Source organism: Rutilus rutilus (assembly GCF_951802725.1).
Source record: "Rutilus rutilus genome assembly, chromosome: 23".
NCBI lineage: Eukaryota > Metazoa > Chordata > Actinopteri > Cypriniformes > Leuciscidae > Rutilus > Rutilus rutilus.
The window spans coordinates 25,246,601-25,355,394 of NC_140233.1; the positions used below are offsets into that span (position 1 = coordinate 25,246,601).

Sequence of the window (108,794 nt, forward strand, 5' to 3'; positions counted from 1 at the left end):
ACTCTTCCGCAAAGGATACACCTGTGTATCCTCCCTCATAACTCCTCAGGAATCCTCCTCATGGTGCAATTAGAGAATTGAGATGGAAGATGGCTGAGATCGATCGGTTTCCGGGTCATAGGATGGAGGACGGAGGAGAGAGGAGACGAGGAAGGCTATTGAGAAGCACCCATTGGACGGGTAAGTCCAAGGAGGCTTCCATGATGTTCCGCCATTTTGAAAAACTTTAATAGCAGAGAGGGACAAAAAGCACGAGCCTACCACAACGCCCAGCGTCTCGAGACTGAAACCAGCTGAAACGGTCAAGGAGATCAGTGAGAGGCGCTTGTCACTGCCCTGGCAAATTTGAAAGGCTGCACTGCACGATACTTCATAATGCAGGCTCATACTTATGCCGAGCCACAGGAGAAGGAATCCTCATCGCCAAAAAAGCAAAAAATATATATTTAAAAGGAAACGCCGAATTAAAAAAACTAAAGTAAATATCGGGATAGCTTTTCACAGGTAGAAAGAGCTAATGAAAAAGTAACTTTGAAAGGGACGCTGAAGTTGCCTACTTTTCTTCTCGACAGGTAAGTCAATGTTACGGTCTAAATTACAAGCTTTTTTTCATTGCTTTGTTGTGTAATTCATTATATAGGCAGCATAACGTATAGTTAAACTCGATGTTTAGTGCTATTGGAAGACATGTTGTCAAAGCTTCCTGGTACATAACGGCTACCGTAGTTGCAACACGCATTTGAAAAAGCGAGGTGCTAGAGTGCACATTTCTTTTGAATGCAAAATACAATTTCACCGCTAGATGGAGAAATTCCTACACAGTGTATCTTTAATACATGGTTAAATTACTTACTGGGTAATTATTCAAATAATTAATGTGCTCATCAGGAGTTGATTTTGGTGTTCAAATGATATATATATATATATATATATATGTGTGTGTGTGTGTGTGTGTTTAGAAAGAACAATTTAAAACGAAGAATTAGGGAGCATCAATAAATTATTAATGATTTACTGCCATTATTTATAATTATATATATATATATATATATATATTGGAATCTGATTGCAGTTACTACCCAGCACTGTGTGCCAGTATGCAAATCCATTTTGAAAGCCTCGTCATATACGTGGGTACGCCTATGTCATTACCAAAGAAAATAGCCCTGCACATTATGTATATGTTTCCCTATATCTGACTCATTTAGCCTTACTTCAAGACAATAAATATGCTCTCGTCACTTCAATCATTACACGAACAAATTAATCTCGAGTTAATCTGTATAAAGTGATAATCATTATTGTTTAATATAGCCTATTTTTGTTCTAATGGTATGGTCGCAAGGATTGTTTAGGGTCATGAGAGGCATGTGGCCATGTCAAAGGAAAGTCTCCAGGAAAATCAAGAGCCACAAAGATGGAAAGTCTTCCCAGGATTTGTAACTAACCTGCAACCAGCCACATACTCAAAAGAGACTTAATTATTATGATAATAACAGTTTTATGTAAAAATAAAATAAAAAATGAAATGAAATGAGACTAAAGAGTATTTATCTTGTGGTGCACATTACCGGTTTAAAGGTTAAATTCATATAAGTTTGAATATAATATTGTCACTGATAACATTTATTTAGAAAATATTATTTTCAAAAGAATGTGCTGCATATGCTATCTTGTATAATAATGTTCACCATACTGTAAACTTTAAAAAAAAATGATTATCTGGGATTGTCACTCCATTAAAGTCCTCACCCATTAAGTATTCACAAATATGGTGCATTTCACCAATTTTACATTATTTTCAGCATACAGTACAGTCATCTCCACTCCCATCATTTCTTGAAGTGTTAACATACGCAAAATGAAGAGGATAAAATCTAAAAAGCTTTAGAACCTGCATATATTGACCTCTGACACTTCAGTTCGATACAATTGTGATTTGATGTTGCATGATGATTTCAATTATTTTAATTCAACAATGAATTAAATTCAATATAAAATCATTTCTAATTTTAACTTTTTATTTTTTTATTAAAGGTAACTTTAAATGGGATGTATAATGCTATTTCATGCATTTTGACTTCTTTACACTGTTAAAGAGTTGGATTATCATGATAAACATGGCCAAAGTTTCAACAACGTGTGATCGAGTATTTCGGAAAGTTCCTTTCGAGTATGGCCTTGTATGACGTCATGAAGGGCGGGATTCCTTGTATGGGCACTTCTTCCGGAAACACACACACACGTACACACACGTCATCAACCAGAGCTAGAACAAGAGCAACGCCCATCAACGTGCTTCAGTTCGGGTTACTGAAGGCGCAACGCTGCACAGGACTTGCTTGAGAAAGATTTGTCATTTTGTTATTAGACCACGAAATCAACAATGTCACCAAAGAAGTGCGTTTTCGGTTGTGAGGGAAAGATAACCTTGTTCAGTTTCCCAAAGAACCCAGCGTTAAGGGAGCAGTGGATGCAGTTTGTTTTTCCTGGGCAACAACGGAGTTGTGCAAGTGTGTTTGTTTGTTCCCGGCATTTTGGTGACGAATGTTTTATAAACAAGTCCCAGCTCGACGCTGGTTCTCTTACGAGAGGTTCTCTCGTATTGCGTAAGTTGCTTACGCTACGGGTAAAGTCATCTTTTCTCGAGATATGAAGCCAAAAAATTATCCTTAATTTTTATAATCTTGTCAACGCAGTGCAGCAGCACGCAGACCTAGAGTAGGCTATCTAGCGTGCTCATTGGCTGCCCTGCGGCAACTGCAGCAGCCTACCACTGAGCCTGGCGTGACGTCACGCCCAATGGGGGCGCTTGGCGCCCTCACGCGTCACAGCCTGCCAGAAGGGGCATGGTTAAGCGTATATAAGGTAGGGGTGTAAATCGGAGCCTTCATGACGATTCGATACGATACCGATTTCTTAAGCCAACGATTCGATTATTTTCGATACTTCAGAATTCCCTGCGATACGATTCGATTCGATTCGATACGATTCAATACTAGATATTTTTAAATGATATCTATTAAGTTTCAAATAAATCAACAAAAATAATAAATAATGTGCCTTTTATTGAGAATACATTAACAGTATTCTATTACTGTTACACTATAGCAGTTGTGCTCAATGCACTGCAAATAGAACAGCAAATATAACAAACTGCATCTACAGTTACAATAAAGTGCAATCAGATAAATTGTAATAAGAACAAAATAACAATAATAAATTCTAATGCTTACAGTGCAGGTCTACTATGGCCAATTAGCCTATTCACTGTAAAAAAAAAAAAAAAAGACCTCTACAGCCTACAGTTCAAGTACATCAACCCTGCACGTTTATTTTATACAAAATTGGTTACATTTTGAAAATACAATTTGCATCTTATTAAGAGGTAATGGTCACACATCCTCTGCAGTAGATGAACTGCAAATAGAACAGTTAACTCCACAAAATCAGTCAAAGTGCAATAATAACAAAAAGTAACAAAAGTCTAGGACATAAGCCTACAGCCCATTCACTACAAAATAACAAAAATGCATTTGCATTTTAGAAGAATGAGGTATTTAGGTATTTAGAAGCATGGCTCATGGCTTGGGCTATAGCAGGGACCTTGCAAATAGAACAGTTACTCAAAACAGTTTAAGTGCAGTAAGAATCAAAACAAGTAACAAAAGTCAAGGACATAAGCCTACAGCCCATTAATGGCAAAACAACCAAAAACAAGGGGACTGACTACAGTTCTACAGTTCAATACTCTCAGTGGTGCTCCTTGACAGATTTTTCTTCAAGAAAATCAACTGGTCCACATGCTCAGAAGACAATACACTACGCTCTGAACGCACAATGTCCCCTGCTGTACTAAATACACGTTCTGATGGTACACTTGTACCAGGAATGCATAAGTACGTCTTGGCCAGGTCTGCCAGGAGAGGAAACTCAGCCTGGTGGGCTCTCCACCAGTCTAACACCTTACCATCTAAGCTCAAAGATGCAACATCTCTGTACTTCCTAACTTCATCATGGGCAAGTTCTTTGGATGTTTTGTCTCTGACACTTGGGTCCTCAGTGCAGAAGGAGTCGCCAAAAAGGTCCTCCAATACCTTTGATTTCTTGGAAACAGGAGGGCATTCTAGAATGGCACAGAAATAAAAAATAAGACTTGATTATAGTTGTGTGTTATTGTGTTATATATATATATATATATATATATATATATATATATATATATATATATATATATATATATATATATATATATATATATATATAAATAAAGATAATTAAAAAAAAAATCAAGTATGTCTACAATGTATGAATACATACCTTTAGTGGTTTCTGCATCACACACCTCATTTAGCTCCATAGAAATCTGGTGAGGAGAAGAGTGAGGAGGTGTTTCCTCAGGCTGGGCCTCTGACTCATTCTGTAACACAGACACAGATAAACACATACACATACACATACACATAAAGGCAAAGTTATTAGTAAATAGCTAGAGTACTCAATGGAACAACGGGCTCATCAGTATTACTATTAAATTAAATTAAACACCATCACTAAATTAACCAAGATGAGAAACAACCTACCCTCTGTTCATTCAGCCGTGCCGCTTCTTCAGCAAGATATTCAAATGTTTGGTTTCTTCTCTCATCACCCAGGAAAGGAAGCTTTTTAAATCGGGGGTCTAAAGCAGCTGCTCGAAGCAAGAATGGTTCTTCGTCCACATATCGCTCTCTAAGATCATCAGACATGAGCCGTTTCATGTCTTTGATTAAGGGGGAGTCATCCGGTGCATATTCGAAATGCGCCAGCAACTTAATTCGGAGAGGTGCGACGATGGACACAGTGGGTTGCTTCTCCTCGCACATCAGAGTGGTAGCAGCCTTTAGCGGGGCTAGCAGACTCACCATTTGTTCGGCAGCCAAGAGATCACTTTCACTGAGTGTGTGCACGTCACACAAGCCTTTTCTGACTTTCTTGTCGAGAAGTGTCGCCATCACCGCAGCTTGTTGTTCAAGAAATCGCTCCAACATTTCGAAAGAACTATTCCATCGGGTTTTCACGTCTGCTTTGAGCTTGTGGCGTGGAAGCCCCAGCAAACTTTGCTTCTCCTTCAAAACTGTGGTCGCAACTGCGCTGCGGTGAAAAAAACTCACAATTCTTCTCACGCGCCCTAAAAGCCTTTCTGTGGCAGCAATCTTCAGGCCATCTTGTGTTGTCAGATTGAGTGTGTGCGCGAAACACTTTATATGCGGTGATAACCCTGCCTCTTCACCGGCTTTGATCATGTTAGAAGCGTTGTCGGTTACGAGAGCCGGTGCCTTGTCCAATATACCCCATTCTTCACACGCACTTCTCAGAACCTGCCCAATATTAACTCCTGAATGAGTGTCTCCGAAGACACGAGTCTGTAAAACATGGTTTTTCATTTGCCATTTGTTGTCAATAAAATGACATGTTACAGTGATGTATGACTCCGTTGTGCATGAAGTCCATCCATCTGAAGTTATGGCTACTCGCTCTGCACTCATCAGACCCTGAATAACTTCATCACGAACTTTGGTGTAGAAGTTCGGAATATAGGACTCGCTGAATTGTTGCCGTGAGGGGATGTTGTACCTCGGCTCAAGAACTTCGAGCAGGTATCTAAAGCCTTCGTTCTCTACGACGCAATAGGGCCTCATGTCTTTGCATATAAAAAACGCGATGGCTTTGGTGATGTTTTTTGCTCTTTTTGAAGTGCTTGACAACTTTGGAGGGAAAAACGTTGCCAGTGATGTGGCGGGCGTGGAAGCCTGGCCCTGTGTTCTTTCTTTACACCCGCCATCAATACCATGGCGCCTTTTCAGGTGTGCGGATAGATTCGACGTATTGCCGCAGTATCTTATCTCACACTGACAGTCTTTCTCTTTGCAAACGGCAACATCTCTTACCACTACTCCTTCGGTTTTCCTGAAGCCAAAATACTTCCACACCCATGACTTGACGCCGACTGGAGTGTGTAGCATTTCATTTTCATTGCCAGCTCGCTCTGACGGTTCCATCGCTCTTGACTCAATGTGTGTGTGAACATAGATAGATAGACTGTGAAACGTAACGCGTGTGAAGAAGAAGACAATAATGAGGTTAGCGCCACCCGCAGCTTAGGAGTAGCCTAGGTTGTACGCACGCATATGTCGGAGCGGATGCTGAAAATAGACAGGCGAACAGACGGGCGGCAAAATAAACACATTAATCGATACTCTTGCGGACGCATCGATGCATTGAATCGTCGGCTGTATAATCGATGCATCGATACGAATCGATTAATATTTACACCCCTAATATAAGGAAGGCTCGGAGACTGGTTCACTGATTTTCGTCTCTTCAGCGAAGCTCTCTGCATCGCTGGACTCTGAGAGAAGCCGCCGTCGAATCAAGCGACCAGCAAGCCGAGGATAGAGTCTGAGGAAGCCGGTCGCCTTCGCCGCCTTCAGCCATCCGTGCCTGCTTCGCTATCCGGCGATAGTATCCTTTTATTACTGTGCTTCACTGTGTGCTCGCCGCCGCGACACACTATTCTAAAAGAGCGTGAGGCGTTTGATTCAAAATGCCTCGCATTTCCTGCGGCTCGTGCAGAGCCCCGCTCAGCGACAGGGACTGCCATGTGATCTGCGCTCTCTGCCTGGGACGAGACCACGCAGCCCTCACTCTCTCTTCGGGGAGCTGCAAATTCTGCGAAGAACTGTCAATGTCGACCCTGCGGGCTCGACTCGCCTCGTTCGACGCTCCCGCTGTCTCTCCGCCAGCCTCCACCGGGCCGCGCAAGAAGAAGCGCCGCTCCCAGAGGCCACCGGAGCCCGATGCAGTAGCTGAGTGCTCGCCGGATCCCTTCCCGCGAGCCTCGCTCTCTCCTTCTCCGCCCCCCTTCTCCGAAGCGCAGCTGCCGGCTCTCGCCCGCACTGCCGTCGCCTCAGGAGATGAAGCGGACGAGGCTGCTATCGGCGACAGCTGCTCTCTTCTAGCCTCGGACAGCGAAGAGTGGTCCGGATCACACCGCTCCGCCTCCTCTTCGACACAGGAGTCTAGCAGGTCCCGCGCCAATGTCGACGCGGAGCTTCTCCGCCTGCTCACTAAGGCGGTCGACCAACTGGGCCTCGAGTGGTCCCCACCGAAGGCGCCCGCGCCCAACAGACTTGAAGGGTGTTTTCTGCCTAGCTGCCGCCAAGCGCCTGCCTCTAGGTCAGCACCCTTCCTGCCTGAGCTTCACACCGAGCTCTCGAAGTCTTGGAGCGCCTCCTTCTCCGCTAGACTCCGCTCTGCGGTCTCCTCGACCCTCTCTCAAGTAGACGGGGCCGTCGAGAAGGGATATACTCAAATCCCCCCGGTAGAAGAGGCTGTCGCAACGCACCTTTGCCCGCCATCCGCTAGATGGCGCTCAAAGTCTGCCTTGCCGTCCAAAGCCTGCAGGACCACATCAGCTCTCGTCTGCCGCGCCTTCGCTGCCGCCGGCCAGGCTGCTTCCGCCCTGCACTCGATGGCTGTTCTCCAGATCCTTCAAGCCGATCTCCTCCGCAAAATGGATGAGAAAGGCCCGGATCACGCTGTCCTGACGGATCTGCGCAGCGCAACGGACCTCTCGCTTCGCGCTACAAAGTCCGCAGCACAAGCCATCGGGAGATCCATGGCTTCGCTTACCGTCACCGAAAGACATCTTTGGTTGACGCTTGCGGATATGAGCGAATCTGAGCGCTGAGTGTTCCTCAACGCCCCGCTCTCCCCCACCGGTCTCTTCGGCTCAGCGGTAAGCGGGATTGTGGATCGTTTTTCGGAGGTACAAAAGCCGTCGCAGGCTATGAATCTCTTCCTGCCCCGCCCCTCGAGCTCAGCTGCAGGCCGCTCTCAGAATCAGCCTCCTGCACACAGCTTGTCACAGCGCTCTTCTCAGCCTCCGTCTTCGCAGCGACGACAGGGCGGCCGCCCTAGATCGCGCTTGACCAGCCGTCACAGACCGCCTCCCCCTCGGGGACCCCGGCCCAAGATAGCGCTGAAGCCCGAGCCCGCGAAGTCCTCCTAGCAACCGCAGGGAGGAAAAGATGGTTGAGTCCCGCCGCGGCCGGACCGCCATCAAAGCGCCCACCTCTGTCAGTCCCCTTAGAAAAGGCTACTGCAGCAGTGTACACCGCAGCCAACAAATCAGTTATACAACTCGCTCGCCTGCACACAAACGCCGTTTTTACGGCGACCCAGATAAATCTCAAAATGAGTGTAATGTCTGGTCCGCCGAGGGTGTTATGAGTGTAGAAAATGTGCCCACATCCCTGTGTTCACCCCTACACAAAAGCACAATCCCCCCGGTATCTCCCACAGAGCGCACTCTCATAAAGCGGGCATGCGCCGCTCGAGTGCTAAGTGTAGGAAATGTGCCCACGATCCCGTGCCCACACCTACCCACTGCCCGCTCTGTCACACAGTTGTCCCGGGGTTCAGATCCTCTAAAGCTCCCAAACACTGGCCGTGTTGCGTATGTAAGCCCTGTGCCCGCTCACGAGCGCGCGCACTTACCAATAAACACGTTAACCCCATCGCCACTCTTGCGCCACGGGTTTCTCGCCACAAAATGTTCTCCGTCCATAGCGACCGAGCCGTTGTGTGCTGTCTAGCCAGCCACCGCTGTCAGCGAGCCTCCGTATTCGAGCACGCGCCGCCCCATCCTCTCTGATACAGGTTCCCAATCCCGCGCAGTGCGTGTCAGAATGGGTGCTAAATACTATAAAGCAGGGCTATTCGCTACAATTCGCTCGCCGTCCCCCGCGCTTTCGAGCACGGACCGAGACGAGAGTGAATACAGAAGTAGCGCACCTACTTCAGGCAGAAATAGCAAAGCTGCTGCGCAAGGGGGCTATAGAAAAGGTGCATCCTTCTCTGTGCGAGACGGGCTTTTACAGCCGTTATTTCCTCGTACCCAAGAAGGACGGAGCTCTAAGACCTATTTTAGATCTGAGATATTTGAACAAAGCTCTCATGAGACGGCCGTTCAAAATGATCACAACCAGACAAATCCTCGCGCAAATTCGCCCGAGGGACTGGTTTATCTCTCTCGATCTGAAAGACGCATATTTTCAGATCCAGATTATACCCCGTCACAGGCCATTCTTGAGATTCGCCTTCGACGGTCAGGTATATCAATACACCGTCCTGCCGTTCGGCCTGTCTTTAGCACCCCGTACATTCACGAAGTGCATGGACGTTGCTCTCTGTAGATTTAAAAATCATGGTTTCCCCATTATGGTTGAATCACGGAAGCTACACCAGTTACCTTTGCCAAGAGATTCAATTTATTATGTATCATGTGTCAGACAGAGAGAAACAGGCATATAAGAATAAAGCTACATGAGAGGTCTTCATTCCAGATTTCTCTGTTCCCCATTTCTTTATCTTCTCATCCCATCATGCTAGATGTAAATGGTTTCTCTGGCTTTATGTTTCTCTGCCATTAAGTTTCTCTACCCTCATGCCATTGTTTCTCATGCCTCTGTCTCATGCCTTTGTTTCTCATGCCTCACATCTCTTAGTTTCTCTGAGGTGGTACAGTAAGATTGAGCTTATATACATTACAGAGCAGCTTCCTTTTAAGGTAACAAAGTATATTGCTTAAGCTTTAAAAAATGGAATGTATATGTCATAGAACATATGGCACAATTCACTTCCATATTAAGAACATATCTTTGTTGCTTACATCTGCATCAATTGCAAACATGTTACATTGTACACACCCTCTACAAAATATAGCTCATCCACCTGTCTCATGTGACATGATCTTCACATGGTTCATTCTATCTATAGTCTCCTCATGTACTCAACACATGCACATGAAAATCTGACTTGACAAAATACATTGTGAAATTATGAATATAGAAAAATAATACAAATACATAACATTAAACAGTAAATTTTAGTCTTCACTCTCGCTCCCCTGAGAAGACAGGGGATGCAGATATTGAACTATTTGGACGACTGGCTGATACTGGCGCAGTCAGAGACAGAGCTCATGTCTCACAGAACAGCGCTCCTCAGCCATCTGGAAAGCCTGGGTCTCTCGGTCAACTGGACCAAGAGCTCATTACTGCCCAGTCAGTCAATTTCCTTTCTGGGAATAGAACTGGACTCGGTGGCTATGATGGCCAGATTGTCAATGCAGTGCGCGCGCCGCATTCGACATCTCGCCGCGTCTTTCCACACAGGCAGCCGGGTCCTGCTGAAAACATTTCAGAGAATGTTGGGCCATATGGCCTCAGCTGCAGCTGTGCTCCAGCTGGGCTTACTGCACATGCGCCCGTTACAACGCTGGCTGAAAGCGCGAGTGCCTCACCGAGCCTGGACTGCCGGCGGCTCGCGAATCAGTGTGAATCAGGGCTGTGTTTCAGCCCTGCAGCCCTGGCTGGCAGCCGAATGGTACCACACGGGGGTGACAATGGGAGTTGTCTCGCACCGAAAAGTTGTCTCGACAGATGCCTCCAATCTAGGTTGGGGGGCTCTTTTCGAGGGCAGACCGGTCTATGGCCTCTGGTCAGACCAGGAGAATCGCCTTCACATAAACTGTCTAGAGATGCTGGCGGTCGAGAATGCGCTGAAGCACTTCCTCCCATACTTGCGGGATCATCATGTACTAGTCTGCACGGACAATACGTCAGTGGTGTCCTATGTGAACCGTCAGGGCGGTGTCAGTTCAAAAATTCTCTGCGCCCTGGCGGAACGCCTCCTCGTTTGGGCTCAGCACTCACTGCGCTCGCTGCGAGCCGCGCATGTGCCCGGTCACCTGAACGATGGTCCAGACAGACTGTCCAGAGACAATGTTCCCCCGGGGGAATGGTCTTTGCATCCCCAGACAGTCCAGTTATTGTGGCGCCTTTTCGGCAAAGCGAAAGTCGACCTTTTTGCGTCAAAAGACAACGCTCACTGCCCAAGGTTCGTTTCGAAGAACAAGGATGCGCTGGCCCAAACCTGGCCCAGCGGCCCGCTGTACGCTTTCCCCCCGGTCCCCCCCGGTCATCGGGAGAATCAGGGAAGCACGCCACTCGGTGCTCCTCATAGCCCCGCACTGGTACCCCTTTTCCACCAAGGCAGAGCTGGTGCTGGTTCGGAGCCAGAGCCTAGTTTCAAATCGGTTCTTTGTTTTTCCACCGCCAAAGCACCAGCTCCGAACCAGTAAAACTGGTTCTTAAGTAGCACCAAATCATTGCAGGGTCTAGAACGGAGCCAAGAAAGAACCGCTTGCGTCAGAGGCTGGGGGTGGGGTTACCGTGGCCAACAAGACTGAAGAGAAACTTGTGACCGCCATTTTCAAATAGCAGCTAATCGAGCTAACAGCAGCTAAACACGATGGACGCGATTAAACAGAAACAGCAGTGGTCAGACGACGAAACAAGCTGCTTTCTTGCACTTTGGTCCTCTTCAGAAGTCCAGAGTAAGTTAGACGGGGCTTCGCGGACGAAACCGGTTTTGCAGAAAATACAAAGAGAAATGGCTGAAGCGGGGTTCGACCGGAGCCTCGAACAGATAAGCAACAAACTAAAAAAACTAAAAAAGGACTACAGGGACCAGAAAAAGGACCTCGGTCGAAGCGGAAATGGTCGCCCACGTCGAAACACACATTTCGACGTTCTGGACTCTGTCCTCGGCGATAGGCCGGCATGCCAGGTGACCGGGGCCCTGAACTCTGCAACAGTAATGCTCGAGTCAATAGTGGATGATTCGCTGCAGCAAAGTTGTAATGATCCTGGTAAGTTCTTTTTTATAAGTTCTTTTTTTATTGTACTTGTTCTTAGCAAGTTCTTTTAGCTGTTTAGTAAGTTTCTATTATTACATCAGTGTTTGCAATGTGGCTAGCTAGGATTGTATTACATGTGTATCACAGAACAGTGTAAAGTGTAATGGGGATTTTTTTTTTAAATCACTGTCTTTTTATATATATATATAGAACTGTCTGCCATCAACGAACGTTATGATGACAATGTTGAGTTGCCGCCACCGCTGGGCTGCAGCTCTCCCGCGCCGTCGTGTAGCAGCTCTGGAGAAGCATCTTCAGAGAGGGGTAAGTGCAAATGGTCACACCATACACTATGCAAACATATGTGTCTGTAAAAAAAAAAAATATATATATATATATATATATATATATATATACATATATACATACACACATATATATACTGTATATTACTATCAGGTACTGAAATAATGTTTTTCTTCATTTCACTTTAATGAACAGCAATACAAAATGCTTTATGTAACAATTCAATTGTATTACCTTAAACGAAAAGTATAGAATTTTTTTACAAAGTTTAAAATAGAATATATACCGGTAGTCAATCTGACATTACCTTGCTATATGCAATATAATGTTGATGCTTTATTATGGCACATGAGCAAAATCTGAAGTGATATTGATTTAGTATGATGCTATATATTTATCTTATATAATTAATATAGTAGATGCATACGTGTAATTCCCTGCAGAAAACAATTATTTGCAATGCTATGACAACACATTGATGATCTGTTATCTGCTTATTGTTGTACACAGGAAAAAGGAAGAGAGATAGTACCTCAGAACTGGTGCAATATTTAGAAAGGGCAGATGAGAGGTTCTTGCTGCACAGCAAGGAAATGGATGAGGCCTTGCGTCAGGACATGAGAGCGGACACGCATTCTCTGCTTGGACTCATGGGGCGCATGGTGGCCGTGATGGAGGCAGGAGTGCAAAAATGATTGCAAACGCAGATGAGAGGTTCTTACAGCACAGAAACGGATGATGCCTTGCGTTAGGACATGAGCGGACACATTGTCTGCTTGGGCGCATGATGGCCGTAATGGAGGCACAAGTGCACAAATTATTCGCAGTATTTTTGGTTGCTGCTTTTTATGTAACTTTATTTAAATTATTTACCATTTTGGTTTTCACTTACTGCACTTTATATTTTTCTAAGTTGTATAAAGATTTCTATTGGTTTTTGTTTAAATAAACATGTTAATTAATGCAAATGTCTGGTTCAGTTTCTTTAACACTTATTTGCCATATACACAGCAAATATTGTATATGGTTTTGTGTTTTAATGCAATTTAGTCTATTTTCATATAAATGTGACATTAAACATGTTAATCAGGGGAAGCGATTAGCTGCATATAAAAATCTATAACATTTCACCATTAAATATGATTAAAATCCAAATTAGTTCATGATTGGAAGTTAACTTGGTGGTTTAAAGTGAATTGAGGAAAAGTGTAGGCTAATATTTTAAATTGTGTTTGGTGCTAATTGTAGCTCTATTCATCTGTCGTGCAGGAGCTATATCTATTTCACAATATATTTTGTATAAGAATTGACAATATTTGGTTTAGAAAGGCCATATGCCTGAATAAAGGCTATAATGGTTGAATTCAAACAAAAGAATATTTACAAAAGAATCTCATGCCGGTCAGAAGTGTGAAAGTTCAAGTCAATCGTTGATTGAGGACCATAAAGCAAGAATTGAGCAGTTAGTCAAGTAGGTGTTTACAGGGCAATCAAATGGCTTATGAAATTATTCACAAAATGCAAGTTTTAGAGATAATAGGGTTTTTATTCAATGGATGAGAATATAATACAATTTAGGAAAGTACAGATGTCCTTAAACGCAAACAACAGTTGTTAAAATATGGCATTGGTGTATTCAAAGAATCACTCGTTCCCTCTGTTAAAATACATCATTAATGCAGCTCTGATGTCAGCCCCTTCTGTGTTTGCACGCTCAGGTAAACTCTGAACAGGAGGTTCAATGTTTAGAGTCCTGTCTGGGTGTTCTTCAGTGAAATTATCACCATGTTCCTCACAAATGTTATGGAGCACACAGCAGGTCAGTGCAATCTTCTTGCTCAGCTCCAGCTTGCAGTCGTTTCTTTTTAGGAGGCACCTCCATCGTCCTTTTAATCTCCCAAAAGACATCTCCACAACCGATCGTGCACTGCTCAGACTGTAATTGTATGTGTGCTGTTCAGGGGTCAGTCTGCCAGTGTCAGAAAAGGGCTTCATGAGCCAATTCTGCATGGGGTATGCCGGATCACCGATCAGGTAATGTCCAACATCACAGCCAGAGATGGTCACTTTGTTTTGCCCTAGTAATTCCCCATCACTTAGGGCCTCCCACAAATGTGACTGTCGTAGCACTCTGGCATCATGCACACTCCCTGGGTAGCCAACACAAACATCCCAGAAAAGACCTTTGCCATCCACAACTGCTTGCAGAACGATAGAATGCCAGCCTTTACGATTAAAATAGTCTCGTGGATAATCCTCTGGTGCAATTATTGGAATGTGGCTGCCATCAATTGCACCCACACACTGTGGAACTCTCCAACGATTATTAAAGAAAGTGGCCATTTCTAGCAACTTTTCAACATCAGGAAATCTTATGTGGATGGGAAGGAGTATTGTGATGACTGTGTTGCAGAATTCCTGAACACAATTAAATACAGTGCTGAGGCCTACTCCAAAAAGATGGCTGATTGTCCTGTATTCAACACCTGTGGCAAGTTTCCAAATGGCAATTGCCACACGCTTTCGTATTGGGACACACACCCGGTAGTTTGTGTTTCTTCTCCCCATGGCATGCTTGACCTGACTGCAGATGTACTCAAACGATTCTGGGGATACGCGGAAATTCTGCATGAATTGTAACGGGGTGAAATCCGGAACAATTGTGTCCCACCAGTGGTCAGATCGTGGGTATGCCCACATTACTGGTGACCTCCGCCTTGCCTTCAGCTGCAAGATTGCCTGTAAAGATAAATAAATAAATATATATAAGTTTCATTTATGGGCAATATGTATATTTTCTATAAAGTATACAGTGCAGTATAAATACTATAAAAACAGTTGAGCTGTAACAGTGAAGCATTTATTAATTCATCTATAAGTACTACTTATAAGACAGGGCTTTATTTAAGACTATAAAGACTATATTTATAAGGTTTTATTCAGTCTTTTTAGGTTCATTGTGTTTTCAGACAACTTATTTTCATAGCCTTCTTGTCCAGTGAAAACCATGTATAAAACTAAATTTGGACTTTTTTTTTAATAGGCTACACATTACATCTGCAGTAATAGTAAAAACATAATAATAATAATAATAATAAAGCCTATAATAAAACAACACTGACACTGGTCACATTTTTTCTGCAGGTTATCTAGTTTTATTACTGTGAGTGGTTTTTGCTTGTAACATAACGTTACATACAGTTTTTACAAAACGGCATCGTTATACTTATTAAACCAATGCTTAACACATATTTAACTACACTGTGATCGATTATCAGCAATGTCGATGCTAGGAGGTTAGCAACATGCTGAGGCTAAAATATAAATCTAAGGCTAAAGTCGGCATCTTATTGTTAAAAATAAATGTTATGTACATACCGTTACTCTCGCTTGTAATCTCCGTCTGTACAAATAATGGCGAGCCGCGCGAACACGTTGGATCCGCCGTGTTTGGATGCCGATGTAGGTCCGCAAAGCCATGAACATCAATAGCAAAGCAACGTCCGCCATTGTTGATGATGTGTTTGTGTTTGGCGCCGCCGCGCTAACGTTGCTGGGAAAGATGAGACGTAGCTGTGACGTAAGACCTGGCTCTGTTGTGGCTCTCTAGCCGGTGGAAAAGCAAACCGGTTCTTTGGAGGCTCGTCAGTTGAACCAACTCCGAACCGGCACTAGCTCTAGCTCCGAACCAGCACCTGGTTCTTGTTGGTGGAAAAGGGGTATGGGAGAATCAAACGTGGTTCCCGGAGTTAATACGGCTGGCAGACACAGCCCCATGGCCGATCCCGGTGAGGAGAGACCTTCTCTCGCAAGCCCGCGGCTCGATCTGGCATCCTCATCCAAAGCGCTGGTCTCTGCATGCATGGATAATCAACGAATACCCGTTTACCTGCAAAAAGGGGTTGTGAACACGATGACACAGTCTAGAGCTCCCTCTACGAGACGGCTCTACGCGTCAAAATGGTCTGTGTTCGATAAGTGGTGCACCGCCAAAGATTTGGACCCACATACGTGTGGGGTCTCGCGGGTGCTTTGCTTCCTTCAAGAGCTGTTGAACATGGGCAGGTCCCCCTCCATGCTCAAAGTGTATGTTGCGGCCATCTCAGCGTTCGCCGACTCGGCGCACGGCCACGCATTAGGAAGGAACGAGTTCATCATCCGCTTCCTTAGAGGAGCCAGGAGGATGAATCCCCCGCGGCCCCCGTCGGTTCCTATTTGGGATCTTTCCCTGGTCCTTGAGGCCTTGAAAGCGCATCCCTTTGAACCGATAGAAACTGTGGATTTCAAATATCTCACGCTCAAAACCGTTTTTCTGATAGCTCTGTCATCAGTCAAACGTGTGGGTGACCTACATGCGTTATCAGTTAACGCTGCGTGCCTCGAGTTCGGACCTAATGACTCGAAAGTCATTCTCAAACCGAGGCACGGTTATGTCCCCAAAGTGATGGGCACTCCCTTCAGAGCGCAAGTCATTTCTTTCTCAGCTTTGCCGGCATCCGGCAGCGAGGTCGATAATAACCTCCTCTGCCCTGTCAGAGCACTGAGAAATTACATCACGCGCTCCGCCGCTGTCAGGTGCTCGGAGCAGCTTTTCGTTTCGTTTGGTGGGCGCACCAAGGGTCTCGCCGCCTCGAAACACAGTCTGTCCAGATGGATAGTGGACGCTATTGCGGCTGCTTAGGCATCTAAAAACCTGCAGTGCCCCTTGGGCATCAGAGCTCACTCCACTAGAGGCATGGCCTCGTCGTGGGCTTGGTCTAGCGGGATTTCCATTCATGACATTTGTACGGCGGCGGGCTGGGCCTCCCCCTCTACATTTGTTAGGTTTTACAACATGGAAGTTCCCGCCCTGCAGGCTAAACTTTTATCAGTCTAAGTTGCGCGAATGCCCAGCCCACAATCTCGTGCGTGGGCTACTGCTGCTCGATTTAGCTCTCCTGGTTGAGCTGCATTATAAGGGTTGCTGCGCCGCTCTGCACGCCCTACTGTGTGCTTATGTACATGCGCTAGCCACTTCGTTGGCCACCTGGCTCCCACTCATCGTGTTCCCCGGGCTCTCCCTGGGACTCATTCAGTGGATGCTGGGCGCGCACGGCGTTGACAAGGGTGTTCCCGTAGCGTAAGCAACTTACGCAATACGAGAGAACCTCTCGTTAGAGAACGTAATCGGTTACCTAATGTAACCTCTGTTCTCTCTAGAAGAGGGAACGAGTATTGCGTAACCCGCCGTGCTCGCGCCACGAGCTCATTCGCTTCAGTTGACGAAAACCAGGGGAGCAGCCTCCGAGCCTTCCTTATATACGCTAAACCACGCCCCTTCTGACGGGCTGTGACGCATGAGCTCATTGGGCGCCAGGCTCAGTGGTAGGCTGCTGCAGTTGCCGCAGGGCAGCCAATGAGCACGCTAGATAGCCTGCTCTAGGTCTGCGTGCTGCTGCACTGTGTTGACAAGATTATAAAAATTAAGGATAATTTTTTGGCTTCATATCTCGAGAAAAGATTACTTTACCCGTAGCGTAAGCAACTTACGCAATACTTGTTCCCTCTTCTAATGGGTAAATAATTAAACTTTTATAATGTGATATGTCGTCTTGCCTTGTAGACTTGTAGAAAATCATTTATCAACTAGTACTACTGTAAAATATATGATATTTGTTAAATACAATTTATGAAACCTGAATTTTAAAGGAATAGTGGAGGATTTTCTTTTTAATTTTGGGTGAACAATTATCCTTTAAAGAATAATGTAAAAAAATGAAACCTTATTGTAAAGTGTTACCAGTGTCTTTTCGAATGAGCACTTTGGAATAAATACACATTGCACTTTTTTTATTTTTAATGTTGTTTATTTTGAATTTTAAAATAAAATGTATATGTGGCATCAAACATCCAAACTGAGTATTTGTTAAAAACGAACATGAAGATGTTATCCCATAGTAAACTACAGTATAAAACACACACACACACACACACACACACACACACACACACACACACACACACACACACACACACACACAAAAAACACTATAAATGTTACATTAGTTACCTACAATGTTTAAAGTGAATATCAATAATCAGATCATGCATTTTCAGTCTAATAATGACCCGCTCTAAGCCATATATGGTTCGTGTGTGTGTGTGTGTCAGCTCGATATACGGTCTCTCGATTATTCAGATCTGGAAATTAATTTATTAAATATTGCATAAAAATAATGCATAAATTAATCAAATATCATGCTGCGTAAGACCCTGATGTTTAATATTTGTTATTTTCAATGTTACACTAGAAATTCCCTCGTTCAGTGCAATTGATGTGGCATTTAAAGACACATGCACTTAAATGGCGTGCTGAAAATAGAGCTGTTTTTGACCTGGTAAAATGAGTGTTTTCTTACAATACTAATGATAATTTTTAATTAAAGTATATTACAAACTTTTCATTTAGACCCTAAAGAATCATATTAACTTGTACAAAAATGGCATTATATGACCCCTTTAAACAGTGATTCCTTACTTTCAGTGGTATAGTTTTGCCTGTTGTTGGGAGGTAAAGCACCAATTTTATATATAATCTAGACTTGAGTAAAACAAATTGAAAGGAGTTTTTGATATATTTTGATAGGTTTCATGAGTTGTATCTCAAACGATGAGTTGTTTGATATTGTTTTAACTTCATGATTTTTTATTTTGTGTAATATATGTATGTATATATATATATATATACACTCACCTAAAGGATTATTAGGAACACCATACTAATACTGTGTTTGACCCCCTTTCGCCTTCAGAACTGCCTTAATTCTGCCTTAATTGATTCAACAAGGTGCTGAAAGCATTCTTTAGAAATGTTGGCCCATATTGATAGGATAGCATCTTGCAGTTGATGGAGATTTGTGGGATGCACATCCTGGGCACGAAGCTCCCGTTCCACCACATCCCAAAGATGCTCTATTGGGTTGAGATCTGGTGACTGTGGGGGCCATTTTAGTACAGTATTTTGTCATGTTCAAGAAACCAATTTGAAATGATTCGAGCTTTGTGACATGGTGCATTATCCTGCTGGAAGTAGCCATCAGAGGATGGGTACATGGTGGTCATAAAGGGATGGACATGGTCAGAAACAATGCTCAGGTAGGCCGTGGCATTTAAACGATGCCCAATTGGATCTAAGGGGCCTAAAGTGTGCCAAGAAAACATCCCCCACACCATTACACCACCACCACCAGCCTGCACAGTGGTAACAAGGCATGATGGATCCATGTTCTCATTCTGTTTACGCCAAATTCTGACTCTACCATCTGAATGTCTCAATAGAAATCGAGACTCATCAGACCAGGCAACATTTTTCCAGTCTTCAACTGTCCAATTTTGGTGAGCTCGTGCAAATTGTAGCCTCTTTTTCCTATTTGTAGTGGAGATGAGTGGTACCCGGTGGGGTCTTCTGCTGTTGTAGCCCATCCGCCTCAAGGTTGTGCGTGTTGTGGCTTCACAAATGCTTTGCTGCATACCTCGGTTGTAACGAGTGGTTATTTCAATCAAAGTTGCTCTTCTATCAGCTTGAATCAGTCGGCCCATTCTCCTCTGACCTCTAGCATCAACAAGGCATTTTCGCCCACAGGACTGCCGCATACTGGATGTTTTTCCATTTTCACACCATTCTTTGTAAACCCTAGAAATGGTTGTGCGTGAAAATCCCAGTAACTGAGCAGATTGTGAAATACTCAGACCGGCCCGTCTGGCACCAACAACCATGCCACGCTCAAAATTGCTTAAATCACCTTTCTTTCCCATTCTGACATTCAGTTTGGAGTTCAGGAGATTGTCTTGACCAGGACCACACCCCTAAATGCATTGAAGCAACTGCCATGTGATTGGTTGATTAGATAATTGCATTAATGAGAAATTGAACAGGTGTTCCTAATAATCCTTTAGGTGAGTGTATATATATATACACATTTATGTACATACACACACACACACACACACATATACATATACATATCTATATAACCATATATGTTCATATATATGTTTGGAAATTAATAAACAAACAAACTGATATTTCCTACTGGCACACTATAGCAGAAGATATAAATAACTGGCTTAAAAACATTTTTATACATATTACATTACATACTTCCATAGTATGAAAAAAGGCAAAGGGACCAGAAACAGTTTGGTAACCACCATTCTATAAAATACCATTTTTGTGTTCAACAGAAGAAAGAAATCCATACATGTTTAATCAGAACAACTTGAAAGTTGTTGAATTTGACAATGAAAATGACAGAATTTAAAATTTTGGGTGAACTGTCCCTTTAAAGAACAATGTTAAAAAATGAAACCTTATTGTAAAGTGTTACCAGTGTCTTTTGGAATGAGCATTTTGGATAAGTACACATTGCACTTTTTTATTGTGTTTATTTTGAATTTTTAAATAAAATGTATATGTGGCATCAAACATCCAAACTGAATATTTGTAAAAAAAAAAAATAAAAAAAAAACTGTAAGTGTTACACTGTAAAAGAAAAATACATCCCCAAGTCAAAATTTTCTAGTGACTGGTCACATCTAAATTTTTCAATTAGTCTGATCTATTATTTCTCATTGAGCCAGTAACATTTCTCATGTTAGCAGACTATTGCAACAAGAATTGCACTTGGGCCAATTAAAAAAATTAGATGTGACCAGTCACTAGAAAATTTTGACTTGGAGAGGTTAGAATTTTTTTACAGTGTACATGTGTTATCTACAACGTTTAAAATGAATATCAATAATCAGATCATGTGTTTTCAGTCTAATAATGACCCGCTCTAATCAAATTATTTTTTCGGTTGACGTAAGTTACACAAAACATTGACTCTTTATGTGGGAGAGTGTGTGGCTCTTAAAAGAGCCGTTGGGTTCGTGTGGTTTCTCCTGCTTTCAGGCGTTTATCCGCCGAAGCCGTACAGGGTGCGTCCCTGTCTCTTCAGCGCGTACACAACATCCATGGCGGTGACGGTCTTTCTCTTGGCGTGCTCGGTGTAGGTGACGGCATCGCGGATCACGTTCTCCAGGAACACCTTCAACACTCCGCGGGTCTCCTCGTAGATCAGACCGGAGATGCGCTTGACGCCGCCGCGGCGAGCCAGACGACGAATGGCAGGTTTGGTGATTCCCTGGATATTATCGCGCAAAACTTTACGGTGACGCTTAGCGCCTCCTTTCCCGAGTCCTTTACCGCCTTTGCCTCTTCCAGACATGTTTCACTCTGACTACTTCAGTCGATCAATGAAAGACAATGAACGAATAGTTGCTGTGTGTTACAAGGAAGCATTTTACATTTGCTTACAGGACCTGACAGAAACCAGCGCTGCGTCACATGACACACCCTCCTCCTCCAAAACATAGCTAGAGTTTTTCATATTTTTGCATATTATAGGAAAGCACATTTCTGGTCTATGTGAATGTGGGAATATGGAAACAATAGGACATGTTTTTTTTAGAATGCAGGAAATATAATGTAGAAAGGAGAACACTTTTTTGTACATTGGCAGAACTTGGACTTAAAGTCTTTTCTGTTACTTCTTTATTTGGACACAGTGACAAGCATAAACAGATCTCTGAAGCAGTCATCCAGTTCTTGCATGAGACAGGACTGTATTTAAGTATTTAGTTTAAGTTGACCTGTGGAGGGCAGTAATACGCCTAGTAGCGTCTACAATGCCGGAAAGAGAAGAAGAAGAAGAAGAAGAAGAGCATGCAGGAGCCTAGTGCGTGACTTGTGCCAGGGCTAGCATGGCTAATCATAGCTTACATTAACTTTTACTAGCAGTGATTTTAAATGGATTTCTCCACATAGCATGCCAAACTTTACCTGTCCAGTAGAAACTTTGCGACTGAGGCATCAGTGGGAAGCCCAACCTGTGCTTTTAGCGCACGCCAGCATGTGAAATATTTTCCCAAAAACACTCTGGTCTTGTTTCTTTCTTCAGAGGCCTTTCACTTCTTGTCATACAATTCGTAGACACTTTTTCTCTTGCGACCCTCAGACATTTTGAAAAAACCCGGTGAGAACGGCAGGCTTCAATGAATGGCTGAAACCGTAGCTCACCACACATATACACCTGAAAGTGCTCATGCGCAGAAAGCAAAAACTACCTAGGGATGAGCACATATGACGGCTTTACATAAACATATCACCAGAATGAGGGACAACTAGGAGGACCAAAAGTCTTGATGATCCACCCGGAAAAAGAAAATCCTCCACTATTCCTTTAAAATTCAGGTTTCATAAATTGTATTTAACAAATATCATATATTTTACAGTAGTACTAGTTGATAAATGATTCTCTACAAGTCTACAAGTCTACAAGGCAAGACGACATACCACATTATAAAAGTTTAATTATTTACCCATTAAATCCGATACAATTTAAAGACAAGGTGCAGTGTGGAGAAAAAATCTCTGGCACCTTAGATGTTCTACCTTGGACCGAAGAGCACCCAAATCAAACTCAAAAGGAATTGAGCACGCCATCCATCCTGAATCAAAACAATTTAAAGACAATTTAAATAATCCGTGTATCATTTTGTTCAGTCGTTTTTTTTATTTAAAAGATCATATATATATATATATATATATATATATATATATATATATATATATATATATATATATATATATAACAGTTCCTTTCTGTGCGGATTCTTGACGCATTTATTGCAACTACATTTCATCTTTTTCTCATCAAACAACCAGACTAACGAATGGCTCGCCACAACCCGGTCACAATTGTTATCAGTGGGATTAATTGGGTTAAATAATAGAGTGGCACATCTGTTTTATCTTCTGTTTATGCCTGTGTTTTTTCACCTTTTTAGTAATGGGAATCTAGAAAACGAGATTCAGACAAAAATATTGTATTAAAACTGCAATGCTAAAATGCAGGATTATGTTTGATACTCCTTAACAACTTTACTGTCCGCATACATTTTAACCCTTAAACAGACAAGAGTGGAAAATGATCAGCAAAACATCCTTTCATGTTACTTTTTATGTAATCTAGACTTGAATAAAACAAATTGAAAGGAGTTTTTGATATATGTTGATAGGTTTCATGAGTTGTATGTCCCACGATAAGTTTTTAAGGTATATGAAAAAAGTCATTAATATTTGTATTTCATGTGATGCAAAAAAAAAAAAAAAAAAAAAAAGTAATATGCAAAATATGCTGCATGTATGTCTAAGTGTCCTAAAATTGAGGCATGTAAATGTCTTGTGTTTTTACACTGCTGAACTGTCTCACTGCCCTGAAGAGTTCAGCTCCAGTCCTATTCAAATACACGCCTGTAATTTCGCAGTAAATCTGAAGACTTTTAGCAGGTTTTAGTATGTTTGATAGGGGTCGGAGCTGAACTCTGCAGGATGGTTGACGGAACCTGTTCTGCCCTTCATACATCATAGTCAATTTTGTGTATTAACTTTTTTTCTTATCAAAAAGAAAAACAGCATGAACCACATATAACTGAAGATGCTGAAAAAGAAAATTAAGACAATGTTCACGATTGTTATTAGCAGCTTATGGCTACTTTTACTGAAGAAAGGTAACTAATATACTTTCCACAAAATCTAAATGTCCAGCATTATGAAACAGAGAACATTTGAACCAAGTCATATGAACATTGTCGCTTTATAACCTGCATATATTGACCTCGGACACTTTGGTTTGATACAGTTTTAACTTGATGATTTTTATTTTGTGTAAAATATATATATACGTATATATACACACACACACACACACACACACACACACACACACACACACACACAAACATACTTACCTATATAACCCTATATGCTCATATATATGTTTGGAAATAAAAAAAAAACAAGCTGATATTTCCTACTGACACACTAGAGCAGATATATAAATAACTGGCTTAAAACCATTTTTATACATATTACATTATATACTTCCATAGTATGAAAAAAGGCAATGGGACCAGAAACGGTTTGGTAACCATCATTATATAAAATACCTTTTTGTGTTCAACAGAAGGAAGAAATCCATACATGTTTAGTCAGAACAACATGAAAGTGAGTAAATTATTACAGATGTTTTTAATTTTGGGTGAACTGTCCCTTTAAAGAATAATGTTAAAAAATGAAACCTTATTGTAAAGTGTTACCAGTGTCTTTTTGAATGAGCACTTTGGAATAAATACACATTGCACTTTTTTTTATTTTTAATGTTGTTTATTTTGAACTTTAAAATAAAATGTATATGTGGCATCAAACATCCAAACTGAGTATTTGTTAAAAATGAACATGAAGATGTTATCCCATAGTAAACTACAGTATAAAAAAAAACAAAAAACACTATAAATGTTACATTAGTTACCTACAATGTTTAAAGTGAATATCAATAATCAGATCATGTATTTTCAGTCTAATAATGACCCGCTCTAAGCCATATCAGAGCCCGTCTACGGAGAGCCTTGGCACTCCCTATTCAGCCCCATTGTATTGATTTTGGTTGCAGTTCCATTAGAATTCCACTGGGGGTGATCGCGAGCGAGTGCAGACTGAATGGGAGTCAATGGGGCTATACGGCTAAATGTGTCTCTTTCACCCGATTGCCGTTGAGAAATCTCAGATTTTATTGTAGGCTTTGCAAGTTCAACATAGGTTATAGGTCGAAAGTTGAATGAACGAGTACTTATTTATTTTCGATTTCTTACAGGTTGAGTTGTTGTTGCCCATAACACGCTAGCATTCTGCTAATGACGTCAGCATTCTGACGTCATTGACATTTTAAAAGACTTTTTAAACCAAATAAGTGGCTCTAAAAAATCTAACACCCAGCAATGTGTAATTTCTTTGCATCTCCTTTCGAATACAACATTCAAATTACTAGACAAAAAATTATATCCTGAGAAAAGTGGATTTTGAGGGTTTTTCGCCATAGACCTCCATTCATTCTGCACTCGCTCGCGAGCGCCCCCGCATGGACAGAGACGTGTTACTGCAACCAATCCAGAACCCGGAAGTAAGCAGAGAGTGCCAATTCTCTTCCTATTAGACATTCTCTGGCCATATATGGTTCGCCTTCACTTCCTGCCTGAGCTCTGTGTGTTGTGTGTCAGCTCGATATACGGTCTCTCGATTATTCAGATCTGGAAATTAATTTATTAAATATTGCATAAAAATAATGCATAAATTAATCAAATATCATGCTGCGTAGGACCCTGATGTTTAATATTTGTTATTTTCAATGTTACACTAGAAATTCCCTCGTTCAGTGTAATTGATGTGGCTCTTAAAAGAGCCGTTGTGGGTTGAAGCAGACGCGGGTTTAAGCGCGCTCTCCGCGGATGCGGCGGGCCAGCTGAATATCTTTGGGCATGATGGTGACCCTCTTGGCGTGGATGGCGCACAGGTTGGTGTCCTCGAACAGACCGACCAAATAAGCCTCGCTGGACTCCTGCAGGGCCATGACAGCGGAGCTCTGGAAGCGCAGATCCGTCTTGAAATCCTGAGCGATTTCTCTCACCAGCCGCTGGAAGGGCAGTTTGCGGATCAGCAGTTCGGTGGACTTCTGATAGCGGCGGATCTCCCGCAGAGCCACGGTCCCGGGCCGGTAGCGGTGAGGCTTCTTGACGCCGCCGGTGGCCGGGGCGCTCTTACGGGCGGCTTTAGTTGCGAGCTGCTTCCTCGGGGCTTTACCACCGGTGGATTTACGCGCGGTCTGCTTGGTTCTTGCCATTGCTGCGGTCTTTCTCTCTGTCCTGCTTGCGCTGGAAATGCTGTTCTGCGTTAAACACCCGCTTTTAAAGCATTGTATCGCCACGAGCTCATAGTGACGCGATGATGCAGGCCTCGTGATTGGCTAATACGTGATGTCTGCGCATGAGTGCCAGCCAATGACTGCGCGTTTCCTCTTTTCAAACAAGTGGAGGGTTTCCCGCTCGAGCTGCTTTGTTTTGCTCATAAAACAGTGTACATAAGCTCCCTGGTCTTGATACTCACATTGTTGTATTTATGTGTTCTGAAATGCTCGTCGTAATTCCCAGTGGTTGTGCAGATTTTGGATCAGAACAAAGTTAAGTGTAAGTCTGTGTAAAAGCACGGCAGCGAGACGCAATAGGGTTTCCATCCGTCCCGTAAAACAGGGGGACGTTCCGTAAATCTCAGCATAAAGGGCAAAATACCCAGATTAACATTGATGACCAATTTCTGTTTTCCTGAAGCTGATATGCAAATGGATTTATTTATTTCAGATAATCAATTTTTATTACATACAATAAGCTATCAAGGCTTGGTAGACAACTATATTTTAATATTAGGTGAGATGGGTTGGGTAGTAAACACACGTTAGGGGATCATCATGCGCTTATAGCAAGCATGCGCACAACTACGATTATACATGTAAAGGTCGATATAGAGAATTCATACGTTTTATAGATTTGATGGGTCATTTTCCCACTTAACCAAATGTGTTTGTAAAAAATAAAGAAAAAGGCTCGTTGTCAGATAAAATGGGTGGCTCTTAAAAGAGCCGTTGTTTCAATAACCCAGTCTTCAATCTGTTTATTTGGATTTGGCGGGTTTCTCGGTCTTCTTGGGCAGAAGCACGGCCTGGATGTTGGGCAGCACGCCGCCCTGAGCGATGGTCACTCGGCCCAAAAGTTTGTTGAGCTCCTCGTCGTTACGCACCGCCAGCTGCAGGTGACGGGGGATGATGCGGGTCTTCTTGTTGTCCCGAGCGGCGTTTCCAGCCAGCTCCAGGATCTCAGCGGTGAGATACTCGAGCACCGCCGCCAGATAAACAGGAGCACCAGCACCGACGCGCTCGGCGTAGTTTCCTTTGCGCAGAAGCCTGTGAACACGGCCAACGGGGAACTGCAGTCCCGCCCTGGAGGAGCGAGTCTTAGCCTTCGCTCGGGTTTTGCCGCCAGTTTTGCCTCTTCCGCTCATTTTTAGATCAGTTACTTCAATCACCTCCGTTTAAAATAATAGGATGAAATAAATAACTGTGTCTCAACACACTGCCTTTAAACGAGAGTGCCAATCGCCCATTGGTTTAGAGTCTGTAAAGATTCAAACCAATCACTGAACTTCCCTCCAAAGCCCCATACCCTTTCTGGCGGGGATTATGAACAAGTATTAATTATCTGTAAAACAGAAGAGATGAAACCATTGAAATATAAAATTATATGTATGAAATTTAAATAAATACAAAAATAGATATTGTACGCTGTTTCTACCAAATGTGCTGCACACCTTTCACACACACACACACACACACACACACACACACACACACACTGTATATTATGGGCACATTGACTGTCTGATACTGTACAGAATTATGTTCCTATTGTAATATTGGAGTTTTATAATTGTTGGGTTTGGGTTGTTTGTATTGTCACAATTCTCCAGCATAGTGTTGTGTGTGTATATTCTGTCTCTACTGTGTTGTACAACATATTTAGACTGATCACTGTCTGTCTTAAGCTTTTTTTGGCCATTTACAATAAATTCCTTATATATAAATAATGGTTTACATAAGTTTTTTTTTTTTTTTTTGTAAACAGTTTTGACTTGTTTGTTCAGATTGCATGAGTCTAAGAGCTCAAAAGTCAAATCTCATCTATTCACTTTCAAACTTAACACAAATCATTGATATAAACGAGTTTTGCTCTTATTCAGAATTAGTGGGTGGCTCTTAAAAGAGCCGTTGAGGAAGAAACACTGGACTTTATTTCTTTTTGGGCGCTGCCTTTTTAGGCTTGGCGGCTTTAGGTTTAGCCACCTTTGCCTTTTTTGGGCTCTTGACTGCTTTCTTAGCGACTGCTGGCTTCTTTGCCTTCTTGGGGCTCTTCGTCGCCTTCTTTGGGCTCTTCGTCACCTTCTTAGCGGCTTTGGCTGCGGGTTTCTTGGCCTTCTTGGGCGATTTCTTGGCGGCGGGCTTCTTAGCCGCTGCGCTCTTGGGCTTCTTGGCAGCGGCGGGTTTCTTGGCCGCGGGCTTCTTCGCTTTAGGAGCCGCTTTCTTCTTGGTCTCGGCTTGCTGCTTGTTGAGCTTGAATGAGCCCGAGGCGCCGGTCCCTTTGACCTGCACCAGTGTGCCTTTAGTCACCAAACTCTTGATGGCGATTTTGACGCGGGAGTTGTTCTTCTCCACGTCGTAGCCGCTGGCAGCGAGCGCTTTCTTCAGCGCGGCGAGGGACACGCCGCTCCTCTCCTTGGATGCGGACACAGCTTTGACGATGAGCTCGCCGACGCCTGGACCTGCTTTCTTGGCTTTCACGGCGGACTTCTTCTTGGGCGCTTTAGCCGGGGCGGCAGCAGCGGGTGCTGGGGCGGTTTCTGCCATTTCTCTCTGATCGGATCAACAGTCTTTCAAACGCTTCTCTACTCTCAGCAATAAATGACGATCTCGCGGCGCTGCGCTCTTAAATAGCACATGAGAACCTTATAGACTCAACCTGCCCGCTCGGGTCTCTGTGCGCGTCCACGAGCCCCTCACGCGTGTGTTTCCTTCTCTTACATTTGGTTCAAAACTGGAGTGGTAAAATAGTTTGGCGCAGCCAAAACAAAGTGAACACCAAGCAGAGGTTCTGAGCTTTCATTGGAGACTAAAATACGCGAGAGGAAATGTTTATTTTGCCTTCGTCAGATCAAATCCAAGGCGAGCATCAGCCACGGGGAAAAGCCGCGTGTAAATTTGATGGATAGTTTAAGTGGAAAGGTTAATAAAAGCCTGAACGCCTCATCTGTGTGTTCAGCAAACAGTCTGAAATAGACTTTAATGAAATCAGCATCAGTGAGGACCGTGAGGAGGCTTTCATACAGATGTTGTTTTGGGCAGCTTGAAGCACACGAACATCATCCGGAGGCTCCGAGTCTCTCTGTGACTCATGTCTGGCCAGCAGGTGATCTGGCAGTAAAGTAATAATACTTTGTATTACTTTTAATAATAAATATATAACCTTTCCATAAGATGATGTACATCATATCACCTAAATAAAAATGTAAATCGTCATGTTTGTTTATCCTTATTCATCCTTCATCTCAGTTTTCGGCATGTGAATGAGCATCATGTAAAAACTCATCTGAATGAGCTGCTCATTTAAGCAAGGCAGAGCAAGTGACTCAAAAAACAACTTATATTTCCCCAGTTTCATATTTCCCTTGTTCTAAAACAACAGGGGATATGAGGGTATTCTGATCCAAGACAATATCTTTCTGGTAGATTTGTTTTCAGGTAGACTCTCTACAGCCTTGAAGCATCTGTCAGTCATCAGATGGAAACAGGCCTCGACCCCTGTGATGTGTGGCATCAGTACTGGATTGATGATCAAGACTCTGTGTCTATATGTAGTGTAGTGTCAGTGTAGTATCACATTCAAAACTTTATTAAGGAAGAAGGGTCATATGTATACAAGATAAAGCAGAATCATCCACAATGCAGGCCATCCAATCATAATACTGAAAGATCAACCCCATACAGTAGCCTATATTAATAAGTATAATAATAAGAAAGAGATGTCAGAAATTCAAATGTATGTGTGCATCTTGAGTTCGAGTGTACCAGTGTGTCCAAGGCATGGTTCTTGTTTTGTCTAGGTTTGTCCGTGATGTGCACATAACAAAACAGAAAGAAGCAGTCTTACAAAACAGCAGGGCAATCTTACACAAGAATAATCAAAAGTGTAGTCTTAAGAACAAAATATGATCATTTTCTTTGATTTTGTTCTTGTGAAAAGAAATGGGGCTCTCATGACAAACAGTATTTATATGAAACACCATTTTCCTCATGTTTCCCTAGAGAGTTTGAGGACACCGATGACAAGAGGATCCAACAATTTTTTTTTTTTTTTTACATCTTAATAATGCAATACTCAAATACTGAAGCCTAATGTTGTACTAGATGCAGTATTTTTTTCAAGAAACGGTCCCTATTAACTTTGCTAATATTACCAGCCAATCGGATTTCTGACTGACTAGTTTATTAAAAACAAAAAATTACATTATTTTTTTTATGATCTACAATGTATGGTAAAAATGTGCTGTAGGCCTACATGTTATAGCCAAAGTGTTTTAGGTCATACAATATTACCTGGATGGCCCGATGTAAAGGAGAAAGACCATTTAAAATATCTAACTTATAGAAAACAAGGAAAAGCAAAGGCACAAATGCAAACAGGTCAGAGGCAGAAAGTTCTGTAAAAAAACACACAAGCAGTCCCTGTATACAGTCACATATTACTGTCATTTATTGTTCTTGAAGAGCCTAAATGTAAAGGACTCATGCTAGCAATGTTGGGCCCTATGAAAGAATATGAGGTTGGGCCCCATAGACATAATAAATACATAGATGCCTTATTGGCCGCTTTGGAAACTTGCTGTGATACGTCAACACGTCCACCATATTACTGAGGGCAAGACTGCGCTGTAAACAAATGCAAGTAAACGGGTGAGCTACGGTTTTTCTGGATAAAAAACAAAAATAACGTTTACATTTATCAACCAATTTCAGTGGTTTGTATGTGGTGTACAAAAAGATCCATCTCTAGTTATTTAAAATCTCGATAGTTAGACTTATAAAATATACATATATTTTTTGTAATAAGGAATTGTCCAAGCTCAGGCTTGTCATGTATTTGGCTTTTTATTCTTGGATAAGAATTGTGAAGACCCCCATACTGAGATATAATACAATTTTCACATTAAATTGAATACAATTTTCTTATTGTGGAAAAAGCATTTTCTGTTTTTTAGCTTTTCTTGTGATTAGAATTGACCGCCATTGAGAAAATGAAACAAATCGGCAAAAACAAATCACACCGGCAGGCTGTATAACAAAGATAACTGATATATCCTTTATGGTGATACAATGCTACATACTTATGTCTCAACTTTCACAGCTAAGTTAACTAGCGACATCGCTACCTATTTTAGTCTGACTGACTCCGACGACCAACTAACGTTACTATTAGTTAATTATAAAGACCAAATACAACCAGAAACAAATGTTCAGTCTTGCTTGTGAAAGGTAATTCACCGAGACCTGTTTTCAATTGTGTGGCGATTTTTTACAGCCCCAAGCAGCACACGAAGCAGGCATTTTTCTCAATTCCCATTATGAGAGTTATGGGAAAGTTGCCCTCCGCAATATGGCCGCGCCGTTGACGTACGATCCAGCGGCCAATAGGGCATCTATGTATTTATTATGTCTATGTTGGGCCCACTATTACACTGTTACTATTAATAAAATCGATCTCTGTGGGCCCCAAAAGTGTGTGTGCCCTTAGAATTGTCCTAACGTTTCCCCGCTTAGCGGCGCCCCTGTCAGAGGTGAATATATAGAGGCTATAAAGTGTTTAAGTTTCTCCTCATCGTGTAAGCACGTACATGTTATCACTTCGAGAAAACCAATGGGGGAGGACAATAAAGATGACTGTAGGCTACTATATGCCAAACATAATGCTGAAAAATAATTTGAGTGTGAAAAAGTATGGGATTTTGAAATGGAAAATGTATACAAACCCTGCTCCCTTGCAACAAGCTTAATTTTCTCAAAATTTAAACTAGTTCTTACACACCACAAAACATGTAGGCCTTCTTGCCAAAATTCTGGACTCAAACTGAATCCTGAGGGACTTTATTTGCGTGTTGATACTGATGTATGATCTTCAAATGTTTATACACGTTCTCACAAAGAGTTAATATAATGTGCACCATAATATGTAAGAACATTGCGGAATTACAATTGTCAGATTAAAGTATATTATTGGCATGATTGTGATCTGTCACATGAGCGGGAAAGTCAGACAAAAAGGCGCGTTGAAGAATCAACTGGTGGTTCGGACGATGGGAAGGGATTCAAATTTAGTCTTTCCAGCAGCCCATTTCTGACCAATGAAAACACGCAACCAGAGCAGGGCTATCCAGCCCTCTGAAATTAGCATTATCTTTAAATCTTTCAATGGATCGTTCAATAAACACCTAGTTGACTGCACTAATGTGTGCAGTGCAAATGCACGCTGTAGCATATTTAATATCTTAAAAATAATATATATATATATATATATATATATATATATATATATATATATATATATATATATATATAGGAATATTTAGTGACAACCATAAGCTAATATTTAGATAAACTATATCGGTTACTGTACGGATTGATCGCGTTTGTGTCGGAGACTCCTTAATTGTCTATGAAAGAAAATGTATGCCACGCAAAAAATAAATAAATAAAAAGAAATCATAAAATTGCATAGATGATTTTTTGTAGAGGCATTTCACGAAATCCGTGTGTGTTCCATTCCACAAGCTAGTATGCATGTTTTTTTGCCATCCCAATAAAATCACTGGCCACCCCTGAAAAAAGGTAACTATGCCCCGGTCTGGCCACACCCACCGGCAGGGCGAATCATTCACATGGTAATTACCTGACATAAGAAATCTGGTAAACGCCCCCTATCAATAGGATAAAATTGACAGCAAACTTTTGTTTGGCTGTATTGACCTTTCATCAAGATGGCACGTCACGCACGCGAGCAAGCTCTTCAGATGACCATAGACAGTGAGGAAGAATTAACTTTTTCCTCAGAATCCGAAGACGACGAATACCTTGACGATGAAGACCTGCATTTGGAGGAGGGCTTTGATCCAGCGCAGGACACATTTTCTCAAGAGTAAGTCATTTATTCTTATTTTAGTTATTAGAGTTGCCAACACGTATAGCTGTTTCAGACCTGTCCAGACTGAAATCTAGGCTACCTGTTTTTAATATTATGGGTGAAATGTGTTGTCCTGTGGTCTTTTCATAGTATGTCTTACAAAACAAGCATTTATTCTCTATAATGTGGAGAGAGAGAAAATTAAATATTCAGACTCTGGGTTAGCTTACATCATATTCATGTGGTTTGAGGCTTTATTACCTTCCCTTAATACAAATATAGTGTTGATAGCACAATCTGATAGGTGGTATTATTCGGCAGAACACCGGCGTTTGCTGTAAAATACTGGCTCATCAACTGAGCTTAACTGTGTTCTCCAGTATCTGCTGAGGTGTAAATGTTTTGAACGTGCATAACATAAGGTCGTCGATGCCCCATCAACAGGCATGAAGCAGGAGACTATATATCCATTAATTGCCAATCACTTATGCATGCACTGGTATGCCACCTTCTCCAATATCTGCTTAGGTGTAAATGTTTCAATGATGCCTCATCGTCAGGCATAAAGCATCAGCCATATACATTAATTGCCAATCACTTATGCATACACTGGTATGCCACCTTGGACAATCTAAGCTAACAAATGTTCACTAATATTTGTGCTTGTACCTTTTCTTTTCTTAGAAATGTGGTTCCTTCACGTGCACCTCACACAGGGATGGCACAAAAGCATCGTTCATTTTTCAGCGCGGTTGAGAATTTTAATGAGTATGTGCACATTATCTTATATTTTACAGCTGACAGATTAATTTTGAGAACATACTGTGAAATAATACATACAAAGTGATTGTGGGTTTTAAAAAGCTTTTTAATGAATGGGCAATATATCACTATTAGTAATGGATGATGATGTTGTGATCCTGTTGTCAGCATGCTCACTTTTGTTTTCTCCCCCCACAGATGTGAGAATGACTGTGAGCAGATACCTGTTGCAAAGAGAGCCAAGAAGACTGTCATGGAGGGAAGAGACTGATGTCGACGTGGCCCCAAAGCCTCGGAGATTCCTGCCGGCACGGGAACCTGGGCCGCAGTTGAGTCTTGCTGACTCACACTCCCCTGTGAGTCTGTTCAAACTGTTTTTCTCAGAGAGCGCCGTGTCAAATCTGTGCCACAACACAAACGCTCAGGCAGCCAGGGCACTCGCACAGGGTCGCAAATACAGTTGGACAGATGTCTGTGTTGGCGAGCTGTACCGCTACATTGGACTCGTTTTCTACATGGCCATGGTGAAGATGAGCTCCATCGCTGACTACTGGCGGCAGGACAGTCTCTTCTCTGTGCCCTTTCCCGCCACAGTCATGTCTAGGGACCGATACCGCACCATTTCATGGAATTTGCACATGAGTCACCCAGATGCAGACAAGGAAAATGACAAAAAGAGGGGAACAGCTGAACATGACCAACTTTTCAGGGTCAAACCCCTCATGGACACCATCCGTCTTGCGTGCAAAGCCTTCTATCATCCTAGAAGAAATGTCACTGTGAAGGAAAGACTGGTGGCATGCAGAGCAAATGCAGGAATGAGACGGTTCATGAAAGTCAAGCCAACAAAGCTGGGCTTCAAGTGTTTTGTCCTTACGGACTCGTCGAATGGATATACTGTGGACCTCTCTTTGTACTTGCGCAATCACATCTTTCCCACAGACCATGGGCTTTCTTATGATGCTGTGATGTCTCTCCTGGACAAGAAAGTTTTGGGCTCTGGGTATCATGTGTACATGGATGATTTCTACACAAGTCCAAAGCTCTTAACAGACTTGTTTGCTATGAAGTTTGGTGCTTGTGGAACTTACAGAGACTATAGGAAGGACTTCCCACAGAGCTCATCTAATGCACTGACCAAAAAGTCCAGCAGGGGATCCATCCGGTGGATTCGGGATGGGCCTCTTGTGTGTGTGAAGTGGATGGACAAACAAGAGGTGTCTGTTTGCTCCACCATCCATGCTGCCTATAAAGGAGACTGTGTGCAACGAAAAGTGAAAGTACAAGATACGTGGAGGAAAAAGACATTTCCATGTCCTGCACCTGTGACCGCGTACAACCAGCACATGGAAGGTGTTGACCTGTCCGATCAGCTGTTGCAGTACTACACTGCACAGCACAAAACCATGAAGTGGTACAGAAAAGTCTTTCTACACTTCTTGGACGTTGCTGCCACCAACGCTTTCATATTGCACAAGGAGCTACACGGCAACATGACGCACAAAAAGTTTATTGAAGAGCTTATTGGAGAGCTCTGTGGTGTGTCTCAGAAAACAGCACCAAAACACACCAGTAGTGACCATGTGCCGGTTCCAGGATCTGAGCTGACCTCTGATGTCAGAAATATTGCCACTGCTGGTCGCCGCATGCGTGTTCATTGCAAAGCAGTGCATGGAAAGAAGCTGTGACGCTCACTTGTGTCTTCATTTGAACAGGAACTGTTTCCAGAAATGGCACAAAGGTGTGTGAGTGTGCTCAAACCCCCCTTATGGTATAACTAGCTGATGTTAATAGCTGAAGCTGATGAACAGCTGAAGCACAAATGTTAGGGCATGTCCAACATCTTCAGGATCCAAAGCCTTAGATCAGGGGTCCCCAACTGGCGGACCGGGGTCCAGGTTCCGGACCCCAAAACCTTTTTATCCGGACCTCTAAACATTTTTGTTAAAAAGTTTTGGAATAAAAAAAAAAAAAAAAATTACCGAAAGTTATTTTTGAACAGGCGTGGGCGAGGGCAGCTATGTCTGTGTCAGGTCCTTTGCAAGAGGCGGGGTCCGGAGAGATCACAAACTTTGGCTTGTAGACACATTATTATGAGATTCGTGAATGGATTATTATGGCTTTGTCAAAAATTAGAAAAGTGGACTCTGAAAATCGCATCTTTCGAGATGAGTGGACTGAAGCGTATGCGTTTATTTTGCCGTCATCGAGCTCTACGAGACCCGTGTGTCTTATTTGTTCGGAGTCTGTTGCTCTTGTTAAAAGTGGAAACATCAAGCGGCATTTCGAGACAAGACACAAAACTTTCAATGAAAATTATCCGCCAGGATCACCCGCGAGGACGAGGAAAATTGGTGAACTGAAAGGACAGTATGAGCGTGCAACACGGGTGATAACACAGTCCCTTGCAGCACAGCAACGAGCCTACGAGTGCTCACTTCGAGTACAGTGGATTTTGGGCAAACATAAAAAGCCTTTTACTGACTCCGGAATGGTGAAAGAATGTATGGAGGCGTTGGCAGACACGCTGTTTGAGGGTAAAGAAGGACAGCAGCTAAAACAAAAGGTTCGTCAGATTCCTTTATCATCCACAACAACAACAAGAATAGCTGAGCTACTGTCGGAAGATGTGCAGTCCCAGCTTGACAGCGCCATCCAAAGTGCCCCGTGCATTGCGTTAGCTGCTGATGAATCAACTGACGTGAGTGACAACGCTCAGCTCTTGGTGTATGTCCGATTCTATCATGAGGAGACTAAAACATTTGTAGAGGACATTTTAGGCAGCACAGCTTTAAAAACGCATACCAGGGGAGAGGACATATATTTGGCCATAAAGGAAATGCTGACACAGAGGAGAATCGATGTAAAAAATGTTGTCTCCATCACCACTGACGGGGCTCCGTCTATGATGGGAAGAGAAAAGGGTGCAGTCAGTCGACTGAAAGAGGACAACCCAGAGCTTTTGTCATATCACTGCATTATCCACATGTCCGTTCTCTGCTCCACACTTTCAGAGCACCATGCAGAAGTTATGAACACCATCACCAAACTAGTTAACTTTCTCAGGGCTTCATCAGCTCACCAGCATCGTCTGCTCAGGGAGTTCTTAGCAGAAGTAGATGCTCCTGCCAATGACCTGCTCTTGCACTCCAATGTCAGATGGTTGAGTAAACGAAAAGTGCTGGCTCGCTTTTGGAAGATAAGAAATGAAATTAAAGATTTCCTTGCACAACAAAAGAGTCACAAGGCTCAGGTGTTTTTGCACTTTTTAGAAGAGGAAAGTAACATGGACACACTGGCCTTTCTGGTTGACATCACAGGGCATTTAAATGACCTCAATCTGAAACTTCAAGGGAAAGACAATTCTGTGTGTGACTTGGTGGCTGCAGTCCAGTCTTTTCAGAGGAAACTGGACATTCTGAAAATGGATCTTGAGCAGGACTGTACACATTTTCCTTCAATGAAGGAGATACAGGAGAGCAATGTCACTGCTCATTCTGACTTTATCCAAAAGTTGATTGAAAACTTTAAGGCTCGCTTTGATGGCTTTACATTGGGAGATCAGCTGATTCTCTTTGTTAGGAGTCCATTTTTGGTTAAGAATGTCATTTCTTTCTCAAAGGAGGCAGTACATATGTACAAATGGGCTAATGCACAGGCCCTTCAAATGGAGCTATTAGATTTACAGGCTGATGTAGTGTTAAGAGAGCAATGTGAATCCTCTGACCCTGTCACATTTTGGCTGCAGACTGTGCCAAAGGCAAAGTTTCCTGTACTTAACAAAGTGGCAGTGTACACATTAACAATGTTTGGCTCTACCTATAGCTGTGAGTCAGCCTTCTCTACACTAAACATCATTAAGAATAAGTACCGCTCACAACTGACAAATGACCATGTGCATGCATGTCTGAGAATTGCTTTGACTCCATTCCTACCCAGATTTAAGAGATTGGCTGCCAGTGCCAATGCAAATTTCTCACACTGAGCTAAGTTTACAAACTTGCTTGTTTACAAAAATGTTTACTTTATTTTTTGTTGCACTAATAGAAGTATTGTTTAACAATTTTTATATAATGCATTATGAGGTGCATTATTTGTTCCCTTTTTGCACTTTTGAAATACAATGTGTGCAAGTTTATGTGCAGTAGCAGCTGTTCACAACTGAATGTATTTTTCTTTGAGTGGTTATGAAGGTAAATCATTTACACCTAATATATTAAGATTGTGACTTTCAGTATTTATTTTTATGCTTCTTGTTGCTGTTATTGATGTTGAAAGGTTTGACATTTGAATATTTGCACTAAAATGAAATAACATACTTGAATGAATTTCAACAAATTCAGTTGAATACATTTAAAGATAAAGATTTTATTGTCAAAGGTTTTATTGTCAATTTGTTGACATGGTTACAATTTAATAAAAGGAAAGAAAACTGAATTATTGCCGGGTGTTTTTTCATGTCCGGACCCTCGTTTACTGGGCTGATCGGGTTAGTGGACCTCTTGCCAATTTAGTTGGGGACCCCTGCCTTAGATGCTACATGGGAGATTTTAGACCTCCATGAACTATTTTGAGAAGTTCAGAACAGATAACATCTCCATGTATTCTCTATTAAGGAGTTTCCCCAAAAACTGTTGTTGCTTTTGCCAGCATAATCCATTGGACATCTTCCCATCGTTCTCTGTGGCACATTTACTGTCCATGTTACTGTAACCTGAGCACTGGAGCCTCATGGTAAGGCAAAGGTGAGAAAAACATCCCATGCCAGTTTAACCATCCTGTTCAAATGATGTCAGTCACCCGATGTACAAGAGTGTGAAAAGTGGGGGTGCCATAAAAATAAAACAAAATAACGGAAAATAAACTTCTTGTAAAAACAGTCATTTTCGGTCAATAAAGTACCATTTATAACTGTCATTTTACATAAAATCTTGTGTTTTTCTTTAGCTTTTTAATGTTTAATGAAATCTGTTTACTTTAAATTATCTATAAACAAGTTTGAACACTGCTATATACAAATAGCCAGCCTCTTAACTGCAAAATAAAGAAATATTCATTTAATAGTTTTAATTTAATAAAAACAATAACAGTTTTAAAACTAGTAATGCTTTTAAAACAATTGTATCAGTATATTTAATATAACAATACAACAATTTGTTAAAAAAAAAACAAAAAAAAAAACGCACACAGTATAATAATAATTAAACAATTTGTCTTCAAAACTGGACCACTAGTCAACCGATGAATTACAAGGGGTCATAAAAACAAACAATTAAACTAAGCAGGAAAGAGTGAGTGTTTTCAAAGTCCTTTCAAAGTGTTTTCCTTCCATACAGGAATTTTTTTTTTTTTTTTTTTTTTGTCCTGAGAAAACATAGCTATTTCTGGTCTCTCAGAATCATCACTATCAGCTTTTACAGCATTTTACATTTTACAGCATGCACAGGAAGATGAATTACGAGTCATCCAACATCTCAGTGTGAAACTTTTGGAAAATGCTGGAACGATAGTGTGGTCTGAGAACATCTTAAAATTAAAACAATGTTTCCAAATGTGTCCGGATTAATTTAGATGTAGCTATAGAGTTTTTTTTTTTCATTAATGTTTTGATGTATGAAATGAACTGCTGGTTTCATACCTCTGCAAGAACTCCAGCGTTGCTCCTTGGCCTGCTGGGTACGAGATGTTCAGGCAGTTTCAGGAGGCAAACTCAACTCAACAGTATCACTGAAAGTGGTGCTGTGGCTTTTAGCAATGATTTGGTACTTCCTGTTACTTATATGTACACAAGAGAAGATATCTGTACATTTTTGTAACAAACAAAATGTTTAAAAAAACAACAACAACAAAAAACATAAATTCCAGCAATTATATTATCTTTAAATGGTGCAACTCTCACCTTTTCACTATTCTTTATCAGAAACTGATCTAAAGAAATGTGCTCGGAAAGGGAGCCCTATCCCTTTCCGTTTCTCCGTCTGTGTGTTTTAATGAAGACAGCGCATTCATTTAGAAGATGATTAAACTGACTCGAACTATCAGTGCATTTAACTATTTGCATGAAGTATTGTAATCGGGATTCATCTTTTTGTTTGTCTTTGGCCCCTCTCATATGAACCTTTCTGCAGCATGGACCGAAGGCAGGGATAATTGATCTCACCTGGAGTGGAGGACATTAAAGAGACGAGAGGTGAGAGAAAGGGAGGCTCGGCAGTGGTGAACCTGACTGGATTTTCGCGCTCTGGGGAATATGGGGACTCTTTGTGTTGTTCGAGACCATTTCCTTGCATCAAGCTACTCTGTTGGCATTTTTATAATTAGTAGTAATATAATTGTTACATTTAATTTATTGCCACACTTTAATATGCCAATTATATTATCAGAAAACTGAACATTTGGCGTAGTCAGGCTTTTATTTGTGTTTAATGAATAAAACAACGGAGGTGAAATATGCTCGGATTTATGGCTGCTATATATATATATATATATATATATATATATATATATATTATTTTTTTTTTATTTTTTTTTACATAATGGTTATGTTTTTCTAAATAAAAATGTCAAAGTGATATTTTTCCATTAAGTCCGGTGTTGTGATGTACCCTCTGTCCTCCATAAATCTGGTTAAACATCTTTAAAGATATCAAAAGGTTTACTACACTGGTGGCAGTGGTGGGACAAAATAATAATAATAATTTGGAGGGAGAGGGTATGTCTGTGTACCAATCAGGAGCAAGTTCATTAGTTTCAAATGGTGATATAACTAGAGGTCGACCACTAGTGGATTTTACCAATACTGATATTTAGGTTTGACTGTATGTGCCCATAACGGATTAATCAACCGATATTTTTTAAATGGATACTGGATAAAAAAAATAATAAAAAAAAATAAAAAAAAACATAACACTCCAAGTAACATTACAACAGTGCTGAACTGAAATGTGCTAAATGAAATAAATACATAAATACGAAAATATTAAATGAGAAGTTCTACAAGAACGAATTCTACAGAAAATCATTTAAACATTAAAATTTTACAGGTTTCTTTAGCTATATAGGTACATTTCATAGGTAACACTTTGCAAGTCCCATTTGTTAACAAGGATGTATTAGCTAGCTTTCATGAACTATATGCATTATGCAATATACATTTTTTATAGCATGTATTAATATTTGAGCAAGACAATTGTACCTCATTCATACATTAACTAAGGTTAACAGATAAAATAAAAATTAAAACTCAATTTAAAATGTATTAGTAAATGTTGAAAATAACAAACTAACAATAGACAATACTACAACATTTATTAACCTTAGTTATTGCTAAAGTTTTACCATTTCATATAAATCCAAAGAGTCTGCTATGCTTAAAGACGGCCATCTTTAAATATCTGCAAAGCAGAACATTAAAATTGCATAAATGTATATAACATGAATAGTCTCTCACTTTACTTGTCTATAACACTTGATGATTATTTAATCAAAATAACAATATGTATTGCAGTGATTTATGTCGGCTACATGAACATATCAATGCTGAGAAAGCAATCACGTCACTAGCTACTATGCAACTTCACCGGCTAATGAATGCATACAAGTGACCAGCTGGATATAACCTAAATTAAAGCAAATAGGTGGTAACAATTGTGACAATAAACATTTGGGTCAGGTTTGCCTGTGTTTTTGTCACATTGTTTTAACTGCACACTAAAAGTTTAACTGTTTAGTCCTCACAGCCTCAACGGCAAACATACTTCTGTTCTTTCTCTGCTAATGCAGCATCTAGTCAACAAATTAATTACTTTATAATGATATGGCAACATGGACTGTAGTCTTCTGTATTCATACCGTTTCGCTGTCAGTGTTTTAAATGCACATCTGTCATCATGTCAGCGCTCTCCATGCAGCTTGTGATCTCTCTGTGCTGTGCAGCCTCATGTGTTACAATAAACAACGCGCGGTGCCAGTGATAATTTTTATTTGTCCTCTAGAGGCCCCTCTCTGCATAATGCCACCAGTGTCTTCTCAGTGCTCCCGTACTGTGTAATGCCAGCGCACTCTTCTCAGCTGCTCCAGCAACGGACGCAATCCGGAAAATCTCGGTATGGATTTTTGCCGATAATGATAGTTCCACCAATCAACTATCGGTACCGATATATCGGCAAAACCGATGAATCGGTCGACCTCTAGATATGACAGCTGCTAACTCTAATGTAATTCCAGTTTCTCGCCCTCTTTTCATGCCAGAAATATTTACTGGGGTCATTGGGGTGGGACGGGAATGGTCTGACTGGTCTGAACAATTTGAGATGGCGGCACAAGTAAATGATAATGATAATAAATGATAATGAGCTCAAGTGTTTATTATTTTCTGGTCGAGCCAGAGATGTTTATGGTTTACCTTTCCTCCCGACGTCAGCTCCATAACGAGATGGCTTGTGTGTTTGGTAATGCATTAAGACGCTTGGTTTATAAAGCTTACCCTTCTGCTGATGTTGCAACGAAAGATTTACTGGCTCGTGACCACTTTGTCGCACATGTAGTAGCGGCGACATGCGTATATATTTGCGCAGTGCAAAACCTGGCACTTTAGAAGGCGCAATTTAAAACATACAAATTGTTCAGATTCTAAAGTTTGTGGTCTGAGTGCTCAGAATTCATCTGATAATAAGATGTAGATGGATATCAGGGTAGAGTAGCCATGGCGAATGGTGGAGAAATATCCAGTAGTTCACATCTAGTAAGACCCGAACCACAGCACATTCTTTACTTTTTTACTTTAGTCTGTCTGACAGAAATTACTGTCATCTGCACAGGCCTGCAGGATGGAGTTGTCGTCGTGTTTAAATGCGCATTTAATTTCCAGACAGCCTTACACCTGTGGAGCTGACAGACAGCGCGGAATGGCACCAAAGTCTGCGGACCATCTCTCATCTGTGAAGCTGACAGACTGTGATGGAGAGTGTGGCGTGGCACCAAAGTCTGCAGACCATCTCTCACCTATGGAGCTGACAGACAGCGATGGAGAGCACGGCATTACACCAAAGTCTGCGGACTAACAGCAACATCAAAAGAGGCCAAACAGAAGCACAAGGCCAGGACCCAAGTCTTTTACAATGTACAGATCCACACGGAAATGGAAAAAGATAAAGCCCATTGCCGGAAACAAAAAACTGCAGAATTCATGGACATATGCAATTTATGAAAAATTTCGGAAACATAATGCCTGCTACACACTGATTTTTACATACCAGCACTTAAAGGTCACTCAAAGTTGAAATTACCAGGTGTATCCAGTTAAGGCATCATGTTCCTTCAAAACTTGCAATGGACATTATATTTTTCATATTAGACACAAACCATTGAGCAGTGACAAACAAATTCCAATTCAGGTGACAAGAATTGGTAAGGTACGTTAACCCATTTGAAACCGTGAGACATGCAGAATGCAGTGTTTGTGGGCACATTTACTACGTTTAATGCACAATCGACATGAGTCGATTTCATGTGTGCGAGCCCTGGCTTGTGGCGGGCTGTGTCTGTGTGTAGGAATGAGCACTGAGCTGGCATTTTTACTACACTCATAACACCCTCGGCCGTGGCCAGAATACCAGAAAATACACTCTTTATGGGATTTATCTGGGTCGCCGAAAAAACGGCGTTTGTGTGCAGGCAAGCGGGCTGTGGTTCCGGCTTGTTTACTGCAGAATACACTGGAACAGTCACATTGTCTGGAACTGAACGAGCGAGAAGTTTTGGTAGAAGTCTGGCCGCAGCGAGACCTGAACACCGTCGTTTCCCTAGACGTACTAGGACGACTTTGAGGGCTCTGGCTTTACCGCAATCCTAGGCCGGGGACCACGCGGAGGGGGCCGGCGGTTAGCAGAGCGAGAGCATGGTCTCGATTCCCGGGCCTGTCGGCGCTGCGAAGTGGCGGCGGTGGGCGGAGGCTGTGGCTGTGAGCTTCGAGCAGACGGCTGTTTCGCACGGCCTTCTTCTTCTTCTTCTTCTTCCTTGGGTTTTTAAGGCAGTTGGTATCCAATATGTTACATTACTGCCATCTGCTGTCTATTATCATGTCACTTTTTTATTATATTCTTCTTTCCAGTCCAGTCCTCTTTCCTTGCTCACTCTTTCCACATCCTAATATACTTTTTAAATTGTACTGTCCTATACCAATTTCTTGTAAGCTATATTTCAACTCTTGTCTTTCTTTTATAAATTTCCTGCATGACATAAAAATGTGACTAACTGTTTCTTCCTCTTGACATTCATCGCATTGGCCTGTGGGATGTTTTCCTAACATATGAAGAGTTCCACTTAACTTACAATGCCCAATCCTAAGTCTTGTTAGTACCACTTGTTCTGTCCTTCTATTTGACATCTCTCTTATACTGCCTACTTTATTTTGAATCATGTATAGTTGTCTTCCTTTGCTTTCATGATCCCATTGATGTTGCCATATTTCCATTATCTTTTTCCACACTAGACTCTTCCCTTCTGATTTTGACAATTTAATTTCAATGTCAACATGCTCTTTTTTTGTTGCCTTTTTTGCCAATTTATCAACTTTCTCATTTCCCTGTATGCCCACATGTGCTGGTATCCACATATATGTTATATTTTTCCCTTGTCTACATACCCTTGAATTTAAAAACAAGATTTCATATAATATTTCTTGATGACTACTAGCTTTTCCAGTCTTCATACTCATAAGAGCTGATACTGAGTCACTGCATACTAGAATATTAATATCCCTGCATTGTTCAATCCATTCTAATGCAACAAGTATAGCACATAATTCAACTGCATAAACATTTATGCTGTCAGATGTTCTTTTGCTAATTCCTATCTCATATTTAGGGATGTATACCGCAGACCCTGTCGCATCTGTTTGTAGGTCCTTTGACCCATCTGTATAAATCTCCGTATTGTCCTTATACTTGTTCTTATATTTAAAATATTCATTGATTATATCTATATTTCTGTGTTTCGCACGGCCTGCTGTGGAGCTATATTTTGGGGGATGGGTGTGTGTCATGTGACGCGGCACTGGTTTCTGTCAGGTCCTGTAAGCGAATGTAAAGGGCTTCCTTGTAACGCACTGCAGTATTTATTCGTTGTCTTTCATTGATCGACTGAGGAAGTCAGAGAGTGAAACATGTCTGGAAGAGGCAAAGGCGGTAAAGGACTCGGGAAAGGAGGCGCTAAGCGTCACCGTAAAGTTTTGCGCGATAATATCCAGGGAATCACCAAACCCGCCATTCGTCGTTTGGCTCGCCGCGGCGGCGTCAAGCGCATCTCCGGTCTGATCTACGAGGAGACCCGCGGAGTGTTGAAGGTGTTCCTGGAGAACGTGATCCGCGATGCCGTCACCTACACCGAGCACGCCAAGAGAAAGACCGTCACCGCCATGGATGTTGTGTACGCGCTGAAGAGACAGGGACGCACCCTGTACGGCTTCGGCGGATAAACGTCTGAAAGCAGGAGAAACCACACAAACCCAACGGCTCTTTTAAGAGCCACACACTCTGCCACATAAAGAGTCAATGTTTTGACCACGTTAATCATATAATTAATTTTAAAACGTTTTGTAAACTGAATCCAGGATGAGCTACACTAATACAGTAATAAATAAAACTTCACAATTTTCTTTTCCTTAATAGACAACACCTATAAATGTAAACATTTGTTTTTTTTACGCATGGTAATAAATTGAACTATTTTATTAACATTTTGAATTCATAAAACATTATGCCATTCTGATGTGGCTGTTCTTTGGATTCATTTGGTGAGAGTATTATCCTCCTTTTCTTTGAGGGACTTACATTTTATTTCTCATTGAAGTTTTGAAAACAATTCCGTGGGTTTTATCACTTGTCTCAGAATCTGAAGAGTTTTCTGGTATCTGTCTATAACTTGAACTTTTTTCACAAAAGTTTTTAACAAAAAGAAATGAACATGAAATTATTTAATGGCCATGATGAGCCATTTTTTTCAATCATATGATTTTTTAACCTTTTATATATATATATATATATATATATATATATATATATATATATATATATATATATATATATATAATTATTTTTTTTAATTGTGAACCATATTGAATTGAAACATGAGTTGCCTTTGAAGGCAGCTACAATGTAACTTGTGGTTCACGTTGCCTGTTTAAGGGTTAAACATCTCACCAATAGTTTCATAAGTAGGCCTACACCGTTTTTTTTTTTAACTCCCTCAATGGATTTATAAGGGGTTTTAAAATTACTCGATGATGCACAATATTAGAACCGCTTATTTTCTCAAAAATATTGAATAAACGAGCGGGAAACGAAACAAAGGAATCTTTTGGAGTGGTGGGCGGGACTATTATTCTTCCGCCTGTGATTGGCCTTCGTGATACTTCGAGTTGTCCAATGAAGTACGAGTTTATGGGTTTGGCCTATGAAAACAGACAATCAGAGAATTCTCGTATCGCTTTGAAAATTAGCATAGGGCAGTGAATAAATACCTCTGTATCACACTAGAAAAATACATTACTTTGTCAGTCTTGTGATCTCGCATTATCATGCCTGAACCAGCAAAGTCCGCGCCTAAGAAGGGCTCAAAGAAGGCCGTCACCAAGACCGCCGGTAAGGGAGGAAAGAAGCGCAGAAAGTCCAGGAAGGAGAGCTACGCTATCTATGTGTACAAAGTCCTGAAGCAGGTTCATCCTGACACCGGCATCTCCTCCAAGGCGATGGGCATCATGAACTCTTTCGTCAACGACATCTTCGAGCGCATCGCCGGTGAGTCGTCTCGCCTCGCGCACTACAATAAGCGCTCCACCATCACCTCTAGAGAGATCCAGACCGCCGTGCGTCTGCTGCTGCCCGGAGAGCTGGCCAAACACGCCGTGTCCGAGGGCACAAAGGCCGTCACCAAATACACCAGCTCAAAGTGAGGCGTGCCTGACTTCAACTACCCCAAAGGCTCTTTTAAGAGCCACTCACCTTCTCAGATAAAGAGCTTTTGTGTCTTACTATTTACAGCTTCTATTCTGAAGATTTTCATGGATCTTCTCGTGCTAATATGAACATTGATGACAACACTTTCCCAAGTTTTTAAGGGGATAATTTAGGCTGAGCACGTTTCATAGCCCTAATCCATCTCTTTCAGTGTGCCATTAGTTTTAAAATGTCAAGGAAAAAAAATAGGCTTGTCTTTTGTTTCTTGAACATTGTGTAAATTGTGAACTATAACTGCATTTCCCAACTTCTGTAAATCTCATCAACAACAAACCACAACTGTATTTCAAGTGCATTTTTACCTTACTACAACAGGCATTTGTGCCTTATACCAATTTAAAATATACCAATGAATATTAGAAATCACTATTTATTCTACTGTTTTTAAGAGAAATATACTAAAATATCAAGATGGATTTGCAGAAATGCATACAAAATTACCACGATGTGTTGATTGTGACAGTAAAAAGAAAGATGGCTGTGTTTTCTATCTTGATTTAACTTAAAAAAAAATAGAAAATGAAAAAAAAAAAATCTACTTCAAGATTATTGTCTTTAGTTATAACATGACATCCATTCAAACAAACGGACAGACTGAGGAAAGGGGGAACAATAGACATATCAATAATTTAGCAATCTGAAAGAAAGTTTATATTCATTTTTAAACAACACAAGACTAATGTTTTAACTTCAGAAAAGTTCAACATTTGGTGGTGTAATCCTGATTTCTGTCACAGCTTTCATGCATCTTTGCATGGTGCATCAAACAAATTCATAAGAAAAAAAAAATGTAAATAATAAATCAGGTCCATAGTGGATAGAGACTTTGGACATTCCAGTTCAACCCATTTCAAGAGTTGCATGATAAGTGGGTAATAGAGAAATAATAATATTAGGCTCTGTCCCAAATGGCAACTTGCATTCTAGTGGAATTACAATGGCCGCCACGTGCGCATGTCTGTTAAGTCCACAAGACCGTAAGGGTGTCCTATTTGTCATTTTAGGTTTAAATTCAATCCACATGTATTTTATAGTGCTTTTCTCTATCCATATAGTTTCAAAGCAGCTTGTTTCTACATTACAATTTAGATTAATCTGTAATCAGATGTGACTGTCCAATTAATGTCCATATTTCAAGTCAAGTCAAGTCAAGTATATTTGTATAGCGCTTTTCACAATACAGATTGTATCAAAGCAGCTTCACAGTATTAAATTAAAATAATACAACAAGGTTTGTTTCTAGTGGAATTTATTGATAAAATCAAATTAGATATCCCCAGAATATCCCCAACTGAGCAAGCCAAAGGCAACAGTGGCAAGGAACCGAAAAACTCCATCAAGTGACCTAATAGTGTCCTAAAACTCCATCAGGTGACCCAATGGAGAAAAAAAACCTTGGGAGAACCCAGGCTCAGTCGGGGGCCAGTTCTCCTCTGGCGTTTATTAACTAGAGGCCGGATTGTAATTTGAACTGTAAGATTAAAAATATTATATGAATGCCTGGCTGAAGAGATGCGACTTTAATCTAGTTTTAAACTGGGAGAGCGAGTCTGAGCAACGAACAGTATCAGGAAGGCTATTCCAGAGTTTTGGAGCTAAATGTGAAAATGCTCTCCCTCCTTTGGTGGTTCTGGATATCCTAGGTATGACCAAAAGCCTTGAATTTAGTGATCTTAAAGAGCGCGATGGATTATAGGGCGATAGAAGATCCGTTAAATATACTGGAGCTAAGCCGTTTAGGGCTTTATAAGTCAGTAGCAATACCTTGTAATTAATACGGAACTTTATAGGTAACCAATGCAGTGATGATAAAATCGGTGTTATATGATCATATTTTCTTGATCTAGTAAGAACTCTAGCGGCGGCATTTTGGACTAACTGTAGCTTGTTAATTGAGGATGCAGGACAACCGGCTAATAAAGCATTACAGTAATCTAGTCTCGAGGTCATGAATGCATGAACTAACTTTTCTGCATCAGAAACTGATAGCATATTACGTAGCTTAGCAATGTTTCTAAGGTGGAAAAAGGCGGTTTTTGTAACATATGAAATATGATTTTTGAAAGACAGGTTGCAATCGAGTATAACACCCAGGTCTTTTACTGTAGAGGATAAAGTAACAGGACATCCTACTATATTAAAGTTGTATTGCGAGAGGTTTTGTGGGCGGTTTTTTGAACCGATAAGTAGTACCTCTGTTTTGTCTGGATTTAATAAAAGAAAATTACGCGTCATCCAATCTTTTATATCTTTAACACACTCTGTCAATTTGGATAATTTAGCGTTTTCATCTGGCCGTGATGAAATATATATTTGAGTGTCATCAGCATAACAATGGAAACTAATTCCATGTTTCCTTATAATATTTCCAAGTGGCATCATATATACTGAGAATAATAGAGGGCCTAACACAGATCCCTGCGGCACTCCATAGTTTACTGGAGTTATGATCGATTTTTCTCCATTTAAATAGACAAAATGGTAGCGGTCAGATAAGTATGATCTAAACCAGCTTAATGCTTGTCCTTGAACACCAGTATAATTTTGTAGTCGATCTAAGAGTATTGTGTGATCTATAGTATCGAACGCAGCACTAAGATCAAGTAAAACTAGTATTGAGATACAGCCTTGGTCAGAAGCTAAAAGTAAATCATTTGTGATTTTAACGAGCGCAGTTTCAGTGCTATGGTGCGGCCTGAAACCAGACTGAAACTTCTCATAGATATCATTTTCTTGCAAGAAAGAACACAATTGAGCGGACACCACTTTTTCTAATATTTTAGACATAAATGGAAGATTTGAAATGGGTCTATAATTTGCTAGGTTATTATGATCTAATTGTGGTTTCTTAATGAGAGGTTTTATAACTGCCAGTTTAAATGTTCTTGGAACATGACCTAAAGATAAAGACGAGTTAATAATATTAAGGAGAGGCTCTTCCACTACAGGTAACACTTCTTTCAGTAGTTTAGTTGGTATCGGATCTAATAAACATGTTGTTGTTTTAGAGGAAGTGATAAGTTTATTTAACTCTATTTGTTCTATAGTTGTAAAGCACTGTAATTGTTCTTGTGGGGTGATAATTAAGGCTGAATTATAAGGCGCAACTGAAGATTGAACGTTTACAATTGTGGTTCTGATGCTTTCTATTTTCTCAGTGAAGAACTTCATAAAATCATTACTACTAAACTGTAACGGGATATTTTGTTCGGGTGATGTCTGTTTATTTGTTAGTCTAGCCACGGTGTTAAATAAAAACCTTGGATTATTTTGGTTATTTTCTATTAGTTTGCGGAGGTGCTCAGCCCTGGCTGCTTTTAGGGCCTTTTTATAACGTGACATACTAGTATAAACATACTAGTATAGACAGCTGTCTTTCCACGCGATTCTAAAGACCTCTAAATTAGTTTGTTTCCATTTACGCTCTAAAATACGGGTTTCTCTCTTTAGAACATGCGTAGTATTGTTGTACCACGGTGCTTTAATTTTCTCTCTGACCTTTTTTAATCTAATAGGTGCAACAACATCCAATGTTCTAGAGAGAATAGTGCTCATAATGCTAGTTAGTTCTTCTAGTTCATCTGTTTGTTTGGGTTCAGGCAGCAGCTGAGACAGATCAGATAAGCAATTTGAGAAATTATCTATGGTGGATGGAAGGATTGTTCTGCCTGGTTGATAACGCGGCGCCGCATGACATATTACAGCAGTACGTAATATGCAAGTTACCATGTAATGGTCAGTGACTTCATCACTTTGCGGTATAATATCTATATCGGTTGGATCGGTTCCATGTGATATAATTAAATCGAGTGTATGATTAAGACGATGAGTTGGTCCGGTGACGTTTTGCTTGACCCCAAATGAATTTAATAAATCTGTAAACGCAGCCCCTAACGCATCATTTGGATTATCTACGTGTATGTTAAAATCTCCAACAATTAATGCTTTATCGACATTGACTAATAGGTCTGAGAGAAAATCTGCAAACTCTTTTAGGAAATCAGCGTAAGGCCCAGGCGGTCTATATACGGTAGCCAAGGCTAGAGATAATAGGGATGTTTTTCTAACATCTAAGAGCGTAACATTTAGTACAAGTACTTCAAACGAAATAAACTTATAACCCGCTTTCTGAGTAACATTGAGAATATCTCTATAAATTGTCGCAACACCACCGCCACGACCAATCAGACGGGGCTCATGCTTATAGGAGTATCCAGGAGGAGCAGACTCATTTAGACCGAAATAATCATTTGGTTTAAGCCAGGTTTCAGTTAGGCAAAGTACATCGAAGCTATTATCTGTGACTATTTCATTTACAATAACTGCCTTAGGTGTGAGTGATCTAATGTTTAGAAGACCTAGCTTTAGAAATTGTTTTTGTTTACTAATAGCAACATTTTCTGTTTTAATAACAATTAGATTTTTCCTAGATCCTGCAGTAGATTTGTTATTTGATCTCACTAAACGAGGAATAGACACAGTTTCTATGCAATATTCTACACTAGTATTTATATCAGTTAAATTGGTGCAGCAGAGACTATGATTTGGACTTTTGGTTACTAGTCAAAAGGTATTTAACATTTTGGAGATGTTATCCGACAGAAGATCTGCTCCGAATCTGCTTGGGTGTAAGCCATCGGCACGGAAAAGCCTAGGACGCTCCCAAAACAGATTCCAATTATTTACAAAGAGCAGTTTCTGCTCATTGCACCATGACATTAACCATTCATTTAGCGCAAATAATCTGCTAAACTTTTCATGTCCTAGTCGGTACGTGGGAAGCGGTCCTGATTTCAGAAATGTACAGGTCAACATAATGCAGAACCCATACTTTTAGTGAAGTGTTAATGTATTTAAAGAAAACATATCTATGTTGCTATTACTTAAAGTACATTTTATGAGTACTTTGTGTAAGAACATAGCAAAATGATTAAGCTTTTAGTGTGTTTAAAATATATGTGCTTTATAAACAGGCCTACTGCAATATATTTTAAATATTTATGTATTTATCATTTTAATATTTTGAAAAAATATAATTTTTTACATTTACAATGTACCAACTTATAATGTATTAGAAACATTTGTCAACTATTAATTAAGCATTGCAATAAGCATACTTTAAAATAATGTTGTTCACTTTTACTTGTTTGTTGTAAAAGGCTACTTAAAAGGCTGTTGTCCATTACATGATACGTTTGTACTACTGAAATTCCCACAAGGATTTCAACATCATATTATTTGAAATGCATCATAGATACATTTTTCAAAGATGTTTAAAAAAGTTTGCACTTAAATTCAAACAATAGCGTAATACATGTGACTAGTCCTGATTGGTTCCAGAGCCGTTTGAACGGTTGTGATTGGTTCTTATGATAATAGAAAACATAGTGTTGTTTTTAATTTTGCCCAGCTTCTTTAAGTTTGCATGGCGTGTGACATTTGGTACCTCATTATATTGTGATTCTAGGTAAGATTTGTATTACATTAACGTTACTTATCTGTGCCAGTCGTATTTTTGACAAAGTGTAACAACACGTATTTTTTAGTTCAGCTACATTCAATCTGACCAATCAGAGCCAAGCTTTTCAAGTCGAAGTTGAAGCAGACTCGAAGTATAAGATACTGCCCTCAGAAGTTACTGGTAAGTTTTAGTTGCTGTTTGCATAAATAAATAGCTCACTGTTTAGTCACTGTTTAGCTCACTGTTTACAAAATGAAGCTGTGTATTTATTTCTGATTTCCTGAACAATTTGGCTTCATTGTTATGATGTAAATGATCTTTGAAAAGTTTGAAAAAAAACATGTCATGAACATTAAGTTACTTCATCTTGAGCTGACCAGCCAAGTTTGAAAAAAAAAACATGTTATGAACATTAAGTTACTTTATCTTGAGCTGACCAGCCAATTATGGTAGTGTGTGTTGATTGGTGTTTATATTTGTTCAAGCTTGACAACCTTATTGCCTTTTTGATTACTTTCTAATATATATTTCTAATTACAAATAAGTACAAAGATTACATTGTTAAAAGGGATGCTTATAAGAGAGCATACATTTGAAACTGCTGATTCTGTGAAGGGTTTTGATTACATTACCCACCAAGTACATTATACTCAGCGCACTGTCATTCTTATATATTATATATATATATATATATATATAGAGAGAGAGAGAGAGAGAGAGAGATAGAGAGAGAGAGAGAGAGAGATGCATATATAATCTGTTTTTTTTATATTAATATTTGTTGTTTTTCAGAACAGCTGCTATAGAAGAACAACTGAAATCTGAGTGCAGAGACAAGCGAAGAAGAGATGTGATGCAGGTGTTGTATATATATATATATATATATTAGGGTGGCCCTTAAATGTAAGATTTTTTTATTTATTTTTTTCTGCAACCTGACCTGCTAGATTTGTTCCATTTATGCTAAAAACACCAAAAATATTAATATTTAGAGGTAGCTCAAGCACATCAAAGTTCGCTGTTTTTGTAGGCAATTCTACAAGTCAGCAAAATTCTTCATTCTAAAACGTTTAGCATTGAGCATTGTATTCAATATACACAATTTGCAGAATGCATCAAATCACATAGCCTATTACTTGATCACAGTTCAATCGAGTACTATATTAATTATTTAACCAAATATATCTTACACAACATACATTTGACTATTGTAAGATAACAGATGATACACATCTTTTCACAGTTAGTCCAGGCAAAGTAACAAATTTTGGAGTCAAAAATAGAACTAATTGTAAAATTATTTTTTGCAGTTTAGATCATTTCTATGAGGTGTCCAGAACAACATACTAAGTCCTAATAAGAAATCCTAGTTGAGGAAATATGTTAAATTCTCATCAATCTGAGATGTGTGCCAATAAGGCCAGAGAACAATACACCCCAATGGGGCTATTTTTTTTCCTTTACTCCTATCAAAATGAAACTTTACACAATGAAAGTACCCATGAAGAGTCACATTGTTTGTATTACAAGTTTCCTGAAAATTAATTTGAATATGCAAATGAGCTATACACTAATCGAATATAGGCTACCCAAAATACACCCGCATAGGCTTAATTTTTTCCTTTACCTCTACCACAATAAAACTTTACACAGTGAAAGTATACATGAAAAGTAACATTTTTGTTTTACAAAAGTTTCTTTGAAAAATCTATTTTAAATATGCAAATGAGCTCAGCACTAGGCCTAATTGACTTATGGCCAAGAAACCATAAAGTCACAAGTAGAAAAAACAGGGGCCAGATAACTAACACATTCATGTCCATTCAGTAAGTTAACCTATGAATAAACACAATAGGCTACATTTGAATTCACTTGCCACACTTACCTGGGTCACTTGCCACAAAAATACTTATATTGACCTTAAGAATTGATTGCACAATCTTGCCTCCAGTTGCTTTCTAAATTTATTTTATTTATTTTATTTTTTGCGAACAAGCCTTACCTAATGACATTCCCCCACAGATAACATCGGAAGAAAGTCAGAATAGCCATCTTAGTCATTAGTAATGTGGTGAGATTAAATTTTGGGCTGGTAGATTTACAAATGATTGGTATTGTTGGTAAGATTACGAGATTACAGGCAGAAGTCATTCTTACCAACTAAACGATTCACTCTCACACAGAAGACAGATGAAAAGCCAGATAGACACACTTTCCAGACATTCCAGCTCTTTAAAATAATTTTGCCAGACACCAAAACTGCTTCTCTTTTTGTAGTTAGCAAGTATTTCAGACCAGGCGGGCCACACATCAGACTTCTACCGTTTGTAAAGTAGCTTTGCAGTGTTATGAGAAGCTAGCAACAGCAATATCTAGGTTAGTTATAAAAAAATAAAAAAATAAACATATTAATATGTCCTAATATATGCAAATTAGGACATATTCAATAAGTGTGGCCCTCATGTGCATATTCAAATTCATTTCAAAAGAAACTTGTAATACAAAAAAAAAAGTTACTTTTCATGTATACTTTTACTATGTAAAGTTTTATTGTGGTATGAGTAAAGGAAAAAATTAAGCCTATTTGGGTGTATTTTGGGCATATTCGATTAGTGTATAGCTCATTTGCATATTAAAATAAATTTTCTAAGAAACTTGTGATACAAAAATGATTACTTTTCGTGGGTACTTTCATTGTGTTAAGTTTAATTTTGATAGGAGTAAAGGAAAAAATAGCCCCATTGGGGTGTATTGTTGCCTGGCCTTATTGGCACACATCTCGGATTGATGAGAATTTAACATATTTCCTCAACTAGGATTTCTTAGGACTTAGTATGTTGTTCTGGACACCTCATAGAAATTATCTAAGCTGCAAAAAATAATTTTACAGTTAGTCTGTCGTAAAACGCTACTTTGCCTGGACTAAGTTTGCACAGTTCAAAGTCAATAGTCCAGAGTTTCTTAACACAGCATTTCTGTGAAAGTGGCTTTGTTAGCCCGTCATTAACAATTTATGCTTCTGCAAGAAATGCATAGAATATATTTTGTGCAAAATAGGTGTAAATTCAGAATTGCCATTAAATAAGCAAGTATGTAATTTAAATAGTTTAGATAAAATTAGGCAAGTGGTAATTATCACAAATTGAGCATAATAACTGATTACCGTATTTTCCGCACTATAAGGCGCACTTAAAAGCCTTTATTTTTTTCAAAAAACGACAGTGCGCCTTATAATCCGGAGCGCCTTATATATGGATCTGGCGCCTTATGTTAACGTCTGTTAAACAACCGCTGACTTAAACCTTGTTTATACTTTCGCCTGACACCGGAGCGCGAGCCTCCGCTGACTGCGCGCGCAACTCCCCAAACAGACGAGGCATTTATACTTGACGCAACTGTTTTGTTTTAGACTGAACACCAGACCATACAACTGATTTAGACGCGCAAACTGGGTGCCGGTGTGATGAGATGTACTACTAATATCCGTCTGCTCGGGCAGATTCGGCTCAAAGTCATGCATCTTCGGATTCAGAGGCGCGCGCGCTGTTAAGCCGAATCTGCCTGAGCAGACGGATATTATTTTTTTTTATTAACTTCGCGCTCATGCGGACGCGTCGAGTATAAACAAGGTATCTTGGTTTACATTTGGACTTTGGATGTGATCTTAGGCTTGAAAAGGTTGGTGACCACTGCATAACGCAAACCCAGTCAAACATTTGACTGCAGTATCTTCTATTCTATATGCGCCTTATAATCCGGTGCGCCCTATATATGAAAACAGTTCTAAAATAGGCCATTCATTGAAGGTGCGCCTTATAATCCGGTGCGCCTTATAGTGCGGAAAATACGGTATACAAAATTTCAACGTCATCGAGCCACCTCTAAATATTGTTCAAATGAGCTCATATTTTGCCTGAATTATTTTTTCATGTTTTATAACAAATTGAGGGGGTCAGACAATTATAAATCTATATATATATATATATATATATATATATATATATATAGTAATTTTGATCACATCTTGTAATAATTACTTTAATGAGCTAATTGTTTTTGCCTTAAATTAAAACATGTTAGCAAACTGCACGACAGAGCCTAATATTATTATTTCTCTATTACCCACTTATCATGCAACTCTTGAAATGGGTTGAACTGGAATGTCCAAAGTCTCTATCCACTATGGACCTGATTTATTATTTACATTTTTTTTTTCTTATGAATTTGTTTGATGCACCATGCAAAGATGCATGAAAGCTGTGACAGAAATCAGGATTACACCACCAAATGTTGAACTTTTCTGAAGTTAAAACATTAGTCTTGTGTTGTTTAAAAATGAATATAAACTTTCTTTCAGATTGCTAAATTATTGATATGTCTATTGTTCCCCCTTTCCTCAGTCTGTCCGTTTGTTTGAATGGATGTCATGTTATATCTAAAGACAATAATCTTGAAGTAGATTTTTTTTTTTTTCATTTTCTATTTTTTTTTAAGTTAAATCAAGATAGAAAACACAGCCATCTTTCTTTTTACTGTCACAATCAACACATCGTGGTAATTTTGTATGCATTTCTGCAAATCCATCTTGATATTTTAGTATATTTCTCTTAAAAACAGTAGAATAAATAGTGATTTCTAATATTCATTGGTATATTTTAAATTGGTATAAGGCACAAATGCCTGTTGTAGTAAGGTAAAAATGCACTTGAAATACAGTTGTGGTTTGTTGTTGATGAGATTTACAGAAGTTGGGAAATGCAGTTATAGTTCACAATTTACACAATGTTCAAGAAACAAAAGACAAGCCTATTTTTTTTCCTTGACATTTTAAAACTAATGGCACACTGAAAGAGATGGATTAGGGCTATGAAACGTGCTCAGCCTAAATTATCCCCTTAAAAACTTGGGAAAGTGTTGTCATCAATGTTCATATTAGCACGAGAAGATCCATGAAAATCTTCAGAATAGAAGCTGTAAATAGTAAGACACAAAAGCTCTTTATCTGAGAAGGTGAGTGGCTCTTAAAAGAGCCTTTGGGGTAGTTGAAGTCAGGCACGCCTCACTTTGAGCTGGTGTATTTGGTGACGGCCTTTGTGCCCTCGGACACGGCGTGTTTGGCCAGCTCTCCGGGCAGCAGCAGACGCACGGCGGTCTGGATCTCTCTAGAGGTGATGGTGGAGCGCTTGTTGTAGTGCGCGAGGCGAGACGACTCACCGGCGATGCGCTCGAAGATGTCGTTGACGAAAGAGTTCATGATGCCCATCGCCTTGGAGGAGATGCCGGTGTCAGGATGAACCTGCTTCAGGACTTTGTACACGTAGATAGCGTAGCTCTCCTTCCTGGACTTTCTGCGCTTCTTTCCTCCCTTACCGGCGGTCTTGGTGACGGCCTTCTTTGAGCCCTTCTTAGGCGCGGACTTTGCTGGTTCAGGCATGATGATGCGAGATCACAAGACTGACAAAGTAATGTATTTTTCTAGTGTGATACAGAGGTATTTATTCACTGCCCTATGCTAATTTTCAAAGCGATACGAGATTTCTCTGATTGTCTGTTTTCATAGGCCAAACCCATAAACTCGTACTTCATTGGACAACTCGAAGTATCACGAGGGCCAATCACAGGCGGAAGAATAATAGTCCCGCCCACCACTCCAAAAGATTCCTTTGTTTCGTTTCCCGCTCGTTTATTCAATATTTTTGAGAAAATAAGCGGTTCTAATATTGTGCATCATCGAGTAATTTTAAAACCCCTTATAAATCCATTGAGGGAGTTAAAAAAAAAAACGGTGTAGGCCTACTTATGAAACTATTGGTGAGATGTTTAACCCTTAAACAGGCAACGTGAACCACAAGTTACATTGTAGCTGCCTTCAAAGGCAACTCATGTTTCAATTCAATATGGTTCACAATTAAAAAAAATAATTATATATATATATATATATATATATATATATATATATATATATATATATATATATATATATATAAAAGGTTAAAAAATCATATGATTGAAAAAAATGTCTCATCATGGCCATTAAATAATTTCATGTTCATTTCTTTTTGTTAAAAACTTTTGTGAAAAAAGTTCAAGTTATAGACAGATACCAGAAAACTCTTCAGATTCTGAGACAAGTGATAAAACCCACGGAATTGTTTTCAAAACTTCAATGAGAAATAAAATGTAAGTCCCTCAAAGAAAAGGAGGATAATACTCTCACCAAATGAATCCAAAGAACAGCCACATCAGAATGGCATAATGTTTTATGAATTCAAAATGTTAATAAAATAGTTCAATTTATTACCATGCGTAAAAAAAACAAATGTTTACATTTATAGGTGTTGTCTATTAAGGAAAAGAAAATTGTGAAGTTTTATTTATTACTGTATTAGTGTAGCTCATCCTGGATTCAGTTTACAAAACGTTTTAAAATTAATTATATGATTAACGTGGTCAAAACATTGACTCTTTATGTGGCAGAGTGTGTGGCTCTTAAAAGAGCCGTTGGGTTTGTGTGGTTTCTCCTGCTTTCAGACGTTTATCCGCCGAAGCCGTACAGGGTGCGTCCCTGTCTCTTCAGCGCGTACACAACATCCATGGCGGTGACGGTCTTTCTCTTGGCGTGCTCGGTGTAGGTGACGGCATCGCGGATCACGTTCTCCAGGAACACCTTCAACACTCCGCGGGTCTCCTCGTAGATCAGACCGGAGATGCGCTTGACGCCGCCGCGGCGAGCCAAACGACGAATGGCGGGTTTGGTGATTCCCTGGATATTATCGCGCAAAACTTTACGGTGACGCTTAGCGCCTCCTTTCCCGAGTCCTTTACCGCCTTTGCCTCTTCCAGACATGATTCACTCTCTGACTTCCTCAGTCGATCAATGAAAGACAACGAATAAATACTGCAGTGCGTTACAAGGAAGCCCTTTACATTCGCTTACAGGACCTGACAGAAACCAGTGCCGCGTCACATGACACACACCCATCCCCCAAAATATAGCTCCACAGCAGGCCGTGCGAAACAGCCGTCTGCTCGAAGCTCACAGCCACAGCCTCCGCCCACCGCCGCCACTTCGCAGCGCCGACAGGCCCGGGAATCGAGACCATGCTCTCGCTCTGCTAACCGCCGGCCCCCTCCGCGTGGTCCCCGGCCTAGGATTGCGGTAAAGCCAGAGCCCTCAAAGTCGTCCTAGTACGTCTAGGGAAACGACGGTGTTCAGGTCTCGCTGCGCGGCCAGACTTCTACCAAAACTTCTCGCTCGTTCAGTTCCAGACAATGTGACTGTTCCAGTGTATTCTGCAGTAAACAAGCCGGAACCACAGCCCGCTTGCCTGCACACAAACGCCGTTTTTTCGGCGACCCAGATAAATCCCATAAAGAGTGTATTTTCTGGTATTCTGGCCACGGCCGAGGGTGTTATGAGTGTAGTAAAAATGCCAGCTCAGTGCTCATTCCTACACACAGACACAGCCCGCCACAAGCCAGGGCTCGCACACATGAAATCGACTCATGTCGATTGTGCATTAAACGTAGTAAATGTGCCCACAAACACTGCATTCTGCATGTCTCACGGTTTCAAATGGGTTAACGTACCTTACCAATTCTTGTCACCTGAATTGGAATTTGTTTGTCACTGCTCAATGGTTTGTGTCTAATATGAAAAATATAATGTCCATTGCAAGTTTTGAAGGAACATGATGCCTTAACTGGATACACCTGGTAATTTCAACTTTGAGTGACCTTTAAGTGCTGGTATGTAAAAATCAGTGTGTAGCAGGCATTATGTTTCCGAAATTTTTCATAAATTGCATATGTCCATGAATTCTGCAGTTTTTTGTTTCCGGCAATGGGCTTTATCTTTTTCCATTTCCGTGTGGATCTGTACATTGTAAAAGACTTGGGTCCTGGCCTTGTGCTTCTGTTTGGCCTCTTTTGATGTTGCTGTTAGTCCGCAGACTTTGGTGTAATGCCGTGCTCTCCATCGCTGTCTGTCAGCTCCATAGGTGAGAGATGGTCTGCAGACTTTGGTGCCACGCCACACTCTCCATCACAGTCTGTCAGCTTCACAGATGAGAGATGGTCCGCAGACTTTGGTGCCATTCCGCGCTGTCTGTCAGCTCCACAGGTGTAAGGCTGTCTGGAAATTAAATGCGCATTTAAACACGACGACAACTCCATCCTGCAGGCCTGTGCAGATGACAGTAATTTCTGTCAGACAGACTAAAGTAAAAAAGTAAAGAATGTGCTGTGGTTCGGGTCTTACTAGATGTGAACTACTGGATATTTCTCCACCATTCGCCATGGCTACTCTACCCTGATATCCATCTACATCTTATTATCAGATGAATTCTGAGCACTCAGACCACAAACTTTAGAATCTGAACAATTTGTATGTTTTAAATTGCGCCTTCTAAAGTGCCAGGTTTTGCACTGCGCAAATATATACGCATGTCGCCGCTACTACATGTGCGACAAAGTGGTCACGAGCCAGTAAATCTTTCGTTGCAACATCAGCAGAAGGGTAAGCTTTATAAACCAAGCGTCTTAATGCATTACCAAACACACAAGCCATCTCGTTATGGAGCTGACGTCGGGAGGAAAGGTAAACCATAAACATCTCTGGCTCGACCAGAAAATAATAAACACTTGAGCTCATTATCATTTATTATCATTATCATTTACTTGTGCCGCCATCTCAAATTGTTCAGACCAGTCAGACCATTCCCGTCCCACCCCAATGACCCCAGTAAATATTTCTGGCATGAAAAGAGGGCGAGAAACTGGAATTACATTAGAGTTAGCAGCTGTCATATCTAGAGGTCGACCGATTCATCGGTTTTGCCGATATATCGGTACCGATAGTTGATTGGTGGAACTATCATTATCGGCAAAAATCCATACCGAGATTTTCCGGATTGCGTCCGTTGCTGGAGCAGCTGAGAAGAGTGCGCTGGCATTACACAGTACGGGAGCACTGAGAAGACACTGGTGGCATTATGCAGAGAGGGGCCTCTAGAGGACAAATAAAAATTATCACTGGCACCGCGCGTTGTTTATTGTAACACATGAGGCTGCACAGCACAGAGAGATCACAAGCTGCATGGAGAGCGCTGACATGATGACAGATGTGCATTTAAAACACTGACAGCGAAACGGTATGAATACAGAAGACTACAGTCCATGTTGCCATATCATTATAAAGTAATTAATTTGTTGACTAGATGCTGCATTAGCAGAGAAAGAACAGAAGTATGTTTGCCGTTGAGGCTGTGAGGACTAAACAGTTAAACTTTTAGTGTGCAGTTAAAACAATGTGACAAAAACACAGGCAAACCTGACCCAAATGTTTATTGTCACAATTGTTACCACCTATTTGCTTTAATTTAGGTTATATCCAGCTGGTCACTTGTATGCATTCATTAGCCGGTGAAGTTGCATAGTAGCTAGTGACGTGATTGTTTTCTCAGCATTGATATGTTCATGTAGCCGACATAAATCACTGCAATACATATTGTTATTTTGATTAAATAATCATCAAGTGTTATAGACAAGTAAAGTGAGAGACTATTCATGTTATATACATGTATGCAATTTTAATGTTCTGCTTTGCAGATATTTAAAGATGGCCGTCTTTAAGCATAGCAGACTCTTTGGATTTATATGAAATGGTAAAACTTTAGCAATAACTAAGGTTAATAAATGTTGTAGTATTGTCTATTGTTAGTTTGTTATTTTCAACATTTACTAATACATTTTAAATTGAGTTTTAATTTTTATTTTATCTGTTAACCTTAGTTAATGTATGAATGAGGTACAATTGTCTTGCTCAAATATTAATACATGCTATAAAAAATGTATATTGCATAATGCATATAGTTCATGAAAGCTAGCTAATACATCCTTGTTAACAAATGGGACTTGCAAAGTGTTACCTATGAAATGTACCTATATAGCTAAAGAAACCTGTAAAATTTTAATGTTTAAATGATTTTCTGTAGAATTCGTTCTTGTAGAACTTCTCATTTAATATTTTCGTATTTATGTATTTATTTCATTTAGCACATTTCAGTTCAGCACTGTTGTAATGTTACTTGGAGTGTTATGTTTTTTTTTATTTTTTTTTTTATCCAGTATCCATTTAAAAAATATCGGTTGATTAATCCGTTATGGGCACATACAGTCAAACCTAAATATCAGTATTGGTAAAATCCACTAGTGGTCGACCTCTAGTTATATCACCATTTGAAACTAATGAACTTGCTCCTGATTGGTACACAGACATACCCTCTCCCTCCAAATTATTATTATTATTTTGTCCCACCACTGCCACCAGTGTAGTAAACCTTTTGATATCTTTAAAGATGTTTAACCAGATTTATGGAGGACAGAGGGTACATCACAACACCGGACTTAATGGAAAAATATCACTTTGACATTTTTATTTAGAAAAACATAACCATTATGTAAAAAAAATAAATAAAATAATAATATATATATAGCAGCCATAAATCCGAGCATATTTCACCTCCGTTGTTTTATTCATTAAACACAAATAAAAGCCTGACTACGCCAAATGTTCAGTTTTCTGATAATATAATTGGCATATTAAAGTGTGGCAATAAATTAAATGTAACAATTATATTACTACTAATTATAAAAATGCCAACAGAGTAGCTTGATGCAAGGAAATGGTCTCGAACAACACAAAGAGTCCCCATATTCCCCAGAGCGCGAAAATCCAGTCAGGTTCACCACTGCCGAGCCTCCCTTTCTCTCACCTCTCGTCTCTTTAATGTCCTCCACTCCAGGTGAGATCAATTATCCCTGCCTTCGGTCCATGCTGCAGAAAGGTTCATATGGGCGGGGCCAAAGACAAACAAAAAGATGAATCCCCATTACAATACTTCATGCAAATAGTTAAATGCACTGATAGTTCGAGTCAGTTTAATCATCTTCTAAATGAATGCGCTGTCTTCATTAAAACACACAGACGGAGAAACGGAAAGGGATATGGCTCCCTTTCCGAGCACATTTCTTTAGATCAGTTTCTGATAAAGAATAGTGAAAAGGTGAGAGTTGCACCATTTAAAGATAATATAATTGCTGGAATTTATGTTTTTTGTTGTTGTTGTTTTTTTAAACATTTTGTTTGTTACAAAAATGTACAGATATCTTCTCTTGTGTACATATAAGTAACAGGAAGTACCAAATCATTGCTAAAAGCCACAGCACCACTTTCAGTGATACTGTTGAGTTGAGTTTGCCTCCTGAAACTGCCTGAACATCTCGTACCCAGCAGGCCAAGGAGCAACGCTGGAGTTCTTGCAGAGGTATGAAACCAGCAGTTCATTTCATACATCAAAACATTAATGAAAAAAAAAAACTCTATAGCTACATCTAAATTAATCCGGACACATTTGGAAACATTGTTTTAATTTTAAGATGTTCTCAGACCACACTATCGTTCCAGCATTTTCCAAAAGTTTCACACTGAGATGTTGGATGACTCGTAATTCATCTTCCTGTGCATGCTGTAAAATGTAAAATGCTGTAAAAGCTGATAGTGATGATTCTGAGAGACCAGAAATAGCTATGTTTTCTCAGGACAAAAAAAAAAAAAAAAAAAAAAAAAAAATTCCTGTATGGAATGAAAACACTTTGAAAGGACTTTGAAAACACTCACTCTTTCCTGCTTAGTTTAATTGTTTGTTTTTATGACCCCTTGTAATGCATCGGTTGACTAGTGGTCCAGTTTTGAAGACAAATTGTTTAATTATTATTATACTGTGTGCGTTTTTTTTTTTTTTTTTTTTTAACAAATTGTTGTATTGTTATATTAAATATACTGATACAATTGTTTTAAAAGCATTACTAGTTTTAAAACTGTTATTGTTTTTATTAAATTAAAACTATTAAATGAATATTTCTTTATTTTGCAGTTAAGAGGCTGGCTATTTGTATATAGCAGTGTTCAAACTTGTTTATAGATAATTTAAAGTAAACAGATTTCATTAAACATTAAAAAGCTAAAGAAAAACACAAGATTTTATGTAAAATGACAGTTATAAATGGTACTTTATTGACCGAAAATGACTGTTTTTACAAGAAGTTTATTTTCCGTTATTTTGTTTTATTTTTATGGCACCCCCACTTTTCACACTCTTCGGGTGACTGACATCATTTGAACAGGATGGTTAAACTGGCATGGGATGTTTTTCTCACCTTTGCCTTACCATGAGGCTCCAGTGCTCAGGTTACAGTAACATGGACAGTAAATGTGCTACAGAGAACGATGGGAAGATGTCCAATGGATTATGCTGGCAAAAGCAACAACAGTTTTTGGGGAAACTCCTTAATAGAGAATACATGGAGATGTTATCTGTTCTGAACTTCTCAAAATAGTTCATGGAGGTCTAAAATCTCCCATGTAGCATCTAAGGGTTTGGATCCTGAAGATGTTGGACATGCCCTAACATTTGTGCTTCAGCTGTTCATCAGCTTCAGCTATTAACATCAGCTAGTTATACCATAAGGGGGGTTTGAGCACACTCACACACCTTTGTGCCATTTCTGGAAACAGTTCCTGTTCAAATGAAGACACAAGTGAGCGTCACAGCTTCTTTCCATGCACTGCTTTGCAATGAACACGCATGCGGCGACCAGCAGTGGCAATATTTCTGACATCAGAGGTCAGCTCAGATCCTGGAACCGGCACATGGTCACTACTGGTGTGTTTTGGTGCTGTTTTCTGAGACACACCACAGAGCTCTCCAATAAGCTCTTCAATAAACTTTTTGTGCGTCATGTTGCCGTGTAGCTCCTTGTGCAATATGAAAGCGTTGGTGGCAGCAACGTCCAAGAAGTGTAGAAAGACTTTTCTGTACCACTTCATGGTTTTGTGCTGTGCAGTGTAGTACTGCAACAGCTGATCGGACAGGTCAACACCTTCCATGTGCTGGTTGTACGCGGTCACAGGTGCAGGACATGGAAATGTCTTTTTCCTCCACGTATCTTGTACTTTCACTTTTCGTTGCACACAGTCTCCTTTATAGGCAGCATGGATGGTGGAGCAAACAGACACCTCTTGTTTGTCCATCCACTTCACACACACAAGAGGCCCATCCCGAATCCACCGGATGGATCCCCTGCTGGACTTTTTGGTCAGTGCATTAGATGAGCTCTGTGGGAAGTCCTTCCTATAGTCTCTGTAAGTTCCACAAGCACCAAACTTAATAGCAAACAAGTCTGTTAAGAGCTTTGGACTTGTGTAGAAATCATCCATGTACACATGATACCCAGAGCCCAAAACTTTCTTGTCCAGGAGAGACATCACAGCATCATAAGAAAGCCCATGGTCTGTGGGAAAGATGTGATTGCGCAAGTACAAAGAGAGGTCCACAGTATATCCATTCGACGAGTCCGTAAGGACAAAACACTTGAAGCCCAGCTTTGTTGGCTTGACTTTCATGAACCGTCTCATTCCTGCATTTGCTCTGCATGCCACCAGTCTTTCCTTCACAGTGACATTTCTTCTAGGATGATAGAAGGCTTTGCACGCAAGACGGATGGTGTCCATGAGGGGTTTGACCCTGAAAAGTTGGTCATGTTCAGCTGTTCCCCTCTTTTTGTCATTTTCCTTGTCTGCATCTGGGTGGCTCATGTGCAAATTCCATGAAATGGTGCGGTATCGGTCCCTAGACATGACTGTGGCGGGAAAGGGCACAGAGAAGAGACTGTCCTGCCGCCAGTAGTCAGCGATGGAGCTCATCTTCACCATGGCCATGTAGAAAACGAGTCCAATGTAGCGGTACAGCTCGCCAACACAGACATCTGTCCAACTGTATTTGCGACCCTGTGCGAGTGCCCTGGCTGCCTGAGCGTTTGTGTTGTGGCACAGATTTGACACGGCGCTCTCTGAGAAAAACAGTTTGAACAGACTCACAGGGGAGTGTGAGTCAGCAAGACTCAACTGCGGCCCAGGTTCCCGTGCCGGCAGGAATCTCCGAGGCTTTGGGGCCACGTCGACATCAGTCTCTTCCCTCCATGACAGAGTCTTCTTGGCTCTCTTTGCAACAGGTATCTGCTCACAGTCATTCTCACATCTGTGGGGGGAGAAAACAAAAGTGAGCATGCTGACAACAGGATCACAACATCATCATCCATTACTAATAGTGATATATTGCCCATTCATTAAAAAGCTTTTTAAAACCCACAATCACTTTGTATGTATTATTTCACAGTGTGTTCTCAAAATTAATCTGTCAGCTGTAAAATATAAGATAATGTGCACATACTCATTAAGATTCTCAACCGCGCTGAAAAATGAACGATGCTTTTGTGCCATCCCTGTGTGAGGTGCACGTGAAGGAACCACATTTCTAAGAAAAGAAAAGGTACAAGCACAAATATTAGTGAACATTTGTTAGCTTAGATTGTCCAAGGTGGCATACCAGTGTATGCATAAGTGATTGGCAATTAATGTATATGGCTGATGCTTTATGCCTGAAGATGAGGCATCATTGAAACATTTACACCTAAGCAGATATTGGAGAAGGTGGCATACCAGTGCATGCATAAGTGATTGGCAATTAATGGATATATAGTCTCCTGCTTCATGCCTGTTGATGGGGCATCGACGACCTTATGTTATGCACGTTCAAAACATTTACACCTCAGCAGATACTGGAGAACACAGTTAAGCTCAGTTGATGAGCCAGTATTTTACAGCAAACGCCGGTGTTCTGCCGAATAATACCACCTATCAGATTGTGCTACCAACACTATATTTGTATTAAGGGAAGGTAATAAAGCCTCAAACCACATGAATATGATGTAAGCTAACCCAGAGTCTGAATATTTAATTTTCTCTCTCTCCACATTATAGAGAATAAATGCTTGTTTTGTAAGACATACTATGAAAAGACCACAGGACAACACATTTCACCCATAATATTAAAAACAGGTAGCCTAGATTTCAGTCTGGACAGGTCTGAAACAGCTATACGTGTTGGCAACTCTAATAACTAAAATAAGAATAAATGACTTACTCTTGAGAAAATGTGTCCTGCGCTGGATCAAAGCCCTCCTCCAAATGCAGGTCTTCATCGTCAAGGTATTCGTCGTCTTCGGATTCTGAAGAAAAAGTTAATTCTTCCTCACTGTCTATGGTCATCTGAAGAGCTTGCTCGCGTGCGTGACGTGCCATCTTGATGAAAGGTCAATACAGCCAAACAAAAGTTTGCTGTCAATTTTATCCTATTGATAGGGGGCGTTTACCAGATTTCTTATGTCAGGTAATTACCATGTGAATGATTCGCCCTGCCGGTGGGTGTGGCCAGACCGGGGCATAGTTACCTTTTTTCAGGGGTGGCCAGTGATTTTATTGGGATGGCAAAAAAACATGCATACTAGCTTGTGGAATGGAACACACACGGATTCCGTGTAAATGCCTCTACAAAAAATCATCTATGCAATTTTATGATTTCTTTTTATTTATTTATTTTTTGCGTGGCATACATTTTCTTTCATAGACAATAAGGAGTCTCCGACACAAACGCGATCAATCCGTACAGTAACCGATATAGTTTATCTAAGTATTAGCTTATAGTTGTCACTAAATATTCCAATATATATATATATATATATATATATATATATATATTTAAGATATTAAATATGCTACAGCGTGCATTTGCACTGCACACATTAGTGCAGTCAACTAGGTGTTTATTGAACGATCCATTGCAAGATTTAAAGATAATGCTAATTTCAGAGGGCTGGATGGCCCTGCTCTGGTTGCGTGTTTTCATTGGTCAGAAATGGGCTGCTGGAAAGACTAAATTTGAATCCCTTCCCATCGTCCGAACCACCAGTTGATTCTTCAACTCGCCTTTTTGTCTGACTTTCCCGCTCATGTGACAGATCACAATCATGCCAATAATATACTTTAATCTGACAATTGTAATTCCGCAATGTTCTTACATATTATGGTGCACATTATATTAACTCTTTGTGAGAACGTGTATAAACATTTGAAGATCATACATCAGTATCAACACGCAAATAAAGTGTGGTGTGTAAGAACTAGTTTAAATTTTGAGAAAATTAAGCTTGTTGCAAGGGAGCAGGGTTTGTATACATTTTCCATTTCAAAATCCCATACTTTTTCACACTCAAATTATTTTCCAGCATTATGTTTGGCATATAGTAGCCTACAGTCATCTTTATTGTCCTCCACCATTGGTTTTCTCGAAGTGATAACATGTACGTGCTTACACGATGAGGAGAAACTTAAACACTTTATAGCCTCTATATATTCACCTCTGACAGGGGCGCCGCTAAGCGGGGAAACGTTAGGACAATTCTAAGGGCACACACACTTTTGGGGCCCACAGAGATCGATTTTATTAATAGTAACAGTGTAATAGTGGGCCCAACATAGACATAATAAATACATAGATGCCCTATTGGCCGCTGGATCGTACGTCAACGGCGCGGCCATATTGCGGAGGGCAACTTTCCCATAACTCTCATAATGGGAATTGAGAAAAATGCCTGCTTCGTGTGCTGCTTGGGGCTGTAAAAAATCGCCACACAATTGAAAACAGGTCTCGGTGAATTACCTTTCACAAGCAAGACTGAACATTTGTTTCTGGTTGTATTTGGTCTTTATAATTAACTAATAGTAACGTTAGTTGGTCGTCGGAGTCAGTCAGACTAAAATAGGTAGCGATGTCGCTAGTTAACTTAGCTGTGAAAGTTGAGACATAAGTATGTAGCATTGTATCACCATAAAGGATATATCAGTTATCTTTGTTATTATTTGTAGTATCTGTAAATATCTATCATGTTAATGCTATAAAATACAGAAAGCAGATAGCTGCCGGTGTGATTTGTTTTTGCCGATTTGTTTCATTTTCTCAATGGCGGTCAATTCTAATCACAAGAAAAGCTAAAAAACAGAAAATGCTTTTTCCACAATAAGAAAATTGTATTTCATTTAATGTGAAAATTGTATTATATCTCAGTATGGGGGTCTTCACAATTCTTATCCAAGAATAAAAAGCCAAATACATGACAAGCCTGAGCTTGGACAATTCCTTATTACAAATATATGTATATTTTATAAGTCTAACTATCGAGATTTTAAATAACTAGAGATGGATCTTTTTGTACACCACATACAAACCACTGAAATTGGTTGATAAATGTAAACGTTATTTTTGTTTTTTATCCAGAAAAACCGTAGCTCACCCGTTTACTTGCATTTGTTTACAGCGCAGTCTTGCCCTCAGCAAGTTTCCAAAGCGGCCAATAGGGCATCTATGTATTTATTATGTCTATGGTGCCCAACCTCATATTCTTTCATAGGGCCCAACATTGCTAACATGAGTCCTTTACATTTAGGCTCTTCAAGAACAATAAATGACAGTAATATGTGACTGTATACAGGGACTGCTTGTGTGTTTTCTTACAGAACTTTCTGCCTCTGACCTGTTTGCATTTGTGCCTTTGCTTTTCCTTGTTTTCTATAAGTTAGATATTTTAAATGGTCTTTCTCCTTTACATCGGGCCATCCAGGTAATATTGTATGACCTAAAACACTTTGGCTATAACATGTAGGCCTACAGCACATTTTTACCATACATTGTAGATCATAAAAAAAATAATGTAAATTTTTTTTTTAATAAACTAGTCAGTCAGAAATCCGATTGGCTGGTAATATTAGCCAAGTTAATAGGGACCGTTTCTTAAAAAAAATACTGCATCTAGTATTGCATTATTAAGATGTAAAAAAAAAAAATTTTGTTGGATCCTCTTGTCATCGGTGTCCTCAAACTCTCTAGGGAAACATGAGGAAAATGGTGTTTCATATAAATACTGTTTGTCATGAGAGCCCCATTTCTTTTCACAAGAACAAAATCAAAGAAAATTATCATATTTTGTTCTTAAGACTCCACTTTTGATTATTCTTGTGTAAGATTGCCCTGCTGTTTTGTAAGACTGCTTCTTTCTGTTTTGTTATGTGCACATCACGGACAAACCTAGACAAAACAAGAACCATGCCTTGGACACACTGGTACACTCGAACTCAAGATGCACACATACATTTGAATTTCTGACATCTCTTTCTTATTATTATACTTATTAATATACTGTATGGGGTTGATCTTTCAGTATTATGATTGGATGGCCTGCATTGTGGATGATTCTGCTTTATCTTGTATACATATGACCCTTCTTCCTTAATAAAGTTTTGAATGTGATACTACACTGACACTACACTACATATAGACACAGAGTCTTGATCATCAATCCAGTACTGATGCCACACATCACAGGGGTCGAGGCCTGTTTCCATCTGATGACTGACAGATGCTTCAAGGCTGTAGAGAGTCTACCTGAAAACAAATCTACCAGAAAGATATTGTTTTGGATCAGAATACCCTCATATCCCCTGTTGTTTTAGAACAAGGGAAATATGAAACTGGGGAATAATAAGTTGTTTTTTGAGTCACTTGCTCTGCCTTGCTTAAATGAGCAGCTCATTCAGATGAGTTTTTACATGATCCTCATTCACATGCCGAACACTGAGATGAAGGATATGAATAAGGATAAACAAACATGACGATTTACATTTTTATTTAGGTGATATGATGTAGGCCTACATCATCTTATGGAAAGGTTATATATTTATTATTAAAAGTAATACAAAGTATTATTACTTTACTGCCAGATCACCTGCTGGCCAGACATGAGTCACAGAGAGACGCGGAGCCTCCGGATGATGTTCGTGCTTCAAGCTGCCCAAAACAACATCTGTATGAAAGCCTCCTCACGGTCCTCACTGATGCTGATTTCATAAAAACTCTATTTCAGACTGTTTGCTGAACACACAGATGACGCGTTCAGGCTTTTGTCAACCTTTCCACTTTATCCATCAAATTTACACGCGGCTTTCCCCCGTGGCTGATGCTCGCCTTGGATTTGATCTGACGGAGGCAAAATAAACATTTCATCGTCGGGTATTTTAGTCTCCGATGAAAGCTCAGAACCTCTGCTTGGTTTTCACTTTGTTTTGGCTGCGCCAAACTATTTTACCACTCCAGTTTTGAACCAAATGTAAGAGAAGGAAACACACGCGTGAGGGGCTCGTGGACGCGCACAGAGACCCGAGCGGGCAGGTTGAGTCTATAAGGTTCTCATGTGCTATTTAAGAGCGCAGCGCCGCGAGATCGTCATTCATTGCTGAGAGTAGAGAAGCGTTTGAAAGACTGTTGATCCGATCAGAGCGAAATGGCAGAAACCGCCCCAGCACCCGCTGCTGCCGCCCCGGCTAAAGCGCCCAAGAAGAAGTCCGCCGTGAAAGCCAAGAAAGCAGGTCCAGGCGTCGGCGAGCTCATCGTCAAAGCTGTGTCCGCATCCAAGGAGAGGAGCGGCGTGTCCCTCGCCGCGCTGAAGAAAGCGCTCGCTGCCAGCGGCTACGACGTGGAGAAGAACAACTCCCGCGTCAAAATCGCCATCAAGAGTTTGGTGACTAAAGGCACACTGGTGCAGGTCAAAGGGACCGGCGCCTCGGGCTCATTCAAGCTCAACAAGCAGCAAGCCGAGACCAAGAAGAAAGCGGCTCCTAAAGCGAAGAAGCCCGCGGCCAAGAAACCCGCCGCTGCCAAGAAGCCCAAGAGCGCAGCGGCTAAGAAGCCCGCCGCCAAGAAGTCGCCCAAGAAGGCCAAGAAACCCGCAGCCAAAGCCGCTAAGAAGGTGACGAAGAGCCCAAAGAAGGCGACGAAGAGCCCCAAGAAGGCAAAGAAGAGCCCCAAGAAGGCAAAGAAGCCAGCAGTCGCTAAGAAAGCAGTCAAGAGCCCAAAAAAGGCAAAGGTTGCTAAACCTAAAGCCGCCAAGCCTAAAAAGGCAGCGCCCAAAAAGAAATAAAGTCCAGTGTTTCTTCCTCAACGGCTCTTTTAAGAGCCACCCACTAATTCTGAATAAGAGCAAAACTCGTTTATATCAATGATTTGTGTTAAGTTTGAAAGCGAATAGATGAGATTTGACTTTTGAGCTCTTAGATTCATGCAATCTGAACAAACAAGTCAAAACTGTTTAAAAAAAAAAAAAAAAAAAACTTATGTAAACCATTATTTATATATAAGGAATTTATTGTAAATGGCCAAAAAAAGCTTAAGACAGACAGTGATCAGTCTAAATATGTTGTACAACACAGTAGAGACAGAATATACACACACAACACTATGCTGGAGAATTGTGACAATACAAACAACCCAAACCCAACAATTATAAAACTCCAATATTACAATAGGAACATAATTCTGTACAGTATCAGACAGTCAATGTGCCCAGAATATACAGTGTGTGTGTGTGTGTGTGTGTGTGTGTGTGTGAAAGGTGTGCAGCACATTTGGTAGAAACAGCGTACAATATCTATTTTTGTATTTATTTAAATTTCATACATATAATTTTATATTTCAATGGTTTCATCTCTTCTGTTTTACAGATAATTATAAAATACTTGTTCATAATCCCCGCCAGAAAGGGTATGGGGCTTTGGAGGGTAGTTCAGTGATTGGTTTGAATCTTTAAAAACTCTAAACCAATGGTCGATTGACACTCCCGTTTAAAGGCAGTGTGTGGAGACACAGTTATTTCATTCTATTATTTTAGGCGGAGGTGTTTGAAGTAACTGATCTAAAAATGAGCGGAAGAGGCAAAACCGGCGGCAAAACCCGAGCGAAGGCTAAGACTCGCTCCTCCAGGGCGGGACTGCAGTTCCCCGTTGGCCGTGTTCACAGGCTTCTACGCAAAGGAAACTACGCCGAGCGCGTCGGTGCTGGTGCTCCTGTTTATCTGGCGGCGGTGCTCGAGTATCTCACCGCTGAGATCCTGGAGCTGGCTGGAAACGCCGCTCGGGACAACAAGAAGACCCGCATCATCCCCCGTCACCTGCAGCTGGCGGTGCGTAACGACGAGGAGCTCAACAAACTTTTGGGCCGAGTGACCATCGCTCAGGGCGGCGTGCTGCCCAACATCCAGGCCGTGCTTCTGCCCAAGAAGACCGAGAAACCCGCCAAATCCAAATAAACAGATTGAAGACTGGGTTATTGAAACAACGGCTCTTTTAAGAGCCACCCATTTTATCTGACAACGAGCCTTTTTCTTTATTTTTTACAAACACATTTGGTTAAGTGGGAAAATGACCCATCAAATCTATAAAACGTATGAATTCTCTATATCGACCTTTACATGTATAATCGTGGTTGTGCGCATGCTTGCTATAAGCGCATGATGATCCCCTAACGTGTGTTTACTACCCAACCCATCTCACCTAATATTAAAATATAGTTGTCTACCAAGCCTTGATAGCTTATTGTATGTAATAAAAATTGATTATCTGAAATAAATAAATAAATCCATTTGCATATCAGCTTCAGGAAAACAGAAATTGGTCATCAATGTTACTCTGGGTATTTTGCCCTTTATGCTGAGATTTACGGAACGTCCCCGTTCTACGGTATGGATGGAAACCCTATTGCGTCTCGCTGCCGTGCTTTTATACAGACTTACACTTGACTTTGTTCTGATCCAAAATCTGCACAACCACTGGGAATTACGACGAGCATTTCAGAACACATAAATACAACAATGTGAGTATCAAGACCAGGGAGCTTATGTACACTGTTTTATGAGCAAAACAAAGCAGCTCGAGCGGGAAACCCTCCACTTGTTTGAAAAGAGGAAACGCGCAGTCATTGGCTGGCACTCATGCGCAGACATAACGTATTAGCCAATCACGAGGCCTGCATCATCGCGTCACTATGAGCTCGTGGCGATACAATGCTTTAAAAGCGGGTGTTTAACGCAGACAGAGCAGCATTTCCAGCGCAAGCAGGACAGAGAGAAGAAACCCGCAGCAATGGCAAGAACCAAGCAGACCGCTCGTAAATCCACCGGTGGTAAAGCCCCGAGGAAGCAGCTCGCTACTAAAGCCGCCCGTAAGAGTGCCCCGGCCACCGGCGGCGTCAAGAAGCCTCACCGCTACCGGCCCGGGACCGTGGCTCTGCGGGAGATCCGCCGCTATCAGAAGTCCACCGAGCTGCTGATCCGCAAACTGCCCTTCCAGCGGCTGGTGAGAGAAATCGCTCAGGACTTCAAGACGGATCTGCGCTTCCAGAGCTCCGCTGTTATGGCCCTGCAGGAGTCCAGCGAGGCTTATTTGGTCGGTCTGTTCGAGGACACCAACCTGTGCGCCATCCACGCCAAGAGGGTCACCATCATGCCCAAAGATATTCAGCTGGCCCGCCGCATCCGCGGAGAGCGCGCTTAAACCCGCGTCTGCTTCAACCCACAACGGCTCTTTTAAGAGCCACCAAAACTGTACAAAACGAGAGAATTTCAAAATCAATTCAATGAGTAGAAAGTTGTATTCATACATTACATTAACACTTTATTGGTCACTGTTCTCTAAATCATCAGATACTATAAGAATTTCATATAATCCTTATTATAAAAAAAGGACCGGTCGTTTTGCTCGATAAGACTCTTCGTCCGGTGGGATCGTGCAGAGCCCTTTGAAACTGCATTGATTGGACTTCAACAATTTGGTTACCATTGAAGTTCTGAACTGATTTCCTCAAAATAATTTATTTTCCACGAAAGAAAGTAAATGATCAGAAAACTTTCGTTTTGAGGTGAACTAATCCTTTAAGTTTAGAACTATCCAGCTTGTAACTATTATTACATAACATGCATATTGACATCAATCTATAAAACTGCCTTGTCTGTTTAAAGTCAGTCTCAAAATGCTAATCTGTAAACAATTCAAAGGTGTAAACTCTTTACAACATATCTGAATTAAAGTTATAGAACCTAAATACAGGCTAATCTCTTTGTTTACGAGCAATCTTATGAACATTGAGCTCATTCTTTTAACTGCATAATTTATTCAAAACAAAAACAAAACTCAGGTTACTGCCATGTACATTTGTAAAGTGCAAACCACTGTTCAGTCCTTGTACCATTTTCAGCCCGGGACACACCAAGCCACACTTAATGCCCAAGGCCAGCCCCTCCCACTGGGGTTGAACCTGGATTCATGAAGTCACAAATCTGTTCTTACTATCCTGTAATATTTATTTTTTTAACAAAAATGAAGAAGAAATGTGAATAATATAATATAGGCTATATTATATTATTCACATTTCTTCTTCATTTTTGTTAAAAAAATAAATATTACAGGATATTATATAGCCAAATAACAAATCACATACTGAGTTTTCTGCTACAAAGTGTCCAATTGTTACTTAAAAAAAATATATATTGCAGTAAGAAATATACTTTTTCGACTTTTGTTTATATATATAATGGCATAAAATAGAACATAGACATAGAAGACATAAAACATGTTAATACATACATATACATATTGATGTAATAAATACATTATATGAAACTTTTCTGCTACAAAACATACAACTGTTGCATTATGAAAAAAATAAAAATTGCATTTTAAATTAAAAACTACAAAGCAGTCATCTTTAACTAAACTGACAATCAATATGCAAATATGCATCTCAATATGCAAAGAAAGAAAGAAATAGGCCTTCATTCTCTACAAGTTTTGGCTTACACTCAGAACTGAAAATAGCAAAGCCTTACAGCATCAGCAACCGCCTAAGCAGTGCACTGGTTTCTGCAACTTTGTTAATAACTGTCTCATTGTCTATAGACATGAGTATTTCCTTTTCTGTGCCCATTAACATGAATCCCTCTAAGTGCTCCTGAGACATTGAGCTTCTTAGCCTGTTCTTAACAAATTTCAGGGTTGAGAAGCTTCTCTCACAGGCGATCTGAGTGATTGAGATTGTCAACACAAACTTATATGCCAAACCAATTACATGGTAGGCATCAGTAAGAAGGTTGTACTGTGAGCCAAATGGCAGAGTTTTTGCAGCAGGAACAGGTCGTGTTCTCCAGTTGTACCTCTGGTTCCATATACAATGGTCCACTTACCACATTTAAGGAGACACTTGCTGATGTCTTGGAGAGCTGAACTAGGGAGCCCATTTGCCTTAATTTTGCCAAAGTTATTAGGATCAAGAGTTCTGCATTGGCTGAAAACCTTCTATGTAATGCTACCTGCCACAGTGTCCAGAATGACATTGTGCACATTGACCTCACAGTCAGCATCTGGTGATGTCAGAGGGTCATCTTCTGATAGCTCTCCAGGCATGTTTTTCTTTTTCCGAACCTGTTTCTCTAGAAGTGCAGTCTGCAGTTCTATCTCAATGCTGTCCTCTTGTAGTTTTTGATTGTCCCTACCCACAAACCCATCAGCTGCTACTTTCACTCCCTCAAAGTCTCTGATAAATTTGTTGAGGCTTTCCTTTGTCCCCTCAACCAGGTGCTGAGCTGCTAGCATATCCATACCCTTTATCTGTAGGTACTTGGAGAGGGGGGATGTACACTCAAAAATTCTGAGAAAGGTTTGAGCAGTGAGGACCGTCTCAAACTTTAAAAGGGCTTCAATATATCCCTTTGCTTTGACCCGCACTGTTGGCTTCATACTCATATCTTCCTCAATTGAGGCGAGAGTCAGCAGCAGGTCAACATACAGAGGTTTCCCCTATTGAGCACAGTCTTCTATGACGTTTGTCGTTACTTCTTCCCACCTCTTCATACACTTATACGACTCTCTGAGAAAAAAAACTGCAACATCATTAAGCAATGAAAAGAGAGATGTACTTTATACAACACTGCATGTTGTGTCTGCCAGTACCAGATTCAGAATATGTGACTGCAGGAGACTGCTCTGAGAGAAATGCAGAGAACCCTTGATATTGTCCCTGCATGTTAGCTGCACCATCAGTGGAGTTGCCCACACATGTGCCAAAGTCAATACCAAGCTTGTCTAATGTCTGTTTGAGCATCTCTGTGAAATATTTTCCTGTCGATGCTCCACAGTCTACCACAGCAACCAGTCGCTCATGGATGGAATCTGTAACATATCTCAAAATTACTGCACATTGGTCTTTTGAGGTTATATTTTGGGTGGTATCTATTTGGACCGAAAACATGCCTGCCTGTTTAATCTCGATCTGCAGTTGTGCTCTTTATAATTTGGCTGATGACATCCACAACTTTAAAGATGATGTCTTTTGAAAGAAAACATCTGGTTGCCAGCCAATAGACTTTTGCCTTTTTAGCCATTAGAAAGTAAGTATCGGCACAATCTATATGGGCATTACTTTTATCATGTTCCTCAATCCTCTGATGAACATGTTTCCATGCATTCACACCTCCCTTTATGAAAGGACTACCACCTGCAAGAGGTGCAAATGCCAAACATACAGAACAGTTCAGAGAATTTGCAGCTGGTTCCATCATTTCTGTTATAAACTTTTGATATGCGATGTTTCGGTGGCTGTTGTGTTGAGGATGATAACTGAAAAACACATTAAGGTCCTTGAGACTGAGGATGAGCAAAATAATTAAACTGATCAGTCTCGTCTACACTGGTTGCTTGTAGCTCAGGGAACTTCTGCCTGGCTGCTGTTGTCTCACTGAAGATCTCTGTCCCTATTTCTTTCCTTTTCTCACTTCCCTCAGCTTCAGAATTAACTTTATTAAACCACAATCACATTTAAAATAAGTTAAAAGGCTGAAATCACTGAAATTAAATTAAAAGTGATTCCTAATTTGCTTTGCAAATATGGCCGCCAAGTGAACAGACTTTCCTTGAAAGGGACTTTGCTATAGTAGGCTACATTTACATTTATTTTATTTCGGGCATTTAAGATTAAGACCCATTCCTATGTGTTTGAATGGAGGAATCCTAAAATCTCAAACTACTTGCCGAACTCACAATTAATTAAATTATTTTAAATCAGCGACCTTTCCCATAAATGTTGTTTCTTATGTTCGTATAGCATTAAAAAAATACTTATTTTTCAGGCTAGACGAGCCAATGCGCATGTGCAGTCCTAAGCGCCAGTCTCAGATTTCTATGCAAACTGCCACTGGAGAGTCTAACTGCAGTGACATAATGACTTTACCAATCAGCTAGTGGCTCTTCAACTTAGAAGGCGGGACTTTCTGTGTTTCTAAATCAATAGTCTTTGACCATAGTCACTATACCTTGAGTCGCCAGTTCCTGTGTGTTCGTCTGTCTTGAAAAAATATATTAGTTTGGCACGTTTGTCAGGGAACTTCTGCCTTTTGTCTCACTGAATATCAATGTATCTGTCTCTTTCTTTTTCTCACTTCCCCCAGCATCAGGCTTATCTTTATTAAACAATCACAATTAAAATCACTGAAATTGAATTAAAACTGATAATCAAAAGAATGAAAACCTGAACTGAATAGAAATAGAAAAAAGAATTTCTTCGAAATAAGTCACTTTGGATAAAAGTCTTAAATACATACATGTAGCTAGTTTATCTATTATAGTCGCTGTACCTTGAGTCGCCCTTTCATGTGTGCTCGTCTGTCTTCTGGCACATTTGGCCGAGAGAGTTCTGTTGAGAGTTCTCACAACAGAAAACGGCACTTTTGAAATGCACGGGTCTGATCATGTGCTGATTTAAATTCAAATCTGTAACTTAACGTAACACATATAGGCCTATTTGTTTCTGTGTGTTTGAAAAAATGAAGAGAAAGCAGGCGAATCTGCCGGTCCAATTTGAGCCGTGGCCCGATGCCTTGAGGGTATTTTCACTTGTCTACCTGACCTGGTAATGTGTCCATGTGGCTGAGAATCAGGCAGTTCTTTGTATTGTGTCCTTGTCAGTTGTAGATGACTGAGAGTCAGTGACCTGTGAGTCCATCTCACTATTAGTGTCGTTGTCTGTTGCTGTAGTGTTGCTGTAGTGAGACCAGAGGAGAACTGGCCCCCGACTGTGCCTGGATTTTTTTTCTCCATTCTGTCACCTGATGGAGTTTTGGTTCCTTGCCACTGTTGCCTTGGCTTTTGGCTTGCTTAGTTGGGGACATTTAAAGGGATAGTTCACTTTGAAATTAATTTTTGATATGTTTTAGCTTACCTCAAGGGCATCCAAGATGTAGGTGTCTTTGTTTCCGCAGTAGTTTCAATTTTGATATTTTTAGGTCAAACCGTTCTTGTCTGTCAGTCATAAAATGCAGGTCTATGGTCACTGTCTCAAAACACAAGCACAGAGTCCAAATGAAACAATTCCCCATCATAAGTACACATTGATGGCCTAAGACACGAAACGAGCGGTTTGTGTGAGAAAACGAACAGTATTTATATCGTTGTTATCTCTTGAAAACAGCACACGTCCAAATGATCTGACGGCGCGGGCGGGTATAGATATATACATAGATGTCGCCTTGGCTACGGTTTCGTTCCAATGAACTGCAGTAGCGAAGGCGACATCTAGTGTATATATCTATACCCGCCCGCTGGCGGGTATAGATGTATACACTAGATGTCGCTTGGCTACGGTTTCGTTCCAATGAACTGCAGTAGCCAAGGCGACATCTATGTATATATCTATACCCGCCCGCGCCGTCAGATCATTTGGACGTGTGCTGTTTTCAAGAGTTAACAACGATATAAATACTGTTCGTTTTCTCACACAAACCGCTCGTTTCGTGTCTTAGGCCATCAATGTGTACTTATGATGGGGAATTGTTTTAATTTGGACTCTGTGCTTGTGTTTTGAGCCAGTGACCATCGACATGCATTATATGACTGACAGACAAGAACGGTTTGACCTAAAAATATCAAAATTGAAACTACTGTGGAAACAAAGACACCTACATCTTGGATGCCCTTGAGGTAAGCTAAAACATATAAAAAATTAATTTCAAAGTGAACTATCCCTTTAATATTCAACAATATTACTGATCTGCCTTATTTAGGGTGGACGATGATGCAATTTTCTTCTAGAAACAAACTTTGTTTGATTATTTTCATGTTATCAATGTGAAGCTGCTTTGATACAATCTGTATTGTAAAAAGCGCTATAAATAAAGGTGACTAGGCTGTATCTTTGAAGTCTGAGAAGCATGCACTGTAATCTGGGTGGAGCTTGGTGCAGTGATTTCTTAAAAATACTTTCCAGTGGTTTGTGATCACTTATGTGATATTTTTCACATCCATAAACTATGGCAAGTAGCTCTTTTTCAATTTGCACATATCTTTTTTTGAGCATCTGTGAGTGCACGTGATCCATAAGCCACTGTTTTTTTATCTTGCAGAATGACTGCCCCAATGCCTTCTGAGCTGGCGTCAACTGAAAGTGTCACTGTTTTTTTGTACATCAAAGAATTTCAGCTTTCGAAGAGGAGCACTGACATCAGATAAATTTGGAATGAATTGAAATAGGTATTGCACTATACCCATTAATCTCATGAGTGCTTGTTTGTTTTCAGGTGGTGGCATTTGCACGATCGCTCTCACCTTTTCATCATCTGGCTTAAGACCCTCTTCTGAGATGAAGTGTCTAATATATCTTATTGTTGATGGTCTTATCTGGCATTTGCTCTTGTTTAGTTTGAAATTTTATTCTCTTGCTCTATCCAGCAGTGTGATGAGTCTTTGATCATGTTCTTCTGTTGTCTCTCCCCATACTAGGATGTCATCAATGACGTTGACCACACCTTCAAGACTTTTTAGCATCTGCGTGACAGCACGCTGGAAGACTTCACTGGCTGAAGACACACCAAATTGTAAGCGAGGAAATCTATACCTCCCCATTGTCGTGTTGAACATGCAGAGTTTCGAACTCTCATCATCCAATTTTATTTGCCAGAATCCTTGATTAGCGTCCGGAACTGAGAATATCTTTGCATTTGGCATGCTGGATACCACTTCTTCCACTGTCAGTAGAGGGTAATGTTCATGCTTTATTGCTTTATTAAGGTCTTGTGGATCTATACATATGCATATCTTGTTTGGTTTCACCACTGTTACCATGCTGTTCACCCACTTTGTCGGTTCTGTTTGCTTTACTATTACACCCATGCTTTCCATCTTGTGTAGCTCTTAAACTAAATTGTCCTTGTGTGCTACAGGAATCTTTCTTGGTGGATGAATCACTGGTGAGACATTGGGGTCTGTTTTGATGTGATGCTCAATTGGTAAACAACCAAGGACACAAAACAGGTCGTCAAAGTTTTCAAAGGGTCATCTTTAATCTTTATTTCATATATTCTTCTCACCATCTCTAATTTTTCACAGGTTGTGCGTCCAAGAAGTGCAGTTACGTTGCCATCGACCACTTAAAATTGAATATTATGCTTTTGTTTTCTGTAGGTGAAGGTAAGTTGAACTTGTCCCACAGGTGACATCTTGTGGCCAGAATATGTAATTAAGTGACAGGTGGATTTTTTTTTCCCAGTTTTCTTTGAGTTTCCAGTGACCTGAACACATTGTTGGGTATTACATTACATGCTTCCCCTGTGTCTCATTTAAATGTAACGTTCTTGTTGTTTATTTCCATTTGTCTTTTTCATTTGGTTTTTCAGTGGTTTTTCATTGTTTGTTGTTTGCACATCAATGGTTCCAACAAAGAAATCATCTTGCTCATCACTTTGTTCACCTTGCTCTACAGCCTGTATTTCCTTGGTGGAGACTTGCGTTCTACACATTTTTGCAAAGTGGTTTCGTTTGTTGCATGCTTTGCAAATTCGTCCATAAGCTGGGCACTTTTTGTATTCATGTTGGTGGCCACATCTTAAACATTTCACGCTTGCTTTGTGGTGACTTTCCATTGCATGCTGTGTGCTTTTCTGTTCACCTTGCACTGTTTTTGACACTGCTTATTTTGTTTACGTCTATTTCTTCAGCTAGCATTTTCATCTAATTTGACATTACTCGTTGGCCTGGCAGGTGTTGATTGCTTTTTCCAACGTGAGGTCTGCCTCACACAACAATCTTGCACGCACATTGTCGTCTCTTATCCCGCATATGATTCTATCCGTGATAAATTAATCAGTCAGGTCGCCAAATTCACAGTCTTTCCCCTTGTGTTTAAGATCTTTGCGCTCTCGTAAAAAAAAAACATATGGCGAATGTGCGGTAGATTCTTTCTGGGCTCACAATATTCTTTGAATTTCCTTTTTAGTGCATCAATTTTATTCACTTCTTGCTCTGTGAACTGGAATGTGTTGTACACTTTAATGGCTTCTTCACCCGTAATATGAAGAAAAGTAGCACACTGCACTGTCTCTGATTTCTCTGTCACGCCACTCGCAATGAGGTACAACTCGAATTTCTGAAGCCATACCTTCCAATTCTCCGCCAGGTTGCCGTGAAGAGACAAAACTGATGGTGGCTGTGGTAGCGACATCTTTTCAGTTGTGCTTCTTCTTTTTTCTTTTTATCCATCTTCTGACACCATGTTATGTATTTAATATACTTAAGGTGAAGAATAAGATGACACAGACACGAGATGACTTTCACAGCAGGGTCTTGTGTTTTTACTTAACTTGACTGTTCATGACGTCACCCAGGTACAGGTAGCATAACCATACAAAATACATGACAGTATTGCAGCAGGCTTTGAGGGGCACTGCTAGACTTTATATGACACTTTAGGCGGCTGCATATATATGTATATATATATATATATATATATATATATCATATATATATATATATATATATATATATATATATAAAAAAAACACCTAACCCTAAAACAATTCTAACAAAAGGTTTCTCAGCTGTTTTTAGGTGTCCTTAATAACATACTAAAAGTTTACCAAAGTTTGACCACTAGAAAGGTGTAATTTTCAAGATGGCGTCCAAGATGGGCAGGAAGCCCTTAAAATGTCCTAACTCCTTCATTATTTGACCTAGCCAAGTAATCTTGGTGCCTAACTCCATGTTTTCTGGGTCTATGAATCCATTGGACTTGTTTAAATTGCACTGACATGATTACATACTTATGGAATACATGATTTTGTGAGATTACTGTAAGGTTTTATCTTTGTTTGGGGTGAACCAGAGATGTCAACGATTTAGCTTATGTCATTTAACTCCTACTCAGTACGTGTTTTTGGACACATACCCTTTTTTTGCTAAAACACAGACTTGACAGTCGATGTAAAAGTTACTGCACCCAAAAGTAACTTAAATTGGAGTTGTATAACTTTGATCAAAAACAACTCTGAATAAGCCCGAACAGAGGCCTGTGTGTGAACCCTCTAAAATGGTCACTCATTTAAAATTTTCTCAGCTCCAGGGCAGGATTTGGCATCCTCGACCCAAGATATGGAGGTTGTGGGTGTGGTCGATTAGAGGCAGTCGCTAGCGACAATGGCATCTGGTCTTCCTGCTGATGTTTGGGAGACCATTGATAATGCTTGTACGTCTTCTACTAGACCGCTGTATTACTCTAAGTGGAAGGTTTTTGAGTCTGGTGTTCGGTTCATGCAGTGGACCCAGTCAGCTGCCCGGTCGGTTCAGTGCTGGAATTCCTGCAGGATAAATTTGTGGCTGGAGCAGCTGCTACCACCTTTAGAGATTACGTCGCAGCTATCGCTGTGGCGCATGTCATCACAGTTGTTTGTATGCTTTGGGGCTGGCCGTCGAGGGCTGGCCGCCTCTTAAGCACAGGATCTCTCACTCGGTGAGAGACGCAATTTCCAAGCTTCCTTCACCTCTGGGCGTTAAAGCTCGCTCTACTAGGAGTATTGCGTCCTCCCAGACTCTTTTCAAGGGAGTTCCTTTAGAGGATGTTTGTGTGGCGGCAGGTTGGTCCTCTCCGCACACTTTTATTAGGTTTTACAACTTTGATTTAGATGCGGCCCCTGGTTCCCGGGTTCTTTCTGTATGAACCGGTCACCTAGGTCCTAGTTGAGTCTGGTCTGGCAAAAAAAAACAAAATAGGTAAGTTACTTGTTGGGCCAGATCTGGCAGCGCGCTTAGCTTGGCGTGTGTGGTATATCGTTCCCATTGCGTCATCGCTACACAGCATCGAGTGAACCTGTGAAAGAGAACATCTCGGGTTACTCGCGTTACCCATGTTCTCTGAATAGGGAATGAGACGCTGCGTTCGCTGCCAAGCTCCTCTTGCTGCCGAAGGAGCTGCTTCTTCTTCAGTGGAAAATCTGAGGAGCAGATGGCGAGTTCACTGTATAAGAGTGAGTGACGAAGCCCCACTGAGGAGGCGCCCGCGCCATCGGCCAATGAATTGGCGTGATTCTATACGGGTTCAGACAATCAGCACATGCCTTCACGTGGCAGCCCTGTTTTGACAAATTTTACAGTACCACACATCTTCTAATGAATTTATTCTTTTTGGAATCAAAAGAATGGTTATGAACCACAGAAACCACCAACACTAGGCAAAACGATATGAAAAAAGGAGAAATATGCAATTACTTAAGGGAAATTGTACTTATTTTTCGCATAAATATGCTTGTAACCAATTGCTTTAATATATAATTGTACTTGTAACCACTTATCCATCATGCAAATATGCTAATTAGAATATTACATGGCTCAAACATGTATCAGGCACCAGTATTCCTGGTCTAGGAGGAATACAAAGAAGTTGTGGTGTAATTAAGAAAGTTACAAGAGACTGTTTAATGTAGAATGCCTTTATTTTGAAGGTGTGTGTTTTATTTTGTAATTTGGATTTCTTGTGGGTGGGATCATTTCCTGTTGTGCTGCAGTTGCGGTCATGTTGAAGAAGCACATGTTGTAGTTAATGCTATCCATATCCATCCTTCTTATGTTCGGTCAAGGGGTATCGTCAGTGAGTATATTTAATTTAATAACTTAAGACCCAATTTAGGAGCAATATATTATTTGTTTTGAGCTGAATTTATTTATTTGTTTACTTACCTGTATCTAGGGATGGCTGATGCAAAACTGACGTTCCGAAGCTTTTCGAGATCCTGAAGCGCAGATGTTTCAAAACACTGATCCGAAGCGTGATTCAAAACACCCATGTCACGTGACTACGGCTAAATGAAGCCTTGGCGTGTTTCACAAGTGTTTCAACAGGTGTCATGGTCCGCCGGATCAGTGTTTGATTGACAGGGTCGGGAACAGACCACACAATCGCACATCTGTATAAAAGTGAAGTCAAGGCATCTTGACCTCGTGGGTTTTTGTGAGAGGAGTTTGATTTTGAGATAGCGGATTTTTGGTGATATAGTGACATTTATAGTGCGATTTGTTTAGTTATATTTAGGCTTACATTTAAATTTACACATTGACTGATAGGCTAGAGACAGACCGAGTATACATATAGTGACACATTAATAGATGCATAGATAGAAATATATATAGACAGATAGATTAATAGATAGATACATAGATAGATTAAGATATAGATAGATAAATAAAAATGGAGGCTCCACAGAAGAGATGCCGTACATCTGTGGTGTGGGAGCATTTCCATTTGGAAACCCCAAATAAAGTGAGATGTATGTATTGTGATCAGCAGCTAGCCTACTGTAACAATACATCATCCATGATGCGCCATTTGAGGAGCACTCATCCTGCCATTTTGCAGGGTGCAGAGGATGGTAGCATTCCCCCTGTACCTAGGCCTGCTACTGACACTGCTGGGCCATCTAAGCAAGGTATGCATTGTTTGAAATATAATTATTTGTATGTCCTTGCTAAAAAATATCTTTGCATGCCAGCAACAAGTGTCCCTTGTGAGAGGATTTTTCAAAGGCTGGAGAAATTATCTGTAAAAAAAAAAAAAGAAGTAGGCTAAGTCCTTCCACAGCAGAGAAATTTATATTTTTTAATAAAAATCTATAAAAAAGTGAGACATTGTGGTTTGATATCTTTTATTAATATTCATTTTTCATTACCAAAATAACATTATGCACAGTGAGGAGCCTACAGGTTACAAGCTTCACATTTTAGAAAAATACAATAATAAAAACAAAACAAATTTTTTAATGGCTCGTTGTCAAGGTTGTTTCAGATCAACACCTGCAAGTGACCACTAGGTGTCACCATTGAGACGGTTGTCGGATTGTTTCGAAGCCTCGACACAATATGGCACATTTGCTTCAACTGTTTCATTGTTTCACGAAGCCTCGATCTGCCCACCACTACCTGTACCTTAATTAAGATATTTTGAAGGTGCAACCTGTAAAGGGGAAATAAAGACTTTATTTATTAATTAATGGTAATACAGAAAATACTTACCTGTATTTTGTTATGTGTTTGTTATTTCAGTTTTACATTTTCTTCATTAAAATTACCTGCCAAGTACAACACATCACCTGTTCATTGGAGGAAAACTTTTTGAAGGAACGAGTTTAGCTTGCTGTTTCATGTCAGATGAGAACAGTATAGGAGTAATGGATATTTTAAGGACCTGACGGCCGCCATTTTGAAAATGGGGCCTTTCTTGGAATCAAACTTTGGTAAACTTTTAGTATCTTTTTAAGTACATCTGACAATACTGTAACCCACTGAGAAACCTTTTGTTAGGGTCAAGCCATATTTGCAGCTGACTACTTTTAGGATATATGGATCGTGAGTCTGACTGCATTGGAACTTGTCCGGACAGAATGGATCGTTTCCCTTTGTGTGCTGTTCACTTCAATCAATATTTTGTGGAAAGTGTATGTGTTTGTTTGTGTCTTACAATATATTGCTTCTTACTGAAACAACACATTTATTGTAAATTCGAATGTCCAGTTATATGACTATTTCATTTTAACAAATAGTTTCATAAGGACAGTAGTGTGTTTGCAGCCCCATGTGATGCATTTAAATTAAATATTTTCAGGTATTTATTGACCATGGGACTTGCGGTGGGGTACAGTGGCGAATAGCTACGTGTTTGTCACCATTACTGTGGATTTTTCTGTTTTTTCTTTTTTTTCCTTTTTTTTTTTGTATTTTCTTGTGTGCTTGAACATTTGATTTCTCTTGTGTTTTTGATGAATGGTTAAATCTGCGACTACTACGCTTTAAAGAGCGTTTATTATGATCTTTGTGAAATACATTTTATGAAACCTGAATTTTAATATGAAACACAGGTCAGGGTTGGGATTAAATCACATGTGCTCTAGCTATATTTTGGGGGAGGGGTATGTGTCATGTGACGCGGCACTGGTTTCTGTCAGGTCCTGTAAGCGAATGTAAAAGGCTTCCTTGTAACCCACACCAGTATCTATTCGTTATCTTTCAGTGATTGACTGAGGAAGTCGGAGGGTGAAACATGTCTGGAAGAGGCAAAGGCGGTAAAGGACTCGGGAAGGGAGGCGCTAAGCGTCACCGTAAGGTTTTGCGTGATAACATCCAGGGAATCACCAAACCCGCCATTCGTCGTCTGGCTCGCCGTGGCGGCGTCAAGCGCATCTCCGGTCTGATCTACGAGGAGACCCGCGGAGTGTTGAAGGTGTTCCTGGAGAACGTGATCCGCGATGCCGTCACCTACACCGAGCACGCCAAGAGAAAGACCGTCACCGCCATGGATGTTGTGTACGCGCTGAAGAGACAGGGACGCACCCTGTACGGCTTCGGCGGATAAACGCCTGAAAGCAGGAGAAACCCCACAAACCCAACGGCTCTTTTAAGAGCCACACACTCTCCCACATAAAGAGTCAATGTTTTGACCACGTTAATCATCTAATTAATTTTAAAACGTTTTGTAAACTGATTCCAGGATGAGCTATACTAATACAGTAGTAAATAAAACTTCACAATTTTCTTTTCCTTAATAGACAACACCTATAAATGTAAACATTTGTTTTACGCATGGTAATAAATTGAACTATTTCATTAACATTTTGAATTCATAAAACATTATGCCATTCTGATGTGGCTGTTCTTTGGATTAATTTGGTGAAAGTATTATCCTCCTTTTCTTTGAGGGACTTACATTTTATTTCTCATGGAAGTTTTGAAAACAATTCCGTGGGTTTTATCACTTGTCTCAGAATCTGTAGTTTTCTGGTATCTGTCTATAACTTGAACTTTTTTCACAAAAGTTTTTAACAAAAAGAAATGAACATGAAATTATTATTTAATGGTCATGATGAGACATTTTTTTTAATCATATGATTTTTTAACCTTATATATATATATATATATATATATATATATATATATATAATTATTTTTTTTAAATTGTGAACCATATTGAATTGAAATATGAGTTGCCTTTGAAGGCAGCTACAATGTAACTTGTGGTTCACGTTGCCTGTTTAAGGGTTAAACATCTCACCAATAGTTTCATAAGTAGGCCTACACCGTTTTTTTTGTAAACTCCCTCAATGGATTTATAAGGGGTTTTAAAATTACTCGATGATGCACAATATTAGAACCGCTTATTTTCTCAAAAATATTGAATAAAAGAGCGGGAAACGAAACAAAGGAATCTTTTGGAGTGGTGGGCGGGACTATTGTTCTTCCGCCTATGATTGGCCCTCGTGATACTTCGAGTTGTCCAATGAAGTACGAGTTTATGGGTTTGGCCTATGAAAACAGACAATCAGAGATTTCTCGTATCGCTTTGAAAATTAGCATAGGGCAGTGAATAAATACCTCTGTATCACACTAGAAAATACATTACTTTTTCAGTCTTGTGATCTCGCATCATCATGCCTGAACCAGCAAAGTCCGCGCCTAAGAAGGGCTCAAAGAAGGCCGTCACCAAGACCGCCGGTAAGGGAGGAAAGAAGCGCAGAAAGTCCAGGAAGGAGAGCTACGCTATCTATGTGTACAAAGTCCTGAAGCAGGTTCATCCGGACACCGGCATCTCCTCCAAGGCGATGGGCATTATGAACTCTTTCGTCAACGACATCTTCGAGCGCATCGCCGGTGAGTCGTCTCGCCTCGCGCACTACAACAAGCGCTCCACCATCACCTCTAGAGAGATCCAGACCGCCGTGCGTCTGCTGCTGCCCGGAGAGCTGGCCAAACACGCCGTGTCCGAGGGCACGAAGGCCGTCACCAAATACACCAGCTCAAAGTGAGGCGTGCCTGACTTCAACTACCCCAAAGGCTCTTTTTAGAGCCACCCATCTTCTCAAATAAAGAGCTTTTTTTTTTTTTTTTACTTTTTTTTTATTAATCTACACAGCCTTTAATTCTATAAGCATTTTGATGAATCTGTTAATATCAACACTGTCTTTTTGAGGACATTGAGTCAGCCTTGCATGATAAAGAGCTTTTGTGTTTTCAGCCCTTAATTCTACGAGAATGGATGAATCTGCTAATAAATACAGACAACACTGCTTTAGGTTGTTGAGATTTAAGCTGAGCACATTTCATAACCCTAGTCCATCTCTTTCAGTCTGTTATTAGTTTAAAAATTTGAAAGTAAGGTTGTGTCTTTTTCTTCCTTGCTCCTCGTGTAAATGACATACTCACAGCATGTGTAAATCTCATCAACAACAAACTGTTCCTTACATTTGAAACTCACTCAAACGTGCTTTACCTTCCAACAACAGGTATCCATACCTTATTATACTAATAAAAAAAAACTATCAATGGAAGTAAGGAATCACTGTTTAAGTTAAGAGAAAGGTAAAAAAAAAGGTACAAAAACATAAAACAAGATGGGTTTGCAGAAGTACAGACAAAATTACCGTGACGTGCTGACACTTTTTAAAGAATAAAAATGGTTGTGATTTGTTTTTTCTTTTTTACTATTTAAAACTCTAGTCATAAACTTTTGTTTTATTTTTTTAATTTCATCAGCTGTGTGCAGATACAAGTTACAAAAAAAAAAAAAAAAAAAAAAAACTTATTTTCCTGGATTTACTATTTATATGTGTGTTTGTACAATTAAAGTAAAATTAACATTCTATATAAAATACTGACAACATTTCTTCCAAATTTCAAGTAAGAACATTACTGTAATTTATAGAGCATATGTTTCCAGAAAATGAACACTGGTAAAAGACAAAAAAAAAAAAAAAACTGCACTGATTAGGCAAAAAACTGACCTAAATAGATTAGAGGGCCACCACTCCCTTTATAAGTGAGTTATGTTTAAACAACAATTTAATATTTATAAGTAATCAACTTATCAATTTGTTTTTGTTTATGCTTCAAATTAAGTTTGTCTAACTCAATGTTGATTGTAGGTCGAAGATAGTTTAATTAGAAGTTGTGACAAACGTTTGATTGATGCAAAATGTTTAATTTGTCTTAAGAGTGAATTTGAAAACAATTGATGATAACTTTAAAGGATTCCAATGCGTTAGAACAGAGGTTACAACAAATCAAAGCTTCATTTAGAGGAAAGTGCTTGTCTCCAGACGACCTTTCGGAGGCGGAAAAGGCTATTATCCAGTTCTGTCAATGGGAAAGATTCAGCGTAGAAATTTCATCACTGAAATCTGGAAGATCTGAAATCAGAAAACACAGTGCTATTCACAAATTAAGCCCCATTCTAGAAGATGGAGTGCTGATAATCGGTGGCAGGTTATGCAAAGCTGCTATGCCTGAAGAAAGGAAACATCCAGTTATTTCCAAACTGATTCTTGGGCATATTCATGTAAAGAGTGGCCATAGTGGAAGAAACCATATGCTGTCTATATTAAGAGAAAAATACTGGATTACTCAAGCCAATGCAACAGCCAGAAAAAATATATATATTTCAAGCTGTTCTTTCTGCAAACAACACAAAGGTCTGACTTACCCGAAGAAAGAATAACTGCAGATCTACCTCCTTTTTCAAATGTAGGAGTAGATTACTTTGGCCCAATTGATGTAAAAAGAGGTCGAACTTGTGTGAAATGCTATGGCGTAATTTTTACATGCAAGGCCAGTAGGGCAGTTCATTTGGAGGTGGCATAGGCTACTCATTGGACACTGATTCTTGCATAAATGCTTTGCGACGAATCATATGCAGAAGAGGACAAGTCAGTCATATGAGGTCCGACAATGGAACAAATTTTACTAGTTCAGAAAAGGAATTGAAAAGAGCACTGGCAGAGTTAAAACGAAATAAAATCACAAAGGTTTTAGCACACAAATGAATTAAATGGAGTTTTAATCCACCTACAGCGTCACATCATGGTGGTGCATGGGAGCACATCATCAGAATGGTAAGAATGGTGTTGTCCTCCGTTTTGAATCAACAAACGCTGGATGATGAGGGATTACACACTGTTCTGTGTGAAGCCGAGGCAATTCTCAATGATCGACCCATCACCGAAGTGTCCGAAGATCCAAATGATCTTGAAGCACTTACCCCCCCAATCATCTGCTTACAATGAAGAGAAAACCAATCTATCCTCCTGGGCTTTTTGAGAAATCAGATCAGTATGTAAGAAGAAGGTGGAAACAAGTACGATACCTTTCAGATCTTTTTTGGAAAAGGTGGATAAGAGGGTGCCTTTGTTACAGGAAAGGTAAAAATGGACCAAAGAGAGACATAATCTTAGGCCTGGTGATATTGTACTCATTGCAGATTCTACAGTCCCACGCAATTCTTGGACTCTTGGAAGAGTACTAGAGACTTTCCCAGATCAAAAGGGTTTGGTTAGATCTGTACGAGTTCAAACCAAAACAAACACAATAGTAAGACCAGTAACAAAACTTTGTCTTTTATTAGAAATGTGAAAAAAGAAGGTTCAAATGCTTGGTGTAGCCTACTCATATATATATATATATATATATATAAAAATCAAATGGTAAAAGTAATTATTATTTAAAATGTATTGATGTATATGGACTGTTTGATGGCTCCTTATGTAAATGTATGAATTTTAATTGTTTATGCCCTATGTCATTAACAATTAGGGGCCGGTATGTTGGAGCCATTATATTGAATTGTATTTTTTTTTTTTTTTTTTTTTTTTTTTTTTTTTGTGACACTAGGGATATCTAGAATATCTTCATAAGATATGTATTAGTATTTGAGTATATTTAAAGAAGGTGATGATGAGTTACAGGTGCACATATTGAAGGTCAAACAAACTTTTTGACCATGCCATGTTTGAGCGTCATGTTTGTACAAGACTGTGCTCATGCCAAAACAGTTTGTTAGCAATAAGTCAAAGTAAAGTGTTGAGTATAATGTATATAATGTAAATATTTATATTGTTAGAAAATATTTCTATTTTGAATAAATGATGTTCTTTTTAAACTTTTAATCCTGAAAAAGTATCACAGGTTCCAAAAAATAAATTCAAAAATAATAATATTTTATATATACACTCACCTAAAGGATTATTAGGAACACCTGTTCAATTTCTCATTAATGCAATTATCTAATCAACCAATCACATGGCAGTTGCTTCAATGCATTTAGGGGTGTGGTCCTGGTCAAGACAATCTCCTGAACTCCAAACTGAATGTCAGAATGGGAAAGAAAGGTGATTTAAGCTATTTTGAGCGTGGCATGGTTGTTGGTGCCAGACGGGCCGGTCTGAGTGTTTCACAATCTGCTCAGTTACTGGGATTTTCACGCACAACCATTTCTAGGGTTTACAAAGAATGGTGTGAAAAGGGAAAAACATCCAGTATGCGGCAGTCCTGTGGGCGAAAATGCTTTGTTGATGCTAGAGGTCAGAGGAGAATGGGCCGACTGATTCAAGCTGATAGAAGAGCAACTTTGACTGAAATAACCACTCGTTACAACCGAGGTATGCAGCAAAGCATTTGTGAAGCCACAACACGCACAACCTTGAGGCGGATGGGCTACAACAGTAGAAGACCCCACTGGGTACCACTCATCTCCACTACAAATAGGAAAAAGAGGCTACAATTTGCACGAGCTCACCAAAATTGGACAGTTGAAGACTGGAAAAATGTTGCCTGGTCTGATGAGTCTTGATTTCTGTTGAGACATTCAGATGGTAGAGTCAGAATTTGGCGAAAACAGAATGAGAACATGGATCCATCATGCCTTGCTACCACTGTGCAGGCTGGTGGTGGTGGTTTAATGGTGTGGGGGATGTTCCCTTTCGTTGTCACTCCGAGTTACGTCGGATGACGACGAATGGGGTTTCGCTTAGAAATCCTATCATCTTCGAGTATTAAAACACGAGCCAATGGCAATGAAATGCCATGGGTCTGCGGAATTTGCATAGCGTAACTCCGCCCCACGCAGGGGGTATATAAGGAAGTGCGCGAGCAACATGCAGACTATGTTTTCGCTTCGGAGCCAAGTTCAGTACTTCACTCCACAAGCCTTTTGAGTGTCATCTCAAATCTCTTCGAGACGAGCGGCTCTTCAGTGTGTTGGTGTGACGGCGCTTCCAGCGAGATCGCATTTCCTGCTGCTGATTTGTGCAGTAATCTGCCGACAGTGAGTGTGTTTCTCCCTGGGTGCTTCAGCACTCTGCTGAGCTTTTCCACTCTCTAAAAAGAGCTGCACGCGGCACGTCTTTTTCAAGACGGTTCGCCCGTGTATTTTCTGGATGTGTGTGCGTCAGTCATCTGCCTAACGGTCGCGAGCGCTGTTTTGCGTGTTGGGCTTTATCACGCTTGGCAGCGCTCGTTGATGAGTCATGTTTTCATTGCGGGAACATGATCATCGCGATGTTTATAGATCAAGACTCAATGATCTCCATGTGAGTAGAGTCCCCTCTGCCACACCCCAATTTATCTCTTCCTCGAGAAGGGATACTTTGGCTGGTGGCCAGGGTGATCTGAGGGTTTGGTGTGGCACAACAACCGACGATTCAATTCCTCGGGCCACACCCCCTCCACATCGCAGACCATGCACTCACAGCATCACAAGGCGGGCTTGATTCCTCTGGAAATGAAGTTTCGACTGCGTTGCCTCCCACGGGAGTGCCATCGTTGCCGGGACCGATCCAGAGCTGTCAGCCATGCTTTCCCGGGCAGCTGAAAGCATCGGCTGGAGTGGCCCCGCCCTCCCCCCGAGCGCTGTAAGCTTCTCCCGGACGTGCATCAGGACGCCTGCGCTGCGCGAGACTCCACGTGACTTTCGCGGCCCGCGGGTGTCCTCCGCCTTCGCTGCTTTCGATCGCACGGCGATCATGGTCTGTATGTTCCCTGTCACTATAGTGGCACGGTCATGCAGTGCTGTGTGTCGCCTGCGCCTTCGATGCAGTGCTGTCCCGGGAGTTCTGTCGAACCGGCCGCAGTGGAACGCTAGTCCTTCCCTGGCCAACCCTGGCAGAACGCGGAAATTCTAACCACGCCCCTATGTTGGGACGCTATGCCTCCCATGCCCGGCCTGGTTGTTCCGCCACGCACACTACTGACCTCGCTCTCGGGCGACATCGGTACCTGCGTGATCCTGGGTCAGGTGATGTCCACTATGTGGTCCAGACATGGGCTTAGCCAGGTTGATGTGGCAGGGTCTGAGAATTCATTTTCTCAGCTCCCCCATGTGCCGCTGAGCTCTTTGGCGGTGTGGCTTCGACCACCTGAAGCAGACTCGGGTCCGGCACCGATGGTCATCCATCCGTGCGGCCTACTCAGACTCGGCCTACCCGCCAAGCCCCCCTCCATGCGGCTGCTCCCCTCTGGCCTGCAAATGGTCCTGAGCAGGAGGAAGCCGCAGGAGGGCGGCGCTGCCCGTCTCCGCCCCTTAGACTGCCAGGCCAGCCTAAGCAGCACCTTGAGGCGGGCAGCCTGGTCGGCGGGGTGGTTGAGGACTGCGCCCAACAGTCTTCGATCAATCCACAAGCAGACTGAGGCTTCTGCACTGACGTCATCCGTCGGTGTGGTCTGCTTAGTCTGCTTCCCACCGACGCCGCCTCCTTGCGGCTCCTCCCCTCGAGCCTTCACTGGCCTGAGCACAAGGGGGTCGCTGGAGGCTGGCACCGCCTGTCTCTGCCCCTTAGCCGGCTAACACCTGGCTGAGCAGCACAAACCTGAGACAGGCAGCTTGGAGTTAGGGCTCAGTTCTTCAGGAGCTGGTAGCAGGACCACTCCTTCCCCCGCTTGAGGGCTGGGTGAAGATCTCTACAAAAGAACTAATGCTCTTTCTCTGAGCCCCAAGAGGCTGTGGATGACAGCACGCGCCGCCCACGGGCCACGCTCCTCTCATCCCCCTCTGTCGCCAGACCCCTGCCAGAGCACGCCCCCGTGGGACGCTGGTCCTCCCCTGGCCTCCTCTGGCAGGACGCGGTTTATGGCCGTGCCCCCGCACCGGGCCGCTATGCCACCCACGCCTGGGCCGGTCATTCCGCCTCGCTGCACCCCCGACAGTACGTCTGTGGTTCGAATAACCCCGCTGGCGCAGTTTCGGGAGGCCTGGCTAGAGCTTTCCGGACTGTCCCGCCGGGTCGGAGAACCATCAGGCTCGGCTACGTGATTCAGTTCGCGTGGTCTCCTCCCCGCCTCAGGGGAATCCGCTCACTATGGCCGGTGGCAATGCCCCTGTCATGAGAGCGGAGGTCGCTACCCTACTGGCGAAGGGTGCGATCGAGACTGTCCCTCCAGCCGAAATGAAGTCTGGGTTTTACAGCCCCGACTTTATTGTACCGAAGAATCCGGTGGGTTACAACCAATCCTGGACCTGCGCGTCTTGAACCGCTCCCTTCAAAAAAGAGGACGCCGTTCAAGATGCTCACGGCCAAACGCATTTTCGAATGCGTGCGGCCGCAGGATTGGTTTGCAGCGATCGACCTGAAGGACGCCTACTCCCATGTCTCCATTTTTCCTCGACACAGACCGTTTCTACGGTTTGCTTTCGAGGGACAGGCATACAGTACGCGGTTCTCCCTTTCGGGTTAGCCCTGTCTCCTCGCGTCTTCACGAAGGTTGTCGAGGCAGCCCTTGTTCCCCTACGCGAACACGGGGTTCGCATCCTGAACTATCTCGACGACTGGCTGATCCTAGCTCACTCTCGAGACCAGGTTTGCGAACACAGGGACCTTGTGCTCCGGCACCTAGCTCGTCTGGGCCTTCGGGTCAACTGGGAGAAAAGCAAACTCTGCCCCGTGCAGAGGATCTCTTTTCTCGGTATGGAGATCGACTCGGTCGCCATGTGCGCGCAGCTTACGAGCGAGCGCGCGTAGTCACTGCTGACTTGTCTTCGCCAATTCAAGGGCAAGAATGCGGTTCCACTGAAACTATTTCAGAGGCTCCTGGGGCATATGGCATCCGCAGCCGCAGTAACGCCGCTCGGATTGCTTCATATGAGACCGCTTCAGCTTTGGCTTCACGATCGAGTCCCGAGGTGGGCATGGCAACACGGCACGCTCCGAGTCCCAGTGACTCCGACCTGCCGTCAGACCTTCACCCCGTGGTCGAACCTCAATTTTCTACGGGCTAGAGTGCCCTTAGAACGAGCTTCCAGGCATGTTGTTGTCTCCACAGATGCCTCCACCACGGGCTGGGGTGCCATGTGCAATGGACACTATACTGTCAAAGGAGCACCGTCCTTCGGATGAGACGTTAAACCGAGGTCCTGACTCTCTGTGGTCATTAAAAATCCCAGGATGTCCTTCGAAAAAGAGTAGGGGTTTAACCCCGGCATCCTGGCCAAATATGCCCCTTGGCCTCTGTCCATCATGGCCTCCTAATCATCCCCATATACTGATTGGCTTCATCACTGTCTCCTCTCCACCAGTAAGCTGGTGTGTGGTGGGCGTTCTGGCGCAATATGGCTGCCGTCGCATCATCCAAGTGGATGCTGCACATTGGTGGTGGTTGAGGAGATTCCCCCTTCCTTGTAAAAAGCGCTTTGAGTGCCTAGAAAAGCGCTATATAAATGTAACGAATTATTATTATTATTATTATTATGCTGCTGCAGGTTCCTGGACAGGTCCTCAGCGCCTTTTGCATGTCAATTGCCTCGAGTTGCTGGCCGTACGCCTTGCCCTGCAACGCTTCCGAGCGTTGCTCAAGGGTCAACACGTACTAGTCCGATCAGACAATACCGCCACAGTAGCGTACATCAACCATCAAGGTGGTCTACGCTCCCGCCGTATGTCGCAACTCGCCCGCCACCTCCTCATATGGAGTCAGAAGCATCTGAGGTCGCTTCGAGCCATTTATATCCCGGGACACCTGAACCAGGCGGCCGACAAGCTGTCTCGAGTTCGGCCTCTCGCTGGAGAATGGCGACTCCATCCCCAGTCGGTCCAGCTGATTTGGGATCAGTTCGGAGACGCACAGATAGATCTGTTTGCCTCCCACGACTTGTCCCACTGCGACCTGTTTTATTCCCTGTCCGAGGGCACGCTCGGCACGGATGCACTGGCGCACAGCTGGCCGCGGGGCCTACGCAAGTATGCGTTTCCCCCAGTTAGCCTCCTTGCGCAGACTTTGCGCAAGATCAGGGAGGACGAGGAGCAGGTAATATTGGTTGCCCCGTATTGGCACAACCGCACCTGGTTCCCAGAACTAGTTCTCCTCGCGACAGCACCTACCTGGCCAATTCCTCTGAGGAAGGACCTGCTTTCTCAGGGACGGGGCACCCTTTGGCACCCTCGTCCCGATCTTTGGAACCTCCACGTGGGGAGGAGGTAGGTTTGAGTACCCTACCACCAGCGGTGGTGGCTACCATCACTTCCGCTAGAGCATCGTCCACGAGACATGCCTATGCGTTGAAGTGGAACCTCTTCGTCAACTGGTGTTCTTCTAAACAGCAAGAACCCACGAAATGCCCGATCAGTGTCGTGCTTTCCTTCCTGCAAGAAGGGTTGGAGCGAAGGCTGTCTCCCTCCACCCTGAAAGTTTATGTTGCCGCTATTGCCGCACATCACGATGCAGTTGAAGGTAAGTCTCTGGGGAAGCACGACCTGATCATCAGGTTCCTGAGAGGAGCGAGGAGACTAAATCCTCCTCGCTCTCCTCTCGTTCCCTCTTGGGACCTCTCAGTGGTTCTAACTGCCCTGCAGAGTGCTCCCTTTGAGCCTCTGCAATCAGTGGAGCTTAAGTTCCTGTCTATGAAGACAGCGCTCCTGGTTGCATTGGCCTCCATCAAGAGGGTAGGGGACCTGCAGGCATTCTCGGTTGACGAAGCGTGCCTGGAATTCGGGCCGGCTATCTCTCACGTGATCCTGAGACCCCGGCCTGGATATGTGCCCAAGGTTCCCACCACACCCTTTCGAGACCAGGTGGTGAACCTGCAAGCGCTGCCCTTGGAGGAGGCAGACCCAGCCTTGGCACTGCTCTGTCCAGTACGCGCCCTCCGTGCTTACGTAGACAGAACGCAGTGTTTCAGGACCTCAGACCAGCTCTTTGTCTGTCATGGTGGGAAGCTGAAGGGAAAGGCTCTCTCGAAGCAAAGGTTGTCTCACTGGATAGTGGACGCCATTGCTTTGGCTTACCAGCAGCAAGGTCGACCGTGCCCCCTTGGTGTGATGGCCCACTCCACCCGGAGTGTGGCATCCTCTTGGGTTCTAGCGCATGGCGCCTCGCTAACAGACATCTGCAGAGCTACAGGCTGGGCGACACCTAATACTTTCGCGAGATTCTACAATCTCCGAGTTGAGCCAGTTTCTTCTCATGTACTCGCTTCAACTAGCCGGTGCTAGATTCTGCTCAGGTGTCTTCGCTTGCTCGCCATTCCTCTCCACGGATGGGATACGTGCGATATTTCCTCAGGTGAGCCTCATAAGCCCTGAGTCTCCTCCAGCACTGTTGACGTCAACGCCAGAGTTATGCCACCGGCAGCTTTCGCGCTTGGCTAGGTGCCTCCATGTGCATGGTTCCCCCTCCGGGCGACCCCCACATGTGTATTCCACTGTAAGCCTCTTTGAGCATGTGTCTTTCCCTTGGCAAGCCACCTTGCCACCCCTGGGGTTGAAATATTCCACCTGCGGCTGGACACCCCAGTGACTCCGTATGCAGCCCTTCGGGGTCATATGTGTTTTCCAAGTCCCCCCCTTCGGGTTGGGCATGATTGCATATTTCCACTGAGATATGCTTCCCAGTGTACCTTGGTATTCCTGTGTTAAGTAGGAGTCCTTCGTCCGTGCCAGTCTCACGACAGGGAGCTCAGACTTACGCAGGGCACTGGAAGACAGTCGAGAGGTGGCGTGATTACATTGGGAACCCCATTTGTCGTCATCCGACGTAACTCGGACTGACAACGAAAGGGAACGTCTCGGTTACGTATGTAACCCTCGTTCCCTGAGTAGGGAACGGAGACGTTACGTCTCCCAGCCACTTCCGCTGTACCGCTGGAACGCCTAAGTTCAGTCTCGGCTCCTCAGCGAAGACATAGTCTGCATGTTGCTCGCGCACTTCCTAATATACCCCCCGCGTGGGGCGGAGTTACGCTATGCAAATTCCGCAGACCCATGGCATTTCATTGCCATTGGCTCGTGTTTTAATACTCGAAGATGATAGGATTTCTAAGCGAAACCCCATTCGTCGTCATCCGACGTAACGTCTCCGTTCCCTACTCAGGGAACGAGGGTTACATACGTAACCGAGACGTTTTCTTGGCACACTTTAGGCCCCTTAGTGCCAATTGGGCATCGGTTAAATGCCACGGCCTACCTGAGCATTGTTTCTGACCATGTCCATCCCTTTATGACCACCATGTACCCATCCTCTGATGGCTACTTCCAGCAGGATAATGCACCATGTCACAAAGCTCGAATCATTTCAAATTGGTTTCTTGAACATGACAATGAGTTCACTGTACTAAAATGGCCCCCACAGTCACCAGATCTCAACCCAATAGAGCATCTTTGGGATGTGGTGGAACGGGAGCTGCGTGCCCTGGATGTGCATCCCACAAATCTCCATCAACTGCAAGATGCTATCCTATCAATATGGGCCAACATTTCTAAAGAATGCTTTCAGCACCTTGTTGAATCAATGCCACGTAGAATTAAGACAGTTCTGAAGGCGAAAGGGGGTCAAACACAGTATTAGTGTGGTGTTCCTAATAATCCTTTAGGTGAGTCATTCATTTTCATTTTTTCATTTATATAGCGCTTTTAACAATGTAGATTGTCTCAAAGCAGCTTTACAGAGATGAATGTATAATTTAACGTAAGATTGTTTTGGCTTTATAGCGGTTCTTTAATAAAGTTATTTTCCAGCTAAAGTTAGTTTTGATTGATTCGCTTCCGTCGCAACGATCATTTGTTTTTAAATTAGGGCCGCCAAGACGACACCATTCTCTCTACACAGACTTTAAACGCGAACCTGTGAGAAACGCTGATGGCGTTCAGATGCGCATTAAGAACGGGTTCTATAGTTATGTGCGTTTGAATATATGTGTGCAGGTTTGGAATTCCCTGCAAACCAAGCCTAAACAAATTACTGGTGTTTCCTTATAGTTTTGATTCAGAATTTTATTTTATCAATTCGGGGTAGATACGCAAATTGAGTTTTCCCGACGACGCGTTATCTGTAGAGTGGGAAAGGGATCCTCCATATGGAGAGACTAGTTGGCACTTCAGCACTGCGTTGTCATCGGGTCCAGGCGAAGGTCCTTCATCAGATCTGGAAACGGCCTGGATTCGGTAGGCTGCGGGAAAAGCTTGGGATAAACAAAGACACTAAAATTAGCGTAGATGCCATTCTTCTCATGAGGTAACAAGTACATCAGGATTTATGGGAAGTGTTCCCGGTTCCAGCTGACCTAATCTATGCAGCCTAATATTGAATTATAGAAGTCTATAATGTATTATGTGAACGCTATGTCAAATAGATGTGTCTTTAATCTAGATTTGAACTGACAGAGTGTGTCTGCTTCCCGGACAATGGTAGGAAGGCTGTTCCAAAGTTTTGGTGCTAAATAGGAAAAGGATCTACCGCCAGCAGTCGATTTAGATATTCTAGGTATTATCAACTGGCCGGAATTTTGAGATCGCAATAGACGTGAAGGAGTATAATGCGTTAAGAGCTCGCTCAAGTACTGCGGAGCTAAACCATTTAGTGCTTTGTAAGTAATCAGCAATATTTTTAAATTGATGCGATGTTTAATAGGGAGCCAGTGCAGTTTTGACAGAACCGGGCTAATATGGTCATACTTCCTGGTTCTGGTAAGAACTCGAGCTGCTGCGTTTTGAACTAGCTGTAGTTTGTTTATTAAGCGTGCAGGGGAACCACCCAGTAGAGCATTACAATAATCTAGCCTTGAGGTCATGAACGCATGGACTAATTGTTCCGCATTTGTCAATGAGAGCATATGACGTAATTTAGATATATTTTTAAGATGGAAAAATGCGGTTTTACAGATACTAGACACGTGACTTTCAAATGAAAGATTGGTATCAAAGAGCACACCCAGGTTCCTAACCGACGACGAAGACTTAACAGAGCAGCCATCGAGTGTTAGACAGTATTCTAGGTTATTACGTGAGGAAGTTTTTTGTCCAATAATTAGAATCTCTGTTTTTTCAGAATTTAGAAGTAGGAAATTACGAGTCATCCAATTTTTTATATCAGCTATGCATTCTGTTAATTTAGTGAATTGGTAAGTTTCGTTAGGTTTTGAAGAAATATAGAGCTGAGTATCATCGGCATAACAGTGGAAGCTAATTCCATGTTTCCTAATGATATCTCCTAATGGTAGCATGTACAGAGTGAACAGCAGCGGTCCTAGTACTGAGCCTTGAGGTACGCCATACTGAACTTGTGATTGATAAGACATCTCTTCATTTACTGCTACAAACTGATAACGGTCAGATAAGTATGATTTAAACCATGCTAGTGCAATTCCACTAATGCCAACATAGTTTTCTAGTCTATTTAAAAGAATGTTGTGGTCAATGGTGTCAAACGCAGCACTAAGATCGAGTAACACTAATAGAGAGACACAACCACGATCGGATGATAAGAGCAAATCATTTGTTACTCTAACGAGAGCAGTCTCAGTACTATGGTATGGTCTAAATCCGGACTGAAAATCCTCGCAGATATCATTTCTTTCTAGAAAGGAACATAGTTGTGAAGATACTGCCTTTTCTAGTATCTTTGACAGAAAGGGTAGATTCGAGATCGGCCTGTAATTGACTAATTCTGAAGGATCAAGTTGCATTTTTTTAACAAGCGGTTTAATCATAGCCAGCTTAAAGTTTTTTGGTACGTATCCTAGAGACAAAGATGAATTAATGATATTAAGAAGAGGATCTATGACCTCTGGAAGCATCTCTTTCATTAGCTTAGTCGGTATAGGGTCTAACATACATGTTGTAGATTTAGATGATTTAACGAGTTTAGTAAATTCTTCCTCTCCTATAGCAATGAATGAATCAAATTTTTCCTCAGGGGGACTACAATGCACTGCCTGATGCGATACTGTAGTAGACGGTTGCATAGTTATAATTTTATCCCTGATATTATCAGTCTTATAAGTGAAGAAGTTCATAAAGTCATTACTGCTGTGCTGCTTGGAACCTTCTGTGTTTGAAGCTTTCTTTTTCGTTAGTTTAGCCACTGTTTCAAATAAATACCTAGGATTATGTTTATTTTCTTCTAATAGGTTTGAAAAATAAGCAGATCTAGCAGCTTTTAAAGCCTCTCTGTAAGCAATCGAGCTCTCTTTCCATGAAATGCGAAATACCTCTAATTATATATATATATATATATAATATATATATATATATATATATATATATATATATTTTTTTTATTATTATTTAAAAAAAAAATTTGGAACCTGTGATACTATATATATATATCATATATATATATATATATATATATATATATATATATATATATATATATATATAATATATTATATTAAGCAGCACAACTGTATCCAACATTGATATAAGCTGAGTAACAAATCAGCATATTAGAATGATTACTGAAGGATCACGTGACACTGAAGACAGGAGAAATGATGCTGAAAATTAAGCTTTGAATCACAGAAATAAATTACATTTTAAAGTATATTCAAATTGAAAAGCATTATTTTTATTTTTATTATTTTAATATTTCACAACATTAGGGTTTTTTTTTTTTCTGTATTTTTAACCAAATAAATGCAGGCTTGGTGAGCATAAGATACTTTCTTCAAAAACTTCCCAGTTTTTCATTGTTTATAAATTGCGAGTTTAATATTCTATCAAATGTTTTAAGACCAGAATATGGAAGAGGAGAACAACAATTTCATGATTAACATTATTGTGCTGTAGCACAAGTGCAGAACATACATTAACGTGGAATGGAGAAAGACTAGTCAGCTATGATCGTCAGGCTGACTGGAAAGTCAAGTGTTTGACTGGATAGGCTTAGATTTAAATACAAAAACAACTTCACACTCAAATCCCATCTGTTGAGCTCTCATCCTAAATTTAAAACCAGCGGAACAAGAACATCTACCTGAAATCCATGTGGACACACAGTCACATTAAAAAATTAAACCCTCTTTAAACTAGTTTGAATGTTGGGCACGTGGAACCGAAGGAGATAACATGTTAAGAAAGGAATTGTAAGTAATTTAGTATGATTTAACTGTGCCCGAAGTTTTGATCTCGAGCTGAGCTTGAGTTTGCGGCGCATGTTTGGTAACTATCGTCGGCAGCTGCCAAATGAAGTAGATTTATGTTGATATTATTTTGACCATAGACTGTAAAAAAGATGGACGACGCCCCTTCGCTCTCTTCAATTGATGAGAACTGAAGCCGCCAGTGTCCCGATATGGCGCTGACATATTGGAACTTGAGTCTGCGCAGTAGCAATCTCGGGACCAGACCTGCGCGGTCGTGAGCAGGAAGTAAAGCCGCGGAATCAACGCTCCGCCCTCACTCTCGCAGAATGCACTCAGGGAGAATGCATTCTGCACACTTTTTAAAAAATTGATTGCAGTACGACAAGAGGCTTGTTAAAATAAAGTAAATACAATCTCCTCAGTCCTCCGAAGATCCCGAAAAAAATGTCCGTTGGTGCTTCAGTGACTACTTCGCTCAGAGAACGTCTCAGGTTACGTATGTAACCCTGGTTCCCTGAGAGGGAACGAGACGCTGCGTCGAGACGCGGTGGGAACGCCCTGCGTGATTGCGTCGTGAAGCACGTGTATAATCAGTCCAATGGAAAGACGAGACGTCATAGGCGGGTGACGTCATCGACCAGGAAGCTATAAAGCACCCCTGAAAACAGACCGCGACAGCTTCTGAAAAGCTGAAGCAAGTCGATCACAGGCATGCAGGGAGTATGGCAAGGCGACGCAGCGTCTCGTTCCCTCTCAGGGAACCAGGGTTACATACGTAACCTGAGACGTTCCCTTTCAAGGGAACTCGAGCTGCGTCGAGACGCGGTGGGAACCCTATACCCACGACGCCATATGACAAATGCCTGTTCTGTATGAAGACCATGCGCACACTAGGAAACAAGCACCCTAGACCCTGGAGTGGAGCCTAGGTCCAAGTTATAAATCTAACAAATGTATGCGGTGAGGACCAGCCTGCCGCATTACAGATGTCATAGAGTGAAACTCCTGATAATAAAGCCTTAGAGGCCGCCATACTCCTGGTAGAATGGGCCGGGACAGCCAAAGGTGAAGGCTGTCCGGCCGCTTCATAAGCAAGTGAGATAGCCTCAACTACTCACTTGCTCATTATCTGTTTAGATGCAGGGCAACCCAACTAGGTAACCCGAAGCAGACAAATAATTGCTCTTATATATAAGCCACAGGGAGCTCTGTGGACATAAGCATCCAAAGCCCGGACAGGGCATAACAGATTAAGTTTTTCCTGATCTGGGGTATTAAGGTGGAGGACAGAAGGCCTGCAGCACAAAAGACCCACAAATTTAATAGGGACCTAGGAATACAACCCGGCAAGGGGTGAGGAAAGACTACCACCATACCAGGTGCAAATCCAAGTACGTGCAGGCCTCAGCCTCATGTACCACGGAGAAGATGAAATAAGGATCTCTCCTCAGAGATAACCCAGCAAAGAAACATTCATTGCAGAAATCAAGTACTGTACCATAGGGCAGATAGCAAGATTCAGAAGGCGTTCTCCGCACCAGGCAGAGAACAGTTTCCATTTCAATGCATATTCAGTCTTCTCGTGGAGGGAGCTCTAGACTGGAGTATGGTCTCCACGACCTCAGTCGAGAGACCTGAATCTATGAGCTGGGCCCCCTCAGAGACCGAGCCCACAGTATCCATAACTCCAGATGAGTGTAACTCCCGGGAGCAAAGATATCGGGAAATGCGTACAGATGAAGCCTCAACCACACCTAATACGTTGCATCCAGTTCAAGCAGAGCTGGACGCGTCAGGGAGAACCACATAGAGCAATGCGTTGTATAAAACGATGCGAAAAGTAGACTTGAGTCTTGACCGAAGTTCTCCCAAAGGAGCTCCACCACCTCGGGGTGAAGTCTCCATTCCCCGGGCCTCAGCCCCTGCCTCAACAGGATATCTGCTCTGATATACGAGACCATCAGTGCGTTGTCCAGAAGGACAAGCACATGGTGACCTCTCAGGTCTGGCAGGAAGTATTTGAGAGCTCGAAATACTGCCATCATTTCTAGCCGATTTATGTGCCAAGAACGTTGATGGTCCCAAAGACCTTTCGCCGAGCGGCCACTCATGACCGCCCCCCATCCCATGAGGGAAGCATCCGTCGAAAGCATACGCGTCGATAAGAAGCCCCCAGCACTGGGCCCTGGGCGAGGAACCAAGGTTTCTTCCACATGACCAAGGCACGAAGGCATCGCCGCGTGACCTTGATCATGCGAAACGGATTTCCCCTCGGAGAAAACCCCTTGGTCCTGAGACACCACTGCATTGGTCTCATGTACAGAAGGCCAAAAGAGATACGTTGGACGCAGCTGCCATGAGCCCCAACAGTCTCTGAAACTGTTTCACAGTGAGTGACTGGCCTAGTTTTACCCCCTTTATGGCTGTGAGATAAAACACCCGGAAAAGTGGTCCTCTGAGCTGGGAGGAGCACACTCTTCTTGGCGTTGAGCCACAACCCCAACCTCTTTAAGTGAGACAGAACGACATCTCGATGCCGAACTGCCATCTGCTCGGACTGAGCTAAAATCAACCAATCGTCGAGATAATTCAATACGTGAATGCCCTGGAGTCTCAGAGGAGCCAGAGCTGCATCCACGCATTTTGTAAAGGTGCGGGGTGATAAACCTAGGCCGAAGGGAAGAACCTGATACTGGTATGCTTCGCCCCCGAAAGCAAACCTCAGGAACCTCCTGTGATGAGGATGGATAGATACATGGAAGTACACGTCCTTCAAGTCTATTGTGACAAACAAGTCCTCGGACTGAGACTGTGACACAATCATATATAGCGTAAGCATACTTTGAACTTGAGATTCAGAAGCCTGTTGTTTAATTGACGCAGGTCTAGAATAGGACGCAACCCCTCATCCTCTTTCGGAACAATGAAGTAATGGCTGTAAAACCCTGACTGTCTGATGGGAGGAGGAACCCCTTCTATAGCTCCTTTTGCAGAAGTGTCAGTACTTCCTGCTCCATAACCAGAGCCTGCTCGGGGTCCACCACTGTGGGGAGGACCTCTAGAAATCTGGGCGGACGAGAACCAAACTGAATTCTGAAGCCCTTTTCTATAGTGTGCAGGACCCACTGAGAAATATGTGGCAGTAGTTTCCACGCTGCCAGAAATTCTAATAGGGGAACCAGTCTCTCGAGACTGGCCTCTGGATTTGGTTGAACAGTCACTTTGGTGCCCTGAAGCGGCGAACCGGCAGGGAACAACCGAAGTGACCGCTCTACGCCCCTCCTCGGAGGATCGTATGGGGACGCTGACACCTCGGTGCCCTGAACGGAGAACCGGCAGGGAACAACCGAACTGGCAGCGCTGCGACCCTCCTCAGAGAGTCGCACCCCAGAGGGTGCCGAGGAGAAACGATTTCTCAAAACCGTCCCTGCCCCGGAGGAACCTTCAGAAGCCTGATAGCCTCAGCGTCACGACTTCTAGTCTAAGTTTTATTAGAGATAACGACAGTCCTCAGATCTTGCCTACCTCTAACTAGCTTTGTTCCTACGACCCTCCTCGGAGGATCGTTGGAAAAAGCAGGCACCTCAGTGCCCTGAAACGGCAAACCGACAGGGAAACCGAACTGACTGCTCTACGACCCTCCTCGGAGGATCGTTTGGGGTTGCTGACACCTCGGTATCCTGAAACGGCGAACCGGCAGGAAAACCGAACTGGCAACATTGCGACCCTCCTCAGAGAGTCGCACCCCAGAGAGCGCCGAGGAGAAACGATTTCTCAAAACCGTCCCTACTCCGGAGGGGACCACCCTCAGAAGCCTGCAGCCTCGGCGTCAGGGCTTCTTCTTCCAAGATATTTTAGAGATAAAACAGTCCTCAGATCTTGCATATCTCTAACTGGCTAGACTGCGACCGCCACCCAAGTCACCTTCGATTGTGGATGAACCCGAATGGCGAATCTCTGTTTTGCCGCACTCTATGCTGCGAGGAGCTTTAGTAGGCTGAGACTGCTCCCGCCCAGCAGTCTCAGGAACATTAGATCGTTGAGGAAGAAACCTCTGGAACGCCGCTGAAGAGTTATTTCTTCGTTTTTTTGAAAGCGGAGCGTCCAGAAGAACAGACATATTTTAATTTCTCTTTACATCAGAAAAAACTATACATATATATATACATATAAATATATATCACTCCGTGGCCACCAGCAGGAAACAACCGAACTGACAGCGCTGCGACCCTCCTCAGAGAGTCGCCACCCAGAGGACGCCAAGAAGAAACGATTTCTCGAAACCGTCCCTCCCCGGTATAGTTTATCTGTTGCACGACGCAATTCTCGAATAGCGTCAGTGCTGTTACATCCTCGCATTCATCCATGTCCTTATATACTTTACCTACCAGTGCTACCTAATAATATTTATCTAATATTTATGATGGCTGGTGGGTAACATCGGGGTTATGATGACGACCCGGGAGAGAGATAGCTCGCAAGCGTCTCTTTAACCCGAGGCACTGTCATACCATGATACTTTATACCCATAACATTACTATAGTAGAAGTTTAGGGATAAACACAAATAGAAACCGGTTTATTCCACGATCTCGACACCTCAGTGTGGAGATAGGGAAAAAACGGCACTCCCCGACGAGGAGGCTGAGATATAGAGTTTTCCTTATATTTTCACTCTCATATATGTTTGGCTGGCCAGAAATATTTAACTTAGCAACAGCACAGGATAAAACCTCCTTTATAAGCTCCTCTTTATTCAACAGAGTTATGAGCTCACTTATTTATTATGAAAACTCAAAAACATCTGCCTTATTTATTTATTATTTTTTTTTTTTAAAACACACTAACGATACCAATTCCTCGGAACTGGAAATCGCAGGATGAATGCCTCATCCCGGGGAGGAGAAACCGCAGAGCGTGCTTCTCCCCGAGATAAAACACTGGATCTAACAGGTGTTTGTAAGAACCATTTGCGATCCCCAAGATGCGCGTCGACGCCGTGCCTCGGCAGCAGCGGGACCCGCGCCTCGGGGCGCGCGCACCGAACCGTCCTCCTCGAAGAACGGCCGGCGGGAGCGGAGCGTCCTCACGGACAGCTTCTCGCAATGCTCACAGTCAGCCCCCTCGAGAACTGACTGTTGGCATGCTCCACTCCCAAACAAGCAACACAAAGCTTTTACTCTGGAGTGTGTGTCCCCACCCGTGATATAACGCGGGCAGGGAACACCACAATGCTTGCTTGCTCTCTTTTGCCATAATATATATATATATATATTGCAACTTGACAGACAACAATAAATATGACAAGGACAGAATACACAGATCGCTTGCTGAAGGCACAGAAGCTGTCGCGGTCTGTTTTCAGGGGTGCTTTATAGCTTCCTGGTCGATGACGTCACCCGCCTATGACGTCTCGTCTTTCCATTGGACTGATTATACACGTGCTTCACGACGCAATCACGCAGGGCGTTCCCACCGCGTCTCGACGCAGCTCGAGTTCCCTTGAAAGGGAACCTGTCAATCACAGCTGTCAATCATGACGTTACACCACCGCATCAC

At 41.5% G+C, this 108,794-nt stretch overlaps 16 protein-coding genes across 16 annotated transcripts; 9 read left to right on the plus strand and 7 right to left on the minus strand.

Annotated features, from left to right (window-relative positions):
• Positions 1-20,934: 20,934 nt before the first annotated feature.
• LOC311283598 (histone H4) lies at positions 20,935-21,300 on the minus strand (the record flags this gene model as incomplete). The annotated part of the gene is made up of 1 exon (XM_084398112.1): positions 20,935-21,300. One exon carries the CDS (start codon positions 21,298-21,300, stop codon positions 20,989-20,991), a length of 312 nt encoding a protein of 103 aa, XP_084254238.1. The 3' UTR covers positions 20,935-20,988.
• Positions 21,301-24,347: 3,047 nt separating this feature from the next.
• On the minus strand, positions 24,348-25,829 carry LOC311282507 (histone H3.2-like). The gene has a single exon (XM_084396309.1). The coding sequence runs from the start codon at positions 25,807-25,809 to the stop codon at positions 25,399-25,401; it is 411 nt and encodes a 136-aa protein (XP_084252435.1). The 5' UTR covers positions 25,810-25,829; the 3' UTR covers positions 24,348-25,398.
• A 575-nt stretch (positions 25,830-26,404) lies between these two features.
• LOC311282555 (histone H2A-like) lies at positions 26,405-27,020 on the minus strand (the record flags this gene model as incomplete). The annotated part of the gene is made up of 1 exon (XM_084396370.1): positions 26,405-27,020. The coding sequence occupies one exon, from the start codon at positions 27,018-27,020 to the stop codon at positions 26,634-26,636; it is 387 nt and encodes a 128-aa protein (XP_084252496.1). The 3' UTR covers positions 26,405-26,633.
• A 380-nt stretch (positions 27,021-27,400) lies between these two features.
• On the minus strand, positions 27,401-28,419 carry LOC311282942 (histone H1-like; the record flags this gene model as incomplete). Its single annotated transcript, XM_084397072.1, has 1 exon — positions 27,401-28,419. One exon carries the CDS (start codon positions 28,417-28,419, stop codon positions 27,805-27,807), a length of 615 nt encoding a protein of 204 aa, XP_084253198.1. The 3' UTR covers positions 27,401-27,804.
• Positions 28,420-33,711: 5,292 nt separating this feature from the next.
• Positions 33,712-35,193, plus strand: LOC311283325 (piggyBac transposable element-derived protein 4-like; the record flags this gene model as incomplete). The annotated part of the gene is made up of 1 exon (XM_084397676.1): positions 33,712-35,193. One exon carries the CDS (start codon positions 33,712-33,714, stop codon positions 35,191-35,193), a length of 1,482 nt encoding a protein of 493 aa, XP_084253802.1.
• An 803-nt stretch (positions 35,194-35,996) lies between these two features.
• On the plus strand, positions 35,997-37,490 carry LOC311283326 (SCAN domain-containing protein 3-like; the record flags this gene model as incomplete). The annotated part of the gene is made up of 1 exon (XM_084397677.1): positions 35,997-37,490. One exon carries the CDS (start codon positions 35,997-35,999, stop codon positions 37,488-37,490), a length of 1,494 nt encoding a protein of 497 aa, XP_084253803.1.
• A 7,155-nt stretch (positions 37,491-44,645) lies between these two features.
• LOC311282971 (histone H4) lies at positions 44,646-45,118 on the plus strand. The gene has a single exon (XM_084397102.1). The coding sequence runs from the start codon at positions 44,670-44,672 to the stop codon at positions 44,979-44,981; it is 312 nt and encodes a 103-aa protein (XP_084253228.1). The 5' UTR covers positions 44,646-44,669; the 3' UTR covers positions 44,982-45,118.
• Positions 45,119-46,082: 964 nt separating this feature from the next.
• LOC311282960 (histone H2B) lies at positions 46,083-47,104 on the plus strand (the record flags this gene model as incomplete). Its single annotated transcript, XM_084397090.1, has 1 exon — positions 46,083-47,104. The coding sequence occupies one exon, from the start codon at positions 46,083-46,085 to the stop codon at positions 46,455-46,457; it is 375 nt and encodes a 124-aa protein (XP_084253216.1). The 3' UTR covers positions 46,458-47,104.
• A 9,230-nt stretch (positions 47,105-56,334) lies between these two features.
• LOC311282956 (histone H2B) lies at positions 56,335-57,435 on the minus strand. Its single transcript, XM_084397086.1, has one exon. It carries the CDS (start codon positions 57,414-57,416, stop codon positions 57,042-57,044), a length of 375 nt encoding a protein of 124 aa, XP_084253212.1. The 5' UTR covers positions 57,417-57,435; the 3' UTR covers positions 56,335-57,041.
• Positions 57,436-58,380: 945 nt separating this feature from the next.
• On the minus strand, positions 58,381-58,829 carry LOC311282965 (histone H4; the record flags this gene model as incomplete). The annotated part of the gene is made up of 1 exon (XM_084397095.1): positions 58,381-58,829. One exon carries the CDS (start codon positions 58,827-58,829, stop codon positions 58,518-58,520), a length of 312 nt encoding a protein of 103 aa, XP_084253221.1. The 3' UTR covers positions 58,381-58,517.
• A 5,760-nt stretch (positions 58,830-64,589) lies between these two features.
• LOC311283327 (piggyBac transposable element-derived protein 4-like) lies at positions 64,590-67,184 on the minus strand (the record flags this gene model as incomplete). The annotated part of the gene is made up of 2 exons (XM_084397678.1): positions 64,590-66,081; positions 67,027-67,184. 2 exons carry the CDS (start codon positions 67,182-67,184, stop codon positions 64,590-64,592), a joined length of 1,650 nt encoding a protein of 549 aa, XP_084253804.1.
• Positions 67,185-71,275: 4,091 nt separating this feature from the next.
• Positions 71,276-72,257, plus strand: LOC311282941 (histone H1-like; the record flags this gene model as incomplete). The annotated part of the gene is made up of 1 exon (XM_084397071.1): positions 71,276-72,257. One exon carries the CDS (start codon positions 71,276-71,278, stop codon positions 71,909-71,911), a length of 636 nt encoding a protein of 211 aa, XP_084253197.1. The 3' UTR covers positions 71,912-72,257.
• Positions 72,258-72,645: 388 nt separating this feature from the next.
• Positions 72,646-73,183, plus strand: LOC311282954 (histone H2A-like). The gene has a single exon (XM_084397084.1). It carries the CDS (start codon positions 72,689-72,691, stop codon positions 73,073-73,075), a length of 387 nt encoding a protein of 128 aa, XP_084253210.1. The 5' UTR covers positions 72,646-72,688; the 3' UTR covers positions 73,076-73,183.
• A 720-nt stretch (positions 73,184-73,903) lies between these two features.
• LOC311282950 (histone H3.2-like) lies at positions 73,904-74,334 on the plus strand. The gene has a single exon (XM_084397080.1). It carries the CDS (start codon positions 73,908-73,910, stop codon positions 74,316-74,318), a length of 411 nt encoding a protein of 136 aa, XP_084253206.1. The 5' UTR covers positions 73,904-73,907; the 3' UTR covers positions 74,319-74,334.
• A 12,188-nt stretch (positions 74,335-86,522) lies between these two features.
• On the plus strand, positions 86,523-87,531 carry LOC311282970 (histone H4). Its single transcript, XM_084397101.1, has one exon. It carries the CDS (start codon positions 87,166-87,168, stop codon positions 87,475-87,477), a length of 312 nt encoding a protein of 103 aa, XP_084253227.1. The 5' UTR covers positions 86,523-87,165; the 3' UTR covers positions 87,478-87,531.
• Positions 87,532-88,546: 1,015 nt separating this feature from the next.
• Positions 88,547-89,180, plus strand: LOC311282964 (histone H2B). The gene has a single exon (XM_084397094.1). It carries the CDS (start codon positions 88,550-88,552, stop codon positions 88,922-88,924), a length of 375 nt encoding a protein of 124 aa, XP_084253220.1. The 5' UTR covers positions 88,547-88,549; the 3' UTR covers positions 88,925-89,180.
• The last annotated feature ends 19,614 nt before the right edge of the window (positions 89,181-108,794 follow it).

Bases quoted from the DNA above. Each gene is read 5' to 3' on its own strand.
- LOC311282954 (XM_084397084.1), top strand. From the start codon at position 72,689: ATGAGCGGAAGAGGCAAAACCGGCGGCAAAACCCGAGCGAAGGCTAAG.
- LOC311282956 (XM_084397086.1), bottom strand. From the start codon at position 57,416: ATGCCTGAACCAGCAAAGTCCGCGCCTAAGAAGGGCTCAAAGAAGGCC.
- LOC311282964 (XM_084397094.1), top strand. From the start codon at position 88,550: ATGCCTGAACCAGCAAAGTCCGCGCCTAAGAAGGGCTCAAAGAAGGCC.
- LOC311282507 (XM_084396309.1), bottom strand. From the start codon at position 25,809: ATGGCAAGAACCAAGCAGACCGCGCGTAAATCCACCGGTGGTAAAGCC.
- LOC311282950 (XM_084397080.1), top strand. From the start codon at position 73,908: ATGGCAAGAACCAAGCAGACCGCTCGTAAATCCACCGGTGGTAAAGCC.
- LOC311282970 (XM_084397101.1), top strand. From the start codon at position 87,166: ATGTCTGGAAGAGGCAAAGGCGGTAAAGGACTCGGGAAGGGAGGCGCT.
- LOC311282971 (XM_084397102.1), top strand. From the start codon at position 44,670: ATGTCTGGAAGAGGCAAAGGCGGTAAAGGACTCGGGAAAGGAGGCGCT.